This window comes from Vidua chalybeata, unplaced genomic scaffold (genome assembly GCF_026979565.1).
Source record: "Vidua chalybeata isolate OUT-0048 unplaced genomic scaffold, bVidCha1 merged haplotype W_reject_6, whole genome shotgun sequence".
Taxonomy (NCBI): Eukaryota; Metazoa; Chordata; class Aves; order Passeriformes; family Viduidae; genus Vidua; species Vidua chalybeata.
In genome coordinates this window covers 430,315-572,227 of record NW_026530355.1, presented here as the reverse complement: position 1 = coordinate 572,227, position 141,913 = coordinate 430,315, and the positions used below count along the sequence as shown (strand labels likewise).

General features: G+C 50.6%; 5 protein-coding genes and 2 pseudogenes across 8 annotated transcripts; 2 read left to right on the top strand and 5 right to left on the bottom strand.

The window, feature by feature from the left end:
• Positions 1 to 17,441: 17,441 nt before the first annotated feature.
• On the bottom strand, positions 17,442 to 23,144 carry LOC128783270 (maestro heat-like repeat-containing protein family member 6). The gene is made up of 14 exons (XM_053933924.1): positions 22,491 to 23,144; positions 22,074 to 22,138; positions 21,482 to 21,630; positions 21,012 to 21,159; positions 20,579 to 20,766; positions 20,354 to 20,491; positions 19,964 to 20,078; positions 19,650 to 19,790; positions 19,279 to 19,455; positions 18,990 to 19,145; positions 18,729 to 18,830; positions 18,380 to 18,482; positions 18,051 to 18,107; positions 17,442 to 17,760 (listed from the first exon to the last, which is right to left on the bottom strand). Exons 1-14 carry the CDS (start codon positions 22,609 to 22,611, stop codon positions 17,561 to 17,563), a joined length of 1,860 nt encoding a protein of 619 aa, XP_053789899.1. The 5' UTR covers positions 22,612 to 23,144; the 3' UTR covers positions 17,442 to 17,560.
• Positions 23,145 to 40,312: 17,168 nt separating this feature from the next.
• On the bottom strand, positions 40,313 to 43,821 carry LOC128783238 (olfactory receptor 14J1-like; annotated as a pseudogene).
• Positions 43,822 to 62,609: 18,788 nt separating this feature from the next.
• Positions 62,610 to 64,403, top strand: LOC128783279 (olfactory receptor 6M1-like). Its single transcript, XM_053933935.1, has one exon. It carries the CDS (start codon positions 62,978 to 62,980, stop codon positions 63,977 to 63,979), a length of 1,002 nt encoding a protein of 333 aa, XP_053789910.1. The 5' UTR covers positions 62,610 to 62,977; the 3' UTR covers positions 63,980 to 64,403.
• A 12,363-nt stretch (positions 64,404 to 76,766) lies between these two features.
• Positions 76,767 to 78,726, bottom strand: LOC128783278 (olfactory receptor 14C36-like). The gene has a single exon (XM_053933934.1). It carries the CDS (start codon positions 78,446 to 78,448, stop codon positions 77,246 to 77,248), a length of 1,203 nt encoding a protein of 400 aa, XP_053789909.1. The 5' UTR covers positions 78,449 to 78,726; the 3' UTR covers positions 76,767 to 77,245.
• Positions 78,727 to 79,873: 1,147 nt separating this feature from the next.
• LOC128783277 (serine/threonine-protein kinase pim-1-like) lies at positions 79,874 to 85,449 on the top strand. Of its 4 annotated transcripts, XR_008429051.1 has the most exons (7): positions 79,880 to 81,864; positions 81,996 to 82,046; positions 82,251 to 82,617; positions 83,262 to 83,441; positions 83,697 to 83,846; positions 84,037 to 84,953; positions 85,237 to 85,449. XR_008429051.1 is itself a non-coding variant. In XM_053933933.1 (6 exons), exons 1-5 carry the CDS (start codon positions 81,307 to 81,309, stop codon positions 83,801 to 83,803), a joined length of 1,263 nt encoding a protein of 420 aa, XP_053789908.1. In that variant the 5' UTR covers positions 79,879 to 81,306; the 3' UTR covers positions 83,804 to 83,846; positions 83,929 to 84,029. The 4 variants fall into 4 exon arrangements, 1 of the variants encoding a protein (XP_053789908.1); XR_008429053.1 differs by lacking the exon at positions 83,262 to 83,441 and having other exon boundaries at positions 79,874 to 81,864; XR_008429052.1 differs by lacking the exon at positions 81,996 to 82,046 and having other exon boundaries at positions 79,878 to 81,864.
• Positions 85,450 to 86,921: 1,472 nt separating this feature from the next.
• LOC128783275 (maestro heat-like repeat-containing protein family member 6) lies at positions 86,922 to 92,690 on the bottom strand. The gene is made up of 14 exons (XM_053933929.1): positions 92,064 to 92,690; positions 91,552 to 91,616; positions 90,959 to 91,107; positions 90,489 to 90,636; positions 90,056 to 90,243; positions 89,831 to 89,968; positions 89,441 to 89,555; positions 89,127 to 89,267; positions 88,756 to 88,932; positions 88,467 to 88,622; positions 88,206 to 88,307; positions 87,857 to 87,959; positions 87,528 to 87,584; positions 86,922 to 87,240 (listed from the first exon to the last, which is right to left on the bottom strand). The coding sequence occupies exons 1-14, from the start codon at positions 92,182 to 92,184 to the stop codon at positions 87,041 to 87,043; spliced, it is 1,860 nt and encodes a 619-aa protein (XP_053789904.1). The 5' UTR covers positions 92,185 to 92,690; the 3' UTR covers positions 86,922 to 87,040.
• Positions 92,691 to 109,601: 16,911 nt separating this feature from the next.
• LOC128783285 (olfactory receptor 14J1-like) lies at positions 109,602 to 117,507 on the bottom strand (annotated as a pseudogene).
• Between the last annotated feature and the right edge of the window lie 24,406 nt (positions 117,508 to 141,913).

Genomic DNA, 141,913 nt, shown 5'->3' with positions numbered 1-141,913 from the left:
GTTTAACCATTCTTCTGCCAAGCTCTCTACAAGGGAAGATGTGAAAAGTGTGTGCATAAAGGCCTTTTAATTCACAGCTCTCAAAGAGAGCTTTGGGGCTCGTGGCTGGACAGAGATGCTCCTGCTCACATCTGTGTCCAAAGGGGGGAACACACCCTGCTGCAGGTGCTTGGGTTGGTCTGCATAGGTCCAGGCGGATGCCAAACCTGCTCTTCACAGCCTTCTCCCTTGCCCTGCCCCTCTGCCAAGTGCAACGAGCCTCAAAGACTGAAAGGACCACAGAGAGACAAAGGGGGACACTTGCACCTGCCTCCCTGGGAAGCACTTCCCTTGAGAAGCAAGCCCCTTTCCTCCAAAGGCATTTCCCCAAACATGTAGCTTTCCTGGGGAACACCAACACACTCTTAAGAAAAGCTGGCAAGGCTGAGTGACTTCAGGTCCTTTCAGGACAGGCACTCCAGCTGTAGCTCCTATTCCCCCAAGTGTGTTTCCAGGTGGAGGTTCAGAGGTGCAGCCCCAGGCCCTCTACAAACACAAGCTGCCCGCTGCCTCTTCACCTGCCTCAACTCCTGCCTGGGGTCACGGCAGCAAAACCAGGCTGTTCCAGCCAGAGCCCAGAGCCCTGTTCCCACAAGACGCTCTTGCCAGCACTTCCTGCACATGAACATCATCTAGGATATCATGCCCTGGTTCCACGAGAAATTCCTCTACACATTCCCCTTTTTCTTTCTGGACAACCCAGGCTCTATTTACAATAGACTCTAAAGTTTTCTTCATGCACAAAAAAATACTGCCAAAGATAATAAGCACAGCAAAAGTGACAAGAAGGATTCGAATTCCTTCCATCAAGAAGGTTTTCAGCCATCCAGTAATTCCACATTCCTTGAGCCATATTTCAGAAGGATTTTCGACAATAGTAAGCTTTTTCACATTCTCTTGAAGTAGGGAAAGTCTCTTGTGAATGGAAGCAGAGTGATCAGAAAGATTCATGCAACACATTCCTTCAAAATCCTCACAGCGATGTCCTTGAGCCAGTAACAAGAAATCAGTTGTGGCACGATTCTGTAATCCAGCGTGTCGTCTACTGCCAACGTCAGTGGTGAGCTCACTTAATATTTTGGAGGTGATATTACTTTGTTTCCCTGTCCAATAAGCCAGTCGTCTCATTAGTTCAAAAGCTCGGCGGAAACAACTCCTGGTGCAAAAATTGATGCTAAAATGACAGATGGTCGTCCCCACAATTGAACATCATCTCTACAGTCAGGTCCTAATTCTAATTGGTGTACGCTACGCTTAACACGTTGAGACTTGTGACTTATGTTGAGTACCTGTTGGATGCTGGGGGCAAATGATGTTAATTTGCCAAAGTAACACGGTCCTCCTGCTGCTTTAGCAGGTATGGCAGGCCAGGCACGATCCCCACAAATGAGGAATACTCCTGGAGGTTACATCTGTGCCGTGGCCCTAAACCATGGAACAGGCCAAATCCAATTGTCACAAACAGCAGGAATGTTGTTGTACCAAGGGGATCCAGGGGCAATGCAAGTACTATTACTTCTTGGTTTGAATGCCTGAAGGTTTTCGGAGCTAATGTCCTTTCTCTGAAATCCAAAAACTAGACAGTAATTTCCTGGAGCAGACCCTAACATGTCAAGCTCCTGAGGTTCTTTTTATACCTGTAACATTCAGTCCTTTTTGCAATTAAGAATGCTCGGGACCCTAGGGGATTTGGTCGAAATGTTGAGTTGTTTGCAGCAATTAATTGGAACGCCTTTTGTTTCATTTCATTGTTGTGGATATTCTCAGTTCAGTCAGAGAGAAAAAGAGAGATTTCTACCAGGCTGGGCCTGGGAGAGAGTTGGAAAAGAATGTAAAGAATTCACTATGTCTCTTGTTGTTCATATTGTTTATAGATATATTCTGCCACCGTGCGTCATTCAGAGCGCACCAATGGTGTGAGATGATTTTACTTTAAGACCAATGAAATTTGTCTGCACAATGTTCTCGCTAAAGAGACTGGTGCATTTGAAATAAATCAGTTTTCCTACTCGCCTTGTGAACTGGAGTTCTTTGTTCCTGTCCTGCCACAACAACAACAACAGGCGGTAGTACAAAACTCATCTGCTGCTTGTTCAGGCTTGGGATAGACTTTACTTTTTGTCCAAGGCCTGAATTCTGTGAGATTGTTCAAAGGAACTCTGATGAAGCAAGTACAAAAGGGATCAGAGGGGGTAGCTAGTGATAAACAGAATGATTTTTGCCCTGTCTGATTGGCCCAGGTAACCCACATATTTGTTCATGGTTGGATGTTAATCCATGCTGTCTTCTCCAAGGACAGTTTTGTCAGTCCTAACAGCCCCATAATCAAATGAAACAAGAATTTTGTAATTCTTGTTCCTAACTGGCAAAATGAACACCACAGGCTAAGAGCTTGCGTTCTTTTTGTGGATAAGACAACAGTGTAAGCCTTGGTTAAAAGATGCCAAAAGAAAGCTTTGTAGAGGCCTTCAATATTTTCTGGTATCCATGTTTCTGGAAAAGGCTGATCTGGCTCAAGGTTCAGAAATGCTCTACCAGGTTCTTCAAAGGTAATACTAACAATTACATCTCAGCAGTCTAAGCACAAAGCATGATCAGTTTGCAAGTGGTTCCACTGTATAACAAAATTCTTTCCACAACTACTGCAATGTAACATTATGTCAGCTTGCTTTCCACAATTCTCAGAAGCAGAATTTTTATAGCACTTCCTTAACCCAGCATTACAAGCTAGCAGTCCAAATGATTGTCCTGCTATGACTTTTGACACGACGTCTTCTATGGAAGGTGGGATTGGTCCGAGTCCTTTGTGGAGTCTCTTCAAGATTGGGAAGAAGTAGAGTTGATATTGATATTCCCTTCATTCTGCTGGGGTTGACATGCAGGGCAGACAAATCTGCTAGGGACCCACAAAGGTTCTTTACCTGTGGAAATACAGAAATATCCTTGACCAATAAAGAACACTGGACTGGGTCCTTCCCAGTTACCCGTAGTCATGTTTTTAGAATGAACTTGCATCCCAGGAATGGTTTGATTTTGACTGTTTTGAATAGCCTGATGATGTATAACAACAGGAGGCCCCTCTCTTCCTTCTGTTACAGACAAGTAATTCCATATAAAAAATACTTTATTTAACCGTTTACTTGCATCAGTCTCAGTTGTCTTTTGTTTCCTCAAGTATTCTTTTATTGTGCGATTTGCTCTCTCGACTATGGCCTGTCCTGTAGGGGAGTGTGGAATTCCCCTGACATGTTTCACCCCCCATGTTATCATAAATCTAGCAACCCATAAACTACTGCAAGCAGGGCCATTATCTGTTTTGATTTCTGCAGGCACTCCCATAACTGCAAAACAGGCTGTTAAATGTCTTTCAACATGAACTGCCTTTTCTCCAGCCTGGGCAGTGGCCCAAATAAAGTGAGAGTATGCATCAATTATTACATGGACACATCTAGACTTTCTAAATTCAGGAACGTGTATTACATCCATTCCCCAAATTTGGAATGCTTTTAAACCTTTTGGATTTAAACCCTGTACCAGGCCCATGATGACTACACGGAGGACAGGAACGAACAATTCCTTTTGCATCTGCCAAAGGGATTCTGTACTGTCGATGCAATGATTATGCATTTGGATGAAATATTTTGTGAAAAATGCCAATCACTTGTTTTTAGAATTTTTAAAAGTTTAATAATAATAATAAAATGGTTATAAAATTAGCAATACAATTAGAGCAATAAAAATTTAGGGTTAGGACAATTACAAGACAATTAAAAGCAAAGACTTACAGACATCCGGATGTTCTTGGGCACTAAGCTGCCAAAAACATGCCTTGTGAACAAAGAAATAACCCTTAAAAGCAACGGCCTGTTGCATATTCATCTATCTCATATATGATGCATACATTCCTTGCTAATGAAGAACTTTTCTGGTTTTTGTCAACTTCTTCCCCTTCATCCTGGTGCTTCCATAAAGATGGAGAGAAGGTGGAAGAATGTTTGTCTTTTCCGATAAGGAGGCCATAACTCTTTGTGTCCTGTCACTGTTATCTCTCTGCGAAGAGTTTCTTGAATATCTTATCCCTTTCTTGAGCTAGTAAAAAATCTTACATCGCAGAGTTTCTATGTTAACATTATGTTATAACCTAAAACTATATTTAACACACCACTCAAGAGAATTAATACAGCATAACTTTCTAATATTACACGTATCATATTCAATTTAGTATTTGTGAAAAGCCAGTCATAAAAGATGCATTTTCACAATTTCATGGATCTTTCGGGCCTCTTCGAATTTGTTTCTTGGAGGTGTTATTGCAAAACAACTGACTGCTTCATCTGCTCGTGCATTGCTTTTGCCTAATCTAATGTTCCACTGATGGCTTCTGATATGCATCATGCAGAATTCTTGCTCTCTTTGCTGAAGCGTGGTATGGAACTGTACAAACAGTTCACCAGGCTGCTGATTTTTTGTTTCTCGTAGCAAAGCATCTTCAATGCACTGCACTACGCCGACTACACACAATGACTCTGATGCTATGTTTACAGGTGTATCTTTCCAGTTTCCAAAGCCCAGCACACGGCTTTCAGTTCTAAGGTTTGGAGGCTGTCTCTCTGTTGCCCAAGGATGATGTGCTTCTGCCAGTGATTTTCTGATTGCCACACACATGCAGCCTTCTTCATTTTTCGCCCTGCATCTGTAAATACCGTTGGCGTTTTAACTGGCCTTTCAGAACAGAGTGGCCTTTTGACCCGTATCGTTCAAGCATCTTCCAAAGAGGCCCTTTTGGTCGATTATTATGTACAGTTCCTGTAGAGCCTATCAAGGCTTCTTGCACTTCAATCGAATGCCACAGGAGCCATTCCAAATCATCTCCATGGACCGGGATGCTGATGTCTGCAGCCTCAGCTCCATCTAGTTCATTGATTCTGTCCCTCCCTTTCCTTACCAAAGCTGCTAATGCTTCTGACCGACACGAAATACGATGCCATAGTTGCATTGGCAAAAAGTCCCACTCAAGAATGATCGCTGTGTCCTCCCCCTTTTTCTTTTGCCATTGTAGGATAATGGCAAGGGGAGAAGTGGTGGCGTTGCAGATCAGAAGAGATAATGGCTGATCTGGCAATCGGCGATTACTCCATCCTGTTTGAATCTTATGAGCTACTGCATGCAGGGCAGCCTGTTGTTCTGGTGAACAGGTGTGGGGACTATGTGCCTCGGTGCCATGCAGCCAAGACTGGAAGGGGAGGAGGTCGTCATTGGTGATGCCAACTAGATTACGAACCCATTGTAAGTCTCCCAAAAGCCTTTGAGCATCATGCAGGGTACCGATCTGTGCAGTGATGGTTACCTTTTGTGGCCTGATCTGAGCGTCCAAGATGAGCCAACCCAGGTATTTCCATGGTACAGAACGCTGGACCTTTTCAGGGGCGACAGTCAGTCCACAGGAGTGCAAATGGTTGATGATCCACTCAAATTCACTGTCTGTTAAAGCAGATTCGTCAGCAAACAAAATATCATCCATGTGGTGATAAATGAGCATGTGAGACCATCGCTTTCGCACAGGCTGAAGTGCCCAATCCACAAAGATTTGACATATACTTGGACTCTTTCTGGACCCCTGGGGTAAAACTACCCATTCATAGTGTTTGGCAGGGGCTGCACGGTTGACAGATGGCAGAGTAAATGCAAACCTCTGTGTATCATCAGGGTGTAAAGGAATTGTGAAAAAACAGTCCTTTAAGTCTATTATTATTTGCCAATTTTGTGGGATCATTGTAGGAGCAGGAAGGCCAGGTTGCAGTGCACCCATACCTAACATTTGATCATTAACTTTTCGTAAATCACGCAAAAGTCGCCACTTGCCAGATTTTTTCAGGATGACAAATATAGGAGTGTTCCACGGGCTTGTGGAAGGTTGAATGTGACCTGCTTTTAGCTGTTCCTGCACTAACTCTTCTGCAATGCGCAGCCTTTCTGAGGTCATCGGCCACTGGTCTACCCAAACTGGCTTTTCAGTTAACCATGTAATTTTTAGAATGGGCGGCTGCCGCCCAGTGGCCGTGGCACAAAATGCTGATCTGTTGTCAGCACCAGTACCGGTTGTGACAAAACATCCCTTCCAATCAATCCTGGTAAAGTGTGTGGAAGCTGCATTACATAAGGTTTAATTACAATTGTTTGGCCATCTTCAAACTGCAAAGTAATTAAGTCTTTACTTTGTTTTGGTGCTTTTGCTCCTCCCACCCCCACTGCCTGGGCAACTGGAGATTGTAATTCCCATGTCTGAGGCCACATATGTTGATTAATGATGGTGACATCTGCTCCAGAGTCTAGTAATGGTTCTAAACTAATTTGTTGAAAGCCCTTTTTCAGTTGAATTTTCGCATATGGTCTTTGATTAAGGTCCAGTGTGAAAAACACACCATATCCAGAGGATCCAAAACCTGTATTTCCTCTTACTTTGGCTACTTGGCCTTGTTTTCTGAGTTTTTCATAATATTCTCGATGTGTAAGAAAGTTTTCATAGGTAAGTATTTGTGCAATCTTGCTGCCTTTAGGAATTGTTACAGGTGGTTGTAAAGCACAGGCCATGGTTTGTACTTGCCCTATGAAATCTGCATCTATTACTTCGGGTAATGCAATTACTCCTTGTTTGCTTGTTGACGACCTGCCAAGTAAAAGCCCTCGGGCTGGAGACTCAGCCCTGAGCACAGGGCCTTTTACTTCAGCTGGAATCAATGTTACCTCTTTGTTGCTCAGGGTTACCTCTACTGTGGTTGCCACATCCACTCCGAGACTCCCTCGGGTGGCTGGGACGCGCTGGTATAGGAAACCGTATTTTTCATCTGTGTTGAAGGGGTGTGTTGGGTTGAAGGGGTCTGTACTTGTGTCTTTGTGCAGAGACAGGTCGCGCTGCTCTGCATGTTTCTTGATGGTTTGTGAGCACAGGCAGCGGTGGCATGAGTCTCAGAGTTACACACATGACACCAAACAGTTTTGGAACAGGTTCGCCGCATATGCCCAAATTCACCGCATCGGAAGCAGGTAGCAGTTTTAATCTTTCTGTTATTTTGACCTTTTATTTTCGCTTGCTTGCCTCTGTTTCCAGACAGAGCATCTGCAATTACATGACCTTGTTCCTTTCATGTTTCTTTCATTGCTGCCGTGAAGGCGGCTGTCTGATTATTCTGTTCTGCCCGAGTGGCTCTCATAAGCATTTTGTCAACGGGGCTCCCTTGGGGTAATGTTGCCAGGATTGCTCTCATTCTGGCATTTGCTCCTTCAAAAGCGAGAGTGCGGAACATATGTTCCTGGAGTTCAGGAGGCAAATCTGCATTATCTATTATTGCTGCTGACAGACGGTCTAGGAATAGTCCACAGGGCTCTGTTCTTCCTTGGCGGACTGCGGTGTAAGGTGCAGGATTTTCTTATCAGGTACAGACAAAAGAGCTCAGTGGGCTAAAGTCTGGGCAATTTGATGCATTTGAATAGGATATGGTAGCTGAACCTGTGTTTTAGAACAGGGTCCTTGCCCTGTTAGCATGTCTGCCTGTATACCATACAGAGGGTCTCCTACTATTAAATGTTTATTTGCTTCTTCAACTGCTAATCTTTTCCATTCTCTTTCAAACAACAAATACTGAGACAGAGTGAGGAGAAGGGAAGCAACTCTTGCACAGTCAGCAGGGGCAAGGACATCTGCTGTAGAAATAAACGGAATAATTTGTCGGGTAGCTTCTGATCGAATACCATGGGTAGGAACTGCTTGTTTTGCTGGTTGCAATATTTTCCAATCATGAGGTTCCCAATTTGCTTAATTATTACTGACTATTGCAGGGCAAGCAAGAGAACTGGCAGCCTGCCATTCACCTTCTATGATAGCATCTGGAATCACACCCGACCATCGCTGTTGAATTGGATCTTTTTCCGGCCTTGGTGCCTGCGGGGGTATTGCAAGGCATCCGGGCATGGGTGGAGCAGTCGGCTCCTCAGGGGGTGTCACAGGGACTGGGACGGAAAGGGGTGTCAGAATAGTCTTTAGCACTGGCACAGGGTCTGTTCGTTTTTCCAGTTGTTCCTGCTGTATGGATAATTCTGCTAATTTCTTTAACACTTCTTGAATTGAGTCATTAGAATCCGATTTTTTAGCTTTGTACTTAGATTCAGAGCGCTTTGACCTTCTAACTCTATCTTTTTCCTCTCCCTCGGACTCAGCCAACAGCATAGATTCGTCTGATGCTATGTCAGGCAAAGGAGGGCACAGGGAAGGGCAGCATTCTTTTCTTCTCCTTTCGGCCCGCAAGCTGAAGCTGCCTTTTTCGGCCTTGCATCACCCTCCGCCTCAGGAATTTCTTCTATTTCTGCTGCTTCAGGCACTGCTTCCATATCTCTGGCTTCTCTTGAAGGGGGGATCAGTTACTTTTTCTAATTTTTGACCAGCTGCAGCAGACTCTGATGGGGCAACCTCCTCTTTTTGTGATGGATTATTTAACAACTCTTGCAAATTAGAGCAAACAGGGGCAGAGATTCCTTTCATGGGGACCTTTCCAACTCCAAAAATGTTAGCGAGATGTGACGGCTTGGAAGGAACTTGTTGCTTTGCTCCACTCACACCACCTCCCAAATCCTCAATGGCTGCGGCAGCTACCTTTTTCTCAGCTTTCATAGTCTCTGATGTATTGGTGATAGATTTCCAAGTAACTCCTAACTCCCTTGCTTCTTTTCCATTTTTTCCACCTTCTATCCTGATGTCCCGGAGGTAGTTTCCTACCTCTTGCCACTCAGGTTCACTAAAGAGCAGGGCAGGTTCAGAAAGCTTTCCTTTTTTTTACATGCCCATTTTATTAGGGCTATTACTTCTTCTTCTTTGGTGTCCTCACCTCTCTTTGAGAGGATAGTTGTCAGTAATTTAACTGCCGCGTCTAATTCCATCCTGGTCTTACCTTGGCAGGGGCTTGATCGGCCGCTCAAGCTCCGGACTCTGCTCTTGCGTTTGCCTACCAGGCCTCTCCTGCCTCCAGCTCTCCGGCTCCCAAATCAGGAGCTTACCTGATGCTTGGGAGCCTTCCGCATTTAAGTGATCTGCATTTAAGCAAAGGAGTCCCTGTTCATGGTGCCAGTATGAAGAGGGTCCCACGGAGAGCTGGCCGGAGTAATGACACTCAAACCACTATGGCTACATGTCCTCCTCCTTTATGGTCTAATTTATCCATATTTTATACCTTATTGCCTTACATCATACAATAGCTAATTAACATTCATTGGTTAAGGTCATATGATTACATCTACAAGTCACTTATTGATTGGCTGTTATACTACAAGCGTCTGATCAGGTTATAGTACGTGACAGTTTTCAGCATCCAGCATAGACTATTGTATTCATACAAAGCTTATTGTCTTTCCAAGGATGTCCTAAATTCTTCTCAAGTAACTAAAGTATCTCCGTAATCTGCAGGCCAGGGTTGTCCAGTTCCTGCAGAGAAATGCCATCAAGGATATCATGCCCTTGTTCCATGAGAAATTCCTCTACATTTCTCGAATGTCACACAGCTGGTCTCTAATGTCACAGCCTGTTCTGTGATGTCATAGCCTGCTCTGTGATGTCAGACCTCTGCCCTGTGATGTCACAGCTGACTCTGTGATGTCACAGAGACAGCCTATGATACCATAGTTGTGTGATGACCTCATGTTACCCACTCTGTGATGTCATATCCCACTCTGTGACCTTATGTTCCCAGATGATAAATTGTCTCCACCTGCTGAGCACACACAATGCTCGTTCTGCAAAACCCCGGGCCTATGGAAAGCACACAATGCCCATTGTGTGAGAAGGGGAACTGAAATTCACCAGCCTCAGTGTCCTGCCAGCTCAGCCAGGCTGACGGGAACATTGGTGTCCACGACCACCAGGGACCACCAGAGAGACCCCCCAGGACAGAAGAAGGCATGCAAAAAATGGGAGGGGAAATGTGTGTCGTAATCTCCCCCAGATTGTGGTGACTCCGGGTGGTGGTAAAGTCTCTCCTCCCACCCGTGCCTTCAAAGAAAGACTCAGTAGTCTTCAGTCGTCTGGTCTCAAGGCAGTTTATTGCATGTTATCTCAAGGCACTCAGACTTCCTGCCATTCTCCCTGACTCCTTCTCCCTCTGCGTCTCTCTCTGTCTCCCTTCGTCTTCGTCTCTCCGGCCCAAGGGGCTGGTGCCATCTTTTATATTACACATTACGTATTAAATGTTTATAGTTTTTCCCCAATGCCTATTACCTATATTGAACAGTGGCTTTCTACTCTAAACCAATCTGTAAGTGCCAACATCACCAAGAACATGGGGAATAGGAAGGAGAAAGAAGGAGGACAGGGCACGCCCAAATCCCTCCATCTTAGAACTTCTGTCCCCCATGTACAAAACTCAGACCTCTCTGTACAAGGCCTAAAATCCCCCTGTACAGCATTCAAAAATCCTACCTTTTGCTTTGTGATTACTTCTATTATAATATCTAAACTTTTGTGATTTCTTGTTCTCCCTGCAAAGTAGGTAAATTGTTCCATGGGTCAAACTCAAAACCACAGGGGTTTCTGGCTGCCTGCTAGGGTCTCAGAGGCTTCTGCCCTGGACCCGGAACATCCAAGAGTGTCTGAGGGACACCTTGGGTTCCGACATCTCCCCCTCCTGTTTGCACTAAGAAGACCTGCCTTGCCACTTTGTCCATGACCCGCCGAATGCATAGAAAAATGCACGGCAGAACAAGCAGAAGAACTAGAAATCCTGTAAGGATATAAAATGCTATCTTCAAAAGCTCCCTCCACAATGGTGAGAGACTAAAAAGGTTGATGAAGTCATCCCACCAGGATCCTGCAACCTTTTGCAATTTGCTGATGCTGTTTTGCATTTGTTTTATATTTTCATGGATAGATTTCGAGTGAGCAGACAAGTTCATGCAGCACATCCCCTCAAATTCTTCACACCCATGTCCATGTGATAGCAGCAAATAATCAATTGCCGCCCTGTTCTGAAGCGTTGCTTGTCTCGCGCTGTCGATATCTGTTAACATGTCGCTCAGTGCAGAAGAAATGGCAGGAGTGTGTTTGCTCAGCCAACACGCCATGTGGTCCAATTGTGTCAAGGCCACCCTCAATGCTGCTTGGCGTGAGAAAATTGCTACTGCAATTCTCCGAGCCTTGTTTCAGGTATAAACCTCATCATCACAATTTGGGCTATATTGTTCAATGGATCTTATTTCCCTGCGTGACTGTTTCCTCAAAGTTTTCAAATTGGGTGTTATCAATGAGAGTTCTCCAATGCTGCATGGACCGCCCCTGATTTTTGCAGGGATAACAGGCCAAATTCTGTCCCCACAAATCAAGAAAATTCCTTTTGGTAAAACGGCTGGATTCTGGAGGGATAGTTTGCTCATCATCTTGGTGTAATTGCACCAGGATGATGCATTTCTGTAAAAGAGCTGGTTTGGAGTGACATCTATCGTGTGGTTATCTGTCTCTGTCACTCCCGATGGGTTGAATATGATGCAAAATTTCATTCTTGTTGACCCAAAGATGTCCAATTCCTGGGGTTCGAAATGAGCCACAGGAAGGAACTGTGTCCAAACATGCCATCCTTCCACAGGATCCGAAAAAGATTTCAGAACCTTTGGAGGGATGTTCTTTGGGATCGGCCATTCCTTCACCGGCACACCTACCAAACATGTCGAGAATGGTTTCCCTGGCCTTGAATGAGTCAGACAAATGCTGTCCAGACCTGCTGCCTTTGCCAAAGTTTCCCACACATTTCCCTTTGGCTGTCTCATGGGAAAATGTGCCCTATTGCCCATGGCAACAGGCAAAAGAATGAAGCACATGAACACTATCTGTCTGAACCCCATGCTCATGTCCTCACTCTCTGTGAGAAACCTTGCAGTGCAGCAACACCCGAATGACACTCGAGTCCCAAGAAGAACCCCAAGTCTCTGAGTTGTCAATCGTTGTCTGATGAGATGTTTGCAGCGCCGTTGTCTGCCTTCGTTTGCGTGCCTGTCTCTTTGCTTCTTGGATCTGTGTCCGCTTGCGTCTGCACCCGGTAAGGTTTCACGTGCCTTGCTGACACCCACTTCAGCCCTCACCCTGTGGAGACACAAGCGAAACCCTTGCCCCAAGTGATTAATGTGAATGGGCCTTTGATTTGTCCTGTCTCTGGGTTTCGGATCAAAACTAAAGGATTTTCCCTTAGTTTTGCTTGTGTGTTGTTCGTGAGGTGTCTGATAATTGGTGGAGTGGGCTCTGAGAAAGAGCCATTTAAAAAATTCAACACATACAGAGCTTTGTTCAACCGCATATAAGGTGTTGCACCTGCCTCCCCCTTTTCTGTTTATCCAAAAGGGATTTCAGGGTATGATGTGTTCTTTCGGTGATTGCTTGACCTGTGGGAGAATGAGGAATTCTGAAAATGTGTTTGACTCCCCATTTTTTTAAGAATCTGTCAAGAACTTTGCCTGTGTAGGTTGGTCCATTATCTGTTTTTATTTCTTGTGGCACCCCTAATGATGCAAATGCTTGTAAAAAGTGTCTGCAGGCATGTTCTGAGGTTTCCCCTGTATGTAATGATGCAAAAATTGCCCCTGAGAATGTGTCAGCTGAAACATGGATGTTTTTGAGCCACCCAAAAGATGGGTATTTTGTGACATCAGTTTGCCACAGCTGGAGACTTTGCAATCCTCTTGGATTGACTGCTCCTGTGGATGCAGGTGGCTGCACAAGTTGGCAATCTGGGCAAGCACTGATGATTTCCTTCGCTTGGCTTTTTGAAAGGCGAAAGGATTCCATCAATGCTTGAGCATTTTGATGGAAGAATGCATGGCTCAATTTTGCTTGCTCGAAAATGTCTGGCAGTGTCTGCGAGATGGACATTGTGAGCTTGTCTGCGCGAGCATTCCCTTCTGCTAAAAACCCTGGAAGTGAGGAATGCGCCCTGATGTGTGTAACAAAGTATTTGTGTTCCCTATTTTCTAGGATTGTTCTCATGCATGATAAATATGAATATAAAATTTTGTTATCTGTGTGCTTCAAAAGTGATCCCTCCAATCGTTTGACCACATTCGCAACATATGCTGAATCTGTGATCAGATTGAGAGGTTCCGGAAACAACTGAAAAGCCCTGACCACTGCTGCCAATTCTACAATTTGTGGTGAACCCTGCACTGTCTTGATGTCTGATTCCCATTCCTCTGTTTTTGGGTTTTGCCATGTGATCACTGATTTGTGAGTTTTTCCTGAACTATCAGTGAACACTGTCACCCCTTCCACTGGTCCCTGACTTATTTTTGCTTTTTCTCTAAAACTTATTTTTGCATTTAGCATTCTGTGAGGTGGGAAATGATCTGTGCAAACCCCTGGATACCCTAACAACGCAATGGAAATATCTTGTGAGTTTTGCATTGCCCATTCAAAATAATCTTTCTTCAAAGGTAAATGAATGATTGAGAAATCTCTGCCTGACATTGTCAGCAACCTTGTCCTTGCTTTGATGATGATCTGAGCCATCATCTCCAAGTCTGTGAGAATTGTTTTTGAGGGCCTGTAAGCTAAAAAAACCCACTCTATCATCAGAAGAGGGTCTCCTTGAGATGAATCCCATTGAAAAATCAACCCATGCAGTTGTGCTGTTTCCCCCAACACCGCCAAATGGAAAGGCAGCGATTCCGCAAAGCGATGTGCCTGTCTCTGTTGAATCATATCTGTGATCTTTTCAAGATCTTTCCGTGCTTCAGGCGTGAGAGTTCTGGGAGATCTGATGTTGTTGTCCCCTCTCAGGAGATCGAGCAGTGACAAAAAGTCATCATTTGTGATTCCCAAGATCGGTCTCATCCAGTTGATCTCCCCCAAAAGCTGTTGCAAGTCCTGCAGATTGGTGACTTTTGTGTTGATCTCCAGTTTTTGTGGCCTTATTGTTTGCTTTGTGATTCTCCGTCCCAGATATTTCCAAGGTGCAATTTCTTGTATTTTTGAGGCACTAATTTCCATTCCTGCTTTTTGAACTTCTGCGATCACACAGTTGCAGACTCTCTGCACCTCCTGTTTTGTTGGTGCCGCGATGAGCAAATCATCCATGTAATGAACGATTTTTGTTTTCGGATGTTTCTCCCGTGCTGGACGCAAAACTTGAGCCACATACCATTGACAGATGGTCGGAGAATTTTTGAGACCCTGTGGAAGAACGGTCCAATGGTACCTTTGCAGGGGTTCCTCCCTGTTGAAACTTGGGACGGAAAATGCAAAACGTGGAGCATCATCTGGATGGAGTGGAATGCTGAAAAAGCAGTCCTTGAGATCGATGATGACAAGCAACCAATCATCCAATGATCTCTCGGGATCATTGAGAGAGATGGAAGTCCCAGCTGGAGTGGCCCCATATCTTAGATGACCTCATTGATCTTCCTGAGATCGTGAAGCAGTCTCCAAGATCCTGAAGTTTTCTTGTGAATGACAAACACTGGGGAATTCCATGGGCTATTTGTTGGTTTGATGTGTCCCTTCTGCAGCTGTTCCTGGACTAACTTTTTCAATGCACTCAATTTCTTTCATTCAAGGGGCCACTGATCCACCCAAACAGGATCATTGGTTTTCCAAGTCAATTTCAGAGTGGTGAGTGCCACAGTGACCCCCGTTAAAAATCCAATTCCAATCTCGGTCCCCACTGTGCTAAGAGGTCTCTTCCCCACACTGTGATGAGTTTTTGCACAATGAAAGGACGAATGATTGCTGTTTTTCTTCCTGGACCTTTGATAACGAATGCGTTCTCACTCTGCATGCATAGGGAACTTCCTCTTATGCCTGTGAGAGAACCCAAAGGTGCAACCAAGTCCCATTCCTGGGGCCAAAAGATGTATGAAATGACTGTGACATCTGCCCCTGTGTCAAGCATCCCTGTAATGACGACTGTTTTTTCGTTACAAGTCAACTGACAGGTAATAAAAATAAAAAATAAATAAAAAGCAAAGAATTACGGACGTCCGGATGCTCTCGGGCACTTAAGCCACGACAAGCATGCCTTGTGAACAAAGAAATCACCTTAAAAACAATAGCCTGTTGCATATACAAAACACTTCATGATTATGCATATATTTTATTTAAAACAAGAAATTCGTCTGGTACTTGCTAAAAAGTTTCTATTAATCCCCAGGCGCCTTCGAGTCTAAGTCAGGCTTGAAGAAGTTCGTTTCTGTTGATAAGGAAAGCCATAAATTCCTCTCCTCTGGAAAATTTAGGGGTTTCTGAAATTGTTATCTTTGTGCGAAGAATTCCTTGATTATCTCATCTCTTTCTTGAGCTAGTTAAAAAGGATCTTACATAGTATAGTTTCTATTTTAACATTGTGTTATAACCTAAAAATACATTCAACACACTACTTGAGATAATTAATACAGCATAACTTTCCAACATTACACATATAATATTCATTGTAACTATTGCGTAAAGCCAATCATAAAATATGCATTTTTCACACAGCCAAAAAGGAATGAAGAGTGGGACAGACAAACCATCCTGGGGAGGTCCAGGCATTCAGCTGGGACTGTGGAGAGTTTGGTCCTTGCCAATGGGATGTGTGTCCCCAAGCGCAATCTCCTGGCCTGCAGGAGAGTCTCGCTCACCTGCCAAAGCAGAAAGCTCAGGGCTGTGCTCGGAATGGGCTTGTCTGATGCAAAGATGTCAGAGCAATGTGAGGGCAGAGCCAGCCCAGCTGTGCCCAAGGCGTGGCTGCTCTGGGCTCTGCCAGGGCTCTGCTGGAGCTCAGCACCGGGCCCCAGTCAGCCAAAGAAGAAATGGTGTGACATGCAGCACAGACTTGCTTGAGCATTTCAGCAACAAAGCTCAAGTTTGCAGAGTGTACACCTCCAAGGGAAAACATGCCACCACCCAAAAATTAAACTTGTTCAATAGCTTCTGAAATGAAATCAATCTGGGATGACCCCAAATGCCATTTTTCAGCTTGCTCAAGCTGTAGCTCAGGCCTTTGCTGAACAATTCTCTCCCCCACCTGCCTTTTACTTCCCAACTGCTCCCTCTTTTCCCCCAGTGAGTTCCCAGCACTGTTGCCTTCCTTGATGCGCCTCACCACGAGGAAGGCTGAGCCCCTGGCTTAGGGACTCATCCTGTCACTGGCTGAGGAGCAGCAATGTCTCAGAGGTCTGGTTGGATTTTAGTGGCATTCAGAGCTGCTCTCCAGCCCTCCGCTCTCCTCACTGCTGAGCTCCCACTCCCTTTTCCTTGTCCTTTCAGCAGGGTGAGCTCTGTGAATCCCCTTGGGCCTCCCCACTCTTCCCAGCCCATGCACCCACCTCAGTTAGGCTGAAGCTGCAGCTTCTCTGTCTCCTCTGGCACACCAGTCCAGTCCCCTGTGCGGGGAGCCCCAGCCCCAGAGCGCAGCACCCAACAGTGCCGTCCGGGCTGGAGCAGCTGCCCTGCAGCCCTGGCTTGGCTCTTGGTGGCAAGGGAATGCTCCCTGTTTGCAGCTGTCCCTGCAGGATGGCCCCAGGGCAGAGCCCAGCTCCCACTGCAGCCCTGAAGCTTGGGGCAGACAGTGGTCCCAGAGCTGAGGTTCATGGGGAGCACCCGCAGCTGTGCCTGGCACTCTGTTGCCGTGTGTCACAGTGCAGGCTGCCTTGTACTGGCTGAATGGACCAGCCCCTGCTTTGACTGACAGGGGCCTCGCCCAACACATCTCTCCCAAGGCTGCAGGCATTTCACAGGCCAGAATCTGAAGGGGCGCAGAGATCAGACCAGTGAAATTATCCAGACTGGCTTTTTCAAAGGCCCTTTAGAAGGAAGGGCTTGAGCACAAACGCTCTCTGTTTGCCCCATGAACATTGGGCTGAGTGGCCTCTTTGGCTCCAACCCACTTTCCTCCTCGAGCCAACGTTACCCACTGCCTCCCACATCCCCCCCGTGCCTTCCCACTGCCTTGTCCTGTCAGGGCTTTCGCAGCCCCTCATCCCTTGGTGGTCCCATCCCCTCAGGGTCTCCCTCAGCCCGGCCAACCTGCCCGGCAGCAGCGCCGCAGCCCCACAGGAGCTCCCGAGGAGCCCCATCCAGAGGCACCTCGGAGCCCTCAGCAATGCAGCCAGCAACACACGGGCAGGAGGACACAGATGGCGGTTCCTGCCTGGGACAGGGCTTGTGGCCATCTCCAGGCACCGGTCTCACAGGGATCCCTGGAACTCCCGCCCCTGCCCACTGGCTCTGTTGGCAGCACAAAGGCTTCAGCAGAACCACCAAAGGCCAAGGGGCTTCTGGCCATTTTCCCTGCAAGCCTGCACGTGCCTGGGCAGCTTGCTGAGCCCAGGCACCCTTTGCTCCCTCTTCCCCTATGCCCTGCAGAGCCTGGGCAGCAAAAGAAAGATCCTGGGAGTCTGTCTATTAGAACACATCCTATATTTATATCCTACAGAATAGCAAAAAGAACGAAAGAACAATCTTGAAGAAATTAAACACTCCTGCTGGCTCAGGTGGCCCCAGCAGACAGAGCCTCTGGGATCAGCACTCTGCACAGCTCCGGCAGCGCAGCCAGCCGAGCCCCAAGAGACGAGGCCGTGTCCTCCATGCCCTGCGGAGCTGATCATGCAGGCTGTCCAAGAGGGAATATCCAGCTCTCTCTACTGCCTGGAGGATGTACAACGTTTGAATTGCCAGGCTTCCAACGGCGACGCTGATGTCATTTGCCGTGCCTTCAAGGGCTGAAAGAGAGAGCAACAGAGCCGTGGTCAGATCCCGGATCTGAGGGGACCCGAGGAGACCTCCCTGCCAGGGCCATCCCAGCCGGCTCCGGCCATGGCCAGCAGGGAATAAGGGACAAATGGGATCAGCCCGAAGCTGCTGGCCACGAATCCCCCAGGTGGCCCTGAAATCTCCGTGTGCTCTGCCCACGCCGCCCCTCGTCCGCACAGGGAGCAGAGCCCTGCGCAGCCGGGGCACGGCTTGCAGCTCCCCCGCCAGCCCCCGCTGACAGCCCGCTGCCCTCACTCACCCTCACAGATGAGCTGGAGCTCTTCCTTCTTCCCCCTCAGCTGCCGCCCGGCCATCCCTGCCAACACAGAGCCTGTCACGGCCCAGCGGCACAGCTCCCTGCCAGCGGCGCTGCCAGCCCTGTGGCCACACGGCCTCCTGGCCCGGCAGGGCTCAGCCGGGCCCTTGCCGCACGCTGCCGCCCAAGGGCACGGCTGCGAGAGGGCGGCAGCAGCGCCCAGGCCAGCCGGGGCTCCACCCCGCCGGGCCCGGATGGCGCTGCCGGGGCAGCAGGCGGGGCTGGGGCCGAGCTGCGGCGGGGCGGGGAGGGAGCCCGGGCTCGCGGCTCACCCAGGAACCTGATGGCCGCCTCTCGCAGGGGCTCCTCTGGGCTCTCCAGGTAGGGCATGGCCTGGCGCAGGTGCTCGGCCGCTCTGCTGCTGTCGTCTGCCAGCTGGAGAGAGCGGCAGGAGGGAAGGCTTGGCGCGGGCTCAGCCCCTGGACCGGGCACTCCCTGCGCCCAGCCCCAGCCTCCCCTGCCCGCACCGCCGTGAGCTCGGGCCCACAGGAGCCTGGAGAAGAGCCCGCGCCGCCTCTGGCTGCAGCAGCGGGCAGGGGCACAGCTGCCAGCCCCGCACACTGAGCACCGCGCTCAGGGGGATTCTCCAGCCTGAGGCTGGCACTTCCAGACCATCCTTACCAGGCACTCGGTGAAGTTCCACAGCTTCTTCTTCTTCACCACTTTTTCCAGATCCCTCCTCTTCAGGAACTGGGCCACACAAAGCAGCGTTTCCTGAGAAGCCTGGAGAGCAGCAGAGACGCGGAGATGGCCCCACAGCCCAGGGCGCAGGACCTGTGTCCCTGTGCCAAGGCCTGGAGGAGGCTGCAGCCCAGCAGGCGCCAGGGCAGGAGGCAGCTGAGCCGCCTCCCAGGGGGACAGCAGCAGCCCTCGAGTCCTCACCTGTGCCACACGCCCATCCTCATCATGGCAGTGGAAGAAGAGTGGCAGCAGGCTCTGGCGCACGTGTGTCTTCAGGGCCTTTTTGTCCTTTCCCAGTGGAAGAGACAGCAATGTTTGGAAGAGCAGGATGGAGAGCAGCTGCACCTGGCTATTGTCCTGTATGAAAGGAAGAAAAAAAGACCTGAGCATTGGCTGCACGGGGCTCAGCTTGGCTCAGGCCTGGAAATCCACAGGGCACAAAGTGTCCGGGCAGCAGCCAGTGGCTGTGGCTGGAGGCAGCGAGCCTTACGTGGTCAAAGAGTGGCAGGAGCGCCTCAACCAGCCGCAGTGCAATGGAGCTGCCTATCAGCATGTCCTTGTCCCGGGAGATAAAGCTGAGGAGCATGACTGTCATGCTAACTATCTCTCCATCTGTGTCGCACAGGAGCTCCACAAGACTTTCAGTCAGGCTCCCCATTTTTTCACTCTGTGCGGAACACAAGTTTGTGAAACGCCATCCTGCTGCCGCAGGGCCTAGAGGCCAAAGGGCTGTTGCGGAGCACTTGGGCAGCTGAAGCAGGAGGCAGGAGAGCTGGGAGCAGCTGCCCCAGTGCCTAAAGCCCAGCAAAGCCCAAGCGACTGCATTCCCGAGAGCAGCCTCAGCCTCTGTCCCCTTCTCACCGTCGAGGGATTGTCAATGAGCTTGAGAAGGGCCCTGAGCGCCAGGCGACGCCTGTCCCTGCACTTGCTGTGCAGGTGCCTTGACAAGATTTGCAGGACTCTGTTAGCACTGCCTCCACTCAAGTTCAGGCACTCGAGGACCTGAAAGGCACAGGGCAGTGACAGGGGACCCGGCCGGCAGGAGCCCGGAACCGCACAGGGCTGGGCCCAGGCAGCAGCACAGGGCGCGGGCACCCGTCCCAGGCAGCTGCGGCTACGAGAGGGCAGAGAGCTGGGAGGCAGCTGAGCGAGGCAGCGCTGGCCATCAGGCTCACCTCCACAAGGAAGGCCAGGGCGGGCAGCTCCCAGCGTGGCTCCAGTGTGTTGAGCAGCTGGAGCAGGTAGCGAGCGATCCGGGAGCACAAGGGGATGGAGACACGGGATATCTCCCTGGCAGGAGAAAAAGTAACCAAGACTTTGGGCCGGGGGACAAACCTCTCCCAGGACAGACTCACAGAGGTCTGGTCTTTCCCCAGCATCCTGCAAGGGGCCCTGGGCTATTTGGGAGGCGGCTCCTTGTGGGTACCCTCCTCTGCCAGCCTTTTCCAGTCTGCTTGGCTGTGCCTCGGTGACAAGGCCCTCTGGCCCACGACCACTGGGACTGTGTGGGGCACCCTGGGCACAGAGCACAAATGTCAGAGGCAGCGGGGAGAAGGGGGTCTCACCTGGCCAGCAGACCCACGGCATAGTGGTGGGTGTCAGCACACAGCAGCGTGTCCCAGCCACGCTTGCGTTCCATTGCCAGCACCACATCCTCGTGCTCCATTTGGCAGAGCAGGGACTTCAGGGTCCGCACTGCAAACCTGCGTGCAGAGCAAAGCCCAGGTAACATTGGGAGCACTGGCTCCTGCCCAGGGATGTGGCAGGGACAGAGGAGTGGGATGGAGTACCTGTTGGGGCTGGTGGCAAGGCCGTATTGCTGCTGGCATCCCTTCCAGAAGGTATCGACCTCCTCTGGCATATCCAGAGTGCTGAAGAACACTTGGAAGAGCAGATGCACAAGTAGGTGGGGGAAATACACCGTCACCATCTGTGGGACACAGGGCACCTGGAGGATCTTCCACATCACCACAGTTGCCTGCAAAGGACAAAGCCCCCCGAGACAGCGCTCAGTGCCGAGGTGTCCGTGTGGCAGGGCCCGAGCACGGGAGGGAGAGGCCCAGAGAGACGCAGGGGGAGCAGCGGGCCTGGTGCCCCTGAAGCTGCCCCGAGGCCAGGTTTCAGCCCAGCGCCTGAGGCAGGGAGATGCAGTGGGGCAAGGAGGATGGAGAGCTGCTGGGCAGGTGGCCTTGGGACCAGCAAAGGCCAGTTGCAGAAACTCACAGCCAGGACAAAGACACCCGTTTTGTCCCCATCAGAGGTGAACGTGCTGTGCTCTGGCCAACTCCCCAGCACATCGAGGAGCATCAGCTGCACTGGCTCGGCAGTCCTGGGCGAGCACATGATGCTCTTCCACATGGTGAAAGCAGCTCTGCGGGGTTAGAGCTCTGTCTCAGGGGGGTCTGGGACACAGCAGCGTGGCCTGGGCAGCAGCGGGGACCTGAGCTGGCTGCCGGCTCTGCCTCTGCCCACTGCCCCTCGCCAGCAGCACCCAGGCAGCCCAGGCCTGTGGGGACAGGCCCCTGAGGGGCAGCGAGGGAGCATGGCAGCAGGCTCGGGGGCTGAGGTGCCAGGGCTGGCAAAGGGAGCAGCCAGAGGGCCCTGGGGACTCTCTGTTGGTCAGACACCTGGCACAGGCTGTACAGGCTGATGGGCTGGGGAGCCCTGAGCCCTCTGGGCAGGTGGCCCCATACCTGTCACAGGATGGGGCCACACACAGGAGTGTCATTACTACATCAGCAGGCTGTTCTTCGGTGAGATCCAGCAGGGCCCTGTTCAGCCTCTGCTCAGCAAACTGATTGTCCATGAGCCACTGGTGGATGTACCTCACCATGGCGGGCACCTGGAGAAGGCACGGGGAGACTTGGAAAGCTGCCAGAGGGAGGAATGTCCCCAGCTTCCCCAGAGAAGTGCTTCCCTTCCCACCACACTGCCATGGCCTCAAAGACTTCCAGTGACCAGCGGGAGTGGCTTGGGAGGCCAAGCAATTCCTGGGAGGATCAAACCCTCAAACCACAGGCCGCTTATTTGCTTTGGATTGCAAACCCCCCCTCTATGAGCATATCCAGCAGGGCAGCACAGGTCTTGGTTTTGAAGGTGTGTGAATATGCTCTGAGCCCTGTGCCCATGGTGCTGCTCTCTTCCTCCTGAATCCTCTTGATGAATTTGCAAAGCAGGTGTAGGAGAAGGGCAGGAAGCCAGGGATGTTCCACGGAATGCTCCAAGCGCGGTGCTCGGCTGAGCGGTGACAGCAGGCCCAGCCCAGGTGGGGATGGCTGCAGGTACCTCCACTGTTCTGCGGAAGAGGCCACGGGCGGGGTCCTGCTCTTGTGTGCGGTCCACGGCTGCATCTGGCAAAGAGCGAGCGCAGCCAGAGCTGAGGGGCTGCGGGAGAGGCCGGAGAACACAGCCCAGCCCTGAGCTCCCCAGGCAGGGACAGCCCCGGGATGCCCCAGGGGATGGAGCACGGCCGCTGCGGGGTGTCTGCCCGGCCCCTCTTCCGTGCTGTCCGTGGGCATGTCCTCAGGGGATGGGATGGCATGGCATGGCATGGCATGGCATGGCATGGCATGGCATGGCATGGCATGGCATGGCATGGCATGGCATGGCATGGCATGGCATGGCATGGGATGCAGTGGGATGGAATGCAATGGTGCCAAGCTGGCTGCAGGCACCAACCCTAAGCCCAGCTCTGCCACTCACCCTCCTGTAGAGTCTTGAACCGCAACACCTCTTTGATCTCCACTACTGGGGCAGCTCCAGGGCCTTCTTCCTCCTCCTGCACCCAGGCCAGCTTGGGCCCTCTCAGGGATCTCTGCTCCATGGCAGTGACTGGATTTGTGGCGAGTTGCAGGAGAGATGCCTCGGAAAAGCTCCGAGTCAGCGAGTCCTGCAGTCGTGCCTGGAAGGCACCTTCAAGAGAGAAGCCTCAGGAAGGCTACAGAACAGCAAGTCCTGCACTCTGGTCTTGAGGGCTCCTGCCACAAGGACAGGAGACTCCTGTCAAGGATTGATTGTGGTCAGGCCTCGAGGGCACCGGTGGCAGGGATGGGAGATGCCTCCGGGGCACCAAGTCCCACGGTCTGCCCTCAAGGGCACCTGCAGAAGAGAAGCCTCAGGAAGGCCACAGGTCAGCAAGTCCTGTGGTCTGGCCTCGAGGTCAGCTGCAGGAATAACGCCTGGGAAAAGCTCCGGGTCAGACACGAACGAGTGCGCTGTGCGGGGGCTCCTCACGGCACCGCTCTGTCCCGTCCTGTCCCGTCGCGTGCTCCAAGCACTCTGGCGTGCTCTTGTCACCGCCAGCTCCTATGTCACCCCGTGTCACAAAGGGCCCTTGGACACGCTGTCCTGTTCCATGACACGGTGACCATGCTGCACCGTGTCACAAAGCGCCCATGCACACACTGCCCCCTACCCTGGGGCCGCCCCTGGCCCACCCAAAGTGGCCCAGGTTGGAAGGAATTCCTCACCCCAAGTGTCTAAGACAGCCCGACAGGGTCTTTAGGAATGGCTGAAACCATCAGCAAACGCTGCCCTGCTCTGCGGGCTCAGGGCAGCAGAAGGAGCTGTAAGAGCCCGTCTGAAGCCCCTCATTTTCCATTCTGCCTTCCGATTGCCACGAGAAAGAATCCCTTCCTCCACTGCAGTTCCGGCTTAGAACAGGACACAGTGCAGGTGCAACCACTGAACCGTCATGCTAGCTGTTCCGAACAAGGCCTGGCAAGAACTTGGCAAGGACTTGGCAAGGACTTGGCAAAGACCTGACGTGGACCCAGCACGGGACAGCCTGATGCGCGGCCTGCTTCTAATCTCCGTTCTTAAGCCAAATGAACTTTTGGGGTGACTCCTGTGGTCCTTCATTGAAGACCCCTCTTCTGCCTTGTTACCACTGTGACAAACAAAGAATGAGAACCCTCCTCCCAAGGACTGAGACTGAGACCCCTGCTATAGGGAGGAGGGGAAATTGGTGGTCTGACCACTAATGACATGACCTGTTTCCCTTCAGTGATTCAAATGGACTTATTCTTCATTGTATTCGTCTTGCTTTGGTGGTTTCTGTGGACTCACCTGTTCCCTCGGGGCAATTACAATGGACTTTCATTGTTACACTTGTTCCCCCCTCTTTCCTCTGTGGACTATAATTGGACCCCTGAGTCAACCAGAACTTCGAAGACTTCCCCGACACGACAGACGGATCCCCATCGTCCGGACCACTGAGGATCTCGCCTGTGTTGGTAGCTATTCCCATATCCTTCCTCTTCTCTCTCTCTATTCTTCTATCTCCTTTCTGATCCCCACTATCGCATTTACTGTTTTGGCCCCTAATAAAGGAGCATTTGTTGTGATTAACTGATAGTCCCTTGTTGTTTGCCTTTGTTGCACTTTTGGGATCGGTGAAAAGAACCATCACGACACCCCGCAATAAGCGGATCGTGACAGGAGCCCCCAGGGCTGCCGACGCAGCTGTGCTGGGAAGGGCACGGGGCCTTCCACAGAAGCTGGCACGGCCTCCTTGGGACACGTCCCGGCTGGTGGCCATCCTAAACCCGCGGGTGTGACACAGACAAGGAACGTGTGGGCCAGAGCACCAATGCTGCTCGGACCCCTGGGGCCCGGGGAGCGCTGACATCAGCAGGTGTGGCAGAGTCCCTGCCCAAGCAGACCTGCCACCCCCTGGGCCCTGGCAGCTCTGGTGCCCTTCTCCTGCCCCAGAGACCTGTGCCCGTGGGGGGCTTCTGTGCCAGAGGGAGCCAAAGCCCACGTGCATTGGGGGCTGCGCTCCTGCCTGCAGGGGCTCTTGGCAGGAGCACCTGGAGCAACTGCTGGCAACACTTGGTCTCTGTCAGAAGCTCTTACTCCATGCTGAAATTATTTTCTCATTGAAGTTCTTGCCTTCTGCACAAAAACACCTTAGTAGCCAAGGCACGGAAGAATCTGGTAAGTAAGAATCCTCAGTTCAGGAAAGCTTTCCTTCCCATTGCTCAACTCAAGCAGTTCCAAAAAATTGCAAACTTCCCAAATTAATTGGAATGGCCTGAGGAGGTGAAGATTTGGAATTTTGCTTCCCATCTCAAAGCAGCAACTCATTTGCCTTAACCTCATCCACTGAGGGTCACTTCACAGAACCTAAGACTACACAAAAAAAGGGCAAAACCAAGGGCCATTCTTTGGTTTTCTCTGTAGGGATGATAATATCCAAATTCTGTAAGGAATAAAAGCTCTCAAGAAATCAAAGTCCACTCAGTGGTACAAAAGCAGCCCAAAGAAATGAGTAGATGGCAAAAGGGCGAATCCTCCCCCTGGTACAGATATCTAAGTGGCCAGTAAAGTGCAGCTCTCCGCTCTTGTTCCCTGCAGCAGAATCAGGAGCATGAAGAGGAAAAGTCACAGATATTCTTTCTGCTCTCCCTAACCAAAGCTGTGCCAAAGCACAGATGCTGCCTTCCAACTGACTCCAATTCCAGCCTAGACCTCTCACCTTCCACACAACTCCTTCTCCAACACCCCACCAGCAGCAACCCCCCCAAACTCCCGCACAGAAGCCCTCAACACCCTGCCAGGAGCCCCAGCTGTCCCCGTCCCTCCACAGAGCTTTCCCAGCCTCCAGCAGACGCCCTGGTTCCCTGCAGGTGCCGTGGGATGGCACTCAGGAGGATCTGCTCCAAGGCCTTCCCCTGGAGCAAGCTCAGGCTGCCAGGCCTATGGTTCCTGGATCATCCTTCCCACCGAGCCTTCCTGTGCACGGCTGTTCCATTTGCACCTTTGTGCTCAGCTCGGACTTCTCCACTGACCCACGAGTGCTGGGGAAGGATGGAGAGCAGCCTGGCAAGCTCTTTCTCCAGCTCCCTCTTTACTCTCGGGGAGGTAGAACATTCCACAGGAAAGCAACTGCTGCCACAAGGAGCGGGTGGCCTCAGGCACCTTTGGCAAGGAAACAAGGCCTTTGTTTGACAGAAGGAAGCACAAGCAATTCACATGAGTAAACAAGTAATGAGCACAGACTCACCGAAGTACTTAGCAGCAGTTAGCATAAGAAAAACCTGTCAGGCCTAACTTGACCTGAGAGTGACTTGACAAAAAGCTTTAGCCATAGTCTAGCAGAAGAACTAAGGGCAAGTGTGGAGTCAGGCCTGTGCAGGGAAGCCATGAGGAAGACTTTGTGCTGCTTTGGGGCATGGAGACGGCTCCTGGCCAGGGCCTGGACATCAGCTTCAAGTACAGCAATCTGACACAATGTATTTCTAACCCCCTGCCTATCGAATCACCTCAGCAGTGTAAAGATGGATAGTATGTTTGATACAATTCCTACATCAACCCCCTGAAATTTATAGGTGGTGGAGAAACATTTCGGTGGGTGCAGACCCCTGCCCTCTTGCCAGGTCAGTAAAAGGGCTTTTGGCAGACAGTGCATTTGTCTGCCGATTTCTTTGAGTAAGGGAGATCCCTCAGGACTGCTGTATCCTGAGGGAACACCGTTGGCCTTGACCTGTAGGCACCTGCACCAGCTTAAAATCAGCTGCCTCAGCTTGCAGGACCTCTCTTGGCCAGCATCCTGACGTGGATGCAGGACTGCTGCGAGGCACTGCTGGGACCCAGCGGGACGGGACCGGCTGTGTCGTGTCCACGTAGCACCCCCTGACACAGCCAGGGTCATCCCGAAACCAGAGAAACGCTCACGTGTCAGCACAGGGGAGCAAGGAGCACTGGGCTCCTCTGAGGGTATCTCAGCTGGGCTTGCTCCACAACACAGCCCCATTTTAAGGCCTGCTGATGCCCAGCTGCCAGAAATGCCTACCTTGCTCTCTCCGAGATGCACAGGGAGAGCCAATGAGCAGGACACCTTGGGAGGCAAACCTTCCCTGCCTTTTCTGAGGCCAGGGACACACCAAGATCAAACAAGACTCTCCACGCTGCGTGGTCCACACAGCCCAGCTCTGTGCTGGCCCTGGGCCACAGCAGCATCCCCCAAGCAAGAGGCAAATGCATATTGCCAAGAGTTGAAACCCAGCAGACAGGGAAGATGTGAAAAGTGTGTGCATAAAGGCCTTTTAATTCACAGCTCTCAAAGAGAGCTTTGGGGCTCGTGGCTGGACAGAGATGCTCCTGCTCACACCTCTGTCCAAAGGGGGGAACACACCCTGCTGCAGGTGCTTGGGTTGGTCTGCATAGGTCCAGGCGGATGCCAAACCTGCTCTTCACAGCCTTCTCCCTTGCCCTGCCCCTCTGCCAAGTACAACGAGCCTCAAAGACTGAAAGGACCACAGAGAGACAAAGGGGGACACTTGCACCTGCCTTCCTGGGAAGCACTTCCCTTGAGAAGCAAGCCCCTTTCCTCCAAAGGCATTTCCCCAAATGTGTAGCTTTCCTGGGGAACACCAACACACTCTTAAGAAAAGCTGGCAAGGCTGAGTGACTTCAGGTCCTTTCAGGACAGGCACTCCAGCTGTAGCTCATATTCCCCCAAGTGTGTTTCCAGGTGGAGGTTCAGAGGTGCAGCCCCAGGCCCTCTACAAACACAAGCTGCCCGCTGCCTCTTTACCTGCCTCAACTCCTGCCTGGGGTCACGGCAGCAAAACCAGGCTGTTCCAGCCAGAGCCGAGAGCCCTGTTCCTGCAGGATGCTCTTGCCAGCACCTTCCTGCAAATGAATATCATCTAGGATATCATGCCCTGGATGCATGAGAAATTCCCCTACACATTCCCCTTTTTCTTTCTGGACAAGACAGGCTCTATTTACAATAGACTCTAAACTTTTCTTTATACACAAAAAAATACTGCCAAAGATAATAAGCACAGCAAAAGTGACAAGAAGGATTCGAATTCCTTCCATCAAGAAGGTTTTCAGCCATCCAGTAATTCCACATTCCTTGAGCCATTTTTCCAAAGGATTTTCAACAATAGTAAGCTTTTTCATATTCTCTTGAAGTAGGGAAAGTCTCTTGTGAATGGAAGCAGAGTGATCAGAAAGATTCATGCAACACATTCCTTCAAAATCCTCACAGCGATGTCCTTGAGCCAGTAACAAGAATTCAGGTGCGGCACGATTCTGTAATCCAGCGTGTCGTCTACTGCCAACGTCAGTGGTGAGCTCACTTAATATTTTGGAGGTGATATTAATTTGTTTCCCTGTCCAACAAGCCAGTCGTCTCATTAGTTCAAAAGCTCGGGCGGAAGCAACTCCTAGTACAAAAATTGATGCTAAAATGACAGATGGTCATCCCCACAACTGAACATCATCTCTACAGTCAGGTCCTAATTCTAATTGGTGTACGCTACGCTTAACACGTTGAGACTTGTGACTTATGTTGAGTACCTGTTGGATGCTGGGGGCAAATGATGTTAATTTGCCAAAGTAACACGGTCCTCCTGCTGCTTTGCAGGTATGGCAGGCCAGGCACAATCCCCACAAATGAGGAATACTCCTGGAGGTTACATCTGTGCCGTGGCCCTAAACCATGGAACAGGCCAAATCCAATTGTCACAAACAGCAGGAATGTTGCTGTTGTTCCAAGGGGATCCAGGGGCAATGCAAGTACTATTACTTCTTGGTTTGAATGCCTGAAGGTTTTCGGAGCTAATGTCCTTTCTCTGAAATCCAAAAACTAGACAGTAATTTCCTGGAGCAGACCCTGACATGTCAAGCTCCTGAGGTTCTTTTTATACCTGTAACATTCAGTCCTTTTTGCAATTAAGAGTGCTCGGGACCCTAGGGGGGTTGGTCAAAATGTTGAGTTGTTTGCAGCAATTAATTGGAACGCCTTTTGTTTCATTTCATTGTTGTGGATATTCTCAGTTCAGTCAGAGAGAAAAAGAGAGATTTCTACCAGGCTGGGCCTGGGAGAGAGTTGGAAAAGAATGTAAAGAATTCACTATATCTCTTGTTGTTCATATTGTTTATAGATATATTCTGCCACCATGTGTCATTCAGAGCGCACCAATGGTGTGAGATGATTTTACTCTAAGACCAGTGAAATTTGTCTGCACAATGTTCTCTCTAAAGAGAGTGGTGCATTTGAAATAAATCAGTTTTCCTTCTCACTTCTGAACTGGAGTTCTTTGTTCCTGTCCTGCCACAACAACAACAACAGGCGGTAGTACAAAACTCATCTGCTGCTTGTTCAGGCTTGGGATAGACTTTAATTTTTGTCCAAGGCCTGAATTCTGTGAGATTGTTCAAAGGAACTCTGATTAAGCAAATACAAAAGGGATCAGAGGGGGTAGCTAATGATAAACAGAATGATTTTTGCCCTGTCTGATTGGCCCAGGTAACCCACATATTTGTTCATGGTTGGATGTTAATCCATGCTGTCTTCTCCAAGGACAGTTTTGTCAGTCCTAACAGCCCTGTAATCAAATGAAACAATTTCATCCTTTTGTAATTCTTGTTCCTAACTGGCAAAATGAACACCACAGGCCAAGAACTTGCGTTCTTTTTGTGGATAACACAACAGTGAAAGCTTTGGTTACAACATGCCAAAAGAAAGCTTCGTATAGGCCATCAATCTTTTCTGGTATCCATGTTTCTGGAAAGGCTGATCTGGCTCAAGGTTCAGAAATGCCCTACCAGGTTCTTCAAAGGTAATACTAACAATGACATCTCAGCAGTCTAAGCACAAAGCATGATCATTTTGCAAGTGGTTCCACTGTATAACAAAATTCTTTCCACAACTACTGCAATGTAACACTGTGTCAGCTTGCTTTCCACAATTTTCACAAGCAGAATTTTTATAGCACTTTCTTAACACAGCATTACAAGCTAGCAGACCAAATGATTCTCCTGCTATGACTTTTGACACGACGTCTTCTCTGGAAGGTGGGATTGGTCCGAGTTCTTTGAGGAGTCTCTTGAAGATTGGGAAGAAGTAGAGTTGATATCGATATTCCCTTCATTCTGCTGGGGTTGACATGCAGGGCAGACAAATCTGCTAGGGACCCACAAAGGTTCTTTACCTGTGGAAATACAGAAATATCCTTGACCCATAAAGAACACTGGACTGAGTCCCTCCCAGTTGCCCATAGTCACATGTTTTTAGAATTAACTTGCATCCCAGGAATGGTTTGATTTTGACTGTTTTGAATAGCCTGATGATGTATAACAACAGGAGGCCCGTCTCTTCCTTCTGTTACAGACAAGTAATTCCATGAAAAAATTACTTTATTTAACCGTTTACTTGCATCAATCTCAGTTGTCTTTTGTTTCCTCAAGTATTCTTTTATTGTGCGATTTGCTCTCTCGACTATGGCCTGTCCTGTAGGGGAGTGTGGAATTCCCCTGACATGTTTCACCCCCCATGTTATCATAAATCTAGCAACCCATAAACTACTGCAAGCAGGGCCATTATCTGTTTTGATTTCTGCAGGCACTCCCATAACTGCACAACAGGCTGTTAAATGTCTTTCAACATGAACTGCCTTTTCTCCAGCCTGGGCAGTGGCCCAAATGAAGTGAGAGTATGCATCAATTGTTACATGGACACATCTAGACTTTCTAAATTCAGGAACGTGTGTTACATCCATTCCCCAAATTTGGAATTCTTTTAAACCTTTTGGGTTTAAACCCTATACCAGGCCCATGATGACTACACTGAGGACAGGAACGAACAATTCCTTTTGCATCTGCCAAAGGGATTCTGTTCTGGCGATGCAATGATTTTGCATTTTGATGAAACATTTTGTGAAAAATGCCAGACACTTGTCTTTAGAATTTTTAAAAGTTTAATAATAATAAAATGGTTATAAAAATAGCAATGCAATTAGAGCAATAAAAATTTAGGGTTGGGACAATGACAAGACAATTAAAAGCAAAGACTTACAGACATCCGGATGTTCTTGGGCACTAAGCTGCCAAAAACATGCCTTGCGAACAAAGGAATAACCCTTAAAAGCAACAGCCTGTTGGATATTCATCTATCTCATATATGATGCATAAATTCCTTGCAAATTAAGAACTTTTCTGGTTTTTGTCAACTTCTTCCCCTTAATCCTGGTGCTTCCATAAAGATGGAGAGAAGGTAGAAGAATATTTGTCTTTTCCGATAAGGAGGCCGTAACTCTTTGCGTCCTGTCACTGTTATCTCTCTGCGGAGAGTTTCTTGATTATCTTATCCCTTTCTTGAGCTAGTAAAAAATCTTACATTGCAGAGTTTCTATGTTAACATTATGTTACAACCTAAAATTATATTTAACACACCACTCAAGAGAATTAATACAGCATAACTTTCTAATATTACACATATCATATTCATTTTAGTATTTGTGAAAAGCCAGTCATAAAAGATGCATTTTTCACAATTTCATGGCTGTTTCGGGCTTCTTCCAATTTGTTTCTTGGAGGTGTTATTGCAAAACAACTGACTGCTTCATCTGCTCGTGCATTGCTTTTGCCTAATCTAATGTTCCACTGATGGCTTCTGATATGCATCATGCAGAATTCTTGCTCTCTTTGCTGAAGCGTGGTATGGAACTGTACAAACAGTTCACCAAGCTGCTGATTTTTTGTTTCTCGTAGCAAAGCATCTTCAATGCACTGCACTACGCCGACTACACACAATGACTCTGATGCTATGTTTACAGGCGTATCTTTCCAGTTTCCAAAGCCCAGCACACGGCTTTCGGTTCTAAGGTTTGGAGGCTGTCTCTCTATTGCCCAAGGATGATGTGCTTCTGCCAGTGATTTTCTGATTGCCACACACATGCAGCCTTCTTCATTTTTCACCCTGCATCTGTAAACACCGTTGGCCCTTTAACTGGCCTTTCAGAACAGAGTGGCCTTTTGACCCGTATCGTTCAAGCATCTTCCAAAGAGGCCCTTTTGGTCGATTATTATGTACAGTTCCTGTATACTCTATCAAGGCTTCTTGCACTTCAATCGAATACCACAGGAGCCATTCCAAATCATCTCCACGGACCGGGATGCTGATGTCTGCAGCCTCAGCTCCATCTAGTTCAATGATTCTGTCCCTCCCTTTCCTTACCAAAGCTGCTAATGCTTCTGACCGACACGAAATACGATGCCATAGTTGCATTGGCAAAACCTCCCACTCAAGAATGATCGCTGTGTCCTCCCCCTTTTTCTTTTGCCATTGTAGGATAATGGCAAGGGGAGAAGTGGTGGCGTTGCAGATCAGAAGAGATAATGGCTGATCTGGCAATCGGCGATTACTCCATCCTGTTTGAATCTTACGAGCTACTGCGTGCAGGGCAGCCTGTTGTTCTGGTGAACAGGTGCAGGGACTATGTGCCTCGGTGCCATGCAGCCAAGGCTGGAAGGGGAGGAGGTCATCATTGGTGATGCCAACTAGATTACAAACCCATTGTAAGTTTCCCAAAAGCCTTTGAGCATCATGCAGGGTACCGATCTGTGCAGTGATGGTTACCTTTTGTGGCCTGATCTGAGCGTCCCAGATGAGCCAACCCAGGTATTTCCATGGTACAGAACGCTGAACCTTTTCAGGGGTGACAGTCAGTCCACAGGAGTGCAAATGGTTGATGATCCACTCAAATTCACTATCTGTTAAAGCAGATTCGGCAGCAAACAAAATATCATCCATGTGGTGATAAATGACCATGTGAGACCATCGCTTTTGCACAGGCTGAAGTGCCCAATCCACAAAGATTTGACACATACTTGGACTCTTTCTGGACCCCTGGGGTAAAACTACCCATTGATAGTGTTTGGCAGGGGCTGCACGGTTGACAGATGGCAGAGTAAATGCAAACCTCTGTGTATCATCAGGGTGTAAAGGAATTGTGAAAAAGCTGTCCTTTAAGTCTATTATTATTATCATTTGCCAATTTTGTGGGATCATTGTAGGAGCAGGAAGGCCAGGTTGCAGTGCACCCATACCTAACATTTGATCATTAACTTTTCGTAAATCATGCAAAAGTCGCCACTTGCCAGATTTTTTTCAGGATGACAAATATAGGAGTGTTCCACGGGCTTGTGGAAGGTTGAATGTGACCTGCTTTTAGCTGTTCCTGCACTAACTCTTCTGCAATGCGCAGCCTTTCTGAGGTCATTGGCCACTGGTCTACCCACTCTGGCTTTTCAGTTAACCGTGTAATTTTTAGAATGGGCGGCTGCCGCCCAGTGGCCGTGGCACAAAATGCTGATCTGTTGTCAGGACCAGTCCCGGTTGTGACAAAACATCCTGTCCAATCAATCCTGGTAAAGTGTGTGGAAGTTGCATTACATAAGGTTTAATTACAATTGTTTGGCCGCCTTCAAACTGCAAAGTAATTAAGTCTTTATTTTGTTTTGGTCCTTTTGCTCCTCCCACCCCCACTGCTTGGGCAACTGGAGATTGTAATTCCCATGTCTGAGGCCACATATGTTGATTAATGATGGTGACATCTGCTCCAGAGTCTAGTAATGGTTCTAAACTAATTTGTTGACTGCCCTTTTTCAATTGAATTTTCGGATATGGTCTTTGATTAAGGTCCAATGTGAAAAACACACCATATCCAGAGGATCCAAAACCTTCATTTCCTCTTACTTTAGCTACTTGGCCTTGTTTTTTGAGTTTTTCATAATACTCTCAATGTGTAAGAAAGTTTTCATAGGGAAGTATTTGTGCAATCTTGCTGCCTTTAGGAATTGTTACAGGTGGTTGTAAAGCACAGGCCATGGTTTGTACTTGCCCTATGAAATCTGCATCTATTACTTCGGGTAATGCAATTACTCCTTGTTTGCTTGTTGACGACCTGCCAAGTAAAAGCCCTCGGGCTGGAGACTCAGCCCTGAGCACAGGGCCTTTTACTTCAGCTGGAATCAATGTTACCTCTTTGTTGCTCAGGGTTACCTCTACTGTGGTTGCCACATCCACTCCGAGACTCCCTCGGGTGGCTGGGACGCGCTGGTATAGGAAACCGTATTTTTCATCTGTGTCGAAGGGGTGTGTTGGGTTGAAGGGGTCTGTACTTGTGTCTTTGTGCGGAGACAGGTCGCGCTGCTCTGCATGTTTCTTGATGGTTTGTGAGTACAGGCAGCGGTGGCACGAGTGTCAGAGTTACACACATGACACCAAACAGTTTTGGAACAGGTTCGCCGCATATGCCCAAATTCACCGCATGGGAAGCAGGTAGCAGTTTTAATCTTTCTGTTATTTTGACCTTTTATTTTAGCTTGCTTGCCTCTATTTCCAGACAGAGCAGCTGCAATTACATGACCTTGTTCCTTTAATGTTTCTTTCATCGCTGCCGTGGAGGCGGCTGTCTGATTATTCTGTTCTGCCCGAGTGGCTCTCATAAGCATTTTGTCAACTGGGCTCCCTTGGGGTAATGTTGCCAGGATTGCTCTCATTCTGGCATTTGCTCCTTCAAAAGCGAGAGTGCGGAACATATGTTCCTGGCGTTCAGGAGGCAAATCTGCATTATCTTTTATTGCTGCTGACAAAGGGTCTAGGAATAGTCCACAGGGCTCTGTTCTTCCTTGGCGGACAGCAGTCTAAGGTGCAGGATTTTCTTATCAGGTACAGACAAAAGAGCTCAGTGGGCTAAAGTCTGGGCAATTTGGTGCATTTGAATAAGATATGGTAGCTGAACCTGTGTGTTAGAATAGGGTCCTTGCCCAGTTAGCATGTCTGCCTGTATACCATACAGAGGGTCTCCTACTATTAAATGTTTATTTGCTTCTTCAACTGCTAATCTTTTCCATTCTCTTTCAAACAACAAATACTGAGACAGAGTGAGGAGAAGGGAAGCAACTCTTGCACAGTCAGCAGGGGCAAGGACATCTGCTGTAGAAATAAACGGAATAATTTGTCGGGTAGCTTCTGATCGAATACCATGGCTAGGAACTGCTTGTTTTGCTGGTTGCAATATTTTCCAATCATGAGGTTCCCAATTTGCTTAATTATTACTGACTATTGCAGGGCAAGCAAGAGAACTGGCAGCCTGCCATTCACCTTCTATGATAGCATCTCGAATCACACCCAACCATGGCTGTTGAATTGGATCTTTTTCCGGCCTTGGTGCCTGCAAGGCATCCGGGCATGGGTGGAGCAGTCGGCTCCTCAGGGGGTGTCACAGGGACTGGGACGGAAAGGGGTGTCGGAATAGTCTTTAGCACTGACACAGTCTCTGTTCGTTTTTCCAGTTGTTCCTGCTGTATGGATAATTCTGCTAATTCCTTTAACACTTCTTGAATTGAGTCATTAGAATCTGATTTTTTAGCTTTGTACTTAGATTCAGAGCGCTTTGACCTTCTAACTCTATCTTTTTCCTCTCCCTCGGACTCAGCCGACAGCATAGATTCGTCTGATGCTATGTCAGGCAAAGGAGGGCACAGGGAAGGGCAGCATTCTTTTCTTTTCCTTTCTGCCCGCAAGCTGAAGCTGCCTTTTTCGGCCTTGCATCACCCACCGCCTCAGGAATTTCTTCTATTTCTGCTGCTTCAGGCACTGCTTCCATATCTCTGGCTTCTCTTGAAGGGGGATCAGTTACTTTTTCTAATTTCTGACCAGCTGCAGCAGACTCTGATGGGGCAACCTCCTCTTTTTGTGATGGATTATTTAGCAACTCTTGCAAATTAGAGCAAACAGGGGCAGAGATTCCTTTCATGGGGACCTTTCCAACTCCAAAAAAGTTAGCGAGACGTGATGGCTTGGAAGGAACTTGTTGCTTTGTTCCACTCACATCGCCTCCCAAATCCTCAATGGCTGCGGCAGCTACCTTTTTCTCAGCTTTCATAGTCTCTGAAGTATTGGTGATAGATTTCCAAGTAACTCCTACCTCCTTTGCTTCTTTTCCATTTTTCCACCTTCTATCATGATATCCCAGAGGAAGTTTCCTACCTCTTGCACTCAGATTCACTAAAGAGCAGGGCAGGTTCAGAAAGCTTTCTATTTTTACATGCCCATTTTATTAGGGCTATTACTTCTTCTTTGGTGTCCTCACCTCTCTTTGAGAGGATAGTTGTCAGTAATTTAACTGCCGCGTATAATTCCATCCTGGTCTTACCTTGGCAGGGGCTTGATCGGCCGCTCAAGCTCCGGACTCTGCTCTTGCGTTTGCCTACCAGGCCTCTCCTGCCTCCAGCTCTCCGGCTCCCAAATCAGGTGCTTACCTGATGTTTGGGAGCCTTCCGCATTTAAGTGATCCGCATTTAAGCAACGGAGTCCCTGTTCATGGTGCCAGTATGAAGGGGGTCCCACGGAGAGCCGGCCGGAGTAATGACACTCAAACCATTATGGCCAGATGTCATCCTCCTTTATGGTCTAATTTATCCATATTTTATACCCTACTGCCTTACATCATACAATAGCTAATTAACATTCATTGGTTAAGGTCATATGATTACATCTACAAGTCACTTATTGATTGGCTGTTATACTACAGGCATCTGATCAGGTTATAGTACGTGACAGTTTTCAGCATCCAGCATAGACTATTGTATTCATACAAAGCTTATTGTCTTTCCAAGGATGTCCTAAATTCTTCTCAAGTAACTAAAGTATCTCCGTAATCTGCAGGCCAGGGTTGTCCAGTTCCTGCAAAGAAATGCCATCAAGGATATCATGCCCTTGTTCCATGAGAAATTCCTCTACATTTCTCGAATGTCACACAGCTGGTCTCTAATGTCACAGCCTGTTCTGTGATGTCATAGCCTGCTCTGTGATGTCAGACCTCTGCCCTGTGATGTCACAGCTGACTCTGTGATGTCACAGAGACAGCCAATGATACCATAGTTGTGTGATGACCTCACATAACCCACTCTGTGATGTCATATCCCACTCTGTGACCTCATGTTCCCAGATGATAAATTGTCTCCACCTGCTGAGCACACACAATGCTCGTTCTGCAAAACCCCAGGCCTATGGAAAGCACACAATGCCCATTGTGTGAGAAGGGGAACTGAAATTCACCAGCCTCAGTGTCCTGCCAGCTCAGCCAGGCTGACGGGAACATTGGGGTCCACGACCACCAGGGACCACCAGAGAGATCCCCCAGGACAGAAAAATGCATGCAAAAAATGGGGGGGGAAATGTGTTCATGATTTTGGGGAAATGATTATCATCTGTGTGTTTAGTCCCAGGCAATCAATGCATATGTGTGCAAAATACAGAATATGAACAGAAACTCTCCTGCACTCAGCATGCATGGCTTTGGGAGGAGCTATCCCCCATGCATCCAGCTGAATAAAGAATGCTGCTTCCTAATGCTACATTGGGGTTAAGGAGTTTTCTGTTTTACCAAAATTTTGGTAACTCCCACTCCCAAGGAAAGCTCTGTCTCCTGCTGTTCACAAACAGAGAAGGGCTGGTGGCAAATGTGGTGCTCAGAGGCTGCCTGGGGCACAGTGACCATGAAATAATCAAGTTTTCAATGTTCTGTGAAAGAAGGAGGGCAGCAGCCAAACTTCTACACAGGAATTACAGAGGGCAGACCTGGGCTTATTCAGGATGCAGATTTGGAGAGTAGCGAATCAAGTACTGATTCTTTCAGGGAAACAGCCCTTAAAAACAAAGAGGTCCAGGAAGGATGGACACATCTCAAGAAAGAAATCCTAAGGGGGAAGGAGCAGCCTGTCCCTCTGTGCCCAAGTTGAGCCAGCGAGGAAAAAGGACTGCTCTGTCTGTGCATGGAGCTTTTGTGGGAACTCAGGAAAAAAGAGGGTGCATCAACTTTGGAGAGAAGATCAGGCATGTCAGGAAATCTTTAAGGATGTTGTTAGGTCGTGCAGAAAGTAGAGTGGTGAAAGGTCAATTAGAGCTTAAGCTGGCCACTTCTGTGAAAAAGAATAACAAGTGTTTTAAAAATAAACTAATAGCAAAAGGAGGGATAAGTAGAACTTCTACTCTTTATTGGATGCAGTGGGGAATAAAGTAACTAAAGATAAGGAAAAGCTGAGCTGCTTAATGCCTTCTTTGCCCCAGTATTCAACATTAGGACAGGTCATGCTCAGGACAAGTGTTCTCCTGAGCTGGTGGATGGGGACAGGGAGCAGAACAGCTCCCTGGAATCCAGGAGGGAGCAGCTGGGGACCTGCTGAGCCAATCAGATGCTCACAGGTGTCTCTGGCACCAGATGGGAGCCATCCTAGGGAGATGAGGGAGCTGGTGGATGAGCTCCCCAAGCTGCTCTCCATCATTTCTCATCAGTCCTGGCTCACCAGGGAGGCCCCAGAGCACTGGAGGTGCCAGTGTGAGCCCATCCCCAAGAAGGGCTGGAAGGAGGATCTGGAGAACTGCAGGCCTGTCAGCCTGACCTCGGTGCCCAGCAAGGTTCTGGAACAGATCACCCTGAGTGCCATCACAGGGCACCCACAGGATGGCCGAGGGATCAGAGCCAGCCAGCGTGGATTTCAATGTCTGCATTGATGATCTGCATGAGGGGACTGAATCCACCATCAGGAAATTTGCAGATGACACCAAGCTGGGTGTGAGTGTGGATGTGCTGGAGGGTAGGAGGGCTCTGCAGAGGGACCTGACAGGCTGGATCCAGGTCCAACAAGGTGAGGTTTAACAAGACCAAGTGCCGGGTCCTGCACTTTGGCCACAAAAACCCCTGCAGAGCTACAGGCTGGGGACAGAGGGGCTGGACAGCAGCCAGGCAGAAAGGGACCTGGGGGCACTGATGGACAGCAGGCTGGACATGAGCCAGCAGTGTGCCCAGGTGGCCAAGAAGGCCAATGGCTCCTGGCCTGGATCAGGAATGGTGTGGCCAGCAGGAGCAGGGCAGTGATTCTTCCCCTGTACTGGGCACTGGTTGGGCAGCACCTGGAGTGCTGTGTCCAGTTCTGGGTCCCCAATTTAGGAAGGACATGGAGGGGCTGGAGCGTGTCCAGAGAAGGGCAACAAGGCTGGTGCGGGCTCTGCCACACAAGTCCTGTGAGGAGCAGCTGAGGGAGCTGGGGTTGTTTATCCTGGAGAATAGAAGGCTCAGGGGAGACAAGGCAGTGTCAGGGCACAGGTTGGACTTGATGATCTCCAAGGTCTTTTGTAGCCTGGCTGGTTCTGGGATTCTCTGAAACCACCCTTGGAGCAGTTGCAGGAGGAGCCCTGGGCCTCCTCTTCAGAAGCTGCAGCAGCCCAGGTCCCTCAGCTTCTCCTCACAGCCCCAAAGCCCATCCTGTCAGTCCTGCAGAGCCTCTGCAGCCCCTCCTCCTTGCCCAGAACAGGGAGCCCCACAGGCAGACACAGCAGCCCAGATGTGCCCCCTGCCCTGGGGTGCCTCTGGCAAGGGAGCAGCACGAGGCACTGCAGGAGCCTGCAGACAATTCCTGCAGCACTTGTGGGATGATCCTGCTCCCCAAGGGCCATTCCCATGGTGCCAAGTCAGGAACTGAAATGGGGAGTGGGGCCAGAGAGGAGACGGCAAACAGGGATGGGCTGTTTGCAGGGCAGGGAACAGGGCTGGGCAAGAGAAAGAAATTTGTAGAAGGAAGAGTAAAGAAAGTAAAGGTAAAGCCAAGGAAATGCTCAGGGCAGTTTGGGGGTGGCTGCCAGGCAGCCCTGGCTCTGAGCAACAGCGTCTGCAGTGGGACAGGAAACTCCCAGCTGATGGGAACAAACTTTCTGGCTGAGTGCAGAGGCCAGGACAAAGCTGAGTGGTTTCCCTGGCGTCCCCCAGCCCTTCCTGGCCCCAGGGGCTGATGGCATTTGTGCTCCCTCAGGTTCATGTCCCCACAGCAGCAGCACGGGGGTGCTCCTGCCTGCTGTGTGCAATGCAAACAGGGGCTCCTGAGCCAGTGCTGCCGTGTCTGTGCCTGCAAGGATGGGGCACCTGTGTGAGCTGGGGGAGAGGCCAGGGCTGCAGAGGGGGGATGTTGTTGGCAGCTCCATGAGGACGCTCTGGAACGCTGCCCTGGGCTGTGCAGCGCACTGGGGATGGATCAGCCCCTGCTCTGCTGCTCCTTCCAGTCTCCCCCAGGGCCCTGGCAGAGCACCAGCCGTGCTGTTTGCCCCCAGCCTGCCCACGGCCAGCCTGGGGCTGCTGACGGGGGTTTTCTGTGCTGAGCATTGGCCTGGCCGTGTTCTTGAGAGAGCCTGGGCAAGGAGCCTGGAGCCCCCAGGCCCTGGCCTGAGGCATCAGCGCTGCCCCAGCAGTGCCCATGGCCTGTCCCTGCTGCAGCCCCGGCACTGCCACCCCCAGGACTGTGCCCGGCCCCGAGAGCACTCAGGCCCTGCAGCAACACCAGGGCCACCAGGGCAGCGAGGCAGGGCCACGGGAGCAGCACTGGCAACACCAAGTGCTGCTGCTGCTGCTGGGCACAGCTGCTGTGCCAGCACTGATCTGCCCCCAGCTCTGCACACAGACATTGCTGCTGCAGCCCCAGAGAAGGCAACAAAAGGCAGATGTCCAGTGAAAACTCTGCTGGGAGATCCTTTCGTTCATTTAAAGTGGCTGAGAGCACAGCTCCTGATTGACACAATCTGGAGCCTGAGCAGAGGTGGAGAGAAATAAAATGAGAAATGGCACAAGCAATGGCATATCTTTGTGGACAACATTCAAAAACCAAATCAGAGGAATGAAAAGAAGAAACCAACCTCAAAACCCAACATGAAATATCAAAGATGAATTTTATTACAAATGATTTGCAGAAATAAGCCATATGTCTACTGTTTCTGAAATTGTCCCGTGATCAGTCTCCACAGTTGCAGCCTTGAGCTCCTGGTTCCTCAGGCTGTAGATGAGGGGGTTCAGGGCTGGAGGCACCACCGAGTACAGAACTGACACTGCCAGATCCAGGGATGGGGAGGACATGGAGGGAGGCTTCAGGTAGGCAAATGTGCCAGTACTAAGGAACAGGGAGACCACGGCCCAGTGAGGAAGGCAGGTGGAAAAGGCTTTGTGCTGACCCTGCTCAGAGGGGATCCTCAGCACAGCCCTGAAGATCTGCACTTAGGAGAAAACAATGAACACCAAACAGCCAAAAGCTAAGAAGGGAGTGAAAACAGAAACGCCGAGTTCCCTGAGGTAGAAGTATGAGCAGGAGAGCTTGAGGATCTGGGGGATTTCACAGAAGAACTGGCCCAGGGCATTGCCATGGCACAGGGGCAGGGAAAATGTATTGGCTGTGTGCATGAGAGCATTGAGAAAGGCACTGGCACAGGCAGCTGCTGCCATGTGGGTACAAGCTCTGCTGCCCAGGAGGGTCCCGTAGTGCAGGGGTTTGCAGATGGACACGAAGCGGTCGTAGGAAATGATGGTGAGAATGGAAAACTCTGCTGAGATGAAGAGAAACAGAAACAGCTGAGCAGCACATGCTGAGTAGGGGATGGTGCTGGTGTCCCAGAGGGAATTGTGCATGGCTTTGGGGACAGTGGTGCAGATGGAGCCCAGGTGGCTGAGGGCCAGGTTGAGCAGGAAGAAGAACATGGGCGTGTGCAGGTGGTGGCCGCAGGCTCCGGCGCTGATGATGAGGCCGTTGCCCAGGAGGGCAGCCAGGGAGATGCCCAGCAAGAGGCAGAAGTGCAGGAGCTGCAGCTGCCGCGTCTCTGCCAGTGCCAGCAGCAGGAAGTGGCTGATGGAGCTGCTGTTGGACATTTGCTGTGGCTGCACAGGGGGACCTGTTCATGGAGAAAAGGACAGGGAAGAGTTAGAGGAGATACCTGTAACCAAAATCCAAGACATTTCCCATACACCCTCCTCTGTAGCACACACGGACACAAATCTGTGTTTAAGAGTTCTGGGGTTTTCTTTATAAGCTCCCCAATATTTTTCCTAGTATTCTTGTATATCAAAATCTCTGCATTTCTGCTTCCCCAGGGAGAATATAGCAAGTTGTGTGAGGCAAAGTGATGAGAGGAGAGTGAGGGGAGATGGTCTGTCATTCTCACCTGTTCAGACTTTCTTGGGGCTTTAACCTCTCTCAGGTGGAGGGTGATCACATTCTCCTACTTCCCCTAAAATGTCACCAGGTACTGCTGAGAACAGATGGATCCACCACAGCCCAGCTCCACATTTGTAGCCAAGGACTCACATTGCTCATTTCACCAACCCAGCAGCATCTTCAGTGTCACAACACCTCTGTCTTTCCCCATCAATCTTATAACTCAGAGATGCTGTAGGACAGGTTTGCATCCTGGATTGGAGCTCCCAGCTTGGACTGAAATCTCAGGGAGACTTCCAAGAATCCTTCTGATGGCATTGGATGAAGGGAGATGCAGCTCCTTCCCTGTCTGCACTGCCAGCGTTGCCCAGAGCCGGGCCCTGGAGACAGCTGTGTCACCCTGAGCCAGCTGTGCCCCCTGCCAGAGCCCCCAGTGCCGGGCAGCTGCTCCCAGCCCTGTGCTCTGCAGAGGGAACTGGGCCCGGGGCTGCAGAGCTGCCCCACGGCTCTGCTGCAGCTCTGCCTGCACAGGAGGGGCTGCACGCCTTGGAGCCCCGGCCCTGAGGGCAGAGGCTTGGCTGGGGGCACAGGAGGGAGGGGGCTTGTGCAGAGGGAGGGGCTGCACTGGAGGGGATCCTCTGCACATCTCTAAACTCTGCCTGCCACAGCACTTCTGGGTTTTGTTCTCTCTCCTTGCCTGATCTTCTCTCTGCTTCCTGGAGATTTTCCTCCTGCAGGTATTTCCCTGTACCTGATCTCTCCGTGCCAGCACTCACAGACCCCAAATCTCTGTGCACTCTCCTTGGCCTGACAGAACCCTGCCTGTTTGCAGGGCACTGGCTGGGGGCAGCTTCTGTTTGCAGCTTGGAGAAAGGAGAGCTCAGACTGAGACTGATGGCTCCAGCAGAGGTGATGCTGCTGCTGTCCATGGGCAGAGTGGGTGAAAGCACATTAGGGATCTCCTGTGAACCTACTGATCACTAAAAGTAACAGTTCAGATGTCTCAGGTGCTTTTCAAAATTCACAATCAACCTTTAATATTTATCCCCCTTCCCTGTCATTCTCCAATAGCAGGAAACTGCATACAAAGTCTTAGGAGCCTATTTCCTCATTTTTGTCAAAATCCTTGCCTTGGAAATATTCCATGACTGATCAGAACCCCCCCAGCATGTCAGAGCTTCATGAGCATTTCACCTGTCCTGCACCAGAAATACTCAGAGTTGTACTCACAGGGTCTGTGGGCATTGGGATGTTCCAGCTTGAGGAGATCACTGCAGGAGCTGCAGCTGCCTTGTCCTGCAGCCAGAGGTTCCTGTGCCAAAGGCTGGCAGTGATTCTGCCCCAGGCACTTCTCAGCACCTTCCCAGCCCTGACTGATTGAAGCTCTCTGTGCCTCTGGGTTGTGCCCGGGCAGGCTGCAGGCAGTGCCCCAGCCCTGCTGGGCTGGGAGAAGAGCTGCTCATCCAGAGAAATGTGCTTTTGAAGCTCTTCTTGGTTGCCAGGATCACCCTCTGTGCCAGGAGCCCGGCCCAGCTCAGCAGCACAGACACAGCACAAGGACTTGAATGAGCCTCTGGGGCTTTGTGCTCAGGCCCTGAACATCAGGCCCTGAGAGGGAGCTGCAGAAACCTCTCTGTAGGAGGAGGGGTTGGGGAAGGCAGTCTAGGGTTGCCATGGGAAACAGCAGTTGTATGAGTTCTCCACCCCCTTTTGTAAGAGAATTGTACCCTCCCCCTGTCCTGTCAGTTATTGTTCAAGTCTGCCCCTTAGCCTAGAATCTTCTCTGTTCCACGTTTTCCCTTTGGTTCTTCCACCAAGAACACTCCTTTCCCTTTTCCCCACTGGTTAATGTTATATTTCCCTTCCCTTTAGCCTTTTCCCGATTGTACCCTCGAATGCTAAACCCTCCTACCCCTACGCAGTAAAAGAATCCTCACCCCGCCTTTCGGGGCTCTCGGAATCTGCCTCCCTTCTGCTTCGTTGTCTCCCTGTTTGCCCCTTCTGCGACCCTTCAATAAACGAGCAGGATTTCAGCAGCCCGAGTGTCCCTCCCGTTCTTCTGGTGGACCCTCAGATGTACCAGCTATCTGAGCTTCGTGCCGAGTGGCTAAAAGCCCCCACGGCTCGGCAATCAAGGAACTTCGTGGAAGCAAGACTCCATTGTTACCCTCCAAAACTAAAAATACAAATTTGACATGATGAAACCTCGTGAAACCAAGGCTCCATTGTTACCCTCCAGAACCGAGGAGACCATTGTGAAATCATGGAACCTCGTGGAACCAAGGCTCCATTGTTACCATCCAGAACCCTAAAGAACATGGGGATATCGTGGAATGTCATGGAACCAAGGCCCCATTGTTACCGTCCAGAACCGAGGAGACCATTGTGACATCATGGAACCTCATGGAACCAATGCTCCATTGTTACCGTCCAGAACCGAGGAGACCATTGTGACATCATGGAACCTCGTGGAACCAAGGCTCCATTGTTACCTTCCAAAACCAAGGAGACCGTTGTGACATCATGGAACCTCGTGGAAGCAAGGCTCCATTTTTACCGTCCAGAACCAAAGAGACCATTGTGACATCATTGAACCTCATGGAACCTCATGGAACCTCATGGAACCAAGGCCCCATTGTTACGGTCCATAAACGAGGAGGCCCTTTTGACATCATGGAACCTCGTGGAACCAAGGCTCTGTTGCTACCATCCAAAATCTAGGAGACCATACTGACATCATTGAGCCTCTTGGAAACAATGCTCCAATCTTTCCATCTGGAACCATGGAGAAACTTGTGACATAATGGAACCTCATGGAACCAAGCCCCCATTGTTACCCTCCAGAATTAAAGGGACCATTGTGACATCATGGAACCTCGAGGAACCAAGGCTCCATTACTACCGTCCAAAATCTAGGAGACCATTGTGACATCATGGCACCTCGTGGAACCAAGGTTCCATTGTTATCCTCCAGAACCAAGGAGACCATTGTGACATCATGGAACCTAGTGGAAGCAAGACTCCATTGTTACCGTGCAGAACCGAGGACACCATTGCAACATCATGGAACCTCGTGGAACCAAGGCTCCATTTTTACCATCCAAAACCCTAAGAGCATTGTGACATCATGGAATCTAGTGGAAGCAAGGCTCCATTGTTGCCGTCCAGAACCAAGGAGAACATTGTGACATCATGGAACCTCGTAGAACAGAGGCTCCATTTTTACAATCCATATCCTAGGAGACCCTTGTGACATCATGGAATCTCGTCGAAGCAAGGCTCCATTATTACCATCCAGAACCGATAAGAGCATTGTGACATCATGGAACCTCGTGGAAGCAAGGCTCCATTGTTACCCTCCAGAACCAAGGAGATCCTTGTGACATCGTCGAACCTCGTGGAACCAAGGCTCCATTGATCCATTCCATAACCGCAAATACCATTGTGACATCATGGAACCTCGTGGAAACAAGTCTCCATTGTAACCATCCAGAACCAAGGAGACCATTGTGACATCATGGAACCTCGTGGAACACGGCTCCATTTTTACCCTCGAAAACCAAGGATATGAATGTGACATCATGGAACCTCGTGGAACCAAGGCTCCATTTTTACCCTCAAAAACCAAGGATATGAATGTGACATCATGGAACCTCGTGGAAACTAGGCTCCATTGCTACCGTCCAAAATCTCGGAGACCATTTTGACATCATGGAACCCCGTGGAACCAAGGCTTCATTTTTACCATCCTGAACCTTAAGAGCATTGTGACATCATGGAACCTCGTGGAAGCAAGGCTCCATTGTTACCGTCCATAAAGGAGGAGACCACTGTGACATCATGGAACCTCGTGGAACCAAGGCTCCATTGTAACCATTCAGAACAAAGGAGAACATTGTGACATCATGGAACCTCATGGACCCAGGGCTCCATTGTTACCGTCCAGAACCGAGGAGACCATTGTGACATCATGGAAGCTCGTGGAACCGAGGCACCATTGTTACCCTCCAGAAAAAAGGAGACCATTGTGACATCATGGAACCTCGTGGAACCAAGGCTCCATTGTTACCGTCCAGAACCAAAGAGACCATTGCAACATCATGAAACTTCGTGGAACCAAGGCCCCATTGTTACCCTCCAGAACCGCGGAGACCCTTGTGACATCATGGAACCTTGTGGAACCCAGGCTCCATTGTTAACAGTCAAGAACACAGGGAGACCATTGTGACATCATGGAACCTCGTGGAACCGAGGCTCCATTGTTACTGTCCAGAACCAAGGAGGCCATTGTGACATCATGGAACCTCCAGGAACCAAGGCTCCATTGTTACCGTCCAGAGCCATGGAGACACCTGTGACATCATGGAACCTCGTGGAAGCAAGGCTTCATTGTTACCCTCCAGACGAATGGAGACCCTTGTGACACCATGGAACCTCGTGGAAGCCAGGATCCATTGTTTCGCTCCAGAAACAAGGAGCCCATTGAGACATCATGGAACCTCGTGGAACCAAGGCTCCATTGTTACCCTCCAGAACCAAGAACACTATTGTGAGATCATGGAGCCTCGTGGAACCATTACTCCATTGTTGCCATTCAGGACCAAGGAGACCACTGCGACATCATGGAATCTCATGGAACCAAGACTCCATTGTTATCGTCCAGAACCGCGGAGACCATTGTGACATCATGGAACCTCGTGGAACCAAGACTCCATTTTTACCTTTCAGAACCAAGGAGATCCTTGTGACATCATGGAACCTCATTGAACCAAGGCTCCATTGTTAACGTCCAGAACCGAGGAGACCATTGTGACATCATGGAAGCTCGTGGAAACAAGGCACCATTGTTACCCTCCAGAAAAAAGGAGATCATTGTGACATCATGGAACCTCGTGGAAGCAAGGCTCCATCGTTACCGTCCAGAACCAAGGAGACCATTGTGACATCATGGAACCTCCTGGAACCAATGCTCCATTGTCAAGTACGGATCCCAGGAGACCATTGTGACATCATGGAACCTCGTGGAACCAAGGCTCCATTGTTACCGTCCAGAACCAAGGGGACCATTCTGACATCATGGAACCTCGTGGAACCAAGTCTCAATTTTCATGCCCAGAACAAAGGATACCATTGTGACATCATGGAACCTCGTGGAACCCAGGATGCATTGTTACCATCCAGAAGCAAGGATGCCATTGTGATGTCATGGAACCTCGTGGAACCAAGGATCAATTGTTACACTCGAGAACCAAGGAGGCCATTGTGACATCATGGAACATCGTGGAAGCAAGGTTCCATTTTCATGTCCAGAACCAAGGAGACAATTGTGACATCATGAAAGATCGTGGAACCAAGGCACCATTGTTACTCTCCAGAAGCAAGGAGATTATTGTGACATCATGGAACATCGTGGAACCAAGACTCCATTGTTACCTTTCAGAACCAAGGAGATCCTTGTGACATAGCGGAACCTTGCGGAACCAAGGCTCCATTGCTACAGCCCAGAACCAAGGAGACCATTGTGACATCATAGAACTTCATGGAACCCAGGCACCATTGTTGCCGTCCAGAACCAAAGAGACCATTGTAACATCCGGGAACGTCATGGAACCAAAGCTCCATTGTTACCATCCAGAACCAACGAGACCATTGTGACTTCATGGAACCTCGTGGAACCAAGTCTCCATTGTCAAGTACAAAACCAAGGAGACCGTTGTGACATCATGGAACCTCGTGGAACCAAGTCTCCCTTGCTACCGTCTAGAACAAAGGAGACCATTCTGACATCATGGAACCTCATGGAAGCAAGTCTCCATTGTTACCCTCCAGAACCAAGGAGGCCATTGTGACATCATGGTAGTGCGTGGAACCAAGGCTCCATTGTACCATCCAGATCAAAGGAGACCATTGTCACATCATGGAACCTCGTGCAACCAGGGCTCCATTGTCAAGTACACAACCAAGGAGACCATTTTGACATCAGAGAACCTCGGGGAGCAAAGGCTCCATTGTCACGTCCGGAACTAAGGAGACCATTTTGACATCATGGAACCTCATGGAACCAAGGCTCCATTGTTACACTCCAGAATAGAGGAAACCATAGTGACATCATGGAACCTTGTGGAACCAAGGCTCCATTGTTACACTCCAGAACCAAGGAGATCCTTGTGACAGCATGGAACCTCGTGGAACCAAGGCTCCATGGTTTCTGTCTAGATCCAAGGAGACCGTTGTGACATCATGGAGCCTCGTGGAACCAAGGCTCCATTTTTACAGTGATGAACCGTGGAGTCCCTTCTGACATCATAGAAACTCGCGGAACCAAGGCTCCATTGTCAGGTGCAGAACCAAGGAGGCCATCATGACATTATGTTAGATCTTGGAACCAAGGCTCCATTTTTACAGTCCAGAACCAAGGAGATACTCGTGACATTAGAAAACCTCGTGGAACCAAGGCTCCATTGTTACCCTCCAAAACCAAGAAGACAATTGTGACATCATGGAACCTCGTGGAACCAAGGATTCATTGTAAACAGTCGAGAACGGAGGAGACCATTGTGACATCATGGAACCTCGTGGAAGCAAGGCTCCATTGTTACCCTCCAGAACCAAGGATACCATTGCGACATCATGGAACCTTGTGGAACCAAGTCTCCATTGTTACCTCCAGAAACGAGGAGATCCTTGTGACATCATGGAACCTCGTGAAACCAGGGATCCATTGTTACCCTCCAGAACCAAGAAGACTATTGTGAGATCATGGAACCTCGTGGAACCAAGGCTCTACTGTTACCATCCAGAACCAAGGAGAGCATTGTGACATCATGGAACTTCATGGAACCAACGCTCCATTGTTACACTCCAGACCCGTGGAGACCATTGTGACATCATGGAACCTCGTGGAAAAACGGCTCCATTGTCAAGTACAGAACCAAGGACACCATTCGAACATCATGGAATCTCGTGGAACCAAGGCTTCAGTGTTACTATCCAGAAGCAAGGAAATTCTTGTGACATCATGGAACCTCGTGGAACCCAGTATCCATTGCTACTGACCACAACCAAGGAGACCATTGTGACATCATGGAATCTCAGGGAATCAAGGCTCCATTGTTACCTGCCAGAACAAAGGAGACCATTGTGACTTCATAGAACCTCGTGGAACCAACGCTCCACTGTTACACTCCAAAACCAAGGAGATCTTTGTGACATTTTGGAAACTCCTGTAACCAAGGATTCATTGGTACCGTCCATAACCAAGGAGGCCATTGTGACATCATGGAACCTCATGGATCCAAGGCTCCATTGTTATCGTCCAGAACCATGGAGACCATTGTGACAACATGGAACTTCGTGGAACCAGGGCCACATTGTCAAGTACAGGACCGAGGAGACTACTGTGACATCATGGAACCTCGTGGAACCAAGGCTCCACTGGTACTCTCCAAAACCAAGATGACCATTGTGACATCTTGGAACCTTGTGTAACCAAGGATTCATTGTTACCGTCCCGAACCGAGGTGACCATTGTGACATCATGGAACCTCGTGGAACCAAGGCTCCATTGTTAGGAGACGAAACCAAAGGAGACCATTCTGCCATCATGGAACCTCATGGAACCAAGGCTCCATTGTTATCGTCCAGAACGGTGGTGACGCTTGTGACATCATGGAGCCTCGTGGAACAAAGCCTCCATTGCTACCGTCCAGAACCAAGGAGGCCATTGTGACATCATGGAACCTTGTGGAACCAAGGCTCCATTGTTAGGAGAGGAAAACCAAGGAGACCATTGTGACATCATGGAACCTCGTGGAACCGAGGCTCCATTTTTAACAGTCGAGAAGCAAGGAGACCCTTGTGACATCATGGAAACTCATGAAACAAAAGCTCCATTATTATCGTCCAGAACCATGGAGACCATTGTGACATCAGGGAACTTCGTAGAATGAGGGCTCCATTGTCAAGTACAGATCCGAGGAGACAATGGTGAGATCATGGAACTTCGTGGAACCAAGGCTCCATTGTTATCCTCAAGAACCATGGAGACCATTGTGACATCATGGAACCTCGTGGAACCAAGGCTCCATTGTCACGTCCAGAACTAAGGAGACCATTGTGACATCACCAAACCTCGTGGAACCAAGGCTCCATTGTTACCCTCCAGAACCGAGGAGACCATTGTGACATCATGGAACCTCGTGGAAGCAAGGCTCCACGGTTATCTGTAGGAGGAGGGGTTGGGGAAGGCACTCTAGGGTTGCCATGGGAAACAGCAGTTGTATGAGTTCTCCACCCCCTTTTGTAAGAGAATTGTACCCTCCCCCTCTCCTGTAAGTTGTTGTTCAAGACAGCCCCATATCCTAGAATCTTCTCTGTTCCACATTTTCCCTTTGGTTCTTCCACCAAGAACACTCCTTTCCCTTTTCCCCACTGGTTAATGTTATATTTCCCCTCCCTTTAGCCTTCTCCCGATTGTACCCTCGAATACTAAACCCTTCTACCCCTACGCAGTAAAAGAATCCTTACCCCGCCCTTCGGGGCTCTCGGAATCTGCCTCCCTTCTGCTTCGTTGTCTCCCTGTTTGCCCCTTCTGCGACCCTTCAATAAACGAGCAGGATTTCAGCAGCCCGAGTGGCCCTCCCGTACTTCTGGTGGACCCTCAGATGTACCAGCTATCCGAGCTTCGTGCTGAGGGGCTACAATCCCCACCGCCCGGCAATCATGGAACTTCGTGGAAGCAAGGCTCCATTGCTACCCGCCAAAACTAAAAATATAATTTTGACATCATGGAACCTCGTGAAGCAAGGCTCCATTGTTACCCTCCAGAACCGAGGAGACCGTTGTGACATCATGGAAACTCGTGGAACCAAGGCTCCATTGTTACGGTCCAGAACAAAGGACACCATTGTGAAATCCAGGAACATCGTGGAACCAAGGCTCCAGTGTTCCCATCCAGAACACTAAGAACATTGTGCTATCATGGAATCTCATGGAACCAATGCCCCATTGTTACCGTCCAGAACGGAGGAGACCCTTGTGACATCATGGAACCTCATGGAACCAAGGCTCCATTGTTACCTTCCAGAACCAAGGAGACCATTGTGACATCATGGAACCTCATGGATCCAACGCTCCATCCTTTCCCTCCGGAACCATGAAGACCATTGTGACATCATGGAACCTCGTGGAACCAAGGCTCCACTGTTACCGTTCAGAACCAAGGAGACCCTTGTGACATCATGGAACATCATGGAACCAAGGCTCCATTTTTACCGTCCATAAACGAGGAGGTCCTTTTGACATCATGGAACCTCGTGGAACCAAGGCTCCGTTGTTAACAGTCCTGAACCGAGGAGACCATTGTGACATCATGGAACCTCGTGGAACCAAGGCTCCATTGCTACCGTCCAAATTCTAGGAGACCAGTGGGACATCATTGAGCCTCTTGGAACCAAGGCTCCATTCTTTCTATCTCGAACCATGGACACACTTGTGACATAATGGGACCTCATGGAACCAAGGCCCCATTGTTACCGTCAAGAATTAAAGAGACCATTGTGACATCATGGAACCTCGTGGAACCAAGGCTCCATTGTTATCCTCCAGAACCCTAGAAGCATTGTGACATCATGGAACCTCCTGGAAGCAAGGCTCCACTGTTACCATTCATAACCGATAAGAGCATTGTGACATCATGGAACAACTTGGAACTAAGGCTCCATTTCTACCCTCGAAAACCAAGGAGAGTACAGTGACATCGTGGAACCTCGGGGAACCAAGGCTCCATTGTTACCGTCCATAACCAAGGAGACCCTTGTGACATCATGGAACCTCGTGGAACCAAGGCTCCATTGTTACCCTCCAGAACCAAGGAGACCATCGTGACATCATGGAACCTCGTGCAAGCAAGGATCCATTGTTGCCCTCCAGAACCCAGGAGACCATTGTGACATCATAGAACTCAGTGGAACCAAGGCTTCATTATTAGTAGTCGAGAACCGAGGAGACCATTGTGACACCATGGAACCTCGTGGAACCGAGGCTCCATTGTTACACTCCAGAACCAAGGAGAGCATTGTGACATCATGGAACCTCGTGGAACCAAAGCTCCATTGCCACCGTCTAAAATCTTGGAGACCGTTATGACATCATGGAACTTTGTGGAACCAAGGTTCCATTCTTTCCGTCCGGAACCATGGAGACCATTGTGATATCATGGAACCTCATGGAACCAAGGATCCATTGTTACGCTCCAGAAGCAAGGAGACCACTGTGACATCATGGAATCTCGTGGAACCAAGGCCCCATTGTTACTGTCCATAAATGAGGAAACCACTGTGGCATCATGGAACCTGGTGGAACCAAGGCTCCATTCTTTCCGTCCGGAATGAAGGAGACCATTGTCACATCATGGAACCTAGAGGAACCAAGGCTCCATTCTTACCATCCAGACCCAAGGAGACCATGATGACGTCATGGAACCTCGTGGAACCGAGGCTCCATTGTTACCGTCCGGAACCAAAGAGATCCTTATGACATCATGGAACTTCGTAGAACCAAAGCTCCATTGTTGCACTCTGGAACCAAGGAGATCCTTGTGACATCATGGAACCTCGTGGAACATGGCTCCATTATTACCCTGCAGAACTGAGAAGACCATTGTGAAATCATGGAACCTCGTGGAACTAAGGCTCCATTGTTACCGTCCAAAACGAAGGAGACCATTGTGAAATCCAGGAACCTCCTAAAACCCAGGCTCCATTGTTACCCTCGAAAACCAAGGATATGATTGTGACATCATGGAACCTCGTGGAACCAAGGCTCCATTGCTACCCCTCAAAATCTAGTAGACCATTGTGACATCAAGGAACCTTGTGGAACCAAGGCTCCATTGTTACCATCCAGAACAAAGGAGACCATTTTGACATCTTTGAACCTCGTGGAACATAGGCTCCATTGTTCCCCTCCAGAACCGAGGAGACCATTGTGACATCATGAAACCTCGTGGAACCAAGGCTCCATTGCTACCCCTCAAAATCAAGTAGACCATTGTGACATCAAGGAACCTCGTGGAACCAAGGCTCCATTGCTACCATACAGAACCAAGGAGACCATTGTGACATCATGGAACCTCATGGAACCAAGCCCCCATTGTTACCGTCCAGATTTAAAGGGACCATTGTCACATCGTGGAACGTCGTGGAACCAAGGCTCCATTTTTACCATCCAGAATCCTAAGAGCATTGTGACATCATGGAAGCTCGTAGAAGCAAGGCTCCGTTGTTGCCATCCAGGACCTATAAGAGCATTGTGACATCATGGATCATCGTGGAACCAAGGTGCCATTATTACCCTCCTGAACCGAGGAGACCATTGTGACATCATGGAACCTCATGGAACTAAGGCTCCATTTTTACCGTCCAGAAAGAAGGAGACCATTGTGAAATCCAGGAACCTCGTGGAACCAAGGCTCCTTTGTTACCCTCGAAAACCAAGGATACGATTTTGACATCCTGGAACCTTGTGGAACCAAGGCTCCATTGTTACCCTCCAAAACCGAGGAGAACATTGTGACATCATGGAACCACGTGGAACTAAGGCTCCATTGTTTCCGTCCATAAACGAGGAGGCCCTTTTGACATCATGGAACCTCGTGGAACCAAGGCTCCATGGTTACCCTCCAAAACCAAGGATGCGATTGTGACATCATGGAACCTCATGGAACCAAGGCTCCATTGTTGCCCTCCAGAACCAAGGAGACCATTGTGACATCATAGAACATTGTGGAACCAAGGCTCCATCATCATATACAGAACCAAGGATACCATTGTGACATCATGGATCCTTGTGGAACCAAGGCTCCATTGTCAAGTACAGAACTAAGGATTCCATTTTCACATCATGGACCCTCGTGGAAGCAAGGCTCCATTTTTACACTGCAAAACCAAGGACACAATTGTGACATCATGGAACTTCGTGGAACCAAGGCTCCATTGTTACATTCCTGAACCAAGGAGACTACTGCGAGATCATGGAACCCCATGGAGTGCATGCTCCATTGTTATTGTCCGGATCCCAGGAGACCCTTGTGATATCATGGAAACTCATGGAGGCAGGGCTCCATCGTTACCCTCCGGAACCGAGGAGACCATTTTGATATCATGGAACATCGTGGCAGCAAGGCTGCATTGTTATCCTCCAAAACCAAGGACATCACTGCGGCATCATGGAACCTCGTGAAACTAAGGCTCCATTGTTATAATTCAGAACCGAGGAGACCATTCTGACATCATGTAACCTCGTGGAACCAAGGATCCATTATTACCCAAAAAATAAAGGAGACAATTGTGACATCATAGAACTCAGTGTAAACAAGGCTCCATTGTTACCGTCCAGAACCGAGGAGACCATTGTGACATCATGGAACCTTGTGGAACCAAGGCTCCATTGCTACCCTGAAGAACCAAGGAGACCCTTGTGACATCATGGAACCTCGTGGAACCAAGGCCCCATTGTTACCGTCTGGAACTATGGGGACCATTGTGACATCATGGAATGTCGTGGAACCAAGGCCCCATTGTTACCCTACAGAACCGAGGATACCATTGTGACATCATGTAACCTCATGGAACCGAGGTTCCATTGTTACAGTCCAGAACCAAGGAGAACCTTGTCACGTGTTGGAACATCTTGGAACTGGGACTCCATTCTTACAGTCCAGAACCAAGGAGACCATTGTGACATCATGGATCATCGTGGAACCAAAGCTCCATTGTCAAGTACGGAACCAAGGAGACCATTGTGACATCATGGAAACTCTTGGCGCAAAGGCTCCATTGTCAAGTCCAGAAGTAAGGAGACCATTGTGACATCATGGAACCTCATGGAACCAAGGCTCCATTGTTACCCTCCAAAAGCAAGGAGACCGTTGTGAAATCAAGGAATCTCGTGGAATCAAGGCTCCATTGTTAAGAGTCCAGAACCAAGGAGACAATTGTGACATCATGGAACACTTTGGAACCAAGGCTCCATTGTCAATTACAGAAGAATGGATACCATTGTGACATCATGAAACCTCGTGGAACCAAGGCTCCATTTTCTCTTAAAGAACCAAGAAGACCATTGTGACATCATGGAACCCCGTGGAACCAAGGCTCCATTGTTACCGTCCAGAAGCAAGGAGATCATTGTGACATCATGGAACCTTGTGGAATGAAGGCTCCATTGTTACCCTCCAGAAGGAAGGAGACTATTGTGACATCATGGAACCTCGTGGATTCAAGACGCCTTTGTCAAGTATGGAAACAAGGTGACCATTGTGACATCATGGAACCTCATGGAAGCAAGGCTCCATTGTGACCTTCCAAAACCAAGGAGGCCATTTTGACATCATGGAACCCTGTGGAACCAAGGCTCCATTGTTACCGTCCAGAACCTAGGAGCCTCTTCTGACATCACGGAACCTCGTGGAAGCATGGTTCCGTTGTTACCTTTCAGAACCACAGAGATTCTTGTGACATCACAGAACCTCATGGAACCAAGGTGCCATTGTTACCCTCCAGAGCCACGGAGACCCTTGTGACATCAGGGGACCTCGTGGAACCAAGGCTGCATTGCTGCCCTCCAAAACCCTGGAGAGAATTGTGTCATCACAGAACTCAGTGGAACCACGGCTCCATTATTGGAACCAAGAGACCATTGTGACATCATGGAACCTCGTGGAACCAGGGCTCCGTTTTTACCCTTCAAAACAAAGGAGACAATTGTTACAAAATAGAACTCAGTGGAACCAAGGCTGCATTGTTACCATTCAGAACCAAAAAGACCATTGTGACATCATGGAACCTTGTGGAACCAAGGCTCCATTGTTACTGTCCGGAACCGAGGAGACCATTGTGACATCATGGAACCTCGTGGAACCAAGTCTCCATTGCTGTCCTCCACAACCCAGGAGACAATTGTGACATCATAGAACTCAGTGGAACCACAGCTCCATTATTAGGTGTCGAGAGCCAAGGAGACCTTTGTGACATCATGGAACTTAGTGGAACCAAGGCTCCATTGCTACCATCCTGAACCGAGGAGATCATTGTGACATCAGGGAACCTCATGGAACCAAGGCTCCATTGTTACCCTTCAGAACCAAGGAGACCCTTGTGACATCATTGAACCTCTTGGAACCAAGGCTCCATTGTTACTGTCCAGAACCAAGGAGAGCATTGTGACATCATGGAACCTCGTGGAACCAAGGCTCCATTTTTACCCTCCAAAACCAAGGAGACAATTTTGACAAAATAGAACTCAGTGGAACCAAGGCTCCATTGTTACCCTCCAGAAACGAGGAGACCATTGGGACATCATGGAACCTCATGGAACCAAGGCTCCATTGTTACCCTTCAGAACCAAGGAGACCCTTGTGACATCATTGAACCTCTTGGAACCAAGGCTCCATTGTTACTGTCCAGAACCAAGGAGAGCATTGTGACATCATGGAAGCTCGTGGAACTAAGGATTCATTGTTTCCCTCCAAAACCAAGGAGACCCTTGTGACATCATGGAACCTCGTGGAAACAAGGCTCCATTGTTACCGTTTAGAACCAAAGAGACCCTTGTGACATCATGGAACCTCATGGAACCAAGGCTCCATTGTTACCGTCCAGAACCCAGGAGACCATTGTGACATCATAGAACTCAGTGGAACCAAGGCTTCATTATTAGTAGTCGAGAACCGAGGAGACCTATGTCCCCGGTCCCTAGAACCCCGGAAGGATTTGGTTCGACAGGAGTTCTTGCATTGCTTACCCTAGACCTTAACACCCGCCCCAAAAAATCTTGCCGCCTGATTCATCAAGGACATAGCATTGTGCTTAAAGGACTTTTAGATACGGGTGCAGATACTAGCGTCATCGATCCAGGTTATTTGGCCTGCGTCTTGGCCCACTCAGCCTGCAGCAACCACGGTGAGCGGTATTGGTGGGATGACACTTGCGAGCCGTACCCCGGTGCTGACTGTTGAGATTGAATGGAGACAGGCGTCTGCAGCACTTTCTATAACAACTTTTGCAGAAAATGCTGAATGCACACCTTGTTGTGCAAAAAGAAAACAGGGGAAGTGTAGAGAGCTTGGCAGAAGAATGGTTAAACAGCAAGGGACATGAAACTGTAAAATTGGTCAAAGTATGAGGGGCTACATGACTGCTGCAACGGTCAGCATGACCCTGGGTGTAGAAATCAGGATATGTAGAAATCAGAGTTTGCAAGAATCAGAAAACTGCTTGGTATGTAGAAATAGATAGAGAAGAACCAAAAAGTATCAATCACAAGAACAGCAAGAGCAACCGAACAAGACAGATGCGCAAATCACACAGCAACCAATCATGAGCTTGGCTTTTGCAATATGCATGAGCTAATTAACGAGTATATATAAACTTTGTAATTTGTTGCAATAAACTGAGACTTGATGATCATGATATCATGAGTCATGTCTCCCGCGGCACTTCTCCAACAACATCTTTGAACCTTTTGGAACCGAGGATTCATTGTTACCATCCTGAACCGAGGAGACCATTGTGACATCATGGAACCTCGTGGAACCAAGGCTCCATTGTTACCATCCAGAAGTAAGGAGATCCTTGTGACATCATGGAACATCTTGGAACCAAGGCTCCATTGTTACCGTCCAGGACCAAGGAGACCATTGTGACATCATGGAACCTCGTGGAACCAAGGCTTCATTGTTATTGCCCAGAACCAAGGAGACCATTGTGACATCATGGAACCTCATGGAGCGAAGGCTCCATTGTTACCCTCCAAAACCAAGGAGACCATTGTGACATCATGGAACCTCGTGAAACCAAGGATTCATGGTTACCCTCCAAAGCCAAGGAGACCATTGTGACATCATGGAACCTCGTGGAAGCATGGCTCCATTTTTACCTTTCAGAACCGCGGAGACCCTTGTGACATCATGGAACCTCGTGTAATCAAGGCTCCATTGCTACCCTCCAGAACCAAGGAGACCATTGCGACGTTATGGAAACTCGTGGATCCAAGGCTCCATTGTTACCTTCCAGAACCAAGGAGACCATTGTGACATCATGGAACCTCGTGGAACAAAGGCTCCATTGTGAAGTACGGAGCCGAGGATACCATTGTGACATCATGGAACCTTATGGAACCAAGGCTCCATTGTTACCGTTCAGGTCTGGGGAAACCATTGTGACATCATGCAACCTTGTGGAACCAGGGCTCCATCGTTACCGTCCAGATCCGAGGAGACCATTGTGACATCATCGAACGTCGTGGAACCAAGGCCCCATTGTTATCGTCCAGAACCGAGAAGACCATTGTGACACCTTGGAACCTCGTGGAACCAAGGCTCCATTGTTACCGTCCAGAACCAAGGAGATCCTTGTGACCTCATGGAACCTCATGGAACCAAGGCTCCATTGTTACCTTCCAAAACCAAGGAGACCCTTGTGACATTATGGAACCTCATGGAACCTAGGCTCCATTGTTAACAGTCGAGAATAAAGGAGACCATTGTGACATCATGGAACCTCGTGGAACCAGCGCTCCATTGCTACCATCTAAAATCTAGGAGACCATTGTGACATCATGGAACCCTGTGGACCCAAGGGTCTATTCTTTCCGTCCAGAACCAAGAAGACCATTGTGAATTCATGGAACCACGTGGAACCAAGGCTGCTGTGACACACCAAGGCCTCGTGGAACCAAGGAGAGCATTGTGGCAGTGCAGAACCAAGGAGGCCATTTTAAGAGTACAGAACCAAGGGTCCATTGTTATACAGCAGGGCCTGATGGATCCAAGGGGCCATTGTGAAACTGTGGGGCATAATGGAGTCAAGGACAGCACTGATACTGAAATGTGCTGGATAGAAACCTTCTCACACAGTTCTGAGGATTTGAAAGTAGATATTATTCATTACATACGGCATGGCAGTCATTTGGCTGATCCTACATCCATTTGAGTGCAGTGAACATCGAGTGAAGAATTTTTTGCAGACACACTGATTACATATTCATGAGCTATCCCCACTTCCTTTGACATTATTTGACATAGTTGCACCCCTTATCAGAAGTCTTTATGTGGTTCTTTGGGGTCTGTCTCTGTTGTAGATGTCGGCGAACCCAATGGGAAGAATGATGATGTCTAACTCCATTTCAGAAGGCTAAATGATTGCTTTATTATAATTATGTTATAATACATTAATATGCTATATAAAAGAGGATACTAAATACTATATGCTACTTTCTCTAACTATCATATCTAACTAACTCACAACTCGTGACCCTGTTCTCCAGAGCCCAGACACAGGTGGATCCGATTGGCTCTCAGGCCCAAACAATCCACCATGATCCAACCAAGAGCTCACTCCAGGTAAACAATTCTCCAAACACATTCCACAAGAGAAAAACATGGAGCAGAAATAGAAATTGTTTTCTCTTTCCTTTCTCTCTGTGCACCTCAATAAAAAATCCTGAGAGAGAGAGAAATGTGCTTGCCACATGTCTCCAACATCCAGTGTCCTTTTTAGATGGCTGTTCCTCAACTCCTGCTTTTGAGTAAGGGCAATATCATTCTTTTGCATAACTTCTGCTTTGTCAGCCTTGCAGAGCAGAGCTGGCATCCTGCTTGTGCTTTTCATGAGTTACATCCTTTATCTGTTTCTCCAAGGTTGTGCTGTTCTGTTCTACTGCCCTCATCAAGTCCCCCCTTTTCTTGAGACTCAGTTCCTTATGGGCACCGGTCTCTCAATATCTCTATTTTGTTTTATAGTGTAGGGCACTATAACACTGAATCGTGATGCAAGCTAAATCCATACAGCAATTATTGTGGTGACCATTATAAACAGATGTTTTAACCAAACCCAGCTGGGTAACCATGAAGGAAATTTGGCCCAGATTTCTTTAAATCCCCAGGAGGTTTCATCTTGAGCTGTGCGTTGAAAGAATTTTTAAACTATAACACTCTGTCCCAAAGTCAGTTCTTTAGCTTTCTGGATGAAGAGAAGAATAGCTGCTACTGCCCTCAGACAGCCCAGCAGCTCTGGCTGACATTGTCTGGTTGCTGTGAAAAGTAGGCACAGCCCTGCTCCAGTCCCCAGGAACTGTGACAGCACTCCCCGTGCTGGGTTTTGTCTCTCACATGGAAAAAACAGATCCAATGGGTCCATGGGGTTTGAGAGTCCCAAAAGAGGGCCCGCATGAGGGCTCGCTGGAGCTGTGAAAAGGCAGCCCATGCCACACCAGTCCAGACTATAAAGCCCTGCTGAGCTGCCTGAGCTCACACAGAGGCTTTAGCAGCAGCCCATAATTGCTGATGCACAGCTGACGTCATCCCACACCCTGAGAAATGCCTGTGACTCTCTCATTGTTCATGGCTGTGGGACTTGCCAGATTGCTTCTTTTCCTTCCTGTCCTAACCTCCTTTGTCCCTGGAGGATTTTGAATCCCAGGTAGGGTTCTGTGCTCTGGACTGTTTGTACTCTGTATCCACTTAGTCCCAGAAAATTCCACAATGCCACAGTCTGATCCCTGAACTGCTGCTGAGTTTCAGTTTCAGAGATGAATGCCATCTCCAGACTGGAACAAGACTCCAAAGAGGGTTCTGATGTTTCCATTCCTCCAGTTCTTTTGCCACTTGGTTTCCATATATCATGGGGGTATTTTTAAACTCCTGGGGTAGAACTGGCCAAGTCAGCCGGGCTCTTCTCACTGTGTTTGGACTGTCCCATTCAGAAGTAAATAGTAGTAAATTCTTGACTTTCACTACTCCAAGAGATACAGAAAAAGCCACTTTCAAATTCTACACTCTCAACCATTTTAATTTTTCACTCTAGCTTGTTAGCAAGGTACAAGGATTTGCTACGGACGGGTGTATATCTTCTACTGTCTCATGTATGGCTCTAGGATCCTGTACCAGCCACTAATCCTCTCCATTTGCCTTCTTAACTGCAAAATAAGGCTATTAAATTTGGATTCATATTCCTTCAACAGGCCTCATTTTATAAATTTTTCTTTTATAAATCTAATCTTTCTTTTCTTTTATAAATCTATCCAAGGGATAATAACCCCTTACAACTTTCTTTTCTCAAAGGGTATTGCTTCTGCCTTACTGGTCCTGCTCAGGGTTTCAATTTGTTTCTCACAGGCTCTGCTTTTCTGGGTCACTGGGGCACCTCTCCAGTCCAGACTACCAGATTTACTGCATCCTCAAGTGATACAGATGGCAGATGGATCACATCTGAAGATTGGAGTGCAAAAACAGAGGCTTCCACATAATTAGATTTTGGAGTAATAACCTGCATTTTGCCATTTTAATCTTGATTTTAGCATTCAGGTTTTCCAAGAAATTGTCCAAGGAGAGGCTTAAGTAAATGGAGTAGATACAAAAACTGGGGAGTCACCCATTGTTTTCCTAATTTAAAATCAATGGGCTGGAAAAATGGCTGAGTTTCATGATTCCCTGTTGCACCAATGATTGTTATAGAATCATTACTCACGTTTCCTTTTACTGTATTTAGCACAGAGCAACCAGCTCCTGTAGCCACTAAAAATCCTAACTCCTCATTGTTCCAGCTTAGCTGTGACCGGATGTTCTGCTGGGAAAGAATCCTCTGGTCCCCCACAGTGACCATCGGTGATGGCCACGAGAGGGGAGTTTCGTGTTGTACCTGCGGACAGTCCCTTTTCAAACGCCTCTCTTTCTTACAGTGTGCACATAGATTAACAGCAAGTCTCTTTTCTTCCTTCCTCTGCTCTTCTTTGATGAGCCCTCAGGGGAAAGATGGACTGAATTGTGGAATAACTCACTTTGGAAGAGTGTCCTTTGCAACAGAGCCTTCAACTGCATCAAATGTGGCTTCACTTACAGCTGTTCCGATTGCTTCTGATAATCCGCCTGCCCTGTGGTCTCTGGAGTGTGGAAGCATCCTATGGAATTGGAATTTGCTCTGTTTTACTCAGCTGTGCAGCAGAAGCTGCTACAGGGGGGTCTCTGAAGCAGTCAGAGCCTCCACCCAGGATGGGGATCACTGCATTTATGCACAAGAATCAACCTGGGCACAGCAGGATCTGCTCATCTCTAGGGCTGCCCCGAGTCCCCACCTGGAGAGCTCCCAAACATTTCAGTCCCACAGTTCATTTTGAAGGTGACTCATTTTTGCTCATTTTAGAGTTGGTTCATTTTGAGGGCTCTTGACTGAACTCAGTCACTTGGTTTCAAGTTGATGGCCTGTCTCAGACCAGGTTCTCCTCTGCTCTGTGTGGACAATGAGATGGGAGAGCCCTTGGGCCACCCAGGGGACCGATGACTTCAGTGCTCTGGTTGCACATGAACAGAGCTTTGTTTCACTCCTTCAGACCCTCCCTCTCCTCTTCTCCCCTGGCATTTTAAATAATCCTCTTTTCACAGTCATCTGCTCTGCTCTTCTCCATGTTGAAAAGCAAATCAAAAAACCTGAAAAGGAGAACACCAGTCTTTATTGCATATATTTTTTCTCATACATCTTTTCTTAGCTGTGTATTTTGGTTTCAAAACAGAGTAACCTAATTACTTAATTAATCAGGGATTTGAGACTTGAAAAGTGAGTTTCATCTACTCCCCTGCAGGCACCCAGGAGAATTTGTTTACTCGAGGCTCCCTCTGTAGCCAGTGGAGACAATAGAACATTTGGAGGCTGGGTACTACCAACTGGCACATAAAACAAAAATTACAAATCTCTTCCTGGCAAATCTTTTCCCTTGCTCTGCACAGGTTCATTTTGGTGCAGACAGGTGACAGCTCAGATTGTGACACTCTGTGTGCATCCATAATAAATTCCAGTCCTCATTTAGAGTACTAAAAATCCAAGTTCTACTTGGTCCCTATTCTGCCCTCCCCATTCCTTTCCTGAAGAGACAGAGAGGAAAAAGCTGTGGAAGAAAGCAGAGGGTTGCAAAAGAGATACTTGCGATTGCTTCTTTTGGAAGCAACAGTTCCTCAGGGACTCCTGGTCCAAAGGCAAATACTGAAAAGTAGAAACAAGGAAGTTCAATGCACAGATTTGGTGTAATTTCAGCGTTTAGTGTTTGTGCTGTAGATGAGAGGTGTTTGGCGCATGGGTGTGACAGATGTTTGCAGTAGGTCTGAGTGAGCTGGGAATTTCCCAGGAATGGGGGGAAATAGCCAATAGCTCCTTAGAATCCTCTGTTCTGGTGAAAGAATTCTTTGGGAGTGTTTGGAGAAGGTAGAAAGAACACAATAAAATCTCTGAGGTCTCTACCTGAAATGGGAAAGAGAACAATCAGGGTGTGAGAATTGTTTGAAGCACAATCTCTGTGCTCTATAGCAAGAGTGCAGGAAAAGAAAGCAGCAGAGAAGGAAGGATAGAAATGTTTGTCCAGACTGTGAAATGATCCCACTTGGTTTTGCCATGTTCCTGTCTCAGCAGGATGAGCTGGAATTCAGCATGGGACCAGAAAATGAAACAGCAGTTACCGAGTTCATCCTAGAGGGTTTCCCAGAGCTTGATCCGAGACTGCAGGTATTTTTCTCTCGGGTCCTTCTGCTCATGTACCTGACAACAGTGATGGGGAATGCAACCATCATTTTCCTTGTGTGTGTGGATCACCAGCTGCAAACCCCCATGTACTTTTTCATCAGCAACCTGGCCTTCCTGGAGATCTGCTTAACATCCTCCACAAACATCAAATTGTTTGTCATGCTGAGCTCTGGTCAGAACACTCACTCACGAAGCAGCTGCTTTGCCCAAAACTATTTCTATTTTGCCCTGGGCTGCACAGAGTTCATCCTGCTCGTTGTCATGTCCTTTGAGCGCTATGTTGCCATCTGCCAACCTTTGCTCCATGCGGCCATCATGAAGCCTCAGCTCTGTGTCCACCTGGTTGTTGCTGCTTGGGTCCTCGGCTTTGCCCTGCTGAGCTACCGGCTGTTCTTCCTCTCGGAGCTGTCTTTCTGTGGCTCCAAGATCCCCCATTTCCTTTGTGACAACTCCCCCTCGTTCAGACTGTCCTGCTCTGACACCAGCCTGCTTTGGAAAATAGACTCTGTCTTCTTACCGTGTGTCGTGCTGGGTTCCTTATGTTTGACTCTGGCATTTTACACCTGCATCCTTTTCTGTGTTCTGCATCTTCCAGCAGCCTCTGGGAGGAAGAAAGCTTTGACTACGTGTTCTTCCCATCTCATCACCTTCTCCATTGCCTATGGGAGCTGCATTGCTCTCTACACGTGTCCTGCAGAAGATGTTTCCTTGAGGACCAACAGAATTGTAGCTCTGCTCAACACAGTCCTGTACCCATTCTTAAATCCATTCATCTACAGCCTTCGGAACAAATCTGTGATCTTGGCCCTGAACAAATCCAATGCCAGGGCAAGAACAAAGCTTTTCCCCTAACCATGGTGCATTTCTGGAAAGCCATCCCAAGAATCTGATGTCATCTGTTGCACACTACCAGTGCCTGTGAGTGCAGCCTCCAAACAGGGCTGCCTCAGGAGACTGATGCTCCTGCTGGCTTGTGTCAGGTTAAGAGATAAGAGACTCATCTGCACACCCAGACAGGGCACCAACAATGGCAGGAGGAGAAACTCAGTTCATTCTCTGCCCTGGCTGCTCCCAGGCCCATCACTGGAGAGCCCCCAGCTCATTAAGAGCCCATCTCCAAAACAGAGAAGAGCTCAGCGGAACAGTGGCAAGTGGCAATCCAAATTACAGCTCCTGAGCAATGGACACCTTGTCCCAGCTCCTTTCCTGGGACAGCCATCAGCCCTTGTGTCCACCTTTGAAACCCCAAAGTCACTGAGAGCAGGTCACCATTTGGACTAAGGGGATTACTGCCCTGGCGTGTAGGAGACGTTTTGGGATGAAGGGGAGGAGCAGTTTTGGATAGCACAGGACTTGTGGGAAGGTGAGGGGAGGACCCCAAGCAGAGCAGTCTGTCCTGTCTTCTCATTAAACTTGAATTCTCCCCCTGTGTGAGCAAATCTCTGTTCTGCCTGAGCATGGGAGCCTGGGGGTGTGAGGGCAGCAGTTGGGGGAGGGCACCAAAGAGCCCACCTGCCAACGGTGCTGGCCACGGAGTGACCGGAGGGACTGGACTTAGGGGTCTGGGGGTGTGGGGTGTGTCTGGTCCGCACCAGCACCTGGAATGTGGCTGTGGGCTCAGGGCTCAGATGCCCAAATGCCTCAGCTCTGAGACTGGAATCCAGGGGAAGCTGCTGAGCAGACGAGTGTCCGAGCACAGCTGTGCAGGGATCCGTGCACAGGTATGACTATGGAATGGGACAGACTGGACCAGGATAGTCCCGCTGGGAATGATCTGCAGTTCAGAGCAGAATGAGGGTCTGGTCCAACTGCCTGACCCCTCCAGGGTCACCAAAAGTTAAAGCAGGCATTAGGGCACTGTCCAAATGCCTCTTAAACACGGACAGGCTTGGGGCATCAGCCACCTCTCCAGGGAGCCTGTTCCAGTGCTTGACCACCCTCTCAGTGAAGAAACCCTTTCTCCTGTCCAGTCTAAAGCATCCCGGTACAGCTTTGAACCCTTCTCAGATGTTCCAACACTAGATATCAGGGAGAAGAGAAAGGGAAATGCAGGGCAGAGCCGGGGGCAGCGAGATGGGAGTGTGCAGCCTGCAGGGACACAGCAGCAGCTGTGGGACATGCAGGACAAGCTGTGCTGGACATGGCCAAGGGCCCTGGCAGGGCTGGCAGTGCCCAGGAGAAGCCCAGTCTGGGTGCCCCGGGGCACAGCAGGGTCTGTGCCACTGAGGGCTGTGAGGAGACACCTTGTCCTGAGGCCCTGGGGCCTCCTGGCACAGCCCCAGCCAGGCTGGCCACTGTCAGCCCCTTGTCCTGCCCTCAGCATCCCCCCCTAGCCCACATCCCAGTGGCCTCAAGGATCTGCTGGAAGGAGTCCCTGGGGAGCCTTGCTCAGGAATGGCCCTGGGGGCTCCACAATGCTCCCAGGGACTGCAGGTTTTTCAAAGGACTTTGGCTTTGGCTTTTGCCTTGGAGTCTCTGAGAGCTTTGTGCAATCATGGCCTCCAATTATCTGCTGTAATTAGTCCCTGGAGAGGCTTTGTCAGGAACAGCACTCAGTGGGGCTCATGAATGCTTCAAGGTACTTCAGTTCTTTTAAGGTACTTGGTGTTTCCCTTTGGATACAGACTCTCTGAGAGGTTTGTGCAATCGTGGCCCCAATTATCTGCTTTAACGAGTCCCTTGAGAGCTTTGTATTGACTCTCAGTGGGGCTCAATAATGCTTTGAGATACTCAAGATTTTTAAGGTACCTTGGATTTCCCTTTCCACGCTGAGAGGTTTTTGTGCCATTTTGAATCTCTTGAGAGGTTTTTGTGCCATCCTGGCCTCCAGTTCTCTCCTCCAAGGGGTCCATGAGGAGCCTGTGTTAGGGATGGACCTCAGTGGATCCCATTTATGCTTTGAGACCCTTTGGGGTTTTCATCTGACTTGGACTCCTGGAAAGGTTTGTGCAATCTCCTCTCGGGCCCTGAGGTTCCAGGGCTCAGCTCCAAATGCACCACGGGGCTCATTAGGATCAAGCAAGTCCTGACAAACCTTGGCTGTGCCTAGATTTCCCTCTGGCCTAGGGCAGTTCATCAGTAAGCTTTCCTACTGCAATTATGGAGAAATGTTTCAAAGAGCTTCTAAAAAAGCCACATTCCTGTTATAAAGGATGCATTTTATTCCTGTTCTTTTGTGAGAAGATATGACTACAGCATTCTGTGACTGATATTGATCCAGGGTCTTTCCTAACGAGGTCTGGCCTGCTCAGAGAAGCTGTGCCTTGAGATGTGACCCAGTGGGGACAACTTTGCTCCACATTCCCCAAGCCCATCCTGTCTCTCCTCACTCACCCGAGACCTGCTTTGCTCAGAGAAGTGGCTGTGCACAGCCAAAGAGGGGTTTTCTTCTTCTTTTTCAAGCAATAGAAAACTCCTGAGTTTCCCCACTGAAAACAGACACCCTCCTCCAAGGCTGTGCCAAGCCCAAGGTGCCTCCAAGGTGGTTCCCCTTCCCCAAGGCAGAACCATGCAAGGAATGATTTAGACACGCAGGAATTTCTGCAATAAACACAAATGCAGAGTTGGCTCAGGGCAGAATTTGACCAGCTCCTGGAGGCCAGAGCAGCTTGGAAGTCCAAAGCATCCAGTGGGTTGTTGGGAGGTGTGGGAGTGACCCAAGAGTGAGGAAAGGGAAGTGCAGAGAGCCCTGGAAGTGCTTCTGTGCAGACAGGCTGTGGGGAAGGGCACTGCAGAGCTGCCCTGGGCCAGCTGTGAGGGTGGATCATCATGCCAACCTGCCCTGGGCCAGTGCAAGGGGCTGTGGCCATGGTCACTGCACTGACCCCACGGTGCCAGCACATTGCTCAGGGCTGCTCTCACTGCCCAGAGCCAGAGGGGATCCCGTGCTGGGGCCTTGTGCCACGGCCACCTGCCCTGTGCCGCGCTGGCCGCTCAGGCGCCACGGAACCAGCAGCAAAGGGCAGTGCCAGGGCCAAAGGCCAGCCAGACAGAAAGGGGCCGTGCTGGGCACTGTTTCCATGGCAGCCCTCACTGGCTGTGACACCTGGGTCACCTGTGCTGGCACTTGCCATGGAAACCCCTGGCAGGCACTGATGGCACAGACACTGGCACTCAGACACTGCTGGGCCGGGTGCTGAGCACAGGGCTGAGCACACAGAGATGGTTTTGTTCTTGCTGAGCTCCCACTGAGCCAAGCCCTGTCCTGCCCCTCGTCCGGCCACACTGGGGAGGGGCTGGGGCTGTGGGGAGCTTGGCAGGGGACACAGCCAGCACAGGTGACCCCAACTGAGCCCGGGGATACCCCAGACCATCGGACATCCTGCTCTGTGTATAAAGTGGGGGAACAAGGAGGAAGGGGGGACATTTGGAGTGAGGGTTTTTGTCATCCCAGGTAACACTTGGCAGGATGGGGCCATGTTTCACCAGAGAGCAGGGTCAGCAACAAAGACACAGACACCAACCTAAGAAATTTATATCATGCAAAACAGCAAAGAATCACAAAAGGATAAGCTCAGCAAAGCACATTGTCATTAGCAAAGTATTACAAAAGGAGCAGCTCAGCAATGCACCCACCCATCACTACCCAAGATTGCCTGCAGTGATGAAGAAAGATTCAGCCCCAGTCACCCTCAGGCTTTGCCATCCCCCAGATCCAACCTCTCTGTAAGAGGGCCCAGCTTTTACACTGTTAAACAAACAAGCTGACATCACTGCTAGTGTGGGAACTTGTGGTTTCATTCTTCTGTTTGCTTTCTCCCAAAGCCTGGCCAGGACTCAAGGAGGAACCAAGGGAGGTGACTTTGATCCTACAGCCCCAAACAAAGCCAGATGGGGCCTTGTCCTGCTTCTAAATACAGGAAGAAAAATACGTCTTTCAGAAAGGAACAGATACACAGATCCTATTGCTAATAAGACTTTGTTAATGAGCGGGCACAAATATAGCATTTGGTTTAAAGGTTCATGTGGAGCTCAGCTTTGGCCCAGGGCCTGTTCTTCAGGCCTCAGTCAGGGCCTGGTGCTCAGGCCTTGGAACTTCAATCAGTGCTTTGATCTATAGAGGAGGTACAAGGTTCATAACAACTCTTTGGATAACAGAGCTTAGATTTAGGTGTTATGCATAAAGGTAGTGCCTCTTCTTCTTCAATTAAGTGCTGTTCAAATTCATTACTCAGAGCTATCATTTGATTCCTTTTAAAACATGCCTAGTTAGATGCTATTCTCTCTTCTTTATCAAATGCCCCTTTTTTTCTTGAGACTGTGTCTCTTTTTAGACAAGTCTCCATTTCCAGCATGAAGTGTCACAACAACTCGAATACAGAATCATAACACACCAAGTGCTCACACTGCAAGGATCACAGTGACTGCATGAATTCATTTCACAGCAGCCTCCAACTTAGAAGCCAATCCCACCATGAAGAATTTTCTTCTTGCTGCCACTCTTCTACTGATTGTTCTATTGAGGCCATTCCTGATTGTTGGACCTCAAACCCAGCACTTATAGACATTCCTGCAACATTCCTGTCCCATGGTAGCACAGGTTCCTCCTTGGCCAGCAAGCAGATAGTCCAAGGCCATGCAGTTCTGTAGAGCCCTATTCGTGTTTGTTGGAGCTCACGGGATGTGCTCTTGGATATTTTCACAGGAGCATCTGCTATTTCTTCTAATAGTTGATTTAGCTCATTCATGCAAACTCCACAGGACGAGGCAGTGCACGTGGGGCACAGGGTGAACCAGATCCTTTTGCTTTCTGAAACCCACGGCACTCCCTGGGGGGAAAGTGTTCTCTTGGCCCCAGCTCTTCCTGGTGGTTGTTGCTGAAGGACCCGAAATGGTGGCCCTGCAGCTGGGAGTGGTGTGACACTGACACTGACCAGCTCCGGCACTCCGAGTTCTACTGGCATTGGGAGTGATGGTAAAGCAGAGAAATCCTCTCACACCGTGGCCTCTAGAACTAGAACAGGGTTTGGTTTCTCCGGAAGGGAAATCCTAGTGAATCCTGTCAAACTGATCCTTGTATCCCTGTGTTCCACAGCAGTTTCCTGTAACTGTCCCTGCTCTGACTCCATTACCAGGCAGAGCCCATGGACAGAGTTCTGGCCACCCCACAGGGTGGGCCCTCCAAGGGAACCCCATTCCTCCCAACTGCAGCTGAGAACACACCCAGCCATCAGTGACATTGAGTACTTTGGCTACTTTGAGCTTTAAATTTTCAAAACAGTTTCCATGACTAATCCTTGGTGAACCTCTAGAGGTGTTTGTGGCAAAGATTCTGGCTGACTCTCAACGTACAACTTACAGATATCAGCAGTACTTCAGTGACAAGGTTAATCATTCTTTTTCCTCAATCTCATGCAGGATAAGGACAATAATTCTGTTGTCCATGAAGCTGGCATCATTTTAATTCCAGAGTAATGCCCCCGAGGTCCTTTGCTTGTCCATTGGGGCAAACAGAGAGATTTGGTCTGGCAGGATGTGTAAAACAATCTCCTGTAATATCTACTTGTTCTCACACAGAGCACTTGGCTGCAGGGACACATTCCCATCGTTTCTGCCCAGGTTTCAGGATTCAACCAGTGCTGTCTTTCCCAGGAGCTGTCCCTTCAGCTGCCTCGGGAGGGCCTTTTGGCCTCTGGACCCACACTCTGGTTCCATTCTTAGCACTGCTGGATCCAAACCCTTTATCTCCACCAACAGCAGTGATTTGAGGTGGATCTCCTTTTTCCCAATTGTTTTTAAAACTGACAAGATCAATAATTGTGCTACCATGTTGTGGGTTTGAATAATCCAATCTTGTTCACTATTGTTTAACCAATTTCCTTCAATTTCTCCTTGAAAATCTGCATCAGTTCCTCCTCCCATGACATGAGCACTTTGCAAGGCCAAGCTCCAGTGAGCAGTTATCAAACCAAATTGTCCTGGAGGAATCTGGATTCCTGTTCCTGTCTTGTTAACTCTCATTTGCTTCTGATTTATCCTAACTAATTGCAATGCATGAAGGTCCAGCCCTGCAGCCTCTGGGCTGGCCCTGCCAGGGCCATCACACCCAGAACAATTTCCCAGGCAGTCCAAGTCTCACTGTCCATGGCTGTATTTGCAAATTGGGAGCAGCTGTGCACAGCCAGGGGGTTTCCATTTCCCCAGGGGGCCATTGCTAAGGGCATGGAGCACATCTGGGAGATGGCTTCTCCATGGGGACAGGTTCCCATCTCCTGCTTTTGTCAACTGCTCTTTTAGCAATCCCTTCACCCGTTCAACCAATCCTGCAGCTTGGGGATTGTCTGGGACATGAAAAACCCAGCAGTCTTAATCACTTTATTTCTCACAGTAATAGAAAAAGCATTCTGCATCACAGTATCAGCAAATCCTATAAAAACAGCCAATTTCATCCCTTCCTCCTTTCTTCACTGTACACAATTCACAAAGTTTACCACTGACAGCTGGGTCTTGGCCAGTCCTTTTCTGTGGGGTATTCAGTGTCACAGTGAGCAGTCAAAGCTGTCAAATTAGTATTGTCAGCATTATTTCACATTATCAATTTTAAATTATACAGATATGAATACAGATAATTGGGTTATATTATATATAGCTATTATTATTATTATTATTATTATTATTATTATTATATCATTTGAACAAATGAACCTGAGTTCATGATTTAAACCTTCTTCTGTCACTCCATGTGGGAGTATTCTAACAACAGTTTTTCCTTCTGTTGGTGCTGTTTCCAATGTGCTGTTAACAAAATCCATCTCCGTCTTCCCAAACCCACAAGATCTTTTCCTTTTCCCATATGCAATTTTTGGATGCATTTTAAGACATCCAGGAGTTTAGCCTCTTTTAACCAACTGCCCCACTGCTCACACGGTGCTCTGACCTCAGCCCACTCCAGAGCCAGGGAACTCCAGGGAAGGGCTTCTCATCTGGGAATTCCTGATGGGACTGATTCCTCACATCTACATTTAAAAAGTGACATTTTGTTGTGATCTGGCCAGACTGTGCCAGTTTTGTTTTACCAGTGGGCAGGGTCAGCACCAAAGACACAGACACCAACTGAAGGAATCAGTATCAGCTACTGTAGCTCAAAGCAGCAAAGAATCACAAAAGGAGCAGCTGAGCAATGCACCCAGCCATCACCACCAAAGATTGCAGCAGTGATTGAGAAAGATCCAGCCCCAGTTACCCTCAGGCTTTACCATCCCCCAGATCCACACAGCAGCTGGGGAAGCTGTCACAGCCAAGGGCTGCAGAGCCACTCCCGGACTCTGGCAATTCCTGCAGGTGCCTCCAGCCACAGGTGAGGCTCCAGCCTCGCTGTGAGAGGGCCCAGCTCTGACAGTGCCGAATGAACAAACTGACAGCACTTCTGGTGCAGGGACATTTGGTTTCATTCTCCTCTTGGGTTCCTCCCAAAGCCTGGCCAGGGCCCAAGAGGAACCAAGGGAGGTGACTTTGACCATACAGCCCCAGACAAGGCCAGATGTCAGATTTCATGGCCTTGTCCTGCTTCTAAACACAGAAAGGTCAATACATGTTTCACTAATGAGTGGATACATCTATCACAGCACTAATGACCATGCATATTTCATTAATGAGCAGATACAAAGACAACCTTTGTTGGCCTGGGGTGACAGGGACAGAGACACTGCCTAGGGAATGGCCTGGGGTGACAGGGACAGAGACACTGCCTAGGGAATGGCCTGGGGTGACAGGGGCAGGGGCAACCCCCCCAAGCCCCTCCCAAGCATCTCCCAGGGCGAGAGGCACAAAGACCCCTTGAGCATCCCCTGGGCACTGGACAAAATAAACTCGGCAGAAATCAAACTTAAGCCTACATAAAGTGCCTTGAGGAATATTTGCTCTTCCCACAAGTCACTTGTGATGGAAACGCAGACAAATCCCAAACATGAAGAAATCGACAATAGAAGCAATTCTGTGGCAATTCCAAATTTCATCGGTTCCTGCACAGCTCCAGCTCAGCTGCTGGCAGGTTCCGAGAAAAGAAAAGTGGAAATTCGGCCCAATACAGATTATTAAAGGGAAGGGAAAGCTCAGTGTATCTGTCAAAAAGGTGACAGGGACAAAGAAAATAATGATTCTCACATTTGGCAAAGCCCCCAAGCCTGTGAATTTGGGAGTTATTTGGGAATTTAGCTACTTGAGCTGGGCTTCTTGTTGGACTTGATTAGCCTTGTTTTCCTCACCTTGTGGTGAATGATCCTTGTCAGTCTTGCTGATATCATTTGCTCCCTTTCCTCCAGTGATTTGAACAGGTTGTCTGATTTGGACGTGGAGGCGGGGCTCACACGCTGCAGGAGGAGGAGGAGGAGGAGGAGGAGGAGGAGGAGGAGGAGGAGGAGGAGGAGGCTCCCTCTGTGCAGAAGCAGAAGAAAACTTCTGAGCCACGGACAAAGGCTCTGCCCCCGCCTTTTTGCGGGGGGGCACCTGCAGCAAAGACTGGATTATTGGAAAAGGGGTCCATTTCTGGACTATCGGAAGAAGCTCTAATTAAACTCTCATGGCCTGGGGTGACAGGGACAGGGGCACCCCTTGGGGTGGCTATTGGGGTCATTTGTGGTGCTGGGAGGGGGTTTGGGTTGGGGGTTAGGGTGACTGGGAGTCATTGGGATCATACTGGGAGCGACTGGAACCACAGCAATGGCCTGGGCTGGGTGATGTGGGGCCTCAGGGAGCGCAGGGAGCACTGTGACCCTGCGGGGCCCGATGGAACCAAGGGGACATTGTGACACTTGAGGGCCCGGCCTGGCCGTGGGGTGTTTTGGGAGCCCCGGGGTGCCCAGGGCAGCAGAGCAGAGCCCCTGGCTCAGGGGCAGCAGCTCCCCGGGACACCCTGGGCGGGCGGGTGGCAGGGGATGCCCGGGGAGAAGAGGAAGCCAAGGCCCAGCGCCCCAAGGGCGGCACCGGCTGAGGGACGGGGCAGGAGGGAGAGGCCGCTGCTGGGACTGTGCTGGGGCTGCCCAGCAATGAGCCAAGGTTCTGTGACATCACTGGGGCTGTGTGACATCACAGGGGGCTGTGTGACATCACAGGGGAATATGTGACATAGTAGAGTTGGCTTTGTCACATCACAGGGGGCTGTGTGACATCACAGAACTGGCTGTGGGACATCCCAGACTGGCCAGTGACATCACAGGGGCGGTGTGACATCATGGGGTGGCCGTGTGACATCACAGGGACTGTGTGACATCAGAGGAGGATGTGCAGCATCACAGGAGGCTGTGTGAAATCACAGGGGGCTGTGTGACATCACAGCAGCTGTATGAGGTCACTGGGGAGGTCACTCTACCCTGACCTCTCCTCACAGTTTTATTGTTTGGAGCTCCTGAGAATCTCTTGTTGGTATTTCTCCAGTGAGTCCAACTCCGAGGACACAAATAATTGTAATTCCTTTCAAATGTCTCCTTGAAAGAGTTTTTTAGTGGATGGGGGTCAGGGCTTGTCTGTCCTGCTTGGCACAGCCCAGGCAGAATTTCACAGCCCCATTCCACGCTCCATTTCCCAGCTGGAGCCGCTGGTGCCTCTGAGTTCTGCTGCCCCAGCCCCAGGGACGCTCTCCTTGTCTGCCCATTCCCCCACGGTCTCTGGGCAGGGATGGCCTCAGTGGGGGCTGCTGACATCCTCAGCACCTTGGAGGCTGCTGCTGAATTTTACTGCTCCAGAGGCTTGTTCAGCTTTCAGATTTCAGAAGCCTATTCCAAGTGAATACAATATATTAAAAAAAAGAGAGAAAATATGTTTTAGGTCCTGTTTAGTTTTTTTTCCCTGTTAATACATTGATAAGTGCATTCTCCAATTGGCACTGAATCCAAGTACCTTCTCATGCAGTTTGAATAGATATGAAAATCAAGACCCTTTATGGCTGACAATCAATCAGACTCTGTCCCTACCCCTACCCCACCATTTCCCCCATCCAAGCCCTGGCACTCAGAGCAGCCTTGTGCAAATCTGAGCTCCCTCCAGCCCAGGCTGCACCTGCAGCTTTCAGCTCCTTGGCTCCAACTCCCACCTGCTTTCCCTGGACAAGGAGCTGTCCGAGACACAGAGGGATGTTCATTTATTGCCAGTCAACAAAGCCGCGGGAAGGCACAGCTCCATCAAATGCAAAAGACATTCCTCTGCTGGCTATTAACTCCACTGTGCACAGCAGACAGTCTCAGAGCAATGGAAAACACCTTCTGTGCCCAGCACAGATCCCAAGGTGCCCCCAAACCCTCCCTGCCCCAGTTCTGCCCAGATTTGCTCTTTGCACACACGAGTCACAGGCTGAAGTTAGGAGCTCCCTCCATGGCCAGAGGGAGGAAAAGAGGGAAAGTGGATGAAGAGCTCTCCTGTGCAGAGCCAAGGTCCAAGTGCCCCTGCAGTGGGAACCACAACTCATCAGGTTTGTGTCCTTTGGGCTCAGGGTCTGGTGACACTCAGAGGCACAGAAAGGTTTCTTGCCAACAAACACAGGTTGAACATTTGAACAGTTTAATAACCATCCCAGCTCTTCCCTCAGCTCTCTGGGATGTCCCAGCAGCATCTGACATGTCCCCCATCCCCAAGGGATTTCTGTACAGGAACAGTTTTAGACAAAGACATAAGAAAAGGTAATTCTGTAATAGATATAAACACAATGAGGATGTTGTCTAATGTGATATTTATTTGAACTTCAGAAAGATCGGACAACTCCCTGAAGCTCAAAGCATGAAACCAGTCAGTGGAGAGGCACTTGAATGACCAGAAAGCATCTGGAGGAGGAAATCTGGGAGCAGCAGGAAGTACATAGATCCAGCTGGTCTAGTGAAGAGACGGCCTTAGACATGGCCATTTAAACAGGAGAGCGGGAAACACCCGAAGGAAGAGGGAGAGGAAATAATAAACAGAATATTGGCGACACAATTAGAAGGCAAGATCAGTATTTTTCCTCTTGCCATTAGTACACCTCCAGGAAATTCCTGTTCCTGATGGGAAAACTTTGCCATTTCTTAAAAGTACTCAAGTGACACAGATAATAAAAATATGCTTGTATATTATGAAATGTACAGGTACTAACACCTGTGCCCCTTTCCAGGCAGTCATCAGTTGTGTGCCCATGAAAAGGCAGTGCCACTTGTGCCCTGAGGTGCCCAGCTGGGATTGGATCTCTCAGAGAAGAGCTGAGGGAGAGCAGAGCACCTTGCCAGCTGCAGGTCCCTGCCAGCCTCGCAGGGTTCCTCTGCCATCAACATCTGCTCTGCTCCAGGCTGAAACAGGGCCCAGCACGGTGCCAGGATCATCAGAGAGCTGAGGTGTGTGCTGGAATTCCATGCCCTCCCCATGGCGCAGCAGCCCTGCATTTCCCTGCTCCAGCCTTGGTCTCCAGCACAGCCATGGAGGCTCTTTGGGCTCCTGAGTGTTCCTGCAGCCCCCAAGGGCAGCCGAGCTCTGCCTTTGGCACAGTCAGCCCTGGCCAGCGCAGGCCACGCTCAGCAATTCCTTGTCTGTGCCCGGCCTTGCTGCCAGCCCCGGCAGCGGCTGCGTGGCCCCTTGGTGGCCCTGTGCTGGCCCAGCCATGGTGCCACAGCCCCTGTGCAGGCCCAGCCCAGGACAGGAGCATTGCGGCTGGGAACGGCCCCTGTGCCGTGGTGCCCACGGCAGCCTTGGGGCTCTGTGCCCCATGGCCTCCCTGCTGGGCAGCCTCTGCCAGCTCCTGCCCAGCCCGTGGCACCTGTGGGGCTGCACAGACAGCCCTGCCCCGGGCTCTGCCGGCCTCTGGGCCAGCAGAGAGGCCGGCCAGGGCTGGCCATGGCCGGGAACAGGCCCTGAGCCCCGCAGGAGGATGGAGCTGGGCCACAGCCAAACTCAGCCCAGGCCAAAGCTGGGCTCAGCAGCCAGGGCTGCCAAGGGCTGGGGACAGAGGCTGGCTCTGACAAATGTCCTGGGCCCCCTCCCTGCTGTGTCCCTGCCCCCAAGGGCACAGAGCAGCCTCCTCTCTCGGGCACTTGCCTGTTTTCAATGCCTTGCACAGGCGCTGGCCCTGCCCCACAAGGCCTGGGCTGAGTCCTGCCCCTGCACGCTCAGCCAGGCTGAGATGGACACTGATGGTTTCTGGGCCGGGCTCTCGGGGCCCAGCCCAGCTCCCTGCAAGCTCTGCCAGCTGCCCTGAGCTCTGTGCAGCACCAAGGGCCTCTCCCCAGCACAGCCCAGCCGGCTCTGGCCCCACAGCTCTGCTCAGGCCAGGCTGCTCTGGCCACTGGCCCCACGGCCTCAGCCCCTGGCAAGGGCACAGCAGCAGCTGCAGCTCAGCCAGGACTCAGCCCCACCATGGGGGAAGGGGCTTGGCCAAGGGAAAGGAGGCTCCTTGGGTGCCCTGCTCCCCTCGGCCTCAGGTGCTGAGAGCTCTGCAGCCCCTGCTGCCATCCCATCTGCCCAGGCCAGCACAAGAGCCCCGGCCTTGGGGCCCTCCAGAGCTGCTCCTGCTCCAGGCCCAGGGCCCATCCCAGAGCTGGGGCAGCCACAAAGCTGTGCCCATTTCTGTTCATTCCTGCTCTGATGGCAATAGTACAAAAATTTTTAAAAGTTGTGGAATATTCATTTATTTCACCTAAATACAATGCGAGACTCCCTGCCTACACGATGTTTCTGGGTCACACAAGAAGGAGGGATAATTGAGATTAAGAGTGTAAATAATAGCATTTCTTCTAATATAACAGAATCAAAAGCAGAAAAAAAATTAAAATCTACATAAGGGCAGATTTGGCCTCTCATGACATACACTGAAAGTTGCTGTCAGAGGAAAGCAGGCATTCTGTGGCTTCTTCTGGTGGGTTACCTCCACTGGAGTCCACGTGCCTACCAAGCCGTGCTAGCACTCCCCTCTTTGGCTGGGCAGGGGAGAGAAAATAATATGGGAAAGAAATCGTAGATTGAGGTAAGGCAGTTTTCTGTAGCAAAAGAGGAAGTTTTTACATGCACCAGCAATGAGAAAAAACCCAATAATTTTATTCTCTCCTTCCCGTCAGCAAGTGATGTTCAGCCACTTCCCAGGAAGCAGAACTTCAGCAGGCAGAGTGGTTGATCAGGAAGGCAAACACTGTAGATAGGAAATGCCCCCTATTCCTCCTCCTTCCTTAGCTTTTACACCAGAACTAATGCCATACAGCCTGGAATATCCATTTGGTTAATTTGGGTCGCTGGCCTGGTGTCCCTTGCCAGGATCTGACCCACTCGCAGCCCCTTGATGGAGGGAGAATGCTGAGACACAGCAGGAGCCAAACCAGGGGTGTGTTTCCGGCTCCTTTCTGGCTCCCAATGCAAAGCACTGTGAGGGCTGTTATGGGACAGTGAAAAGTCTGAAAAGCATCCAGTCACAGCTTTCCTGAGAGATTTCTTGAGCTCCTGGTTCCTCAGGCTGTAGATGAGGGGGTTCAGGGCGGGAGGCACCACCGAGTACAGAACTGACAGGGCCAGATCCAGGGATGGGGAGGAGATGGAGGGGGGCTTCAGGTAGGCAAATGTGTCAGTGCTGATAAACAGGGAGACGACGGCCAGGTGAGGGAGGCAGGTGGAAAAGGCTTTGTGCCGCCCCTGCTCAAAGGGGATCCTCAGCACAGCCCTGAAGATCTGCACATAGGAGAAAACCATGAACGCCAAACAGCCAAAGCCAAAAAAGAAAGTGACTACAAGAAGCCCAAATTCCCTTAAGCTAGAGTGTGAGCAGGAGAGCTTGAGGATGTGTGGGATTTCACAGAAGAACTGGCCCAGGGCATTGCCATGGCACAGAGGCAGGGAAAATGTGTTGGCTGTGTGCAGCAGAGCATTGAGAAAGGCACTGGCCCAGGCAGCTGCTGCCATGTGGGCACAAGCTCTGCTGCCCAGAAGGGTCCCGTAGTGCAGGGGTTTGCAGATGGACACGTAGCGGTCGTAGCACATGATGGTGAGAAATGCAAATTCTGATGCAATGAAAAAGGCAAAGAAAAATACCTGTGCAGCACATCCTGAGTAGGAGATGGTGCTGGTGTCCCAGAGGGAATTGTGCATGGCTTTGGGGACAGTGGTGCAGATGGAGCCCAGGTGGCTGAGGGCCAGGTTGAGCAGGAAGAAGAACATGGGCGTGTGCAGGTGGTGGCCGCAGGCTCCGGCGCTGATGATGAGGCCGTTGCCCAGGAGGGCAGCCAGGGAGATGCCCAGCAAGAGGCAGAAGTGCAGGAGCTGCAGCTGCCGCGTCTCTGCCAGTGCCAGCAGGAGGAAGTGGCTGATGGAGCTGCTGTTGGACATTTCTTCACTCTGGGAGTCATGGACTATTGAAAGAAGATATTGACAAGCCGGGAAAGATTTCATTGTGTCATTCCTAGGCTTTTTTATTGGGAATCCCCTCAAAAAAACTTCTCTTTTTTGGCTGAACTTTGCTCAGCCTTTTTTTTTTGAGCTCAGGTTTGTGCTGCTGCCTCATCTTCGACACTGCTCTCAGCCTGAATCCTGGGGAGCCCAGAGGGAAAACAGGGCTCCCTGTGCCCCAGTGCAGTGAGACCTGCTGGTCCCACACAGATGCCCTTTGCTCATTTCACCTTCCTCTACTTCAGGGTGATTCCACTTCCAACGTGCCTTGGATTAAATAAAGTGGCCTTTTTTGAAGACTTCAGTTTCATTTCAGCATCTCTAATTTTTTCTACATTTCCCTGTGCAACTGGAAATGGAGGGATACCAAGGGTTGGTCTGGCTCTCTGCTTTTTTTGTCAGTGCTACCCAGAGTGATTTTGTGACAGGAAACTCAGACTTTTTGTCACAGGCATCATGATTAGCAGATCTTGAAATGCTCCCTTGACTCCTCATTGTCTCTGCTGGACCCCACATCCCACAGCCAAACCCGGCCCCTTCTCTGCCTTTCCTCCCCCTGCCCCAAGGGCTGGCAGAGCCAGGGTGGCACAGGTGACCTTTGGGCTTTGCAGGGCTCAGGCACAAGGGCCGTGACAGAGTCGGGGCTGAGGTCACACTCTGTGGGCTGGGGCAGAGCCCAGCCAGAAATGAGCCCTGAGGCAGCAGCTCTGCAGTGCTGGCCACCAGGCCGGCTTGCCAAGGGAGGCTTCTGGCCATGCCCTGCGAGCAGCTGCTGCTGCCAAGGTGCCTTTGGTGCCTCAGGCTCTCCCTGGCACAGCTCCCAGCACGGCACTCTGCCCTTGTGCCCGAGGCCTTCCCTGGCCTGGGGCTGGCCTGGGGCTTTTCCTGCAGCGGGACCTGCCCTGCTCCTGGCACAGGAAAGGCAGTTCCTTCTGGAGCAGGAGGCTCTGCCTGCACTGGGCTCAAACAACTCCAGCAAGGCCCTGTTTGCAAAGCCCCCAGTGGGAAATGAAGGAGGGGGGGTCATGCTGCTTTTGGGGTGAATAATGCTGAAACCAGCCTGACTCCTCCATCCCTAAGTTCCACATCCTCAGAGGGAGCTGAAGCTGTGTCAGAGCTGGAAAATCCCCAGAGAAAGGAACAACCAAGTGACACCACTGAGAGCTTCTGCAGAGCTGCTGAGCTGGCCCAGCCGGGGCACATCTGACCCACAGGGCAGCACTTCAGACTAGAAATGCCCCGTCCCAAACTTTAATGGCAGCCTCTCCTGACATTTCCCTTCTTGGGGGCTGTGGAGATTCCTCCCTGCAGTGGGGACAGCCCTCAAGGTCACTGCTCCATGCCGAGCCTGAGATTTGCCCATGCTGGTTGGTCTGGGGGAGTGAAATCAATCTCTGCTTAAGAATTGGTTTTTGTTTAATACAATTGCTTCAAAATTTAATTTATTTGCTTTCTGTTTCACCCTGAGTGTCCTTGCAGAACACCTTTCAGGCAATTCCAGAAGCTCAGGGTTCTCATTTCATGAAGATTCTGGGGTGCAAATGGCCTTGTAAGAAGGATAAAAGCAGAAGCAATGGACTAGAAAGAATTAGAAAAAATTACCCTTCTTCCAGACAATGTCCACCAAGTCATTCCCTGCATTTCTCCTTTTCAAATTCTTTCTGTCACCTACTCTCAGAGGTCCAGCTTGTTCTGGTGCTTATCATGAACTGACTGTGCTCTTGATTTATACCAGCGCAGGAGATGTAGAATCACCAAACTGCACACAGAAACAAACTCCCTCTGTCAGCCCATTTTCATCTTCTAGATCACTTTCCAGGTGTCCATGGAGATGTGGAAATCATTATCACACACCTCTCCATTTCTGGCTGCAGGCTCTGGAGGTTCTTTCTCTGAATTCAGTCAGGCTTGTATTTCCTAACAAGTCCTGGTTCCACCTCCTGTTTTCCAAGGCTGGAACAGTCCCAATGAAAACCTCACCAGTGGCACAAGTCCCCAGCTCAGCAGGAAAAGAAAGAACAAGCTGTCAAGTTCTCCAAACCTTTGGCCTGCTTGGCTGCAGGAGTCCTGCTGCACACACGGTGTGGAAAGCCAAGAGAAGCTGCAGCTGGTGGCACCTCTTGTGACAGGAGCTCGACCTCATTCTCCAGGAAAGGTTCTTGAGAAGAGCAGACATCACTGTGGAGAAGATTCCTGGAAAACTGAAACAGCTTTTAAGAAATGAAATGAAAATTAAAAGAAACAATCTAAGATGTTTTCCTCTATTTATTTCTCTGCTCCCCTTTTCCATCTTGCACTACTTCTCCATGCCATGAATTCCAAGTGCATCTCACCTCTAAGATGGGTGACTTAGCGAGCTCTAGACACTCGAAAATACCATGAGCTGCACACAGTTTGCCTTCCCATTGTTGCTGGAAGCAGTGCTGGACCCTTAAGAGCAGGGCCAGGGCCAGGGAATCCTCCAGCCAGGGAATGTGCCCCGACAGGGTTTGATCCTCAGCAGGGACAATGCACAGCAGCGAGCGAGGGGATTTCTCTGCCCCTGTGCAGGAGTCCAGACTCTGGGTTTGGGCTGAACAGGGCAAAGTTCCCGTGTTTGGACAGGCTCAGGGGCTGCCCCCGGGGAGCGCAGGGCTGGGCGCGGGGGCGAGCGGGCAACGGACAAACGGACACGGGGACAAACGGCCCCGGAGCTTCAGTTGCAGCGGCAGCAGCGGCAGCAGCAGCAGCAGCAGACAGAGCAGCGAAAGCAGCAACTTTGTGGAGCCCCTCTTGCTCCTCCTCTCCCTCTCCCGCTGTCCCGCAGCCTCTCCCGCTCTCCCGTTCCCGCTGTCCCCTCCTCTCCCGGTCTCTCTCTCCCCATGCCCGGCCGGGCCATGCCCCCGGCCCGCCCCCGGCCCCGGGCGGGGCTGTCCCGTCCCCGGCCCCGGCCGTCCCGCCGCCGTCTCGCCCCCGCCCGGCTCTGGCCGTGCTGGCGCTGGCGCTGCTGGGCGGGCATCAGTGCCTGGGGCTGGGGCGGCATCGCCTCCCTTTGGCTCCGCCTGGCCCGAGCCCGGCCCCGGCCCCGGCGCCGGCCCCGGCTCCTCCCGGGCCCCGTGGAGGACACAGGCGGCGCAGCCGCTGCCGCCGCCTCCGCTGCGGCTTCCCCGGCCCGAGCTCCGCCGCTCGGCAGCGCGGCCGCCGGCCCCGAGCCGCCGCTGTCCCGTTGCCAGGAGCGAACGCCTGGGGATGGCCGGCCCGGGGAGCTTGAGGGGCGCTCGGGGGCCGCTCCTGGCCCCGGGCCGAGCGCTGACAGCCGCGTCCCGCCGGCAGGCGAGGCGCAGCCGGGCCTGCAGGAGCAGTACCGGCTGGGTTCGCTGCTGGGCCGCGGCGGCTTCGGCAGCGTCTTCGCGGCCACGCGGCTCTCGGACGGCGCCCCGGTGAGCGGCGGGGCCGGCGGCGGGAGCAGGAGGAGGGGGCGGAGGAGGAACAGGAGGAGGAGGAGGAGGAGGAGGATGGGGCTGGGCAGGGCGGGCGGCGAGCTGAGCCCGCTGCTTCTCTTGGCTTGCAGGTGGCCATCAAAAGGGTGCCACGGAACCGCGTCCTGCACTGGGGCGAGCTGGTGAGTGCGCGGGGCCAGCGGGAGAAGCCGGGGCGTGCCGGGCGGGGATGAGCCGGGGCCCGGCAGGGTGGAAGCCGCCGGGACGCCTCGAGGGAGAGCGGGCGTGGGGCCAGCGCAGGGCGCAGAGCATCCCGGGCTGGGCGAGGGGTTCCCGAGCCCCGGCACGGCCTCAGCCCCACTGACGGCATCGTGCTCCTCCCGCAGCCCGACGGCACCAGCGCACCCCTGGAGGTGGTGCTGCTGGCCAAGGTGTCCACTGGCTTCCCCGGTGTCGTCCAGCTGCTGGAGTGGCTTGAGCTCCCCAACGACATCGTGATGGTGCTGGAGCGCCCAAAGCGGTCTCAGGACCTGCACCATTTCATTCGGGCACGGGGGTTCCTGTCCGAGGAGGTGGCGCGGGAGCTGTTCCGCCAGGTGCTGGAGGCCGTGCGGCACTGCACCAGCTGCGGGGTCCTGCACAGGGACATCAAACCACGGAACATCCTGGTTGACCTGGCCACTGGGGAGGCTAAATTGATCGACTTTGGTTGTGGCACCTACCTGCAAGACACAGCCTACACTCACTTTGCAGGTGAGTCCACACAGGGCTGTGCTCCCGGTCCCGGTATCTCATGGCCCAACATCTCCTAGCCCAAGCTGGGTGTGGCATCGGGGATTGTCCCTTTTGCTGCCCTTGATGGCACTGAGATTTCAGCCGAGTTGCGTTTCAGCAGGGCTGGGTGGGGAGCCAGCTTCCAGCCCTGCTGGCAGCCTTTGCCCACCACTCTGCCCAGGGCTGGGGCTGGGGCTGGGGCAGCCAGCCCAACAAAAACACCCGTGGGTGGGGGTAGCAGAGAGGGGGGGGCCAGAACCTGTGCCCCAGCTGGTTTGGTGTGCAGGTGAGAAAGGGCTTGGACTGCTCCACTCACCTGGTTTGCTTTGGATTCATAATGTTCTTTGGGGCAATGCAGGCAGGGAGGATGAAGGCATGGTTTTCCCCAGCACTGAGTGGGTTTTTCCTTGTCATGGTTGGGCCTTGCCAGGGCTCCTGCTGCCCTCTTCCAGCATCTGTGGCTTCTTTTCCAACCCCAAGTCTGTACACAAGGCCCAGGTGCTGGCCAGAGGGCAGCGGTCACCCCGTGTGCCACTGGGGCAGCCCCCGCATGCCCAGGGATGCTGGGGCCAGGCTCTGGGAGCAGCAGCATCCCCCTGCTGAAGCCCATCTCTATTCCATAGAAACACGGTCATACAGCCCCCCGGAATGGATGCATTTTGGCTGGTACTACGGCAAGCCAGCTACTGTCTGGTCCCTGGGCATCGTGCTGCACCAGATGGTCTGCGGGGAGCACCCTTTCAGGGGGTGCCAGAACATCAGCTGGGACCATCAGCTCTCGCTGCCACAACGGCTCTCTCCAGGTGGATCCTCATCTCTGGCCACAGGGGCAATACCAGTGCTGGGAGACAGCAGCAGCTCGTGAGCATCCCGCTCTGGCAGCTGCTGAGGAGGGGGCACATGTCCTGCTCTCCTGCTCTCCTCCACAACTGGGAATTGATGGGAAAGTTTAGGCCCAGCTCTGAGCACATCCAGCATGGCCTGGGCACAGGAATAGTGGGGCAAAGCCAACAGGAGCCTTCTCCAACTGACCGGCGGGTTCTGGTTTCTCTGCCCAGAGTGCCAAGATCTGATCAGGAGGTGTTTATCCATGCTGGACATGGAAAGGCCTTCGTTAGAAGAGCTGTTGTGTGATCCCTGGATGCAGGACGTTCATCTGCCCTAGAGGAAGGGAAAGAGCCACAGGCACACTCTGATGCAGGGCCCTGGTAAGTTACAGCCCCACACACGCATTGGCAATCAGAAGCACAGGAACCCAGACTTTTTTGTGCTGCCTGTGTCACTGCCCAGGGCTCATCAGATGGGAACACGCAGCCCTTATGCTGGAGCTGAGCTGCTCTGCCCAGCACTGGTGGCCACCATCCGAGCTGGTTCTGCTTGTCCTTGGTTCCCTGACAGCTGGGGCCCTGGGCAGAACCCTGACAGCCTGGTCTCAGCCCCAGGGAAGGAGAAGGAGCCCCTGGAGAAGCTGTAGCAGGTGGGGCTGCTGCTGCTGGAGACAGCGAGGACGACATCAAGGATGACAACCTCTTGCTCCACCTGGTCACCGGCAGGCTGAAGATGACATCACTTTGATTCTGGCACCTTCTCCAAAGCCAGGCTCCACAGGGAATTTGCAGATGAGTCCACACGCAGGGGATGTTCCCAGATTTGGGCATTGCACAGCCTGGCCGGGAACCAAAGGTTCCCCCTTTGCTGGGGCGGGTGCAGCTGATCCTTCAGTTGGCTGCCCAGCTGCTTTTGGCAGGGCTCGGGGCATGGGCTGGGGTGGGTACGAAATGGGAGTGGGCTCCTGGCCCTGCCAACAGCCCCCACCACCCACCGTGCCCCGGGCTGGGGCTGGGGCTGGGGCAGCCAACCCGACACAAACCAACCTCCATGGTGGGAGCAGAGGTGGGACTCCAGAACCTGTGCAGGGGCTGCTTTGCTTTGCAGGCAAGGAAGGGCTTGGGCTGCTCCCCTGCCCTTGTTTGCTTTGGGATCACTCTTATTTTGGGGGGCAGTGCAGAGGGAAGGGAGAAAGCCTGGGCTTCCCTCACCTGTGGGTGGGTTTTTCCCTGGCATGCAGGGGTTGGGCCTTCCTCAAGCCCCAGACAGAGACATGATTTTTGACCTTTTTTCTTGTTTCCCCTTTTTGTCTGTAATCTACTTTCAATCATTTGTTGTGTGTTTTTCTAGAGGAAGCGTTCTAGGTGGGGTCCAGTCTGGATGGGGAAGTGCTTGGGAGCAGCTGCAGCGTGGATGGGCCGTGCCCTTGGAGAAGGCTGAGGACATCGTTTGGGACCAGCTTTTCTTCCAGCGGTGGATGGCGTCAGGTGGGTCCCATCTGCTTAGCATGGTGGGATCAGAGCTTTGGGGAGATGGCAGCGAGCACAGGAGCATCCTGCTCTGGGCAGCTGCTGAGGGCTGGATGTGCCGTGGCTGGCTGCAGGCTGGGCACATGTCCTGCCCTCCTGCTCTGCTGCCAAAGGCAGCAGTGATGGGCAGCTCTGGGCACCGCTCTGGGCACGGCCAGCATGGCCTGGGCACTGCGGGCAGCTGGGACAAGGGGACAGGAGCCTTCAGCTGAGGGGCACTTTCTGGTTTCTCTCCTTGCAGCCAGGCTCTGCGGGTGCTGAGGCTGCTCTGGGCTCTGCCAGGGCTCTGCTGGAGCTCAGCACCGGGCCCCAATCAGCCAAAGAAGAAATGGTGTGACCTGCAGCACAGACTTGCTTGAGCATTTCAGCAACACAGCTCAAGTTTGCAGAGTGCACACCTCCAAGGGAAAACATGCCACCACCCAAAAATTAAATTTGTTCAATAGCTTCTGAAATGAAATCAGTCTGGGATGACCCCAAATGCCATTTTTCAGCTTGCTCAAGCTGTAGCTCAGCCCTTCTGTGAACAGTTCTCTCCCCCACCTGCATTTTACTTCCCAACTGCTCCCTCTTTTCCCCCAGTGAGTTCCCAGCCCGTGGCAGTCTCCATCACACTGTTGCCTTCCTTGATGTGCCTCACCACGAGGAAGGCTGAGCCCCCAGCTTAGGGACTCATCCTGACACTGGCTGAGGAGCAGCAATGTCTCAGAGGTCTGGTTGGATTTTAGTGGCATTCAGAGCTGCTCTCCAGCCCTCCGCTCTCCTCACTGCTGAGCTCCCACTCCCTTTTCCTTGTCCTTTCAGCAGCGTGAGCTCTGTGAATCCCCTTGGGCCTCCCCACTCTTCCCAGCCCATGCACCCACCTCAGTTAGGCTGAAGCTGCAGCTTCTCTGTCTCCTCTGGCACACCAGTCCAGTCCCCTGTGCGGGGAGCCCCAGCCCCAGAGCGCAGCACCCAACAGTGCCGTCCGGGCTGGAGCAGCTGCCCTGCAGCCCTGGCTTGGCTCTTGGTGGCAAGGGAATGCTCCCTGTTTGCAGCTGTCCCTGCAGGATGGCCCCAGGGCAGAGCCCAGCTCCCACTGCAGCCCTGAAGCTTGGGGCAGACAGTGGTCCCAGAGCTGAGGTTCATGGGGAGCACCCGCAGCTGTGCCTGGCACTCTGTTGCCGTGTGTCACAGTGCAGGCTGCCTTGTACTGGCTGAATGGACCAGCCCCTGCTTTGACTGACAGGGGCCTCGCCCATCACATCTCTCCCAAGGCTGCAGGCATTTCACAGGCCAGAATCTGAAGGGGCGCAGTGAAATTATCCAGACTGGCTTTTTCAAAGGCCCCTTAGAAGGAAGGGCTTGAGCACAAACGCTCGCTGTTTGCCCCATGAACATCGGGCTGAGTGGTCTCTTTGGCTCCAACCCACTTTCCTTCTCGAGCCAACGTTACCCACTGCCTCCCACACCCCCCCGTGCCTTCCCACTGCCTTGTCCTGTCAGGGCTTTCGCAGCCCCTCATCCCTTGGTGGCCCCATCCCCTCAGGGTCTCCCTCAGCCCGGCCAACCTGCCCGGCAGCAGCGCCGCAGCCCCACAGGAGCTCCCGAGGAGCCCCATCCAGAGGCACCTCGGAGCCCTCAGCAATGCAGCCAGCAACACACGGGCAGGAGGACACAGATGGCGGTTCCTGCCTGGGACAGGGCTTGTGGCCATCTCCAGGCACCGGTCACACAGGGATCCCTGGAACTCCGGCCCCTGCCCACCAGCTCTGTTGGCAGCACAAAGGCTTCAGCAGAACCACCAAAGGCCAAGGGGCTTCTGGCCATTTTCCCTGCAAGCCTGCACGTGCCTGGGCAGCTTGCTGAGCCCAGGCACCCTTTGCTCCCTCTTCCCCTATGCCCTGCAGAGCCTGGGCAGCAAAAGAAAGATCCTGGGAGTCTGTCTATTAGAACACATCCTATATTTATATCCTACAGAATAGCAAAAAGAACGAAAGAACAATCTTGAAGAAATTAAACATTCCGGCTGGCTCAGGTGGCCCCAGCAGACAGAGCCTCTGGGATCAGCACTCTGCACAGCTCCGGCAGCGCAGCCAGCCGAGCCCCAACAGACGAGGCCGTGTCCTCCATGCCCTGCGGAGCTGATCATGCAGGCTGTCCAAGAGGGAATATCCAGCTCTCTCTACTGCCTGGAGGATGTACAACGTTTGAATTGCCAGGCTTCCAACGGCGACGCTGATGTCATTTGCCGTGCCTTCAAGGGCTGAAAGAGAGCAACAGAGCCATGGTCAGATCCCGGATCTGAGGGGACCCGAGGAGACCTCCCTGCCAGGGCCATCCCAGCCGGTTCCGGCCATGGCCAGCAGGGAGCAGGGACCAACGGGATCAGCCCGAAGCTGCTGGCCACGAATCCCCCAGGTGGCCCTGAAATCTCCGTGTGCTCTGCCCACGCCGCCCCTCGTCCGCACAGGGAGCAGAGCCCTGCGCAGCCGGGGCACGGCTTGCAGCTCCCCCGCCAGCCCCCGCTGACAGCCCGCTGCCCTCACTCACCCTCACAGATGAGCTGGAGCTCTTCCTTCTTCCCCCTCAGCTGCCGCCCGGCCATCCCTGCCAACACAGAGCGTGTCACGGCCCAGCGGCACAGCTCCCTGCCAGCGGCGCTGCCAGCCCTGTGGCCACACGGCCTCCTGGCCCGGCAGGGCTCAGCCGGGCCCTTGCCGCACGCTGCCGCCCAAGGGCACGGCTGCGAGAGGGCGGCAGCAGCGCCCAGGCCAGCCGGGGCTCCACCCCACCGGGCCCGGATGGCGCTGCCGGAGCAGCAGGCGGGGCTGGGGCCGAGCTGCGGCGGGGCGGGGAGGGAGCCCGGGCTCGCGGCTCACCCAGGAACCTGATGGCCGCCTCTCGCAGGGGCTCCTCTGGGCTCTCCAGGTAGGGCATGGCCTGGCGCAGGTGCTCAGCCGCTCTGCTGCTGTCGTCTGCCAGCTGGAGAGAGCGGCAGGAGGGAAGGGTTGGCGCGGGCTCAGCCCCTGGACCGGGCACTCCCTGCGCCCAGCCCCGGCCTCCCCTGCCCGCACCGCCGTGAGCTCGGGCCCACAGGAGCCTGGAGAAGAGCCCGCGCCGCCTCTGGCTGCAGCAGCGGGCAGGGGCACAGCTGCCAGCCCCGCACACTGAGCACCGCGCTCAGGGGGATTCTCCAGCCTGAGGCTGGCACTTCCAGACCATCCTTACCAGGCACTCGGTGAACTTCCACAGCTTCTTGTTATTCACCACTTTTTCCAGATCCCTCCTCTTGAGGAAGTGGGCCACACAAAGCAGCGTTTCCTGAGAAGCCTGGAGAGCAGCAGAGACGCGGAGATGGCCCCACAGCCCAGGGCGCAGGACCTGTGTCCCTGTGCCAAGGCCTGGAGGAGGCTGCAGCCCAGCAGGCGCCAGGGCAGGAGGCAGCTGAGCCGTCTCCCAGGGGGACAGCAGCAGCCCACGAGTCCTCACCTGTGCCACACGCCCATCCTCGTCATGGCAGTGGAAGAAGAGTGGCAGCAGACTCTGGCGCGCGTGTGTCTTCAGGGCCTTTTTGTTCTTTTCCAGTGGAAGAGACACCAATCTTTGGAAGAGCAGGATGGAGAGCAGCTGCACCTGGCTATTGTCCTGTATGAAAGAAAGAAAAATAGACCTGAGCATCGGCTGCACGGGGCTCAGCTTGTCTCAGGCCTGGAAATCCACAGGCCACAAAGTGTCCGGGCAGCAGCCAGTGGCTGTGGCTGGAGGCAGCGAGCCTTACGTGGTCAAAGAGTGGCAGGAGCGCCTCAACCAGCCGCAGTGCAATGGAGCTGGCTATCAGCATGTCCTTGTCCCGGGAGATAAAGCTGAGGAGCATGACAGCCATGCTAACTATCTCTCCATCTGCGTCGCACAGGAGCTCCACAAGACTTTCAGTCAGGCTCCACATTTTTTCACTCTGTGCGGAACACAAGTTTGTGAAACGCCATCCTGCTGCCGCAGGGCCTAGAGGCCAAAGGGCTGTTCCGGGGCACTTGGGCAGCTGAAGCAGGAGGCAGGAGAGCTGGGAGCAGCTGCCCCAGTGCCTAAAGCCCAGCAAAGCCCAAGCGACTGCATTCCCGAGTGCAGCCTCAGCCGCTGCCCCCTTCTCACCATTGAGGGATTGTCAATGAGCTTGAGAAAGGCCCTGAGCGCCAGGCGACGCCTGTCCCTGCACTTGCTGTGCAGGTGCCTTGACAAGATTTGCAGGACTCTGTTAGCACTGCCTCCACTCAAGTTCAGGCACTCGAGGACCTGAAAGGCACAGGGCAGTGACAGGGGACCCGGCCGGCAGGAGCCCGGAACCGCCCAGGGCTGGGCCCAGGCAGCAGCACAGGGCGCGGGCACCCGTCCCAGGCAGCTGTGGCTACGAGAGGGCAGAGAGCTGGGAGGCAGCTGAGCGAGGCAGCGCTGGCCATCAGGCTCACCTCCACGAGGAAGGCCAGGGCGGGCAGCTCCCAGCATGGCTCCAGTGTGCTGAGCAGCTGGAGCAGGTAGCGAGCGATCCGGGAGCACAAGGGGATGGAGACACGGGATATCTCCCTGGCAGGAGAAAAAGTAACCAAGACTTTGGGCCGGGGGACAAACCTCTCCCAGGACAGACTGACAGAGGTCTGGTCTTTCCCCAGCATCCTGCAAGGGGCCCTGGGCTATTTGGGAGGCAGCTCCTTGTGGGTACCCTCCTCTGCCAGCCTTTTCCAGTCTGCTTGGCTGTGCCTCGGTGACAAGGCCCTCTGGCCCACGACCACTGGGACTGTGTGGGGCACCCTGGGCACAGAGCACAAATGTCAGAGGCAGCGGGGAGAAGGGGGTCTCACCTGGCCAGCAGACCCACGGCATAGTGGTGGGTGTCAGCACACAGCAGCGTGTCCCAGCCACGCTTGCGTTCCATTGCCAGCACCACATCCTCGTGCTCCATTTGGCAGAGCAGGGACTTCAGGGTCCGCACTGCAAACCTGCGTGCAGAGCAAAGCCCAGGTAACACTGGGAGCACTGGCTCCTGCCCAGGGATGTGGCAGGGACAGAGGAGTGGGATGGAGTACCTGTTGGGGCTGGTGGCAAGGCCGTATTGCTGCTGGCATCCCTTCCAGAAGGTATCGACCTCCTCTGGCATATCCAGAGTGCTGAAGAACACTTGGAAGAGCAGATGCACAAGTAGGTGGGGGAAATACACCGTCACCATCTGTGGGACACAGGGCACCTGGAGGATCTTCCACATCACCACAGTTGCCTGCAAAGGACAAAGCCCCCCGAGACAGCGCTCAGTGCCGAGGTGTCCGTGTGGCAGGGCCCGAGCACGGGAGGGAGAGGCCCAGAGAGACGCAGGGGGAGCAGCGGGCCTGGTGCCCCTGAAGCTGCCCCGAGGCCAGGTTTCAGCCCAGCGCCTGAGGCAGGGAGATGCAGTGGGGCAAGGAGGATGGAGAGCTGCTGGGCAGGTGGCCTTGGGACCAGCAAAGGCCAGTTGCAGAAACTCACAGCCAGGACAAAGACACCCGTTTTGTCCCCATCACAGGTGAACGTGCTGTGCTGTGGCCAACTCCCCAGCACATCGAGGAGCATCAGCTGCACTGGCTCGGCAGTCCTGGGCGAGCACATGATGCTCTTCCACATGGTGAAAGCAGCTCTGCGGGGTTAGAGCTCTGTCTCAGGGGGGTCTGGGACACAGCAGCGTGGCCTGGGCAGCAGCGGGGACCTGAGCTGGCTGCCGGCTCTGCCTCTGCCCACTGCCCCTCGCCAGCAGCACCCAGGCAGCCCAGGCCTGTGGGGACAGGCCCCTGAGGGGCAGCGAGGGAGCATGGCAGCAGGCTCGGGGGCTGAGGTGCCAGGGCTGGCAAAGGGAGCAGCCAGAGGGCCCTGGGGACTCTCTGTTGGTCAGACACCTGGCACAGGCTGTACAGGCTGATGGGCTGGGGAGCCCTGAGCCCTCTGGGCAGGTGGCCCCATACCTGTCACAGGATGGGGCCACACACAGGAGTGTCATTACTACATTGGCAGGCTGTTCTTCAGTGAGATCCAGGAGGGCCCTGTTCAGTCTCTGCTCAGCAAACTGATTGTCCATGAGCCACTGGTGGATGTACCTCACCATGGCAGGCACCTGGAGAAGGCACGGGGAGACTTGGAAAGCTGCCAGAGGGAGGAATGTCCCCAGCTTCCCCAGAGAAGTGCTTCCCTTCCCACCACACTGCCATGGCCTCAAAGGCTTCCAGTGACCCGCAGGTGTGGCTTGGGAGGCCAAGCAATTCCTGGGAGGATCAAACCCTCAAACCATAGGCTGCTTATTTGCTTTGGATTGCAAAACCCGCCCTCTATGAGCATATCCAGCAGGGCAGCACAGGTCTTGGTTTTGAAGGTGTGTGAATATGCTCTGAGCCCTTTGCCCATGGTGCTGGTCTCTTCCTCCTGAATCCTCTTGATGAATTTGCAAACCAGGTGTAGGAGAAGGGCAGGAAGCCAGGGGTGTTCCACGGAATGCTCCAAGCACAGTGCTTGGCTGAGCGGTGACAGCAGGCCCAGCCCAGGTGGGGATGGCTGCAGGTACCTCCACTGTTCTGCGGAAGAGGCCACAGGCGGGGTCCTGCTCTTGTGTGCGGTCCATGGCTGCATCTGGCAAAGAGCGAGCGCAGCCAGAGCTGAGGGGCTGCGGGAGAGGCCGGAGAACACAGCCCAGCCCTGAGCTCCCCAGGCAGGGACAGCCCCGGGATGCCCCAGGGGATGGAGCACGGCCGCTGCGGGGTGTCTGCCCGGCCCCTCTTCTGTCCTGTCCATGGGCATGTCCCCAGGGGATGGGATGGGATGGGATGGGATGGGATGGGATGGGATGGGATGGGATGGGATGGGATGGGATGGGATGGGATGGGATGCCATGGGATGCCATGGGATGGGATGCCATGGGATGGGATGCCATGGGATGCCATGGGATGGGATGCCATGGGATGCCATGGGATGGGATGCCATGGGATGGGATGCCATGGGATGGGATGCAGTGGGATGGGATGCCATGGTGCCAAGCTGGCTGCAGGCACCAACCCTAAGCCCAGCTCTGCCACTCACCCTCCTGTAGAGTCTTGAACCGCACCACCTCTTTGATCTCCACTATTGGGGCAGCTCCAGGGCCTTCTTCCTCCTCCTGCACCCAGGCCAGCTTGGGCCCTCTCAGGGATCTCTGCTCCATGGCAGTGACTGGATTTGTGGCGAGTTGCAGGAGAGATGCCTCGGAAAAGCTCCGAGTCAGCAAGTCCTGCAGTCGTGCCTGGAAGGCACCTTCAGGAGAGAAGCCTCAGGAAGGCTACAGGACAGCAAGTCCTGCACTCTGGTCTCGAGGGCTCCTGCCACAAGGACAGGAGACTCCTGTCAAGGATTGTGGTCAGGCCTCGAGGGCACCGGTGGCAGGGATGGGAGATGCCTCCGGGGCACCAAGTCCCACAGTCTGCCCTCAAGGGCACCTGCAGAAAAGAAGCCTCAGAAAGGCCACAGGTCACCAAGTCCTGTGGTCTGGCCTCGAGGTCAGCTGCAGGAATAACGCCTGGGAAAAGCTCCGGGTAAGACACGAACGAGTGCGCTGTGCGGGGGCTCCTCACGGCACCGCTCTGTCCCGTCCTGTCCCGTCGCGTGCTCCAAGCACTCTGGCGTGGTCTTGTCACCGCCAGCTCCTATGTCACCCTGTGTCACAAAGGGCCCTTGGACATGCTGTCCCGTTCCATGACACGGTGACCACGCAGCACCATGTCACAAAGGGCCCCTGCACACACTGCCCCCTGCCCTGGGGCCGCCCCCGACCCACCCAAAGTGGCCCAGGTTGGAAGGAATTCCTCACCCCAAGTGTCTAAGACAGCCCAACAGGGTCTTTAGGAATGGCTGAAACCATCAGCAAGCGCTGCCCTGCTCTGCGGGCTCAGGGCAGCAGAAGGAGCCCCCAGGGCTGCCGACGCAGCTGTGCTGGGAAGGCCACGGGGCCTTCCACAGAAGCTGGCACGGCCTCCTTGGGACACGTCCCGGCTGGTGGCCATCCTAAACCCGCGGGTGTGACACAGACAAGGAACGTGTGGGCCAGGGCACCAATGCTGCTCTGACCCCTGGGGCCCGGGGAGCGCTGACATCAGCAGGTGTGGCAGAGTCCCTGCCCAAGCAGACCTGCCACCCCCCGGGCCCTGGCAGCTCTGGTGCCCTTCTCCTGCTCCAGAGACCTGTGCCCGTGGGGGGCTTCTGTGCCAGAGGGAGCCAAAGCCCACGTGCATTGGGGGCTGCGCTCCTGCCTGCAGGGGCTCTTGGCAGGAGCACCTGGAGCAACTGCTGGCAACACTTGGTCTGTGTCAGAAGCTCTTACTCCATGCTGAAATTATTTTCTCATTGAAGTTCTTGCCTTCTGCACAAAAACACCTTAGTGGCCAAGGCACGGAAGAATCTGGCAAGTAAGAATCCTCAGTTCAGGAAAGCTTTCCTTCCTATTGTTCAACTCAAGTAGTTCCAAAAATTTGCAAGCTTCCCAAATTAATTGGGATGGCCTGAGGAGGTGAAGATTTGGAATTTTGCTTCCCATCTCAAAGCAGCAACTCATTTGCCTTAACCTCATCCACTGAGGGTCACTTCACAGAACCTATCACTACACAAAATAAGGGCAAAACCAAGGGCCATTCTTTGGTTTTCTATGAAGGGATGATAATATCCTAATTCTCTTAAGGAATAAAAGCTCTCAAGAAATCAAAGTCCACTCAGTGGTACAAAAGTAGCCCAGATAAATGAGTAGATGGCAAAAGGGCGAATCCTCCCCTTGGTACAGATATCTAAGTGGCCAGTAAAGTGCAGCTCTCCCCTCTTGTTCCCTGCAGCAGAATCAGGAGCATGAAGAGGAAAAGTCACAGATATTCTTTCTGCTCTCCCTAACCAAAGCTGTGCCAAAGCACAGATGCTGCCTTCAAAGTGACTCCAATTCCAGCCTAGACCTCTCCCCTTCCACACAACTCCTTCTCCAACACCCCACCAGCACCAACCCCCCCAAACTCCCGCACAGAAGCCCTCAACACCCTGCCAGGAGCCCCAGCTGTCCCCGTCCCTCCACAGAGCTTTCCCAGCCTCCAGCAGACGCCCTGGTTCCCTGCAGGTGCCGTGGGATGGCACTCAGGAGGATCTGCTCCAAGGCCTTCCCCTGGAGCAAGCTCAGGCTGCCAGGCCTATGGTTCCTGGATCATCCTTCCCACCGAGCCTTCCTGTGCACGGCTGTTCCATTTGCACCTTTGTGCTCAGCTCGGACTTCTCCACTGACCCACGAGTGCTGGGGAAGGATGGAGAGCAGCCTGGCAAGCTCTTTCTCCAGCTCCCTCTTTACTCTCGGGGAGGTAGAACATTCCACAGGAAAGCAACTGCTGCCACAAGGAGCGGGTGGCCTCAGGCACCTTTGGCAAGGAAACAAGGCCTTTGTTTGACAGAAGGAAGCACAAGCAATTCACAGGAGTAAACAAGTTATGAGCACAGACATACCGAAGTACTTAGCAGCAGTTAGCATAAGAAAAACCTGGCAGGCCTAACTTGACCTGAGAGTGACTTGACAAAAAGCTTTAGCCATAGTCTAGCAGAAGAACTAAGGGCAAGTGTGGAGTCAGCCCTGTGCAGGGAAGCCATGAGGAAGACTTTGTGCTGCTTTGGGGTATGGAGACGGCTCCTGGCCAGGGCCTGGACATCAGCTTCAAGTACAGCAATCTGACACAATGTATTTTTGACCCCCTGCCTATCGAATCACCTCAGCAGTGTAAAGATGGATGGTATGTTTGATACAACTCCTACATCAACCCCCTGAAATTTATAGGTGGTGGAGAAACATTGCGGTGGGTGCAGACCCCTGCCCTCCTGCCAGGTCAGTAAAAGGGCTTTTGGCAGACAGTGCATTTGTCTGCCGATTTCTTTGAGTAAGGGAGACCCCTCAGGACTGCTGTATCCTGAGGGAACACCGTTGGCCTTGACCTGTAGGCACCTGCACCAGCTTAAAATCAGCTGCCTCAGCTTGCAGGACCTCTCTTGGCCAGCATCCTGACGTGGATGCAAGACTGCTGTGAGGCACTGCTGGGACCCAGCGGGACGGGACCGGCTGTCTCGTGTCCACGTAGCACCCCCTGACACAGCCAGGGTCATCCCGAAACCAGAGAAACGCTCACGTGTCAGCACAGGGGAGCAAGGAGCACTGGGCTCCTCTCAGGGTATCTCAGCTGGGCTGGCTCCACAACACAGCCCCATTTTAAGGCCTGCTGATGCCCAGCTGCCAGAAATGCCTACCTTGCTCTCTCCAAGATGCACAGGGAGAACCAATGAGCAGGATGCCTTGGGAGGCAAACCTTCCCTGCCTTTTCTGAGGCCAGGGACACACCAAGATCAAACAAGACTCTCCACGCTGTGTGGTCCACACAGCCCAGCTCTGTGCTGGCCCTGGGCCACAGCAGCTTCCACCAAGCAAGAGGCAAATGCATATTGCCAAGAGTTGAAACCCAGCAGACAGGGAATGTCGGTGAAGTGCCGCGGGAGACAAGACTCATGATATCATGATCATCAAGTCTCAGTTTATTGCAACAAATTACAAAGTTTATATATACTCGTTAATTAGCTCATGCATATTGCAAAAGCCAAGCTCATGATTGGTTGCTGCGTGATTTGTGCAACTGTCTTGTTCGGTTGCTCTTGCTGTTCTTGTGGTTGATACTTTTTGGTTCTTCTCTATTTCTACATACCAAGCAGTTTCAGCATCCTGATTCTTGCAGACTCTGATTTCTACATATCCTGATTTCTACACCCAAGGTCATGCTGACCGTTGCAGCAGTCACGTAGCCCCTCATACTTTGACCAATTTTACAGTTTCATGTCCCTTGCTGTTTAACCATTCTTCTGCCAAGCTCTCTACAAGGGAAGATGTGAAAAGTGTGTGCATAAAGGCCTTTTAATTCACAGCTCTCAAAGAGAGCTTTGGGGCTCGTGGCTGGACAGAGATGCTCCTGCTCACATCTGTGTCCAAAGGGGGGAACACACCCTGCTGCAGGTGCTTGGGTTGGTCTCCATAGGTCCACCAATTTTACAGTTTCATGTCCCTTGCTGTTTAACCATTCTTCTGCCAAGCTCTCTACAAGGGAAGATGTGAAAAGTGTGTGCATAAAGGCCTTTTAATTCACAGCTCTCAAAGAGAGCTTTGGGGCTCGTGGCTGGACAGAGATGCTCCTGCTCACATCTGTGTCCAAAGGGGGGAACACACCCTGCTGCAGGTGCTTGGGTTGGTCTCCATAGGTCCAGGCAGATGCCAAACCTGCTCTTCACAGCCTTCTCCCTTGCCCTGCCCCTCTGCCAAGTGCAACGAGCCTCAAAGACTGAAAGGACCACAGAGAGACAAAGGGGGACACTTGCACCTGCCTCCCTGGGAAGCAAACCTTCCCTTGAGAAACAAGCCCCTTTCCTCCAAAGGCATTTCCCCAAACATGTAGCTTTCCTGGGGAACACCAACACACTCTTAAGAAAAGCTGGCAAGGCTGAGTGACTTCAGGTCCTTTCAGGACAGGCAGTCTAGCTGTAGCTCCTATTCCGCCAAGTGTGTTTCCAGGTGGAGGTTCAGAGGTGCAGCCCCAGGCCCTCTACAAACACAAGCTGCCCGCTGCCTCTTCACCTGCCTCAACTCCTGCCTGGGGTCACGGCAGCAAAACCCGGCTGTTCCAGCCAGAGCCCAGAGCCCTGTTCCCGCAAGACGCTCTTGCCAGCACTTCCTGCACGTGAACATCATCTAGGATATCATGCCCTGGTTCCACGAGAAATTCCTCTACACATTCCCCTTTTTCTTTCTGGACAACCCAGGCTCTATTTACAATAGACTCTAAAGTTTTCTTCATGCACAAAAAAATACTGCCAAAGATAATAAGCACAGCAAAAGTGACAAGAAGGATTCTAATTCCTTCCATCAAGAAGGTTTTCAGCCATCCAGTAATTCCACATTCCTTGAGCCATATTTCAGAAGGATTTTCGACAATAGTAAGCTTTTTTACATTCTCTTGAAGTAGGGAAAGTCTCTTGTGAATGGAAGCAGAGTGATCAGAAAGATTCATGCAACACATTCCTTCAAAATCCTCACAGCGATGTCCTTGAGCCAGTAACAAGAAATCAGTTGCGGCACGATTCTGTAATCCAGCGTGTCGTCTACTGCCAACGTCAGTGGTGAGCTCACTTAATATTTTGGAGGTGATATTACTTTGTTTCCCTGTCCAATAAGCCAGTCGTCTCATTAGTTCAAAAGCTCGGCGGAAACAACTCCTGGTGCAAAAATTGATGCTAAAATGACAGATGGTCGTCCCCACAATTGAACATCATCTCTACAGTCAGGTCCTAATTCTAATTGGTGTACGCTACGCTTAACACGTTGAGATTTGTGACTTATGTTGAGTACCTGTTGGATGCTGGGGGCAAATGATGTTAATTTGCCAAAGTAACACGGTCCTCCTGCTGCTTTAGCAGGTATGGCAGGCCAGGCACGATCCCCACAAATGAGGAATACTCCTGGAGGTTACATCTGTGCCGTGGCCCTAAACCATGGAACAGGCCAAATCCAATTGTCACAAACAGCAGGAATGTTGTTGTACCAAGGGGATCCAGGGGCAATGCAAGTACTATTACTTCTTGGTTTGAATGCCTGAAGGTTTTCGGAGCTAATGTCCTTTCTCTGAAATCCAAAAACTAGACAGTAATTTCCTGGAGCAGACCCTAACATGTCAAGCTCCTGAGGTTCTTTTTATACCTGTAACATTCAGTCCTTTTTGCAATTAAGAATGCTCGGGACCCTAGGGGATTTGGTCGAAATGTTGAGTTGTTTGCAGCAATTAATTGGAACGCCTTTTGTTTCATTTCATTGTTGTGGATATTCTCAGTTCAGTCAGAGAGAAAAAGAGAGATTTCTACCAGGCTGGGCCTGGGAGAGAGTTGGAAAAGAATGTAAAGAATTCACTATGTCTCTTGTTGTTCATATTGTTTATAGATATATTCTGCCACCGTGCGTCATTCAGAGCGCACCAATGGTGTGAGATGCTTTTACTTTAAGACCAATGAAATTTGTCTGCACAATGTTCTCTCTAAAGAGAGTGGTGCATTTGAAATAAATCAGTTTTCCTACTCGCCTTGTGAACTGGAGTTCTTTGTTCCTGTCCTGCCACAACAACAACAGGCGGTAGTACAAAACTCATCTGCTGCTTGTTCAGGCTTGGGATATACTTTACTTTTTGTCCAAGGCCTGAATTCTGTGAGATTGTTCAAAGGAACTCTGATGAAGCAAGTACAAAAGGGATCAGAGGGGGTAGCTAGTGATAAACAGAATGATTTTTGCCCTGTCTGATTGGCCCAGGTAACCCACATATTTGTTCATGGTTGGATGTTAATCCATGCTGTCTTCTCCAAGGACAGTTTTGTCAGTCCTAACAGCCCCATAATCAAATGAAACAAGAATTTTGTAATTCTTGTTCCTAACTGGCAAAATGAACACCACAGGCTAAGAGCTTGCGTTCTTTTTGTGGATAAGACAACAGTGTAAGCCTTGGTTAAAAGATGCCAAAAGAAAGCTTTGTAGAGGCCTTCAATATTTTCTGGTATCCATGTTTCTCGAAAAGGCTGATCTGGCTCAAGGTTCAGAAATGCTCTACCAGGTTCTTCAAAGGTAATACTAACAATTACATCTCAGCAGTCTAAGCACAAAGCATGATCAGTTTGCAAGTGGTTCCACTGTATAACAAAATTCTTTCCACAACTACTGCAATGTAACATTATGTCAGCTTGCTTTCCACAATTCTCAGAAGCAGAATTTTTATAGCACTTCCTTAACCCAGCATTACAAGCTAGCAGTCCAAATGATTGTCCTGCTATTATTTTTGACACGACGTCTTCTATGGAAGGTGGGATTGGTCCGAGTCCTTTGTGGAGTCTCTTCAAGATTGGGAAGAAGTAGAGTTGATATTGATATTCCCTTCATTCTTCTGAGGTTGACATGCAGGGCAGACAAATCTGCTAGGGACCCACAAAGGTTCTTTACCTCTGGAAATACAGAAATATCCTTGACCAATAAAGAACACTGGACTGGGTCCTTCCCAGTTACCCGTAGTCACATGTTTTTAGAATGAACTTGCATCCCAGGAATGGTTTGATTTTGACTGTTTTCAATAGCCTGATGATGTATAACAACAGGAGGCCCCTCTCTTCCTTCTGTTAGAGACAAGTAATTCCATGTAAAAAATACTTTATTTAACCGTTTACTTGCATCAATCTCAGTTGTCTTTTGTTTCCTCAAGTATTCTTTTATTGTGCGATTTGCTCTCTCGACTATGGCCTGTCCTGTAGGGGAGTGTGGAATTCCCCTGACGTGTTTCACCCCCCATGTTATCATAAATCTAGCAACCCATAAACTACTGCAAGCAGGGCCATTATCTGTTTTGATTTCTGCAGGCACTCCCATAACTGCAAAACAGGCTGTTAAATGTCTTTCAACATGAACTGCCTTTTCTCCAGCCTGGACAGTGGCCCAAATGAAGTGAGAGTATGCATCAATTATTACATGGACACATCTAGACTTTCTAAATTCAGGAACGTGTATTACATCCATTCCCCAAATTTGGAATGCTTTTAAACCTTTTGGGTTTAAACCCTGTACCAGGCCCATGATGACTACACGGAGGACAGGAACGAACAATTCCTTTTGCATCTGCCAAAGGGATTCTGTACTGTCGATGCAATGATTATGCATTTGGATGAAACATTTTGTGAAAAATGCCAATCACTTGTTTTTAGAATTTTTAAAAGTTTAATAATAATAATAAAATGGTTATAAAAATAGCAATGCAATTAGAGCAATAAAAATTTAGGGTTAGGACAATTACAAGACAATTAAAAGCAAAGACTTACAGACATCCGGATGTTCTTGGGCACTAAGCTGCCAAAAACATGCCTTGCAAACAAAGGAATAACCCTTAAAAGCAACGGCCTGTTGCATATTCATCTATCTCATATATGATGCATACATTCCTTGCTAATGAAGAACTTTTCTGGTTTTTGTCAACTTCTTCCCCTTAATCCTGGTGCTTCCATAAAGATGGAGAGAAGGTAGAAGAATGTTTGTCTTTTCCGATAAGGAGGCCGTAACTCTTTGTGTCCTGTCACTGTTATCTCTCTGCGAAGAGTTTCTTGAATATCTTATCCCTTTCTTGAGCTAGTAAAAAATCTTACATCGCAGAGTTTCTATGTTAACATTATGTTATAACCTAAAACTATATTTAACACACCACTCAAGAGAATTAATACAGCATAACTTTCTAATATTACACGTATCATATTCAATTTAGTATTTGTGAAAAGCCAGTCATAAAAGATGCATTTTCACAATTTCATGGATCTTTCGGGCCTCTTCGAATTTGTTTCTTGGAGGTGTTATTGCAAAACAACTGACTGCTTCATCTGCTTGTGCATTGCTTTTGCCTAATCTAATGTTCCACTGATGGCTTCTGATATGCATCATGCAGAATTCTTGCTCTCTTTGCTGAAGCGTGGTATGTAACTGTACAAACAGTTCACCAGGCTGCTGATTTTTTGTTTCTCGTAGCAAAGCATCTTCAATGCGCTGCACTACGCCGACTACACACAATGACTCTGATGCTATGTTTACAGGTGTATCTTTCCAGTTTCCAAAGCCCAGCACACGGCTTTCAGTTCTAAGGTTTGGAGGCTGTCTCTCTGTTGCCCAAGGATGATGTGCTTCTGCCAGTGATTTTCTGATTGCCACACACATGCAGCCTTCTTCATTTTTCGCCCTGCATCTGTAAATACCGTTGGCATTTTAACTGGCCTTTCAGAACAGAGTGTCCTTTTGACCCGTATCGTTCAAGCATCTTCCAAAGAGGCCCTTTTGGTCGATTATTATGTACAGTTCCTGCAGAGCCTATCAAGGCTTCTTGCACTTCAATCGAATGCCACAGGAGCCATTCCAAATCATCTCCATGGACCGGGATGCTGATGTCTGCAGCCTCAGCTCCATCTAGTTCAATGATTCTGTCCCTCCCTTTCCTTACCAAAGCTGCTAATGCTTCTGACCGACACGAAATACGATGCCATAGTTGCATTGGCAAAAACACCCACTCAAGAATGATCGCTGTGTCCTCCCCCTTTTTCTTTTGCCATTGTAGGGTAATGGCAAGGGGAGAAGTGGTGGCGTTGCAGATCAGAAGAGATAATGGCTGATCTGGCAATCGGCGATTACTCCATCCTGTTTGAATCTTATGAGCTACTGCATCCAGGGCAGCCTGTTGTTCTGGTGAACAGGTGCGGGGTCTTTGTGCCTCGGTGCCATGCAGCCAAGACTGGAAGGGGAGGAGGTCGTCATTGGTGATGCCAACTAGATTACAAACCCATTGTAAGTCACCCAAAAGCCTTTGAGCATCATGCAGGGTACCGATCTGTGCAGTGATGGTTACCTTTTGTGGCCTGATCTGAGCGTCCAAGATGAGCCAACCCAGGTATTTCCATGGTACAGAACGCTGGACCTTTTCAGGGGTGACAGTCAGTCCACAGGAGTGCAAATGGTTGATGATCCACTCAAATTCACTATCTGTTAAATCAGATTCGGCAGCAAACAAAATATCATCCATGTAGTGATAAATGAGCATGTGAGACCATCGCTTTTGCACAGGCTGAAGTGCCCAATCCACAAAGATTTGACACATACTTGGACTCTTTCTGGACCCCTGGGGTAAAACTACCCATTGATAGTGTTTGGCAGGGGCTGCACGGTTGACAGATGGCAGAGTAAATGCAAACCTCTGTGTATCATCAGGGTGTAAAGGAATTGTGAAAAAACAGTCCTTTAAGTCTATTATTATTTGCCAATTTTGTGGGATCATTGTAGGAGCAGGAAGGCCAGGTTGCAGTGCACCCATACCTAACATTTGATCATTAACTTCGTAAATCACGCAAAAGTCGCCACTTGCCAGATTTTTTCAGGATGACAAATATAGGAGTGTTCCACGGGCTTGTGGAAGGTTGAATGTGACCTGCTTTTAGCTGTTCCTGCACTAACTCTTCTGCAATGTGCAGCCTTTCTGAGGTCATCGGCCACTGGTCTACCCACTCTGGCTTTTCAGTTAACCATGTAATTTTTAGAATGGGCGGCTGCCGCCCAGTGGCCGTGGCACAAAATGCTGATCTGTTGTCAGCACCAGTACCGGTTGTGACAAAACATCCCTTCCAATCAATCCTGGTAAAGTGTGTGGAAGCTGCATTACATAAGGTTTAATTACAATTGTTTGGCCGTCTTCAAACTGCAAAGTAATTAAGTCTTTACTTTGTTTTGGTGCTTTTGCTCCTCCCACCCCCACTGCCTGGGCAACTGGAGATTGTAATTCCCATGTCTGAGGCCACATATGTTGATTAATGATGGTGACATCTGCTCCAGAGTCTAGTAATGGTTCTAAACTAATTTGTTGAAAGCCCTTTTTCAGTTGAATTTTCGCATATGGTCTTTGATTAAGGTCCAGTGTGAAAAACACACCATATCCAGAGGATCCAAAACCTGTATTTCCTCTTACTTTGGCTACTTGGCCTTGTTTTCTGAGTTTTTCATAATATTCTCGATGTGTAAGAAAGTTTTCATAGGTAAGTATTTGTGCAATCTTGCTGCCTTTAGGAATTGTTACAGGTGGTTGTAAAGCACAGGCCATGATTTGTACTTGCCCTATGAAATCTGCATCTATTACTTCGGGTAATGCAATTACTCCTTGTTTGCTTGTTGACGACCTGCCAAGTAAAAGCCCTCGGGCTGGAGACTCAGCCCTGAGCACAGGGCCTTTTACTTCAGCTGGAATCAATGTTACCTCTTTGTTGCTCAGGGTTACCTCTACTGTGGTTGCCACGTCCACTCCGAGACTCCCTCGGGTGGCTGGGACGCGCTGGTATAGGAAACCGTATTTTTCATCTGTGTTGAAGGGGTGTGTTGGGTTGAAGGGGTCTGTACTTGTGTCTTTGTGCAGAGACAGGTCGCGCTGCTCTGCATGTTTCTTGATGGTTTGTGATCACAGGCAGCGGTGGCATGAGTCTCAGAGTTACACACATGACACCAAACAGTTTTGGAACAGGTTCGCCGCATATGCCCAAATTCACCGCATCGGAAGCAGGTAGCAGTTTTAATCTTTCTGTTATTTTGACCTTTTATTTTAGCTTGCTTGCCTCTGTTTCCAGAAAGAGCATCTGCAATTACATGACCTTGTTCCTTTCATGTTTCTTTCATCGCTGCCGTGAAGGCGGCTGTCTGATTATTCTGTTCTGCCCGAGTGGCTCTCATAAGCATTTTGTCAACGGGGCTCCCTTGGGGTAATGTTGCCAGGATTGCTCTCATTCTGGCATTTGCTCCTTCAAAAGCGAGAGTGCGGAACATATGTTCCTGGAGTTCAGGAGGCAAATCTGCATTATCTATTATTGCTGCTGACAGACGGTCTAGGAATAGTCCACAGGGCTCTGTTCTTCCTTGGCGGACTGTGGTGTAAGGTGCAGGATTTTCTTATCAGGTACAGACAAAAGAGCTCAGTGGGCTAAAGTCTGGGCAATTTGGTGCATTTGAGTAGGATATGGTAGCTGAACCTGTGTGTTAGAATAGGGTCCTTGCCCTGTTAGCATGTCTGCCTGTATACCATACAGAGGGTCTCCTACTATTAAATGTTTATTTGCTTCTTCAACTGCTAATCTTTTCCATTCTCTTTCAAACAACAAATACTGAGACAGAGTGAGGAGAAGGGAAGCAACTCTTGCACAGTCAGCAGGGGCAAGGACATCTGCTGTAGAAATAAACGGAATAATTTGTCGGGTAGCTTCTGATCGAATACCATGGGTAGGAACTGCTTGTTTTGCTGGTTGCAATATTTTCCAATCATGAGGTTCCCAATTTGCTTAATTATTACTGACTATTACAGGGCAAGAAAGAGAACTGGCAGCCTGCCATTCACCTTCTATGATAGCATCTCAGATCACACCCGACCATGGCTGTTGAATTGGATCTTTTTCCGGCCTTGGTGCCTGCGGGGGTATTGCAAGGCATCCGGGCATGGGTGGAGCAGTCAGCTCCTCAGGGGGTGTCACAGGGACTGGGACGGAAAGGGGTGTCAGAATAGTCTTTAGCACTGACACAGGGTCTGTTCGTTTTTCCAGTTGTTCCTGCTGTATGGATAATTCTGCTAATTTCTTTAACACTTCTTGAATTGAGTCATTAGAATCCGATTTTTTAGCTTTGTACTTAGATTCAGAGCGCTTTGACCTTCTAACTCTATCTTTTTCCTCTCCCTCGGACTCAGCTGACAGCATAGATTCGTCTGATGCTATGTCAGGCAAAGGAGGGCACAGGGAAGGGCAGCATTCTTTTCTTTTCCTTTCTGCCCGCAAGCTGAAGCTGCCTTTTTCGGCCTTGCATCACCCACCGCCTCAGGAATTTCTTCTATTTCTGCTGCTTCAGGCACTGCTTCCATATCTCTGGCTTCTCTTGAAGGGGGGATCAGTTACTTTTTCTAATTTTTGACCAGCTGCAGCAGACTCTGATGGGGCAACCTCCTCTTTTTGTGATGGATTATTTAACAACTCTTGCAAATTAGAGCAAATGGGGGCAGAGATTCCTTTCATGGGGACCTTTCCAACTCCAAAAATGTTAGCGAGACATGATGGCTTGGAAGGAACTTGTTGCTTTGTTCCACTCACATCACCTCCCAAATCCTCAATGGCTGCGGCAGCTACCTTTTTCTCAGCTTTCATAGTCTCTGATGTATTGGTGATAGATTTCCAAGTAACTCCTAACTCCCTTGCTTCTTTTCCATTTTTTCCACCTTCTATCCTGATGTCCCGGAGGTAGTTTCCTACCTCTTGCCACTCAGATTCACTAAAGAGCAGGGCAGGTTCAGAAAGCTTTCCTTTTTTTTACATGCCCATTTTATTAGGGCTATTACTTCTTCTTCTTTGGTGTCCTCACCTCTCTTTGAGAGGATAGTTGTCAGTAATTTAACTGCCGCATCTAATTCCACCCTGGTCTTACCTTGGCGGGGGCTTGATCGGCCGCTCAAGCTCCGGACTCTGCTCTTGCGTTTGCCTACCAGGCCTCTCCTGCCTCCAGCTCTCCGGCTCCCAAATCAGGTGCTTACCTGATGTTTGGGAGCCTTCCGCATTTAAGCGATCCGCATTTAAGCAAAGGAGTCCCTGTTCATGGTGCCAGTATGAAGAGGGTCCCACGGAGAGCCAGCCGGAGTAATGACACTCAAACCACTATGGCTACATGTCCTCCTCCTTTATGGTCTAATTTATCCATATTTTATACCTTACTGCCTTACATCATACAATAGCTAATTAACATTCATTGGTTAAGGTCATATGATTACATCTACAAGTCACTTATTGCTTGGCTGTTATACTACAAGCGTCTGATCAGGTTATAGTACGTGACAGTTTTCAGCATCCAGCATAGACCATTATATTCATACAAAGCTTATTGTCTTTCCAAGGATGTCCTAAATACTTCTCAAGTAACTGAAGTATCTCCGTAATCTGCAGGCCAGGGTTGTCCTGTTCCTGCAAAGAAATGCCATCAAGGATATCATGCCCTTGTTCCATAAGAAATTCCTCTCCATTTCTCGAATGTCACACAGCTGGTCTCTAATGTCACAGCCTGTTCTGTGATGTCATAGCCTGCTCTGTGATGTCAGGCCTCTGCCCTGTGATGTCACAGCTGACATAGAGACAGCCAATGATACCATAGTTGCGTGATGACCTCACATAACCCACTCTGTGATGTCATATCCCACTCTGTGACCTCATGTTCCCAGATGATAAATTGTCTCCACCTGCTGAGCACACACAATGCTCCTTCTGCAAAACCCCGGGCCTATGGAAACCACACAATGCCCATTGTGTGAGAAGGGGAACTGAAATTCACCAGCCTCAGTGTCCTGCCAGCTCAGCCAGGCTGACGGGAACATTGGGGTCCACGACCACCAGGGACCACCAGAGAGACCCCCCAGGACAAAAAAATGCATGCAAAAAATGGGAGGGGAAATGTGTTCATGATTTTGGGGAAATGATTATCATCTGTGTGTTTAGTCCCGGACAATCAATGAATATGTGTGCAAAATACAGAATATGAACAGAAACTTTCCTGCACTCAGCATGCTTGGCTTTGGGAGGAGCTATCCCCCGTGCATCCAGCTGAATAAAGAATGCTGCTTCCTAATGCTACATTGGGGTTAAGGAGTTTTCTGTTTTACCGAATTTTTGGTAACTCCCACGTCCAAGGAAAGCTCTGTCTCCTGCTGTTCACAAACAGAGAAGGGCTGGTGGCAAATGTGGTGCTCAGAGGCTGCCTGGGACACAGTGACCATGAAATAATCAAGTTTTCAATGTTCTGTGAAAGAAGGAGGGGCATCAACCAAACTTCTACACAGGAATTACGGAGGGCAGACCTGGGCTTATTCAGGATGCAGACTTGGAGAGTAGCGAATCAAGTACTGATTTTTTCAGGGAAACAGCCCTTAAAAACAAAGAGGTCCAGGAAGGATGGACACATCTCAAGAAAGAAATCCTAAGGGGGAAGGAGCAGCCTGTCCCTCTGTGCCAAAATTGAGCCAGCGAGGAAAAAGGACTGTTCTGTCTGTGCATGGAGCTTTTGTGGGAACTCAGGAAAAAAGAGGGTGCATCAACCTTGGAGAGAAGATCAGGCATGTCAGGAAATCTTTCAGGATGTTGTTAGGTCGTGCAGAAAGTAGAGTGGTGAAAGGTCAATTAGAGCTTAAGCTGGCCACTTCTGTGAAAAATAATAGAAAGTGTTTTAAAAATAAACTAATAGCAAAAGGAGGGATAAGCAGAACTTCTACTCTTTATTGGATGCAGTGGGGAATAAAGTAACTAAAGATAAGGAAAAGCTGAGCTGCTTAACTTGAGCCGCCTTCTTTGCCCCAGTATTCAACATCAGGACAGGTCATGCTCAGGACAAGTGTTCTCCTGAGCTGGTGGACGGGGACAGGGAGCAGAACAGCTCCCTGGAATCCAGGAGGGAGCAGCTGGGGACCTGCTGAGCCACTCAGATGCTCCCAGGTGTCTCTGGCACCAGATGGGATCCATCCTAGGGGGATGAGGGAGCTGGTGGATGAGCTCCCCAAGCTGCTCTCCATCATTTCTCATCAGTCCTGGCTCACCAGGGAGGCCCCAGAGGACTGGAGGTGCCAGTGTGAGCCCATCCCCAAGAAGGGCTGGAAGGAGGATCTGGGGAACTGCAGGCCTATCAGCCTGACCTCGGTGCCCGGCAAGGTTCTGGAACAGATCACCCTGAGTGCCATCACAGGGCACCCACAGGATGGCCGAGGGATCAGAGCCAGCCAGCGTGGATTTCAATGTCTGCATTGATGATCTGCATGAGGGGACTGAATCCACCATCAGGAAATTTGCAGATGACACCAAGCTGGGTGTGAGTGTGGATGTGCTGGAGGGTAGGAGGGCTCTGCAGAGGGGCCTGGACAGGCTGGATCCAGGTCCAACAAGGTGAGGTTTAACAAGACCAAGTGCCGGGTCCTGCACTTTGGCCACAAAAACCCCGGCAGAGCTGCAGGCTGGGGACAGAGCGGCTGGACAGCAGCCAGGCAGAAAGGGACCTGGGGGCACTGATGGACAGCAGGCTGGACATGAGCCAGCAGTGTGCCCAGGTGGCCAAGAAGGCCAATGGCTCCTGGCCTGGAGCAGGAATGGTGTGGCCAGCAGGAGCAGGGCAGTGATTCTTCCCCTGTACTGGGCACTGGTTGGGCAGCACCTCGAGTGCTGTGTCCAGTTCTAGGCCCCCAATTTAGGAAGGACAGGGAGGGGCTGGAGCGTGTCCAGAGAAGGGCAACAAGGCTGGTGCGGGCTCTGCCACACAAGTCCTGTGAGGAGCAGCTGAGGGAGCTGGGGTTGTTTATCCTGGAGAATAGAAGGCTCAGGGGAGACAAGGCGGTGTCAGGGCACGGGTTGGACTTGATGATCTCCAAGGTCTTTTGTAGCCTGGCTGGTTCTGTGATTCTCTGAAACCACCCTTGGAGCAGTTGCAGGAGGAGCCCTGGGCCTCCTCTTCAGAAGCTGCAGCAGCCCAGGTCCCTCAGCTTCTCCTCACAGCCCCAAAGCCCATCCTGTCAGTCCTGCAGAGCCTCTGCAGCCCCTCCTCCTTGCCCAGAACAGGGAGCCCCACAGGCAGACACAGCAGCCCAGATGTGCCCCCCTGGCCTGGGGTGCCTCTGGCAAGGGAGCAGCACGAGGCAGTGCACGAGCCTGCAGACAATTCCTGCAGCACTTGTGGGATGATCCTGCTCCCCAAGGGACGTTCCCATGGTGCCAAGTCAGGAACTGAAATGGGGAGTGGGGCCAGAGAGGAGAGGGCAAACAGGGATGGGCTGTTTGCAGGGCAGGGAACAGGGCTGGGCAAGAGAAAGAAATTTGTAGAAGGAAGAGTAAAGAAAGTAAAGGTAAAGCCAAGGAAATGCTCAGGGCAGTTTGGGGGTGGCTGCCAGGCAGCCCTGGCTCTGAGCAACAGCGTCTGCAGTGGGACAGGGAACTCCCAGCTGATGGAAACAAACTTTCTGGCTGAGTGCAGAGGCCAGGACAAAGCTGAGTGGTTTCCCTGTGTCCCCCAGCCTGTCCTGGCCCCAGGGGCTGATGGCATTTGTGCTCCCTCAGCTTCATGTCCCCACAGCAGCAGCACGGGGGTGCTCCCGCCTGCTGTGTGCAATGCAAACAGGGGCTCCTGAGCCAGTGCTGCCGTGTCTGTGCCTGCAAGGATGGGGCACCTGTGTGAGCTGGGGGAGAGGCCAGGGCTGCAGAGGGGGGATGTTGTTGGCAGCTCCATGAGGACGCTCTGGGACGCTGCCCTGGGCTGTCCAGCGCCCTGGGGATGGATCAGCCCCTGCTCTGCTGCTCCTTCCCGTCTCCCCCAGGGCCCTGGCAGAGCACCAGCCGTGCTGTTTGCCCCCAGCCTGCCCACGGCCAGCCTGGGGCTGCTGACGGGGGTTTTCTGTGCTGAGCCTTGGCCTGGCCGTGTTCTTGAGAGAGCCTGGGCAAGGAGCCTGGAGCCCCCAGGCCCTGGCCTGAGGCGTCAGCGCTGCCCCAGCAGTGCCCATGGCCTGTCCCTGCTGCAGCCCCGGCACTGCCACCCCCAGGACTGTGCCCGGCCCCGAGAGCACTCAGGCCCTGCAGCAACACCAGGGCCACCAGGGCAGCGGGGCAGGGCCACGGGAGCAGCACTGGCAACACCAAGTGCTGCTGCTGCTGCTGGGCACAGCTGCTGTGCCAGCACTGATCTGCCCCCAGCTCTGCACACAGACATTGCTGCTGCAGCTCCAGAGAAGGCAACAAAAGGGCAGCTCTGCAGAAAACCCTGCTGGGAGATCCTTGAGTTCCTTTAAAGCCACCGAGAGCGCAGCCCCTCATTGACACAGTCTGTGGCTGCAGGGAAGGTGGAGAGAAACAAAATGAGAAATGGCACAAACAAAGACATTGCTTTGTGGACGATATTGAAAAAGAAAAACAAAGAAAATGAACCTCCAAAACGAAACCAACAAGAAGAATCAAAGATTACTTTTATTTGATGTGATTTGGGGAATAGGCCATAAGTCTACTGTTTCTGAAATGGTCCAGTCATCAGTCTCCACGGTGCAGCCTTGAGCTCCGAATTCCTCAGGCTGTAGAGGAGGGGGTTCAGGGCTGGAGGCACCACCGAGTACAGAACTGACCGGGCCAGATCCAGGGATGGAGAGGACATGGAGGGAGGCTTCAGGTAGGCAAACATGGCAGTGCTGAGGAACAGGGAGACCACAGCCAGGTGAGGGAGGCAGGTGGAAAAGGCTTTGTGCCGTCCCTGCTCAGAGGGGATCCTCAGCACAGCCCTGAAGATCTGCACTTAGGAGAAAACAATGAACAGCAAACATCTGAATCCTAAACAGACACTAACAGCAAGAAGCCCTAGTTCCCTGAGGTAGGATTTGGAACAGGAGAGCTTGAGGATGTGTGGGATTTCACAGAAGAACTGGCCCAGGGCATTGCCCTGGCACAGGGGCAGGGAGAATGTATTGGCTCTGTGCATGAGAGCATTGAGAAAGGCACTGGCCCAGGCAGCTGCTGCCATGTGGGCACAAGCTCTGCTGCCCAGGAGGGTCCCGTAGTGCAGGGGTTTGCAGATGGACACGAAGCGGTCGTAGCACATGATGGTCAGGAGGGCAAGCTCTGCTGAGATGAAGAACATAATGTAAAAGAGCTGAGCAGCACATGCTGAGTAGGAGATGGTGCTGGTGTCCCAGAGGGAATTGTGCATGGCTTTGGGGACAGTGGTGCAGATGGAGCCCAGGTGGCTGAGGGCCAGGTTGAGCAGGAAGAAGAACATGGGCGTGTGCAGGTGGTGGCCGCAGGCTCCGGCGCTGATGATGAGGCCGTTGCCCAGGAGGGCAGCCAGGGAGATGCCCAGCAAGAGGCAGAAGTGCAGGAGCTGCAGCTGCCGCGTGTCTGCCAGTGCCAGCAGGAGGAAGTGGCTGATGGAGCTGCTGTTGGACATTTGCTGTGGCTGCACAGGGGGACCTGTTCATGGAGAAAGGACAGGGAAGAGTTAGAGGAGATACCTGTAACCAAAATCAAAGCCATTTCCCATACACCCTCCTCTGTAGCACACACGGACAGAAATCTGTGTTTAAGAGTTCTGGGGTTTTCTTTATAAGCTCCCCAATATTTTTCCTAGTATTCTTGTATATCAAAATCTCTGCATTTCTGTTTCCCCAGGGAGAACAGAGCAAGTTGTGTGAGGCAAAGTGATGAGAGGAGAGTGAGGGGAGATGGTCTGTCATTCTGACCTGTTCAGACTTTCTCGGGGCTTTAACCTCTCTCAGGTGGAGGGTGATCACATTCTCCTACTTCCCCTAAAATGTCACCAGGTACTGCTGAGAACAGATGGATCAACCACAGCCGAGCTCCACATATGTAGCCAAGGACTCACATTGCTCATTTCACCAACCCAGCAACATTTTCAGTGTCACAACACCTCTGTCTTTCCCCATCAATCTTATAACTCAGAGATGCTCTAGGACAGGTTTGCATCCTGGATTGGAGCTCCCAGCTTGGACTGAAATCTCAGGGAGACTTCCAAGAATCCTTCTGATGGCATTGGATGAAGGGAGATGCAGCTCCTTCCCTGGCTGCACTGCCAGCATTGCCCAGAGCCGGGCCCTGGGGACAGCTGTGTCACCCTGAGCCAGCTGTGCCCCCTGCCAGAGCCCCCAGTGCCAGGCAGCTGCTCCCAGCCCTGTGCTCTGCAGAGGGAACTGGGCCCGGGGCTGCAGAGCTGCCCCACGGCTCTGCTGCAGCTCTGCCTGCACAGGAGGGGCTGCACGCCTTGGAGCCCCGGCCCTGAGGGCAGAGGCTTGGCTGGGGGCACAGGAGGGAGGGGGCTTGTGCAGAGGGAGGGGCTTCACTGGAGGGGATCCTCTGCACATCTCTAAACTCTCCCTGCCACAGCACTTCTGGGTTTTGTTTTCTCTCCTTGCCTGATCTCTTCTCTGCTTCCTGGAGATTTTCCTCCTGCAGGTGTTTCCCTCTGCCTGATCTCTCCGTGCCAGCACTCACAGACCCCAAATCTCTGTGCACTCTCTTTGGCCTGACAGAACCCTGCCTGTTTGCAGGGCACTGGCTGGGGGCAGCTTCTGTTTGCAGCTTGGAGAAAGGACAGCTCAGACTGAGCCTGATGGCTCCAGCAAATGTGATGCTGGTGCTGTCCATGGGCAGAGTGGCTGCAAGCACATTAGGGATGTACTGTGAACCTGTACATCACTAAAAGTAACAGCTCAGATGTCTCAGGCACTTGACAAAATTAATAATCAATAATTCATAATCAACATTTAATATTCATCCATCCCTCCCTGCCATCCTGGAATATTAGGAAACTGAATACAAAGTCTTTGGAAATCTCCTAATTTTTATCAAATCTTTGTCCTGGAAATATTCTGTGACTGATCAGAACCCCTCAGCATGTCAGAGCTTCATGAGCATTTCACCTGTCCTGCACCAGAAATACTCAGAGTTGTACTCACAGGGTCTGTGGGCATTGGGATGTTCCAGCTTGAGGAGATCACTGCAGGAGCTGCAGCTGCCTTGTCCTGCAGCCAGAGGTTCCTGTGCCAAGGGCTGGCAGTGATTCTGCCCCAGGCACTTCTCAGCACCTTCCCAGCCCTGACTGATTGAAGCTCTCTGTGCCTCTGGGCTGTGCCCAGACTGGCTGCAGGCAGTGCCCCAGCCCTGCTGGGCTGGGAGAAGAGCTGCTCATCAAGAGAAATGTGCTTTTGAAGCTCTTCTTGGTTGCCAGGATCACCCTCTGTGCCAGGAGCCTGGCCCAGCTCAGCAGCACAGACACAGCACAAGGACTTGAATGAGCCTCTGGGGCTTTGTGCTCAGGCCCTGAACATCAGGCCCTGAGAGGGAGCTGCAGAAACCTCTCTGTAGGAGGAGGGGTTGGGGAAGGCAGTCTAGGGTTGCCATGGGAAACAGCAGTTGTATGAGTTCTCCCCCCCTTTTGTAAGAGAATTGTACCCTCCCCCTGTCCTGTCACTTATAGTTCAAGGCTGCCCCTTAGCCTAGAATCTTCTCTGTTCCACGTTTTCCCTTTGGTTCTTCCACCAAGAACACTCCTTTCCCTTTTCCCCACGGGTTAATGTTATATTTCCCCTCCCTTTAGCCTTCTCCCGATTGTACCCTCGAATGCTAAACCCTCCTACCCCTACGCAGTAAAAGAATCCTCACCCTGCCCTTCGGGGCTCTCGGAATCATCCTCCCTTCTGCTTCGTTGTCTCCCTGTCTGCCCCTTCTGCGACCCTTCAATAAACGAGCAGGATTTCAGCAGCCTGAGTGTCCCTCCCGTTCTTCTGGCGGACCCTCAGATGTACCAGCTATCTGAGCTTCGTGCCGAGTGGCTACAAGCCCCCATGGCTCGGCAATCATGAAACTTTGTGGAACAAAGGCTCCATTGTTAACCTCCAAAACTAAAAATACAATTTCCACATCATGGAACCTTGTGAAACCAAGGCTCCATTGTTACCACCCAGAACCAAGGAGACCATTGTGACATCATGGAACATCGTGGAACTAAGGCTCCATCCTTTCCATCCGGAAACATGAAGACGATTGTGACATCATGGAACCTCGTGGAACCAAGGCTCCATTCTTTCCATCTGGAACCATGGACACACTAGTGACATAATGGAACCTCATGGAACCAAGCCCCCATTGTTACCGTCCAGAAATAAAGAGACCATTGGGACATCATGGAACCTCATGGAACCAAGGCTCCATTATTACCGTCCAGAATGAAGGAGACCATTGTAAAATCCAGGAACCTCATAGAACCAAGTCTCCATTGTTACCATCCAGAACAAAGGAGAATATTCTGACATTATGGAACCTCGTGGAACCAAGGATCCACTGTTACCTTACAGAACTGAGGAGACCATTGTGACATCATGGAACCTTGTGGACCCAAGGCTCCATTGCTACCCTCCAAAATCAAGGAGGCCATTGTGACATCATGGAACCTCGTGGAACCAAACACCCATAGTTACCGTCCAGAATTAAAGAGACCATTGTGACATCATGGAACCTCGTGGAACCAAGGCTCCATTCTTTCCGTCCGGAAACAAGGAGACCATTGTGACATCATGGAACCTACTGGAACCAAGCCTCCATTGTTACCGTCCAGAACCGAGGAGACCATTGTGACATCATGGAACTTCGTGGAACTAAGGCTCCATTTTTACCATCCAGAACCCTAAGAGCATTGTGACATCATGGAAAGTCGTGGAACCAAGGCTCCAATAATACCCACGAAAACCAAGGAGAGTATTGTGACATCCAGGAACCTGGTGGAACCAAGGCTCCATTGATCCAAACCATATCCGTGGAGACCATTGTGACACCATGGAACCTCGTGGGACCAAGGCTCCATTGCTACCGTCCAAAATCTAGGATACCATTGTGAGATCATGGAACCTCGTGGAACCAAGGCTCCATTCTTACCCTCCAGAAGCAAGGAGGCCACAGTGACTTCATGGAAGCTCATGGAAGCAAGGCTGAAATTTTACTATCCATAAACGAGGAGACCACTGTGACATCATGGAACCTGGTGGAACACAGCTCCATTTTTACCCTCCAGAAATGAGAAGACCCTTGTGAAATCATGGGACCTCGTGGAACCAAGGCTCCATTCTTACCCTCCAAAACAAAGGACACAATTCTGAAATCATGGAACCTCGTAGAATCAAGGCTCCATTGTTACCCGCCAAAACAAAGGATACGATTGTGACATCATGGAACCTCGTGGAACCAAGCCTCCATTATTACCCTCCAAAACAAAGGATACAATTGTGACATCATGGAACCTCGTAGAACCAAGGCTCCATTCTTACAATAGAGAACAAATGAGAACAGTGTAATATCATGGAACCTCGTGGAACCAAGGCCCCATTGTTACCGTCCAGAACCAAGGAGACCATTGTGACATCATGGAAGCTCGTGGAACCAAGCCTCCATTGTTACCGTCCACAACTGAGGAGACCATTGTGACATCATGGAACCTCGAGGAACAAAGGCTCCATTGTTACCCTCCTGGAGGAAGGAGACCCTTGGGACATCATGGAACCTCGTGGAACGAAGGCTCCAGTGTTAACAGTCAAGAACCAAGGAGACCTTTGGGACATCATGGAACATCATGGAACCAAGGCTCCATTGTTACCGTCCAGAACAAAGGAGACCATTGTGACATCAAGGAACCTCGTGGAACAAAGTCTCCATTTTCACATCCAGAACCGTGGAGACCAATGTGACATCATGTAACCTCGTGGAACCAAGGCTCCACTGTTACACTCCAAACCCAAGGCGACAATTGTGACATCATGGAACCTCGTGGAACCAAGGCTCCATTGTCACGTCCAGAGGTAAGGAGACAATTTTGACAACATGGAACGTCGTGGAACCAAGGCCCCATTGTTACCTTCCAGAACTAAGGAGACCATTGTGACATCATGAAACCTCGTGGAACCAAGGCTCCATTGTTACACTCCAAAACCGAGGAGACCAATGTGACATCATGGAGCCTCGTGGAACCCCGGCTCCATCATTACCGTACAGAACCGAGGAGACCATTGTGACATCATGGAACCTCGTGGAACCAAGGCTCCATTGTTACTGTCCAGAACCAAGGAGACCATTGTGACACCATGGAACCTCGTGGAACCAAGACTCCATTGTTAACGTCCAGAGCCGTGGAGACAATTGTGACATCATGGCACCTCGTGGAACCAAGGCTCCATTGTTATCAGTCGAGAACAAAGGAGACCATTTTGACATCATGGAACCTCGTGGAACCAAGGCTCCATTGTTACCGTCCAGAACCAAAGAGACCATTCTGACATCATGGAACCTCTTGGAACCAAGGCTCCATTGTTACTGTCCAGAACCCAGGACATCCATGTGACATCATGGAACCTCGTGGAACAACGGAACCATCGTTACCCTCCAGAACAAAGGAGACTATTGTGAGATCAGGGAACCACGTGGAACCCAGGCTCCATTGTTACCATCCAGACGCAAGGAGATATTTGTGACATCATGAAACCTCGTGGAACCCAGGCTTCGTTGCTACCGTCCAGCACTGTGGAGACCATTGTGACATCATGTAATCTCATGGAACCAAGACTCCATTGTTATTGGAAAGAACCAAGGAGATCCTTGTGACATCTTGGAACCTCATGGAAACAAGGCTCCATTGTTACCCTCCAGAACTAAGGAGACCATTGTGACATCATGGAACCTCGTGGAACCAAGGCTCGATTTTCATGCCCAGTACCAAGGAGACCATTGTGACATCATGGAACCTCGTGGAACCAAGGCTCCATTCTTACCATTCAGAAACAATGAGACCATTGTGACATCATGGAACCTCGTGGAACCAAGGCTCAATTGTTACACTCCAGAACCAAGGAGGCCATTCTGACATCATGGAACATCGTAGAACCAAGGTTCCATTTTCATGTCCAGAACCAAGGAAACAATTGTGGCATCATGGAACCTCGTGGAACCAAGGGTCCATTGCTACCATCCAGAACCGAGGAGACCCTTGTGACAACATGGATCCTTGTGGAACCAAGGCTCCATTGTTACCAAACAGAACCGAGGAGACCATTGTGACATCATGGAACCTCGTGGAAGCAAAGCTCCATTGTTATCGTCCAGAACCGTGGAGACCATTGTGACATCATGGAACATCGTGGAAGCAAGGCTTCATTTTTACCATCCAGAACCGTGGAGACCCTTGTGACGTCATGGAACCTCGTGGAACCAAGGTTCCATTGCTACCGTCCACAACCAAGGAGACCCTTGTGACCTCATGGAACCTCATGGAACCAAGGCACCATTGTTACCACCCAGAAAAAAGCAGACCATTGTGACATCATGGAACCTCGTGGAACCAAGGCTCCATTGTTGCACTCCAGAACCAAGGAGATACTCGTGACATCTTGGAACCTCGTGGAACCAAGGATTCAATGTTACTGTCCTGAATCAAGGAGACAACTGTGACATCATGGAACCTCGTGGAACCAAGGCTCCATTGTTACACTCCAGAACCAAGGAGACCATTGTGACATCATGGAACCTCATGGAACCAAGGCTCCATTGCTACCCTCCAAAATCAAGGGGACAATTGTGATATCATAGAAGTCAATGGAACCAAGGCTCCATTGTTATCCGCCAGAACCAAGGAGACCATTGTGACATCATGGAACCTCGTGGAACCAAGTCTCCATTGTCACGTCCAGAACTGAGGAGAACATTGTGACATCACGGAACCTCGTGGAACCAAGGCTCCATTGTTACTGTCCAGATTCAAGGAGATACTTGTGACATCATGGAACCTCGTGGAAGCAAGTCTCCATTGTTACTGTCCAGATTCAAGGAGATAGTTGTGACATCATGGAACCTCGTGGATGCAAGGCTCCATGTTTATCTGTAGGAGGAGGGGTTGGGGAAGGCTGTCTAGGGTTGCCATGGGAAACAGCAGTTGTATGAGTTCTCCACCGCCTTTTGTAAGAGAATTGTACCCTCCTCCTCTCCTGTAAGTTATTGTTCAAGACTGCCCCTTAGCCTAGAATCTTCTCTGTTCCACATTTTTCCTTTGGTTCTTCCACCAAGAACACTCCTTTCCCTTTTCCCCACTGGTTAGTGTTATATTTCCCCTCCCTTTAGCCTTCTCCCTATTGTACCCTCAAATACTAAACCCTCCTACCCCTACGCAGTAAAAGAATCCTCACCCCGCCCTTCGGGGCTCTCGGAATCTACCTCCCTTCTGCTTCGTTGTCTCCCTGTTTGCCCCTTCTGCGACCCTTCAATAAACGAGCAGGATTTCAGCAGCCCGAGTGTCCCTCCCGTTCTTCTGGTGGACCCTCAGATGTACCAGCTATCCGAGCTTCATGCCGAGTGGCTACAAGCCCCCACGGCTTGGCAACTGGCTCCCCGAACAGGGACGGACACCAGCGAGTCCAATCCTTGACCGTCTCCTGGAGATTGCCTGCTCTGTGACCAGCCTTCTCCAGGATTGCAAGCGGCGTTCAGGGCCAGTTCCAGGGACAGTTGCCCTTTCAGTTCGGAAGGCTTCTGTCTCCTGGGTTCTGCTGATAACCGACGGACCTTCGAGCTGCGCGGCAGCGGCGACGCCCTCGGACCAGCAGAAGTTCCACCAGACCCCTCTTCGATCTCCCCGTTTTATGCCTGAGTCCTTCAGAGGTATGCTTATCTCGCTTTTTCTTACACCTGACTAGGCTTCACCTCCCTTTTTTGGTTTTTTTTTTTTGGTTTTTTTTCCTTTTCGAAGAGGGTGATTTAGCTGTGAGACCTGATATAATGGGTAACCGCGTGTCTCCAGCTCAACGGGAGTTTTATATCCAAATTAAGTCCCACCTTGTTTTAGGGAACATTTCTTTTGATAAGAGAGATTTAAAGCCTTTTGTTAAATTTATTTTTGAACATTTTCCTGCTACTACATGGGAAGATGTTTTGGTGCCTGATTTCTGGGGAAGAGTTGGGAGTAAGATTTACGATTTACAAGTTCAGGGGAGGATTTCAGTCGGTCGTTTTTTTCCGCTTTTTCATTCCATTCTTAATTTGTTAAAAAAGAAGGGAGAGAGTTGGGTCCCCAGTTCACCTACCTCATGTTCCTCCCCCCCCAATTCCCTCTTCCCCTAAGGGCGGATCGGGAGACAGATCCTGCCATACATCGGCACAGAGCTGCTGCCGTCTCTCTGCTGCTTCCCGATCCTCCCTGTCCCATTCGTGTGTTGGGACTGGCCACCTCAACACATGTCATTCCTGTTCCCTTCATACCAGAGACCCTAATCCTAGTTTGAAACCCTGTTGCTCTTTAGAGGACTTAACTGAACAAATAGGACAAAATGGCGCCTGCCTCGTGGCGAAAAAGGACCAGCCTCAAGATGGTGCCCCTCCTTCTCCTTCACCCCAGAAAATTCCCGCTGTCTCGCCCCCGCCTCCTCCCCCCACTCCGTCGAGTGCCGCCCCTGCGTCGGGACCCGTCCCCTCCTTCCCTCTGACCACACCCCTGGGTGGGCCCCCTGTGGCTGAGACCAGCCCCCAAGTGGGCCCAGCCCCTGTGGGTGGGAACCCCCCACCAGAAAGTCACTCCCCGGTGGGTGGGTCGGGACACGCCTCCTCCTCTCCTGCCACTGCCAGTTCCCACGCTACCAGAACCGGGAAGAAGCCTGGCCAGAAGCAGGCCATCCTGGCCTGCCGGGCCCACTGTCTCCAGGACCCACCAGCCAGGGAGAGGCACCGTGCCCTAACCTGGCCTGCTTCATCCTCGGAAGAGGATGAGGATGAGGAGAGTGGCAGCCCCCGGCATTCCAACAAGTTGGGGGCGGTTGGGCAAAGATCAGAGAGGAGGCAATTAAGGATGGGGATTTGGAATTGGCACGGGACTTGGGCAGCTTTGCGGCACCGGTCATCCTCCGGCGGGGGAGGGAGCCAAAGTGGGAGCAAATTCCATACGCTGAGGTGAAGGAGTTAAGGAAGGCTGCCAAAGATTACGGCAGAAACTCGCCTTTCTTTAAAAATGTGCTGGACTTAACATTTGCTGGACATTTGCTAGTCCCCCATGATTTAAGGTATATTGCTGAGGCACTGTTTTCTCCCACCAAATGCAACCTCTGGGAGATTCATTGGAAAAAACTGTTGAAACCACTCCTGTGCAAGTATGATCTCGCAGAGGTGGTGGGAGAGGGGGATGAGGCAATGGAAGCCCTTGCTGGAGAAGGGGAGTTCAGCAGTCCGGAGGACCAAATTCTACTAGCACAGGAGCTGCTTCAGGACATAGCAGCAGCAGGAAAGGAGGCACTCCTGAAGATACCGGATGGTAAGACTCCCCTCCAAAACTTTTCTTCCATCATGCAAGGGCCTGAGGAGACTTTTATTACTTTTGTTGATAGACTGAAAGAGGCCATTGAGAGACAAATAGACAACGTAGAAGCTCGTGCAGAGCTTCTACGAAAGATGGCCATTTCTAATTCTAATTCGGAAACAAAAAAGATTCTCCGTGCACTACCTCAGGACCCCGAGCCCACCATCTCTCAGATGGTGGAGGCTTGCACAAAGGCAATGTCAATGGAGCACACGGCGGCCCTGGCTGTCAGCAAAGGGGTGGGAGAGGCCATGATAAACTTACAAAATACACGCTGTTTTAACTGTGGTCAGCTGGGTCACATCCAGGTGAACTGTCCCCACTGGCCACAAATTCAACAACCTATCTTGCCCCCCCAAGACCATATCCTAGGAACCCATTTTATCAAGATCACCAGTTTCATCTACAGCAACAAGGGTACCAGCCAGCGGGAAACTGGCGGCGAAGCGCGAGGAAGGGCCGCGCGACGACACCAAGTGGCCCTTCTCAGCATCCCAGCCTCCCGACCATCAGGGAGGACGAGTGGCCGCGCGGCCAAGTCCAGCAGTTCAGCGCAGCCACGAGGACAGACTCCGCCTCTTCCGCCGGACAGGTACCCTAAATCAGGGCAGTCGTCGGGTCCTCCGCAGCAGCGTCACCATCTCTCTCCAGGATGAGGACCTGACGAGAGCTCCTGCTGGGTTCCTGGGCCCCCTCCACGACCGTCGGGACACCACCGTGCTCATCTTAGAAGAGTCCTTCAACATGCTGAATGAAATCACCATCTTACCTGAGGTAGTGTGTTTTCCACCAGGAGAGAAGATCACCGTCTCCGTCATTTGTAACCACCCGCCATTTACTTTAAGGAAAGGAGATCCTTTTGCTTTGCTTTACGTACTGGACACCCACGATGACCTGGACACAGAGAGACATGTTTTCTTCACCCAAAATGTATGTAAAGAAAGACCATTAATTGATGCCAAACTTTCTTTCCAGGGAAAGTCGGTGCAGATGCGGCTCATGGCAGACACAGGAGCTGACGTGACCATCATCCCCCAGGTGAGGTGGCCCAGCGACTGGGAGCTCGTGCCCCCTTGCGGCAGGATCTCCGGTGTGGGCGGAGCGGTCCACTCTCTGAGGAGTAGGCATCTTGTGTGCGTGGAAGGTCCGGAAGGACAATTGGCAACGGTGAGACCTTTTGTTGTCTCTTCAAACATACTATTATTAGGAAGGGATGTTTTATCCCAATGGGGAGCCCGCCTCGACATCCCTAGCCCTTCGTGGGATTTTTAGTGTGGGCCACTGCAGAGTGCACTTCCCCACCCCTGACCTGGAAAACCAACACAGCGGTCTGGGTGGATCAGTGGCCCCTTCCATCAGAAAAATTGAGTGCGCTTCATAAATTAGTAGAGGAGCAGGTGAAACTTGGGCATTTAACACCTTCTACCAGCCCTTGGAATAGCCCTGTCTTTGTAATTAGAAAACCTGGCACAGACAGGTGGCGCCTGCTCCAAGACCTGTGAAGGGTTAATGATGTGATAGAAGATATGGGTCCCATTCAACCAGGCCTTCCATCACCTTCTATGCTCCCCAGAGACTGGCAGCTAGCAGTGATAGACATCAAAGACTGCTTTTTTAACATTCCGCTCTACTCCGGGGATGCTCCCAGGTTCGCCTTTTCTGTACCATCATTGAATAGGGCTGAACCTTTTAAAAGATATCATTGGACATCCCTGCCTCAGGGGATGAAAAATTCCCCTGTGCTCTGTCAGACTTTTGTAGCGCAGATTTTATCACCTGTGCGCCGGCTTTTCCCTGAGGCCATCATCCTGCATTACATGGATGATGTGCTAGTTTGTGCTTCCGACTCGACATACCTAAAGGCAACACTGGACAAGACTATTAAGGCTATCAGAGCTGCAGGGCTCCAGATGGCGGAAGAGAAGATCCAATTCTCAGCACCATGGAGGTACCTCGGATTCCTCATCACGGGAAGGACAGTGACGCCACAGACATTGACCATCAATGAGGATCCGAAGACTCTGCGAGAACTTCAGCAGCTGTGCGGAACGATCACCTGGATCCGCCCCCTCCTGGGACTGACGACGGAGGAGCTGTCACCTCTCTTCTGTCTGCTTCGAGGCGACGGAGACCTCGCCTCACCGCGCGAGCTGACACCTGCCGCGCAGGAAGCCCTGGGAGGGGTTGCTGTTGCTCTGAATTCTCGCCAGGCACACTGCGTGGTCCGGACCCTTCCCGTGAACTTCGCGGTGTTGGGTAAGTGCCCCCACCTCCACGGACTTCTCTTCCAGTGGGATAACAGAGCATCTGATCCCCTGGTCATCTTAGAGTGGCTCTTCCTACCACACCAGCCCTCTAGGACGATCACGACCCCTGCAGAATTGCTAGCCACTTTAATAATGAAGGCACGACACCACCTCCGAACCCTCGCAGGGTGTGACCCTGCGTGCATTTACTTACCTGTTACATTAGATCAATTGGACTCGTTGTTGCAAACTAATGAAAATTTGCTCATTGCTCTGGACAGCTTCCCCGGACAAATTTCGGTTCACTATCCTAAGCATAAATTGTTTAAGGATACATTGCATTTGGCCCCAAGAATGTTTAAAAGTAAAACACCAATTCCAGGTGCTCTCACGGTGTTCACCGATGGGTCGGGCAGATCCCACAAATCGGTGATCACTTGGAAGGACCCGGACAGTCAGAAGTGGGAGTCTGACGTCCAAGTGGTTGAGGGTTCCCCCCAGATGGCGGAACTTGCCGCAGTCGTGAGAGCATTCAAAAAATTTCAACAGCCTCTGAATGTGGTCACTGATTCGGCCTATGTCGCTGGGGTAGCAGAAAGGGCCGAAGGTGCCCTCCTCAAAGAAGTTTCAAACAAAAATTTATACAGTTTACTCTCTGATCTCATTTGGCTACTTTCCCATAGAGAGCAACCTTATCATATCATGCACGTAAGGGCACACACCGATTTACCCGGAGAGATCACTGAGGGTAATCGGAAAGCAGACCTCCTAGCCATGTCAACACAAATATCTGCAACCGCTTCAACCACCTTACCAGACATACTCCGGCAAGCGCGGCTCAGCCATGCATTTTACCATCAGAATGCCCCGGCTCTAGTGCGACAATTTAAGATCTCGATAGCACAGGCAAGAGCCATTGTTTCTACCTGCCCGAGCTGCCAATCTTTCGCTCTCCCTTCCCTCATTACGGGGACAAATCCCCGAGGGTTGGGAGCGCTAGAGATATGGCAGACAGATGTAACACACTTCGAGCCGTTTGGTCGGATGAAATACATACATGTCTCTATTGACACGTTTTCCGGCGCAGTGTTTGCCTCCGTCCATGCAGGCGAAAAAACCAGGGATGCCATTAAACACCTTTTCATGGCATTCTCTACGATGGGAGTCCCATCTCACATAAAAACTGATGATGGCCCATGCTATGCGTCAAAGCGCTTCGGTGAGTTTGCGCAACAGTGGGGAATTTCCCATACCACCGGAATTCCCCACAATCCTACAGGTCAGGCAATAATAGAGAGGGCCCACAGAAATCTAAAAAAGCTCCTTGAACAATAACATAACCCGGACATTACAGTGAGCCCAGCCGAAAGGTTATGTAAGGCCCTGTATGTCCTGAATTTTTTAAACTGCTCAGAAAGGGAGCCTGACCCTCCTATTATCCGCCATTTTCACAATAACACCAGAGCACAACTCACCGAGAGGCCACCAGTCTTGATAAAGGACCCAGAATCCAAAGCTATCCAGGGCCCTTTCCCTCTAATAACCTGTGGGAGAGGGTATGCCTGTGTTTCTACAGATAAAGGACTAAGATGGATTCCGGGGAAATATGTCAAGCCCTTCGTAGAGGTGCCAGCTCAGCAAGACAACGTGTCCTTGGTACAAACCACCGAGAACACCTGATTGCTGGATGGAGTTTCCACTGCCTGGAAGAGGAGGAGAAGAAAGACCGTTCCTCCCAATATCGTCACACGTGTCATGATTACCCGAAGATACTTTCCCCCGCTGAACTCTACGTACCCAATTGCCCCATCGCCCCCTGTGCCCTTTCCTTTCCCCTAACCTCCCCCTTCCCTCAATCCTTATCCCTTTTCTCTAATTTTATTTAGTGTTTTTTTAATAAATAAAAACAGGGGAGGTTGGAGAGGGACCACTGAGGAAAATTTATCATTCAAGTTACGCTTTCTTTTATCACAAGACGCTGAGGATGACTGCCGCCTTGAGGACACCTCTGAAACATCTGATGCTCCTGATCGTCATCATCTGGCTGTCACCGGTCAGGAGCTGGATAGTCCCACAGCCGAGAGAAAACATATGGGTCACGCTGGCGAAGTCCTTGAAGCAGGACAACTTCTGTATGGCCATGGGAAGTGTGGACAATCCGTTATCCACGTGCCTGGTAGGAGTCCCCCTGTCGCCAAACAACTATCCATATGCAGGAAAAAAACCTAATCCTGTGGACACCTGGGATGAGTGGACGAGGATTCTGCCACATGCACCACAGGAGCCCCAAGAATTGGACCTCTTGGGCTCCTCTCAGGCAACACATTGTGTCAGGTTTAGGTACCAGCCCTCCCAGAAAGACTGGGATCAAATGGCTAAACTCCACCCCGCTGGTACCCAAGAAGTAAAAAGACACGATGTATCTCCCCACGATGGGAGATACCATGCAGCAAATTGGTGCAATTACACCTCGACCATGGTATCTAGGTCCTCCTCAGTTCCCAGGCTGCTCCCCAGGGGGGTTTTTCTCATCTGCGGCCACAGGGTGTGGGCAGGGATTCCCTTCCAAATCCAAGGAGGCCCCTGCAGCCTTGGGCAGCTTACCACACTGACACCAAACAAAACCCAAATTTTAAATTGGAAAAACGAAAATAAATTGGCTCGCAAAAAGAGATCCTAAAACCAATTCAACGAAAATTGTGATTCAAAAATTTATAATTGGGGAAAGACGAAGAGAGTCACGGTATCCATATTTTTACTGTGGTATGCTGCAGCAAAGGCCCTCGGTGAGCTTTCTCACCTCGAGTGTTGGCTCAGTAAGCAGGCCAACGCCAGGTCCGCTGCCTTTTCTGACTTGCTAGCGGACGAAGAAGTCACCAGGCACGCCACACTGCAAAATAGGGCTGCTATTGACTTCTTACTGCTCGCCCATGGCCACGGCTGTGAGGACTTTGAAGGAATGTGCTGCTTCAATCTGGCATCAAAGAGCACATCCATCCAAGCTAATATCCAGCGGATCCGAGAGCAAGTTGACGACCTCAAGACTGAGACCTCAACTGTAGATCCTGTGAATAAACTGCTATCTCAATGGAGTGTCCCAGGGTGGGTTGCTATCATCCTCAGGGGACTCTTTTGGATCTTTCTGATAATGTTCATTATCTCACTTGCGTTATTTTTGTTTAGGCGTATGTTGCTTAAAATGTTGGGAAGTGCTTATTTAATAAATAAAAACGGGGGAGATGTAGGAGGAGGGGTTGGGGAAGGCAGTCTAGGGTTGCCATGGGAAACAGCAGTTGTATGAGTTCTCCACCCACCTTTTGTAAGAGAATTGTACCCTCCCCCTGTCCTGTCAGTTATAGTTCAAGTCTGCCACTTAGCCTAGAATCTTCTCTGTTCCACGTTTTCCCTTTGGTTCTTCCACCAAGAACACTCCTTTCCCTTTTCCCCACTGGTTAATGTTATATTTCCCCTCCCTTTAGCCTTCTCCCGATTGTACCCTCGAATGCTAAACCCTCCTACCCCTACGCAGTAAAAGAATCCTCACCCCTCCCTTCGGGGCTCTCGGAATCTGCCTCCCTTCTGCTTCGTTGTCTCCCTGTTTGCCCCTTCTGCGACCCTTCAATAAAGGAGCCGGATTTCAGCAGCCCGAGTGGCCCTCCCGTACTTCTGGTGGAACCTCAGATGTACCAGCTATCTGAGCTTCATACCGAGTGGCTAAAAGCCCCCACGGCTCGGCAGTTATCATCCAGAACCGAGGAGACCAATGTGACATCATGGTACCTCGTGGAACCAGGCCTCCATTTTTACCGTCCAGAACCGTGGAGACCCTTGTGACAACATGGAACCTCGTGGAACCAGGGCTCCATTGCTACCGTCCAGTACCAAGGAGACCATTGTGACATCATGGAACCTCGTGGAACCAAGGCTCCATTGTTACCCCCCAGAACCGCGGAGACCCTAGTGACATCATGGATCCTTGTGGAACCAAGGCTCCAATGTTAGCAGTTGAGAAACGAGGAGAACCTTGTGACATCATGGAACCTCGTGGAACCAAATCTCCATTGTTACCGTTCAGGTCTGGGGAAACCATTGTGACATCATGGAACCTTGTGGAACCAGACCTCCATCGTTACCCTCCAGAACCAAGGAGACCATTGTGACATCATGGAACCTCAGGGAACCAAGGCTCCAATGTTATCATCCAGAACCGAGGAGACCATTGTGACATCATGGAACCTCGTGGAACCAGGGCTCCATTGTTAACGTCCAGAGCCGTGGAGACAATTGTGACATCATGGCACCTCGTAGAACTAAGGATCCATTATTACCGTCCAGAACCAAGGAGACCATTGTGACATCATGGAACCTCGTGGAACCAGGGCTCCATTTTTACCGTCCAGAACCAAGGAGACCATTGTGACATCATGGAACCTCATGGAAGCAAGGCTCCATTGTTACAATTCAGAACCAACGAGACCATTGTGACATCATGGAACCTCGTAGAACCAAGGCTCCATTGTTATCGTCCAGAACCGAGAAGACCATTCTGACATCATGGAACCTCCGTGAATCAGGGCTCCATTGTTACCATCCAGAACCGAGGAGACCATTGTGACATCATGGAACCTCGAGGAATCAGGGCTCCATTGTTACCGTCCAGATCCAAGGAGACCATTGGGACATCATGGAACCTCGTGGAACCAAGGCTCAATTGTTACCGTCCATAACCAAGGAGACCATTGTGACATCATGGAACCTCGTGGAACCAAGGCTCCATTGTTCCCGTCCAGAACCAAGGAGACCATTGTGACATCATGGAACCTCATGGAACCAAGGCTCCATTCTTAACCGTCGAGAACCAAGGAGACCATTGTGACATCATGGAACCTCATGGAACCAAGGCTCCATTCTTAACAGTCGAGAACCAAGGAGACCATTGTGACATCATGCAGCCTCCTTGAACCAGGGCTCCATTGTTACTGTCCAGAACCAAGGAGACCCTTGTGACATCATGGAACCTCATGGACACCAGGCTCCATTCTAACCGTCCAGAACCAAGGACATCCTTGTGACATCATGAAACCTCATGGCACCAAAGCTCTATTGTTACAATCCAGAACCAAGGAGACACTTGTGACATCATGGAACCTCGTGGAACCAAGGCTCCACTGTTAACAGTCGAGAACCAAAGAGATACATGTGACATCACGGAACCTCTTGGAAACAAGGCTCCCTTGTTACCGTCCAGAACCAAGGAGACCATTGTGACATCATGGAACGTCGTGGAACCAAGGCTGCATTCTTAACAGTCGAGAACCAAGGAGACCATTGTGACATCATGGAACCTCGTGGAACCAAGGCTCCATTCTTTCCGTCCAGAACTTAGGAGACTATTGGTACATCATGGAACCTCGTGGAACCAAGGCTCCATTGTTACGGTCCATAACCGAAGAGACCATTGTGACATCATGGAACCTCATGGAAACAAGGCTCCATTATTACCCAGCAGAACTGAGGAGACCATTGTGACATCATGGAACCTCATGGAACCAAGGTTCCATTTTTACCGTCCAGAACCGAGGAGACCATTGTGACATCATGGAACCTCGTAGAACCAAGGCTCCATTGTTACCCACCAGAACCAAGGAGACCATTGTGACATCATGGAACCTCGTGGAACCAGGGCTTCATTGCGACAGTCTAAAATCTAGTAGACCATTGTGACATCATGGAACCTTGTGGAACTAAGGATCCATTATTACCGTCCAGAACCAATGAGACCATTGTGACATCATGGAACCTCGTGGATCCAGGGCTCCATTGTTACCGTCCAAAACCGAGAAGACCCTTGTGACATCATGGAACCTCATGGAACCAGGGCTCCATTGTTACCGTCCAGAACTAAGGAGACCCTTGTGACCTCATGGCACCTCATGGAAACCAGGCTCCATTCTTACCGTCCAGAATGAAGGAGATCCTTGTGACATCATGAAACCTCATGGCACCAAGGCTCTATTGTTACAATCCAGAACCAAGGAGACCCTTGTGACATCATGGAACCTCGTGGAACCAAGGCTCCATTGTTACCGTCCATAACCGAGGAGATCCTTGTCACATCATGGAAACTCGTGGAACCAAGGCTCCATTCTTTCCGTCCAGAACTTAGGAGACTATTGGTACATCATGGAACCTTGTGGAAACAAGGCTGCATTGTTACCGTCCATAACCGAAGAGACCATTGTGACATCATGGAACCTCGTGGAAGCAAGGCTCCATTGTTACAATTGAGAACCAGGGAGACCATTGTGACATCATGGAACCTTGTGGAACCAGGGCTCCATCGTTACCGTCCAGAACCGAGGAGACCATTGTGACATCATGGAACCTCGTGGAACCAAGGCTCCATTGTTCCCGTCCAGAACCAAGGAGAGCATTGTGACATCATGGAACCTCGTGGAACCAAGGCTCCATTCTTAACAGTCGAGAACCAAGGAGACCATTGTGACATCATGGAACCTCCTTGAACCAGGGCTCCATTGTTACTGTCCAGAACCGAGGAGACCCCTGTGACATCATGGAACCTTATGGAACCAGGGCTCCATTGTTACCGTCCAGAACTAAGGAGACCCGTGTGACATCATGGAACCTCATGGACACCAGGCTCCATTCTAACCGTCCAGAACCAAGGACATCCTTGTGACATCATGAAACCTCATGGCACCAAGGTTCTATTGTTACAATCCAGAACCAAGGAGACCCTTCTGACATCATGGAACCTCGTGGAACCAAGGCTCCACTGTTAACAGTCGAGAACCAAAGAGATACATGTGACATCACGGAACCTCTTGGAACCAAGGCTCCATTGTTACCGTCCAGAACCAAGGAGACCATTGTGACATCAAGGAACCTCGTGGAACCAAGCCTCCACTGTTAACAGTCGAGAACCAAAGAGATACATGTGACATCACGGAACCTCTTGGAACCAAGGCTCCATTGTTACTGTCCAGAATCAAGGAGACCATTGTGACATCATGGAACCTCGTGGAACCAAGGCTCCATTGTTACCCACCAGAACCAAGGAGACCATTGTGACATCATGGAACCTCGTGGAACCAAGGCTCCATTGTTCCCGTCTAGAACCAAGGAGACCACTGTGACATCATGGAACGTCGTGGAACCAAGGCTCCATTATTAACAGTCGAGAACCAAGGAGACCATTGTGACAACCTGGAACCTCGTGGAACGAGGGCTTCATTGCGACCGTCTAAAATCTAGCAGACCATTGTGACACCATGGAACCTCATGGAACCAGGGATCCATTCTTTCCGTCCAGAACTGAGGAGACCATTGGGACATCATGGAACCTCGTGGAACCAAGGCTCCATTGTTACCGTCCATAACCGAGGAGACCATTGTGACATCATGGAACCTCGTGGAACCAAGGCTCCATTCTTTCCGCCCAGAACTTAGGAGACTATTGGTACATCATGGAATGTCGTGGAACCAAGGCTCCATTGTTACCGTCCATAACCGAAGAGACCATTGTGACATCTTGGAACCTCCTGGAACCAAGGCTCCATTATTACCCACCAGAACCAAGGAGACCATTGTGACATCATGGAACCTCATGAAACCAATGTTCCATTGTTACCGTCCAGAACCGAGGCGACAATTGTGACATCATGGAACCTCGTGGAAAAAAGGCTCCATTTTTACCGTCCAGAACCAAGGAGACCATTGGGACATCATGGAACCTCGTGGAACCAAGGCTCAATTGTTACCCTCCAGAACCAAGGAGAGCATTGGGACATCATGGAACCTCATGGAACCAAGGCTTCATTGTTACCCTCCAAAACCAAGGAGAGCATTGTGACATCATGGAACCACGTGGAACCAGGGCTTCATTGCGACAGTCTAAAATCTAGTAGACCTTTGTGACATCATGGAACATTGTGGAACCAGGGATCCATTCTTTCCATCCAGAACTGAGGAGACTCTTGTGACATCATGGGACCTGATGGAACCAAGGCTTCATTGTTACCCTCCAAAACCAAGGTGACCCTTGTGACATCATGGAACCTCATGGAAACAAGGCTCCATTGTTAACAGTCGAGAACCAAGGAGATACATGTGACATCACGGAACCTCGTGGAACCAAGGCTGCATTGTTACCTACCAGAACCAAGGAGACCATTGTGACATCATGGAACCTCATGGAAGCAAGGCTCCATTATTACAATTCAGAACCAACGAGACCATTGTGACATCATGGAACCTTGTGGAACCAAGGCTCCATTATTACCGTCCATTACCAAGGAGACCATTGTGACATCATGGAACCTCGTGGAAGCAAGGCTCCATTCTTTCCATCCAGAACTTAGGAGACTATTGGTACATCATGGAAACTCGTGCAACCAAGGCTCCATTGTTACGGTCCATAACCGAAGAGACCATTGTGACATCTTGGAACCTCGTGGAACGAAGGCTCCATTGTTAACCACCAGAACCAAGGAGACCATTGTGACATCATGGAACCTCGTGGAACCAAGGCTCCATTGTTATCGTCCAGAACCAAGGAGACCATTGTGACATCATGGAACCTCATGGAACCAAGGCTCCATTGTTAACATTCGAGAACCAAGGAGACCATTGTGACATCATGGAACCTCGTGGAACCAAGGCTCCATTCTTAACAGTCGAGTACCAAGGAGACCATTGTGACATCATGGAACCTCGTGGAACCAAGGCTCCATTGTTAACTACCAGAACCAAGGAGGCCATTGTGACATCATGGAACCTCATGGAAGCAAGGCTCCATTGTTACAATTCAGAACCAACGAGACCATTGTGACATCATGGAACCTTGTGGAACCAAGGCTCCATTGTTACCGTCCATAACCGAGGAGACCATTGTGACATCATGGAACCACATGGAACCATGGCTCCTATCTTTCCATCCAGAACCAAGGAGACCATTGTGACATCATGGAACCTCGTGGAACCAAGGCTCCATTGTTACGGTCCATAACCGAAGAGACCATTGTGACATCTTGGAACGTCGTGGAACCAAGGATCCATTGTTACCCACCAGAACCAAGGAGACCATTGTGACATCATGGAACCTCATGGAAACAAGGATCCATTTTTACCATCCAGAACCGAGGAGACCATTGTGACATCATGGAACCTCCTTGAACCAAGGCTCCATTGTTATCGTACAGAACCGAGAAGACTATTGTGACATCATGGAACCTCCTTGAATCAGGGCTCCATTGTTACCATCCAGAACCGAGGAGACCATTGTGACATCGTGGAACCTCGTGGAACCAGGGCTCCATTGTTACCGTCCAGAACCAAGGAGACCCTTGTGACATCATGGAACCTAGTGGAACCAAGGCTCCACGGTTAACAGTCGAGAACCAAGGAGATACATGTGACATCATGGAACCTCGTGGAAACAAAGGCTCAATTGTTCCCGTCCAGAACCAATGAGACCATTGAGAAATCATGGAACCTCATGGAAGCAAGGCTCCATTGTTAACAGTCGAGAACCAAGGAGACCATTGTGACATTATGGAACGTCATGGAACCAAGGCTCCATTCTTAACAGTCGAGAACCAAGGAGACCATTGTGACATCATGGAACCTCATGGAACCAGGGCTCCATTGTTCCCGTCCAGAACTAAGGAGACCCTTGTGACATCATGGAACCTCATGGACACCAGGCTCCATCCTTACCGTCCAGAACCAAGGAGATCCTTTTGACATCATGAAACCTCATGGCACCAAGGCTCTATTGTTACAATCCAGAACCAAGGAGACCCTTGTGACATCATGGAACCTCGTGGAACCAAGGCTCCACTGTTAACAGTCGAGAACGAAAGAGATACATGTGACATCACGGAAACTCTTGGAACCAAGGTCCCATTGTTACCGTCCATAACCAAGGAGACCATTGTGACATCATGGAACCTCGTGGAACCAAGGCTCCATTGTTACCGTCCATAGCCGAGGAGATCATTGTGACATCATGGAACCTCGTGGAAGCATGGCTCCATTCTTTCCGTCCAGAACTTAGGAGACTATTGGTACATCATGGAACCTCGTGGAACCATGGCTGCATTGTTACAGTCCATAACCAAAGAGACCACTGTGACATCATGGAACCTCATGGAAGCAAGGCTCCATTCTTACCATTCAGAACCAAGGAGACCATTGTGACATCATGGAACCTTGTGGAACCAAGGCTCCATTATTACCGTCCATTACCGAGGAGACCATTGTGACATCATGGAACCTCGTGGAACCAATGCTCCACTGTTAACAGTCGAGAACCAAGGAGATACATGTGACAACACGGAACCTCTTGGAACCAAGGCTCCATTGTTACCGTCCAGAGCCAAGGAGACCATTGTTACATCATGGAACCTCTTGGAAGCAAGGCTCCATTGTTGCCCTCCAGAACCAATGAGAACATTGTGACATCATGGAACCTCGTGTAACCAAGGCTCCATTTTTAACAGTCGAGAACGAAGGAGACCATTGTGACATCATGGAACCTCGTGGAACGAGGGCTTCATTGCGACCGTCTCAAATCTAGTAGATCATTGTGACATCATGGAACCTCATGGAACCAGGCATCCATTCCTTCCGTCCAGAACTGAGGAGACTATTGTGACATCATGGAACCTCGTGGAACCAAGGCTCCATTGTTATCGTCCATAACCGAGGAGACCCTTGTGACATCATGGAACCTTGCGGAACCAAGGCTCCATTCTTTCCGTTCAGACCTTAGGAGACTATTGGTACATCATGGAACCTCGTGGAACAAGGGCTCAATTTTTACGGTCCATAACCGAAGAGACCATTGTGACATCTTGGAACCTCCTGGAACCAAGGCTCCATTATTACCCACCAGAACCAAGGAGACCATTGTGACATCATGGAACCTCGTGGAACCAGGGCTCCATTATTACCGTCCAGAACCAAGGAGACCATTGGGACATCATGGAACCTCGTGGAACCAAGGCTCAATTGTTATCCTCCAGAACCAAGGAGACCATTATGATATCATGGAACCTCGTGGAAAAAAGTCTCCATTTTTACCGTCCAGAACCAAGGAGACCATAGGGACATCATGGAACCTTGTGGAACCAAGGCTCAATTGTTACCCTCCAGAACCAAGGAGACCATTGTGACATCATGGAACCTCATGGAACCAAGGCTTCATTCTTACCCTCCAAAACCAAGGAGAGCATTGTGACATCATGGAACCTCGTGGAACCAAGGCTCCATTGTTCCCATCCAGAACCAATGAGACCATTGTGACATCATGGAGCCTCGTGGAACCAAGGCTCCATTCTAACGGTCCATAACCGAAGAGACCATTGTGACATCATGGAACCACATGGAACCAAGGCTCCATTCTTAACAGTCGAGAACCAAGGAGACCATTGTGACATCATGGAACCTCGTTGAACCAGGGCTCCATTGTTACCACCCAGAACCAAGGAGACCATTGTGACATCATGGAACCTTGTGGAAAAAAGGCTCCATTGTTCCCGTCCAGAACCAAGGAGACCATTGGGACATCATGGAACCTCGTGGAACCAAGGCTCCACTGTTAACAGTCGAGAACCAAGGAGATACATGTGACATCACGGAACCTCTTGGAAGCAAGGCTCCATTGTTACCGTCCAGAACCAAGGAGGCCATTGTGACATCATGGAACATCGTGGAACCAAGGCTCCATTGTTCCCATCCAGAACCAATGAGACCATTGTGACATCATGGAATCTCATGGAACCAAGGCTCCATTTTTAACTGTCGAGAACCAAGGAGACCATTGTGACAGCATGGAACCTCGTGGAACCAAGGCTCCATTGTTACCGTCCAGAACCAATGAGACCATTGTGACATCATGGAATCTCATGGAACCAAGGCTCCATTGTTAACTGTCGAGAACCAAGGAGACCACTGTGACGTCATGGAACCTCGTGGAACCAAGGCTCCATTGTTCCCGTCCAGAACCAATGAGACCATTGTGACATCATGGAACCTCGTGGAACCAAGGCTCCATTCTTAATAGTAGAGAACCAAGGAGGCCATTGTGACATCTTGGAACCTCATGGAACCAGGTATCCATTCTTTCCGTCCAGAACTGAGGAGACTATTGGTACATCATGGAACCTCGTGGAACCAAGGCTGCATTGTTACCGTCCATAACCAAAGAGACCATTGTGACATCATGGAACCTCATGGAACCAAGGCTCCATTGTTACCCACCAGAACCACGGAGACCATTGTGACATCATGGAACCTCATAGAAGCAAGGCTCCATTGTTACCATTCAGAACCAAGGAGACCATTGTGACATCATGGTATCTCATGGAACCAAGGCTCCATTGTTAACTGTCGAGAACCAAGGAGACCATTGTGACATCATGGAACCTCGTGGAAGCAAGGCTCCATTGTTACCCACCAGCACCAAGGAGACCATTGTGACATCATGGAACCTCATGGAAACAAGGCTCCATTGTTACAGTTCAGAACCAAGGAGACCATTGTGACATCTTGGAACCTTGTGGAACCAAGGCTCCATTGTTACCCACCAGAACCAAGGATACCGTTGGGACATCGTGGAACTTCATGGAACCAGGGCTCCATCGTTACCGTCCAGAACCGAGGAGACCATTGTGACATCATGGAACCTCGTAGAACCAAGGCTCCATTGTTATCGTCCAGAACCGAGAAGACCATTGTGACATCATGGAACCTCCTTGAACCAGGGCTCCATTTTTACCATCCAGAACCGAGGAGACCATTGTGACATCATGGAACCTCGTGGAACCAGGGCTCCATTGTTACCGTCCAGAACAAAGGAGACCATTGGGACATCATGGAACCTCGTGGAACCAAGGCTCCCTTCTTAACAGTCGAGAACCAAGGAGACCATTGTGACATCATGGAACCTCATGGAACCAAGGCTTCATTGTTACCCTCCAAAACCAAGGAGAGCATTGTGACATCATGGAACCTCGTAGAACCAAGGCTCCATTGTTATCGTCCAGAAGCGAGAAGACCATTGTGACATCATGGAACCTCCTTGAACCAGGGCTCCATTTTTACCATCCAGAACCGAGGAGACCATTGTGCCATCATGGAACCTCGTGGAACCAGGGCTCCATTGTTACCGTCCAGAACCAAGGAGACCATTGGGACATCATGGAACCTCGTGGAACCAAGGCTCCATTCTTAACAGTCGAGAACCAAGGAGACCATTGTGACATCATGGAACCTCGTGGAACCAGGGCTTCATTGCGACCGTCTAAAATCTAGTAGACCATTGTGACATCATGGAACCTCATGGAACCAGGGATCCATTCTTTTCGTCCAGAACTGAGGAGACTTTTGTGACATCATGGAACCTTGTGGAACCAAGGCTCCATTATTAGCGTCCATAACCGAGGCGACCATTGTGACATCATGGAACCTCGTGGAACCAAGGCTCCATTCTTTCCGCCCAGAACATAGGAGACTATTGGTACATCATGGAACCTCGTGGAACCAAGGCTCCATTGTTACGGTCCATAACCGAAGAGACCATTGTGACATATGGGAACGTCCTGGAACCAAGGCTCCATTATTACCCACCAGAACCAAGGAGACCCTTGTGACATCATGGAACCTCGTAGAACCAAGGCTCCACTGTTACCGTCCAGAACCGAGGAGACCATTGGGACATCATGGAACCTTGTGGAACCAAGGCTCAATTGTTACCCTCCAGAACCAAGGAGACCATTGTGACATCATGGAACCTCATGGAAGCAAGGCTTCATTCTTACCGTCCAAAACGAAAGAGACCCTTGTGACATCATGGAACCTCGTGGAACCAAGGCTCCACTGTTAACAGTCGAGAACCAAAGAGATACATGTGACATCACGGAACCTCTTGGAACCTAGGCTCCATTGTTACCGTCCGGAACCAATGAGACCATTGTGACATCATGGAACCTCGTGGAACCAAGGCTCCATTGTTACTGTCCAGTAGCAAAGAGACCATTGTGACATCATGGAACCTAATGGAACCAAGGCTCCATTGTTAACAGTCGAGAACCAAGGAGACCATTGTGACATCATGGAACCTCATGGAACCAAGGCTTCATTGTTACCCTCCAAAACCAAGGAGAGCATTGTGACATCATGGAACCTAGTGGAACCAAGGCTCCATTGTTCCCGTCCAGAACCAATGAGACCATTGTGACATCATGGAACCTCATGGAACCAAGGCTCCATTGTTAACAGTCGAGAACCAAGGAGACCATTGTGACATCATGGAACCTCGTGGAACCAAGGCTCCATTGTTCCCGTCAAGAACCAATGAAAACATTGTGACATCATGGAACCACATGGAACCAAGGCTCCATTGTTAACAGTCGAGAACAAAGGAGACCATTGTTACATCATGGAACCTCCTTGAACCAGGGCTCCATGGTTACCACGTAGAACCGAGGAGACCATTGTGACATCATGGAACCTCGTTGAACCAAGTCTCCATTGTGACCGTCCAGAACCAATGAGACCATTGTGACATCATGGAACCTCGTGGAACCAATTCTCCATTGTGACCGTCCAGAACCAATGAGACCATTGTGACATCATGGAACCTCGTTGAAGCAAGGCTCCATTCTTAACAGTCGAGAACCAAGGAGACCATCGTGACATCATGGAACCTCGTTGAACCAAGGCTCCATTGTTACCTTCCAGAACAGATGAGACCATTGTGACATCATGGAACCTCGTGGAAGCACGGCTCCATTGTTACACTCCAGAACCCAGGAGATCCTCGCGACATCTTTGAACCTCGTGGAACCAAGGATTCATTGTTACCTTCCTGAACCGAGGAGACCATTGTGACATCATGGAACCTCGTGGAACCAAGACTCCATTGTTAGGAGTCGAAAACAAACGAGACCATTGCGACATCATGGAACCTCGTGGAACCAAGGATTCACTGTTCCCGTCCAGAACCAAGGAGACAATTGTGATATCATAGAACTCAGTGGAACCAAGGCTCCATTGCTACCCTCCAGAACCAAGGAGACCATTGTGACATCATGGAACCTCGTGGAACCAGGGCCCTTTTTATAATGTCCAGAACCGTGGAGATCCTTGTGACATCATCGAACCTCAAGGAACCAAGGCTCCATTGTTAACAGTCGAGAACCAAGGAGACCATTGTGACATCATGGAACCTCGAGGAACTAAGGCTCCATTGTTACACTCCAGAACCAAGGAGATCCTCATGAAATCTTTGAACCTCGTGGAACCAAGGATTCATTGTTACAGTCCAGAACCAAGGAGACCATTGTGACATCATGGAACCTCATGGAACCAAGGGTCCATTGTTACCATGCAGAAACAAGGAGTCCATTGTGACATCATGGAGCCAAGTGCAACAAAAGCTCCACTGTTACCGTCCAGAACCAAGGAGATCCTTTTGACATCCCAGGACCTCATGGAACCAAGGCTCCATTGTTAACAGTCGAGAGCCAAGGAGACAATTGTGACATCATGGAACCTCGTGGAACCAAGGCTCCATTCTTAATAGTCTAAAACCAAGGAGACCATTGTGACATCATGGAACCTCCTAGAACCAGGGCTCCATTGTTACCATCCAGAACCGAGGAGACCATTGTGACATCATGGAACCTCGTGGAGCCAAGGCTCCGTTGTTATTGCCCAGAACCAAAAAGACCATTGTGACATCATGGAACCTCGTTGAACTAAGGCTCCATTGTTACCCTCCAGAACCGATGAGACCATTGTGACATCCTGGAACCTCGTGGAAGCACGGCTCCATTGTTACACTCCAGAACCCAGGAGATCCTCGCGACATCTTTGAACCTCATGGAACCAAGGATTCATTGTTACCTTCCTGAACCGAGGAGACCATTGTGACATCATGGAACCTCGTGGAACCAAGACTCCATTGTTAGGAGTCGAAAACAAAGGAGACCATTGTGACATCATGGAACCTCGTGGAACCAAGGATTCATTGTTACCGTCCAGAACCAAGGAGACAATTGTGATATCATAGAACTCAGTGGAACCAAGGCTCCATTGCTACCCTCCAGAACCAAGGAGACCATTGTGACATCATGGAACCTCATGGAACCAGGGCCCTTTTTATAATGTCCAGAACCGTGGAGATCCTTGTGACATAATGGAACCTCAAGGAACTAAGGCTCCATTGTTACACTCCAGAACCAAGGAGATCCTCATGAAATCTTTGAACCTCGTGGAACCAAGGATTCATTGTTACAGTTCAGAACCAAGGAGACCATTGTGACATCATGGAGCCAAGTGGAACAAAAGCTCCATTTTTACCGTCCAGAACCAAGGAGATCCTTTTGACATCTCAGGACCTCATGAAACCAAGGCTCCATTGTTAACAGTCGAGTGCCAAGGAGACCATTCTGACATCATGGAACCTCGTGGAACCAAGGCTCCATTGTAACTCTCTAGAACCGAGGAGACCATTGTGACATCATGGAACCTCGTGGAACCAAGGCTGCATTGTTACTCTCCAGAAGCAAGGAAATACTTCTGACATCATGGAACCTCGTGGAACCAAGGCTCCATTGTTACCCTCCAAAACCAAGGAGACTATTGTGACACATGGAACCTCATGGAACCAAGCCTCCACTGTTACAGTCCATAACCAAGGAGAAGCTTGTGACATCATGGAACCTCGTGGAACCAAGGCTCCATTGTTACGGTCCGGAAGCAAGGAGAACATTGTGACATCATGGAACCTCGTGGAACCAAGGCTCCATTGTAACTGTCCAGAAGCAAGGAGATACTTGTGACATCATGGAACCTCGCGGTAGCGAGGCTCCATTGTTACCGTCCAGAACCAAGGTGACCATTCTGACATCCTGGAACCTCGTGGAACCAAGGCTCCATTGTAACTCTCCAGAACCAAGGAGACTATTGCGACACATGGAACCTCATGGAACCAAGGCTCCACTGTTACAGTCCATAACCAAGGAGAAGCTTGTGACATCATGGAACCTCATGGAACCAAGGCTCCATTGTTACGGTCCAGAAGCAAGGAGAACATTGTGACATCATGGGACATCGTGGAACCAAGGCTCCATTGTTACTGTCCAGAAGCAAGGAGATACTTGTGATATCATGGAACCTCGTGGTAGCAAGGCTGCATTGTTACGGTCCAAGGCTCCATTTTTAACAGTCGAGAACCAAGGAGACCATTGTGACATTATGGAACCACATGGAACCAAGGCTCCATTCTTAACAGTTGAGAACAAAGGAGACCATTGTGACATCATGGAACCTCCTTGAACCAGGGCTCCATTGTTACCACCCAGAACCGAGGAGACCATTGTGACATCATGGAACCTCGTGGAACCAAGGCTCCATTGTTACCGTCCAGAACCAAGGAGACCATTGTGACGTCATGGAACCTCGTGGAACCAAGATTCCATTTCTATCCAGTGAAGCTTCATGGAACCAAGGAACCAATGTGGCACAGCATGGTTGCATGGAACCAATGGTCCACAGAGATAGTGCGGATTCAAGGAGACCATGGTGATGCTGTGGAACCTCATGGAACCAAGGGGCCATTGTGACGCAGCAGAATCTCTTGGAATCAAGGCAACCGGCTTACACTATGGAACCTCATGGAGCCAAGGGTCCACTGTGACATTGTGGGGCATCTTTGGAACAAAGGACATGGTTGATAGGACAGAAGCTCCTGGAAACTATGGGACATTGTGACACTGCAGAGCCTCATGGAAACAAGGAGACCCCTGTGACACTGAGAACCTTATGGAACCAAGCAGCCATTTTCACCCTACAGAACCAAGGAGACCATTGCTGACAGTACAAAACCTCATGGAACTGAGGGGCTCTTGTTATACAGCGAGGCCTCGTGGAACCAAGGGGCCGTTGTGACACTGTGGGGCCCCATGGAACCAAATATTCATGGTGACACAGCAGGGCTGCTTGTAACCAATTGTCCATTGTGATCCTGCAGATCCAAGAGAGCGGGTGACACGATGGCAGTTCATGGAACCAAGGGGCTGCTGTGACACACCAAGGCCTCGTGGAACCAAGGAGAGCATTGTGGCAGTGCAGAACCAAGGAGGCCATTTTAAGAGAACAGAACCAAGGGTCCATTGTTATACAGCAGGGCCTGATGGAACCAAGGGGCCATTGTGAAACTGTGGGGCATAATGGAGTCAAGGACAGCACTGATACTGAAATGTGCTGGATAGAAACCTTCTCACACAGTTCTGAGGATTTGAAAGTAGATATTATTCATTACATACGGCATGGCAGTCATTTGGCTGATCCTACATCCATTTGAGTGCAGTGAACATCGAGTGAAGAATTTTTTGCAGACACACTGATTACATATTCATGAGCTATCCCCACTTCCTTTGACATTATTTGACATAGTTGCACCCCTTATCAGAAGTCTTTATGTGGTTCTTTGGGGTCTGTCTCCAACATCCAGTGTCCTTTTTAGATGGCTGTTCCTCAACTCCTGCTTTTGAGTAAGGGCAATATCATTGCTTTGCATAACTTCTGCTTTGTCAGCCTTGCAGAGCAGAGCTGGCATCCTGCTTGTGCTTTGCATGAGTTACATCCTTTATCTGTTTCTCCAAGGTTGTGCTGTTCTGTTCTACTGCCCTCATCAAGTCCCCCCTTTTCTTGAGACTCAGTTCCTTATGGGCACCGGTCTCTCAATATCTCTATTTTGTTTTATAGTGTAGGGCACTATAACACTGAATCATGATGCAAGCTAAATCCATACAGCAATTATTGTGGTGACCATTATAAACAGATGTTTTAACCAAACCCAGCTGGGTAACCATGAAGGAAATTTGTCCCAGATTTCTTTAAATCCCCAGGAGGTTTCATCTTGAGCTGTGCGTTGAAAGAATTTTTAAACTATAACACTCTGTCCCAAAGTCAGTTCTTTAGCTTTCTGGATGAAGAGAATAGCTGCTACTGCCCTCAGACAGCCCAGCAGCTCTGGCTGACATTGTCTGGTTGCTGTGAAAAGTAGGCACAGCCCTGCTCCAGTCCCCAGGACCTGTGACAGCACTCCCCATGCTGGGTTTTGTCTCTCACATGGAAAAAACAGATCCAATGGGTCCATGGGGTTTGAGAGTCCCAAAACAGGGCCCGCATGAGGGCTCGCTGGAGCTGTGAAAAGGCAGCCCATGCCACACCAGTCCAGACTATAAAGCCCTGCTGAGCTGCCTGAGCTCACACAGAGGCTTTAGCAGCAGCCCATAATTGCTGATGCACAGCTGACATCATCCCACACCCCGAGAAATGCCTCTGACTCTCTCATTGTTCATGGCTGTGGGACTTGCCAAATTGCTTCTTTTCCTTCCTGTCCCAACCTCCTTTGTCCCTGGAGGATTTTGAATCCCAGGTAGGGTTCTGTGCTCTGGACTGTTTGTACTCTGTATCCACTTAGTCCCAGAAAATTCCACAATGCCACAGTCTGATCCCTGAACTGCTGCTGAGTTTCAGTTTCAGAGATGAATGCCATCTCCAGACTGGAACAAGACTCCAAAGAGGGTTCTGATGTTTCCATTCCTCCAGTTCTTTTGCCACTTGGTTTCCATATATCATGGGGGTATTTTTAAACTCCTGGGGTAGAACTGGCCAAGTCAGCTGGGCTCTTCTCACTGTGTTTGGACTGTCCCATTCAGAAGTAAATAGTTCTTGACTTTCACTACTCCAAGAGATACAGAAAAAGCCACTTTCAAATTCTACACTCTCAACCATTTTAATTTTTCACTCTAGCTTGTTAGCAAGGTACAAAGATTTGCTACGGACGGGTGTATATCTTCTACTGTCTCATGTATGGCTCTAGGATCCTGTACCAGCCACTAATCCTCTCCATTTGCCTTCTTAACTGCAAAATAAGGCTATTAAATTTGGATTCATATTCCTTCAACAGGCCTCATTTTATAAATTTTTCTTTTATAAATCTAATCTTTCTTTTCTTTTATAAATCTATCCAAGGGATAATAACCCCTTACAACTTTCTTTTCTCAAAGGGTATTGCTTCTGCCTTACTGGTCCTG

What these genes read in the sequence shown, in the direction of transcription:
- LOC128783270 (XM_053933924.1), bottom strand. Translation starts at nt 22,611, where the DNA reads ATGGAGCAGAGATCCCTGAGAGGGCCCAAGCTGGCCTGGGTGCAGGAG. An exon ending in CTTGCCACCAGCCCCAACAG is followed by an intron (nt 20,492 to 20,578) that starts GTACTCCATCCC and finishes CTCTGCACGCAG; the next exon opens with GTTTGCAGTGCGGACCCTGA. An exon ending in GCTCCAGCTCATCTGTGAGG is followed by an intron (nt 17,761 to 18,050) that starts GTGAGTGAGGGC and finishes TCTCTCTTTCAG; the next exon opens with CCCTTGAAGGCACGGCAAAT.
- LOC128783279 (XM_053933935.1), top strand. Translation starts at nt 62,978, where the DNA reads ATGATCCCACTTGGTTTTGCCATGTTCCTGTCTCAGCAGGATGAGCTG.
- LOC128783278 (XM_053933934.1), bottom strand. Translation starts at nt 78,448, where the DNA reads ATGAAATCTTTCCCGGCTTGTCAATATCTTCTTTCAATAGTCCATGAC.
- LOC128783277 (XM_053933933.1), top strand. Translation starts at nt 81,307, where the DNA reads ATGCCCGGCCGGGCCATGCCCCCGGCCCGCCCCCGGCCCCGGGCGGGG. An exon ending in GGCTCTCGGACGGCGCCCCG is followed by an intron (nt 81,865 to 81,995) that starts GTGAGCGGCGGG and finishes CTTGGCTTGCAG; the next exon opens with GTGGCCATCAAAAGGGTGCC. An exon ending in AGCCTACACTCACTTTGCAG is followed by an intron (nt 82,618 to 83,261) that starts GTGAGTCCACAC and finishes TCTATTCCATAG; the next exon opens with AAACACGGTCATACAGCCCC.
- LOC128783275 (XM_053933929.1), bottom strand. Translation starts at nt 92,184, where the DNA reads ATGGAGCAGAGATCCCTGAGAGGGCCCAAGCTGGCCTGGGTGCAGGAG. An exon ending in TCATTGACAATCCCTCAATG is followed by an intron (nt 88,933 to 89,126) that starts GTGAGAAGGGGG and finishes TGTTCCGCACAG; the next exon opens with AGTGAAAAAATGTGGAGCCT. An exon ending in TCCTGCCACTCTTTGACCAC is followed by an intron (nt 88,623 to 88,755) that starts GTAAGGCTCGCT and finishes TCTTTCATACAG; the next exon opens with GACAATAGCCAGGTGCAGCT.